This window comes from Miniopterus schreibersii (assembly GCF_964146895.1).
Source record: "Miniopterus schreibersii genome assembly, chromosome: 4".
Taxonomy (NCBI): Eukaryota; Metazoa; Chordata; class Mammalia; order Chiroptera; family Miniopteridae; genus Miniopterus; species Miniopterus schreibersii.
In genome coordinates this window covers 98,272,572-98,412,460 of record NC_138105.1, presented here as the reverse complement: position 1 = coordinate 98,412,460, position 139,889 = coordinate 98,272,572, and the positions used below count along the sequence as shown (strand labels likewise).

The 139,889-nt window shown below is 50.3% G+C and overlaps 5 protein-coding genes across 12 annotated transcripts; 2 read left to right on the top strand and 3 right to left on the bottom strand.

Annotated features, from left to right (window-relative positions):
* Positions 1-36,074: 36,074 nt before the first annotated feature.
* Positions 36,075-49,801, bottom strand: TMEM130 (transmembrane protein 130). Of its 5 annotated transcripts, none has more exons than XM_081135316.1 (9): positions 49,528-49,672; positions 44,925-44,990; positions 44,274-44,579; positions 42,399-42,558; positions 41,487-41,653; positions 41,170-41,254; positions 39,889-40,091; positions 37,855-37,967; positions 36,085-37,381 (listed from the first exon to the last, which is right to left on the bottom strand). In XM_081135316.1, exons 1-9 carry the CDS (start codon positions 49,610-49,612, stop codon positions 37,232-37,234), a joined length of 1,335 nt encoding a protein of 444 aa, XP_080991442.1. In that variant the 5' UTR covers positions 49,613-49,672; the 3' UTR covers positions 36,085-37,231. The 5 variants fall into 5 exon arrangements, 4 of the variants coding, with proteins under 4 accessions (XP_080991443.1, XP_080991442.1, XP_080991444.1 ...); XR_013998688.1 differs by lacking the exon at positions 44,925-44,990 and having other exon boundaries at positions 36,088-36,269; positions 36,512-37,381; positions 49,528-49,801; XM_081135315.1 differs by having other exon boundaries at positions 36,088-37,417; positions 49,528-49,766.
* An 862-nt stretch (positions 49,802-50,663) lies between these two features.
* NOP16 (NOP16 nucleolar protein) lies at positions 50,664-55,032 on the top strand. The gene is made up of 5 exons (XM_081135314.1): positions 50,664-51,076; positions 51,168-51,276; positions 52,169-52,235; positions 53,886-53,992; positions 54,527-55,032. The coding sequence occupies exons 1-5, from the start codon at positions 50,970-50,972 to the stop codon at positions 54,665-54,667; spliced, it is 531 nt and encodes a 176-aa protein (XP_080991440.1). The 5' UTR covers positions 50,664-50,969; the 3' UTR covers positions 54,668-55,032.
* Positions 55,033-56,023: 991 nt separating this feature from the next.
* On the bottom strand, positions 56,024-65,451 carry ARL10 (ARF like GTPase 10). The gene is made up of 4 exons (XM_081135313.1): positions 65,155-65,451; positions 64,443-64,689; positions 61,201-61,376; positions 56,024-59,322 (listed from the first exon to the last, which is right to left on the bottom strand). Exons 1-4 carry the CDS (start codon positions 65,335-65,337, stop codon positions 59,149-59,151), a joined length of 780 nt encoding a protein of 259 aa, XP_080991439.1. The 5' UTR covers positions 65,338-65,451; the 3' UTR covers positions 56,024-59,148.
* A 3,829-nt stretch (positions 65,452-69,280) lies between these two features.
* Positions 69,281-81,792, top strand: KIAA1191. Of its 4 annotated transcripts, XM_081136320.1 has the most exons (9): positions 69,281-69,517; positions 70,582-70,694; positions 70,944-71,029; positions 73,369-73,547; positions 76,056-76,182; positions 78,007-78,131; positions 79,906-80,012; positions 80,177-80,319; positions 80,423-81,792. In XM_081136320.1, exons 3-9 carry the CDS (start codon positions 71,002-71,004, stop codon positions 80,629-80,631), a joined length of 918 nt encoding a protein of 305 aa, XP_080992446.1. In that variant the 5' UTR covers positions 69,281-69,517; positions 70,582-70,694; positions 70,944-71,001; the 3' UTR covers positions 80,632-81,792. The 4 variants fall into 4 exon arrangements, with proteins under 4 accessions (XP_080992446.1, XP_080992447.1, XP_080992449.1 ...); XM_081136321.1 differs by lacking the exons at positions 73,369-73,547; positions 76,056-76,182; XM_081136323.1 differs by lacking the exons at positions 69,281-69,517; positions 70,582-70,694; positions 73,369-73,547; positions 76,056-76,182; positions 78,007-78,131 and having other exon boundaries at positions 70,943-71,029.
* A 497-nt stretch (positions 81,793-82,289) lies between these two features.
* Positions 82,290-120,527, bottom strand: SIMC1 (SUMO interacting motifs containing 1). The gene is made up of 10 exons (XM_081136319.1): positions 120,247-120,527; positions 103,520-105,358; positions 101,866-102,098; positions 101,017-101,086; positions 93,692-93,846; positions 89,648-89,800; positions 87,878-88,006; positions 85,924-86,080; positions 85,701-85,785; positions 82,290-82,707 (listed from the first exon to the last, which is right to left on the bottom strand). The coding sequence occupies exons 1-10, from the start codon at positions 120,373-120,375 to the stop codon at positions 82,445-82,447; spliced, it is 3,213 nt and encodes a 1,070-aa protein (XP_080992445.1). The 5' UTR covers positions 120,376-120,527; the 3' UTR covers positions 82,290-82,444.
* Positions 120,528-139,889: the final 19,362 nt, after the last annotated feature.

The window sequence follows — 139,889 nt, the reverse complement described above, 5'->3', positions numbered from 1 at the left end:
AATAAATGAATCGTACTATATACCAAACTGATAAGATAACCTCAGAGAAGAGAATTTTTTAAAATAGTTCTTCCAAGTTTGTTTTAATTCTCTCAAGCCTCTCTAATGGGCAAGCCTGGTCCTTCGTAGGAATTCAGTAAATGCTTTTAGGGATGGATGGATGGATGGATGGAGTGACTCAAAGACAAAGGCAGGAAGCTGAGAGTCCTACTCTCCCCTCAGCCCAGATATCTCTGCTCTGGTCACAATTTATATAATTGAATGTCTGTCAAGATCAACTTCGTATCACAAAAATGAGCCACAGGTTGTTTCGATGGCCACACTCCCGCACCCTCCCAACAGGATCCTCAACTCCCACCCTTGCTGGCTTCCTCCTGTCCCCTGCCCTGCTCCCCCCGCGTCCTTACAGTCCCCTAGGGGAGACCTTCCTTAGTGAGACACTCGCCGTCTTATTCGTGTGCTCGGGCTGCCATAATAAAGTGCCACAGACGGGGCAGCGAACAGGAATGTCTCGTCTCAGGTCTGGAGGCTGGAAATCTGAGACCAAGGTGTCGGCAGGGTGGGCGCCTTCTGTGAGCTCTCTCCTTGGCTTGTAGACGGTTGTCTTCTCCCTGTTGTCCATGGTTTTCCCTCTGTGAGTGTCTCTGTGTCAAATTCCCCTCCCCTTTTTTTCTGTTTGTTTGTTTTTTTGGTTGATCCTTACCTGAGGATATTTTTAGAGTGGAATGGAGGGATGGGGAGGGGAGAGGAGAGAGAAAGAGGGAAGCATTGATGTGAGAGAGACACATTGATTGGTTGCCTCCCGCACTTGCCCCTGACCGGGGCTGGGGATGGAACCTGCAACCCAGGTACATGCCCTTGACAGGGAATCAAACCCACGACCCTTTAATGGGTGGGCAGATGCTCTAACCATTGAGCAACACTGCCAGGGCCAAATTTCCCACTTTTCATAAGGACACCCGTCACATTGGATTAGGGCACATTCTAATGACCTCCTCGTCACTTGACCATCTGAGAAGGCCCCGTTTCCAAATCAGGTCACGTTCACAGGACAGGGCGTTAGGACCGGGCACCTTTGGAGGCATACGATTTACCTCAACGCTTGTGTATGACCCTGGCTGAGACAAGGGCATTGCTGGTGGCCAGCAGGGCTGTCGTGAGGGTTAATTATTCATACATATAAAGCACAGTGTTGGGGACAGAGCGAGTGTGTGACGGTTATTTTTATTATTTTATGTATTGAGGCCTGGCCTCTGCGCTCACGAATATCCTCGTGTTCACCGCCGAGGGGACGCCGTCCCAGTGGGGCACCTGCCAGTCCTTTTCACCCTCCCTCAGTCACGGCCGCCTGCCAGGTCACCAGGCCCACAGCCCAAAGGGACAGGCCGGTTCCCTGTCTTCCAGCCCAGAAGCAGCCCAAGCCACCTAAAGGGAAAGGTGAAGCCGCGGAAGAAAACTCCCGGTGCGGCGAGGACAAAGGCGGGCCCAGGGTGCGACTGCCAGCAGCCTCGGGCTCCGGCTGCGCCCTCCCGAGCCTCCTCACAATATGTGCAGCTGTGCCCGAGAGTTAGCATCGAGAAAGGCCCATGAAATGTGCGCGCTGAGCTGGCAGATATCAGGGCTTTTATTTATCTATTTATTTTTGGTTAACCCTCGCCCAGAGATATTTTTCCCCCCATTAATTTTTAGGGGGAGTGGAAGGGGGAGGGAGAAAGAGAAACATCGATGTGAGACTCACATTGATCGGTTGCCTCCCACACGCTCCCCAACCGGGACCTGGGATCAAACCTGCAACCCAGGCACCTGCCCTTGACCGGGAATCGAACCGGGGACTCTTGGGTCGGAGAGCCGATGCTCTAACCACTGAACCAAACTGGCCAAGGTGATGTCAGGGTTTTAAGGGATCAGAGTAGAAGGCTGGCACTGTCCACGCCGCTCTGGGGTCTGCCTGGGACATCCTAGGAGACGGGTTAGAGAGGAGTGGCCTCCTGTGTCACGAAACACACAGACCCACGGCCACTTCTGCAGGGAAGGCCGGCCAGTGTCTGCCCATCTCCACCCGAAAGGTGAGCGCCCTGGCCCACAATTCACGTGGGGTTTGAGATCTTGGCTACGTCGTCTTCCCGTTGTCAGATACTGAGCCATCCTTCCGGTGGGGGTGCGACACGGCGGCGGCCTGGTGCGCGGCGGGCAGGGCCGCAGCTCTCCGCTCCGCTCGGGATGGAGAGCGAGGTTCCAGCGCAGCCCGGGAAGCAAGGCTTCTGTGCGTGGAAAGAGGAGCCTCGGGACGGGGGAGCACAGCGCGTGCGGCGCTCTTGGCTCCCGCGGTGCTTGACATTTCTGGGAAGTGAATTTAGCGCACAAACCAACAATTCAAAACCTTGTGCCAAACAACCGATGCGAATAGAACCTGTGGGAGAAGACACGCCGAGCAGCAGCAGGTCCTAAAATAGGCACCGCGCGCGGCCGTGTCCACGCAGAGGGAGGCAAGTTGTGAAGGGGGTTTAGTAACGCGGAGAAGGGGTGGGAGGGCGCTGAGCAGACTGAGGCGGGGGCGGGCGGGGGGCGGGAGGGGCTGTTCTGCTTTAGTCAGATCCTTGGGCTACAGCCGCCCTGCAAACTGTCCAAATCCTACTCCCAGTCTCCCCGGGGCCTGGCCGCGGGACCACGCCATGGCCATGGTGTCCCCAGGCCGGTCCCACAGGCGCCTCCTCCTCAACATGTCCAGTATGGACCTAGTCTCTCAGCGGCCCCGAGACCCACTCCTCCCACCATTCCCCGTCTCAGGAGGGGTGGTCTCCCCTTTTCTACACCCTCATTCAACCTGCTTCCTCCGTATCGTCCACGTAAAGGCAGCCTCGGGTTGTGCGGATGGGCACAGACTGCCGGGCTCCCGGGTTCAAATCCCAGCTCTCGCCCTGACTGTATAACCTCGAGCAAGTTCTTTCCTCTGAGCCTCAGTGTCCTCGACTATAAAGTGGGGGTGGTAACAGCAGCACCTGCTTCCTACGGGAGAGTTCAGGGACTTAAAACTTGCAATGGCTCAGAGCTGTGCCAGGTCCACGTTATACACTCAAATAAACGTTGACTATTATTGTTGTAAATATTAGTAGTTTGTCACTCTCAAATGTGCCCTGTTTCTCTGCCCCACTGTCCCTGCACAACTGCTCGGACCACCTCCCTGCTTCATTCCTCTCCTGCCTTCCCCTCCCCTCCTGGCAGCCAGAGCCAGGGTCAGCCAGGTGGGGCCCGGCTCCTGGTCAGGGCCATCCCTGCTCCCCATCTCGGAGGTTCAAGGGACAGTCCCTCCCCTCCCCATAAGACCACTCCAGGCCTTCCCCATCCCCAGACACTCTTACCTGCAGTGTGTTGAGTAAGTATTCCCCCAAATTCACATCCCCCCAGAACCTCAGACTGCGTGCAGCCTTTTTTGGAAATAGGGTCTTTGCAGATGTCATCAAGTTGAGTTCACACTAGATTAGGGGGGCCCTAAACCCAATGACTGGTCCTTATAAGAAGAGGAGAGGCAGAGATACACACAGAGAAGGTGGACATGTCAAGACAGAGGCGGAGATTGGAGAGATGCTGCCACTAGCCAAGGGACACCGAGGATGGCCGGCCACCACCAGAAGCTGGAAGAGGCAGGAAGGATCCCCCCCGAGCCTTTGGAGGGAGTGCAGCCCTGCCCACACCTTGGTTTTGGACTTCTGGCTTCACAGCTGTAAAGGAATAAATTTCTGCTGTTTTGAGCCACCGATTCATGGTGATTTGTCAGGGCAGCCCCGGGAAATCAATACGGAGCCCATTCCCCCTCACCCGGCACCTTCAGGCGTCCCGTGTCCCTCATTAAATACCATTTACAGCCAACAACATAGGCGTCAAACCACGTCCCTGTTGACTAGCAGCCATAACATGACATTTTGTAGATGCTTAATTAAACTTATATTGATTATGATTTTGTAATTTTTTCATATTTCACAGCCCAAAATGACTTTTTTCCAGGTTTCAAATGCTTTCTCTGCCTTTGAAAAGCCAGCGGCCCAACGGCCCTGCACCTCCCAGGCCTGGTGGATGGACCCCCACGGCCTCCTCTTCTGGCTTAAAGACGCCCTAGGGTGATGTGAGCTCTGCCCAGGAGGCCACACGCTGCCCTTGGCCAGAGGAGGCCACTGTGGGCAGTGTGGCTGAGCACCCCACTTCCTGCTGCAGTGGGCCCCCACCTCCCGTGGGGTGTGGAATCCAGAAAGCTGGGGCACGCCCAAGGCCACTGACCCGCACGCGTAAGCAGAACAAAGGAGCAACGCTGGGTGGAAACCGGGAAGCTACCCCGGCACAGGGCCAGCCCAGCACAGGCTGTGTGGGCTCCTTGGCTCTTGGTGTGACAGTGGCCCAGGCCCTGTGTGCGGGACCGAGCAGGGACCAAGTGACTACCTTCCCCACAGTGCTCAATAAACAGCACCTAGAGTTACCGTTATTTTACCCCAAGCTTCCTCCCCTTTCTCCCTCCTGCGTCCATAACTACGCACATTTATTTCACGACCTGTGTACCCTGGGCACACTCCGTCCACCCACAGTGATGGGCGGGCGTCCTGCCAGAGCGGAAGCTGTGAGTCCCCCGAGTGGCCACCTGGGATGCCCTGCCAAGTCTGACTGTCTTTTCCCTGTGTCCTGATCGGTTTCCGTGTCCCTTCACCTCATACTTCTTTGTGCACCAAATCTGCTTTCTCCGTGGGCCTTGGAGCCTCCCCTGCCACCCCCAACACATCTCCCAGGGGACAAAGCCCAGGAGACCTGTCTCAGAGAGCAGGAGCCCAACATAAGGCTGGATTCTGGGCCGGTGCTCACAAACTGTGTTGCCAAGGATACGGCATCCAGTTCTCTGGGTCTGAATGAAAAGGCCTGGTTTCCGGAGGTTTTTTGCGCGTTTCATAATTTAGAGTGTGTTTGGTTTCCATTTGCAACCCGGCCTGCCAGCCCCCCTCCCCCAGCCCCGCAGAGCTCCCCAGTAACGAACATGAGTGAATTAAGCCCCATCTGCTCAGCTGCCGCACGGGGGGGGAACTGGGAGTGATGGGAGGAGCGGGGGATGCTCCGGTCGGCGGTTCTCAGGACTCCACCTGGGGCGTCACCCAGGGGGTTCTCAGGACTCCATCTGGAGCGTCACCCAGGGGGTTCTCAGGACTCCATCTGGGGTGTCACCCAGGGGGTTCTCAGGACTCCATCTGGGGTGTCACCCAGGGGGTTCTCAGGACTCCACCTGGGGCGTCACCCAGGGGGTTCTCAGGACTCCATCTGGGGTGTCACCCAGGGGGTTCTCAGGACTCCACCTGGGGCGTCACCCAGGGGGTTCTCAGGACTCCATCTGGGGCGTCACCCAGGGGGTTCTCAGGACTCCACCTGGGGCGTCACCCAGGGGGTTCTCAGGACTCCACCTGGGGCGTCACCCAGGGGGTTCTCAGGACTCCATCTGGGGCGTCACCCAGGGGGTTCTTAGGACTCCACCTGGGGCGTCATCCAGAGGTGTCTACAGAAGGCGCGCTCCTGGTCCTGTGCACAGGGTGAGGCCCGGGTGGATTTTTCAGAAGTTCTCCCAGTGGCTCTGGGACACACCTTGCTTAAGAACCTGCTCGAGTCCAACTCCCTCACTTCCAGGGAGGCAACTGAGGCCCAGGGAGGGAGGGAAGGTCTCCAGGAACAGATGGTTATGGTTGGCAGCCCAGGGCTAACACTCCTGGCAGTACAGTGAAGGTGAGAGCAGAGGTCCCGTTCTTGGCTCCAGCTCTTGCCGGCTGTGTGATCTTGGGCAAGTTGCTTGACCTCTCTGTGGTCAACGCCCCTACCTGTAAAATGGGGACAGTACAGCTTGTGTCCTGGTTGCGTTGGTGTGTGCTTACAGGAGACCATGCGCGCGCACACACACACGCACACGTAGTAGGACCCACCAGCGCCCAGTATGATTATCTTCAGGATGTATCTTTGTTAGTCCTGCAACAGGATGAAGGGAGCCGGGCCTTAGAGGTCCTGTTCCCAGTCCCCAGGGTCTTCCTGCCTCAGTCCAGCTCCTCTTGATGCCCAGGCCGCCCTGCCTGCTGGTTTCTGAGCCTGGCTCCCCTGCCTGACAGGGTGGGAGACGGGGGCTCCAGGCCTCCCAGCAGCCTTTCCACCCTCCCTCGGACTTCATGGCGTCCAGGACACTCCACCCACCCTCCTCTCTCAGCCTCTCCCCTTCCCTGGAGGGTCCAACTTGTGCCGCGGGCTTATGGCCCCAGCCCCTCCTGACTCCCTCCCCATTTTCCCCATGGGCGTTTCTCCTAATAAAAATCTAAGTCTTAGCATCCACTTCTCAGCGGTGCAAAGGAAGTCCTATCTGCTTTGGAGGGGACCTGTAGGGATGAGGTCCCAGTGGTCACTCTTCTGGGGAGTGAAGACTGGAGACAGGGGGCCCAGGCTGGAGCCCCATGAATCTGATAACCTGCTGGTAACCAGCCCTCCTGGGTTGGGGGTACTGAGAAGGGGAAACTTGCAGAATTGGGGCATTTTCAATGCTCCAGTGGCAACTACCAGCATTCCAACTCAAACCAGCCAAAGGAAAAACTGGAAGGCCTGTGCAGGAACTGAGAGTCAGGGAGGTCTCACTCCCAGCCCGGGCAGGCCCAGGGCTTAGTCTGCCCTGGGGCCCCGGCATCCTCCGGGCTGTGGACAGCGTCGGGGAGGCCCACCCCTCCAGCCACAAGAGGGTGATCTCCCTGCTCAGCAACTCGGTGGGAAAGCCCATGTGGCCCCACTATGTTTCGGATTGGCCTGGCTTGGGTCGCCAATCACTTAGGCCAAGGGAATCAAGTGTTCTCATTGCCAGATCTGGATCACGTGTCCGTTCTTGGGCTGGGGGGTGGGGTTAACCAGCACAATCCACCTGGGCCACTGTGGAGGGCGGTTCCCTGCGGGAAAACCAGGGTGCTGTTTCTAAAACAGGGACCTAAATGACCACAACCAGGGCAGCACCTCCAGTGGTGCTGGGTGAGCCCAGCCGTCTGGAGGCTGAGCCCAGGGCCCACGGGCCCACGGGCACTTGGAGTCAGGGCTCAGACAGGGACAGGACCTGAGACATCCCTGGACCTTCCAGAACTTTCCAGAACCTCATCTACCTCATCTCCCAGGTCAGTGAGAAAACTGGACATGAGCAGGGTCAGGGTTGGGGAGGCTTCCCAAGACAGGCTTGGTCTTGGAGAAACAGGCAGATGTTTGGGGTCCAGTCCTGGGGCTGGGGCTGGGACAGGGACAGGAAGGGTGTGAGTGGACATGGGGCTGGGCCAAGATCTGGAGCCAAGAAGCCCCAGAGTGGATGGTTTATACACAGATGTCCACTAAAAAGAAGACCCTGGGAAGCAAATAAATAACTGAAGAACCGAAGTCTCGCCAGCCAGGTTAATCTTGATAAATGGGCCTACACCTGCCGCCCCTCCCCTCTCAGAATCCACAGTCACCTGCCGTGTCCCTTGGACGCCGTTCACAGCTGGGCCCAATATTTCCTGGCTTGGGACAACAGGGCATTTGGATTTTTTAAATGACAGAATCTGGAAGCTAATTAGGCCATTACTCTTCATCGATTTAATTTGCTTTGATGGACCAATCTATAATCATATTTCCAAACAGCTTCTATTTAATTACTGCACAAAATGAGTAAGGTCCTCGAGCAATTTGTGTCTGATAAACTCACCTCTAGTTTCAGTTTCTGAGAATGAGAAAGACACGGGGAGGGGAAGACAGGTGGGCGGGGTGGGGTGGGAGCGGACACCCTGGTTGACGGTTGTCCCTCCTAGGAGAAGTGCTGTGGGGATCGCGTCACCCAGCACTGAAACCACAGCAGGAGGGGGCCATGGAAAGGGTGAGGCCCAGCGTCCCTCCGGAAGGGGTCACAGGTGTTCCGCGGTGTTTTTCACTAGAATGGAAGCCCCGAGAGGGCAGAGAATTTACGTGCTTTACTGCGATAGGCCACGTGCCTGGACAGAGCAGCTGCAGGCGCTCAGCACACACACGCCCAGTGGGTGCATTGGGGGGACGCGGCCGAAGTCTGTGTCCTTACAGCCTGAGCGAGGATAACGCAGGAGAAAGCAAGTTAAAATGAGCATAAAGGAGTAGTCTGGGCCCCTAACCCAGTGAGTGGTGTCCCCATAAAACGGGGAATTTTGGACACCCCCCCTCCTCCCGCCATGTGAAGACTGGAGTGAGGCTGCCACAGGCAAAGCTATCAGAAACCAGGAGGGAGGCCTGGAATGGTCCTGCCTAAGGCCTGCAGAGGGAGCGTGGCCCTGCTCACACCTTGATCTTGGATTCTAGCTTCCAGAGCTGTGACACAATACATTTCTGGTATTTAAGCTACTCAGTCTGTGGTATTTTTTTTTAATACTCAAGGATATGTTTTTATTGATTTTTAGAGAGAGAGAAACATCAATCAGTTGCCTCCCTTATGCACCCCAACTGGGGATCAAACCCACAACCTAGGTACGTGCCCTGACCAGGAACGGAACCTGCAACCTTTTGGTGTACTGGACGACACTCCAGCCAACTGAGCCACCCCACCAGGGCTGTGGTACTTTTAATGGCAGCCCTGGGAAATGAATACGGTGGGGGTGTCAGTCACAGTGCCCTCACCTGCCCTGGCCAGGATGCTGATCTGATGCCCCCTCCCTGAAATCTGAACCCCAAGGCTGTCTGTGAGCCCTACCATACTCCCCTAGCTGGGTGATTTTCCTGTGGGAACCTCCATCCTGCCTTTGTTCAACTCTGTGAGCTACCCCCAGACCCACCTAGTAAGGAGGGGGTCTAACCTCCTAACATGGGGGGATTACTCTATCAGAATTTTTTTCTGTTGCTGGCAGTCAAATGTTCCTGAATGCCGACCAAATGCCAGAGCCACAGAGCTGCCCCTCGTAAGGCAGGGAGCGGGTGGAACCTCACTGCACATCAGGGCTGAGCGGTGTGAAGTCACCCTCCCTCTGCCCCGACCACACGCGTTATTCAGCTAATCTAGGTCGTGAGTTCAGGTGGGGCTGCTGCAATGAGTCAGGCAGCGGCGGGAGGGATGGGGAATCCAGCCGTTCCGGCGCAGCAGCAGGGTGGGCGCAGGGACAGGAAGCACGGGCCCTGTGGGGGCGCAGATGAGGGGCCCCTAGCGCAGTGGAGGTGGGGCTGTGGTCAGTCATGGGGAGGGAGCAGGGCTAGCGAGGTGGGAAAAGGTTGGACCTAGGGTGACCAGCTGTCCAGGTTTGCCTGGGCCTGTCCTTGGAAGCCCCGTAGAGCCAGGCAACCTGGACAGTTGGTCCCTCAAGATGGGGCACCCAGGGGACTTGTTCATGGCTGGAGCGGAGAGTGTAGGGAAAAGGGTGGGGAGAAACAGAAGCAGTGGGGTGACTGGGGGTCTTGCTGCCCATGGAAGAAGGTACAGATCTTAGAGCTACGAGAGAGAGAAAGCTTGGGAGAGGCCCATGCAGGAGGGTGATGTGATGAGATTGGTGACACTTCCAAGGATTCCTGTGCCAGCTGTGGGGAATGCAGTTTGGGGGCAGGAGGTGTCATTGAACAAGGACCTGGCCTGGGGACGGTCTTCCTAGGGCCAGTAGTACGTGGGTTCTTCACCTTGTGCAGGAAAGATTTCACAGAACGTGTCCAGGTGACTTTGAGCGTACGTTTATTAAAGCTGGGGACAGTGAAACAAAGAAAGGACTTAGGGTAGAAGCAGCAACAGGTGAGAGCCTAGGTGGTGCTCTGCTTTGGCCACCTAGACATGCTACAGGAAAGAAGTGAGCCAAGGCAGGCTGCTGTTAGCTCACTGGGAGGTCAGAGAAGAGGGGGGCCCAGAGACAGGATCAGGGGGTAAGCCTGGGACAAGCTGCCGCTGCCCACTGCTCCCCTGGTTGCAAGTCTCATGGGAAACCTTAGAGTTTAGGAGAAAGAAAGTAAAAAGTTCATGCCTGAGAAAAGGCATGGATATGCTTTTTTTTTCCCTCTCTTGAGGGCTTTTATTTCTCTTCTGTGGGCAAGAATCTTAGGAGAGGGTTTCAGCAGAATGTTCATCAGCTTTCCAAGTGCATTTTTAATATGCTGAGGCATCAAAATGAGCATATAGGGAAACTTGGGATTGTTCTCTGGTCAGCTTCACCGCTCTGTCTGGCTTTGGTCGGGATTTGTTACTTTTCCCCCTGACTTCATCTGTCTTTGGGTTTGGCTGGCACAAATGGCATTAATTGGGTCTCTGTTCTCTATCTCCCCGACCAAGGGTGGGGATGTATAAACCATCTGCTCTCAAGTGTCCTTGGTTAGGGACAATAAAGTCTTGCGATTCACTGGCTGGCTGTAAGTTGTTCAAATTGTTTGGCCTTGTTAAACTATTTTGTCTCAGTTTCCCCATTCCATTTGCCCAGGAATTTTCCTGGCTTCTTACTATCCTGCCTCAGAGGGAGCAGAGAAAACACCCCACACGGGGTCCCTGAGAGTGAGGTCCCGGGGGGGGGCTGTGGAGGATTCAGACAGTGACTCTGAGCTTTTTAAGGTGGATCGGGGTGGTGACAGAGCCCCTCTCAGAGCCCAATGAGAACCATGGACCCTCTCCTCCTAGAGATGCACATGGCTACACGCACCTGTACTCTCTTTCTCACGCACACATGTTGTTACAGGCGGACTCAGGGAGGTCGCAGACCCCCGAGCTTCATCATGGACCCAGGACTCTGAGCCTCAGGTGGCCATGTACTGTGCTGGCCATTGCCATTTCTTTGACAATCCAGCATCACTCCTCCCCTTCCCGTGTCTGCCTCCCTCCCCCAGGGCCACAGGGGCTAGATCCTTCCTGTCTCCTCCGGGCCCAGCAGGGCAGCCACTGACCAGGCTCACCCATCAACTGGTGCTCGCGCCTCCTCAGCCAGGCCTCAGCCTGAGGGACAGTTCCTCATCCCGGGCGGCACAGTGGCCAGCCCTTTCCCAGGGCCATCGTGGTCATTCTGAGTCCAGACAGTGTGACTTGCATTTCCCAGAGTGCCACCCGTGGGTCATGGACTGTGGTGCCATCACCAACATTTGTTCGCCTGGGACAGGACGGGGCTCCTGCCCTGACGAAGCCACATGGAACAATGGAATCGTTTCTTTTCCTGTCCTGCCCGGCTGATCTCAATAGCTGCAAACCAGCGTTTGGGTGAAGCTTCAGGCCCTGAATTGTACAGAATGGAGCAAAGGCGACCTCCCGCCAACTCTCTCGCTCCCCAAATCATGAGCTTTCTCCGGAGGAGCCTTTGAGTCACATCGCCTCCCCGTCAGAGCTGCTTTCTTCTTTCCCTTGATGAGATTGAAGTGTCAGCTTTCCCGGCAGTGCCTGGAGAAAGCGAGAAGGAGGACAGGCCTCGCCCCCTCCACGGCCGCGCTGCTGACGCCTTTCGGGGGAGATGCGAGACTTCTCCCTGCGCGCACCTGGCTCTCCTGCAGATTCGTAAATGGCGATGCACGTAAGAAGTGCATGACTTCGTCAAGAAATTAAAAATAGAACGACCGTATGATCCAGCAATCCCAATTCTGGCTTATACCCAAAATAACTGAAAGCAGGGTCTCCAACAGATATTTGCACAAACGTGTCCATAGCAGCTTACTCACAAGAGCCGAAAGGGGGAGGCAAACCATGTGCCCATCGGCAGATGAATGGATAAAATGTGGTCTCTCCATACAATGGAGTATTATTCAGCCATAAAAAGGAAGGAAGTCCTGTCACGTGCACAGCACAGCTGAACCTTGGGGCCGGAGGCGGCAGTGGAAGCGGGGCTTCCCCTGGCTTCTCAAGCAGCAGAGGCCTGGGCCGGAGGAGAGTGGGGAAATGCCAGGTGCCTCCTTATGTGGACACCTGAGGACTCCCAGGACCACCGGGCGCCTTACAGGGGAAGGGGGCCCACAGTACAAGTGAGGCAGGTCATCGGTGGGACAGAGGCAGGCCTGGGCACCTTTAGAATTCAGCAGAGCACTGTTTAGGGCGGTGGGGTCTGCAGGAAACGAGCCTAGAAGGGACCCCGTGGCAGTACCCCTGCGACTGGCAAAAGATCGTGGTGCCAGAGCCTTCACTATTCCAGAACCATGAGAGAACACAGCTCATTGTTTTAAGCCACCGAGCTTGTGGCAATTGGCTGGAGCAGCCCCAGCAAACTAACTAATATATCTCCATTTTACAGGTGAGGAAACTGAGGGTCACACGTCACTAAGTGAAGCATCGGGATCTGAATATGGAATTTCAGCATCCAAGCTCAGGCTTTTGTCTGCTGTCCTGCCTTGGGAGAGATGTCCACTCTCTCCAGGACGTGGAGGACCATGTACGCTGTGCACCATGTCTGTCTTAGTCCAGGTTTTCTAGAAAACAGACCTCGAGACAAGACTCGAGTGCTAATGTCGTACTAGAAGGAACGGTCCCAGGGCAGTGAGGGTGAGGATGGTGGAGACCTAAACAGAACGCCACTCTCCTGGGCTCGCCGCTGCAGAGAGGTGTCCCAGGGCACGAGGCCATGGGGATGCTTCCCAGCAGGATGCATAGACTGTCTGGGAACATCTTTCAAGAGGAGGAAAGGAGACGAATTTATCATCTGCATCCTGTCTTCTGTCACCTCCTTTCAAAGTTGCTCCCATGGAGCGCGGCTGGCCTGGCTCAGCGGTTGAGCGTCGACCTAGGATCCGGGAGATCGAGGTTCAATTCCCGGTCAGGGCACATGCCAGGGTTGCGGGCTCAATACCCCAGGAGGGGGCGTGCAGGAGGCGGCCAATCAAGGACTCTCTCATCATTGATGTTTCTCTCTCTCTCCCTCTTCCTTTCTCTCTCTGAGATCAATAAAGACATATTTTAAAAATTAAAACAAAAAATTTGTTCCCGTGGGGAATAAACTCTCCCACATGCTGGGTGCATCACCTGGAACCTTCTGGCAACTGCAGGGGAAGCCCAAGGCCATGCACTTGCCTGCAGGAGGTCAGGACGATAGCATGGAGAGGCAGACGCCCACACTCTGTGGAGCAGAGATGCCCCACTGTCCAGCTGAGCCTACAGGTGACACCGAGAGGGACAATAGGACATCTGCTCAGGGAAGCCTGTTCTACAGCAATGGGTGAGTAAAGCAGCAGTGATTCACACTCTGCTTCCCGCGGGGCTGAGATCTACACAAGGCCCCTGTGAAATGTCAGTGGGCGAGGACTTGGAGAAGCACGCGTGTGAGGACCCCCCCTGAGTGAGGCATGGGTGTAGGAGGCTCTTTGGGGGGAGGCTCCCGTTTCCAACCCCCGTCCTCCTCTGTCCCTTCTGAGATATTTGCAGCTAAGAATTGCGGGACAGTTGGAAGCAGCAGGGCCCAAAGATATTGCAAGCTTGGGGGCTGCAGCGTGACCCATAGGTGGCCCTTCTGATGAGGGTCTACAGGGACACTGAGCTGTGTCAGAACAGCAGTAAGCCTTCTCCGAGGAGAAGCAGCATCACAGGACACTTAGCCCAGTCACCTGGGTCCAGGTCCTTTTGGGGCCAGGGGAGGGCTTCAGGCAAGGGCAGTGTTCACACCTGCACCAAGGGGAGTGATCCCTCCATTCCAAACAAGCATCAGCTCCCAGAAAAGTCGCCGGAGGGCCCTGCAGTTCCTCTAGCACAGACACAGCCCAGAGAGGGCACGGTCTGCCCAAGGTTGCACAGCAAGGCAGTGGCATGGTCTGGCCTGCTCCTGGGTCCTGGTTCCCGTCCTAGGCTTCTCCTGGACCCTAACATCCCTGCTGCGGCTGTCCAGGCAAGAGGAGTGGGCCTCCTGGGCATAGTGCTCCAGGCTGGGCCCCAGTGGACAGAGAGGCAGGAGAGCTGCCCCCACTCAGCAGCCCATTCCCTCTGGCTGCGAGGGCAGCTGGTCCCAGTCTGACTGGCTGTCATGGTTGTCATCTGCCCTGGCAACAAGCCAAGGCTGATAGCGAGTGCCATTGCCATGGAAACCATGAGTCAGGGCCACACTAGGCAGAGCCAAGCATGCCAGGGGCTCTCAGGGCCTCTCGCCTGGCAACAAGAAAGGCGATGCCTGGCACACGGCATCTCCTTGGGACTCATTAACAGGGTGGAGAGGGGGTGATGGGGAGGGGGCGGGCGAGCAGTCGGGAGGAAAGGAGAGGGAGAGAGGGGGGAGGGAGGTAGAGTAACAGCACAGCCTCGGGACCAGCTTAGGGCTGCCAAGCTCAGACCACAAGGGCGGAGGGGTCTCTCCTGCCAAGTAGTGAAATCTGCCACTTACCGAATGCTAGAGGCCAAACTCCTGGAGACGGGTGCTCCAGGACGGGCACCCTAGATGCAATCTTTTAGCAGTGATGGAGAGTCAGGGAGGCTCTGGGTCATGAGGTTCAGCCTGAGAGGCCACCCAGAGCAGCCACTCACTTCCTGGGGTGCAGGGAGGTTTGGAGATTTGCCCGGGATCCTGCAGTGGGGTCCACGTGGGAGCCAGGAAGGCAAGGGGAGGAGAGCCCTCCCCAGCCATGAGCCTCCTCCTGCTCTCCATCTGGTAGACAAGGCGTGTGAGGGCCTGCCGGCTCCAGAGGAGGCTGGCTCACACAGGAGCCCCTGGCATGGCCTGGGCCAGCAGGGGACGCCCCCCCCAGATCTGCCATGGGTACCCGAGTTGTGTTGGTGAGTCAGCTGCTGGCTTCACAGCTCAGGGGCAGTCAGGTTCCCAGGCTAGCCAATGCCAACCCCACTACCATATCCTGTGGCATTTCCTTCTGCCCCATGGTCCAGAGACAGACCCTTCTGAAAATAGGGCAGAGCCCACCCCGGGGAGGCCCAAGCAGTCTGCAGGCCCACAGCCCACAAGTGAGGGCTATTGCACCTGCTCACCCTGGGGGACGTTCCTCTCATTTCCTTACGGATGAGGGCTGGTGAGAGAGGGGCTACAGAGATCAAAAGAGGGGGAACTGGGCTTTGAAGCCAGGGCTTGGTGATCCCAGAACAACGTCATTAGCCACTGTGCCGCTGAACAATGCCAGGGGGCTGGGCCATCAGTGGGAGCCACTCGTCCGTCGTGGGGGAGGCTGCTGGAGCTTGCACAGCCCCCACTGTGCACAGGTCTGTGGGCACCCCAAGGACAGAGAGCCAAGTGCTGGGGGGCAACCCCTCTGTCCTGCGCCTCAGAGTGGGGGAGGGGCGATGGCAGTGAGAACTTTGGGGTGCAGCCCCTCAGCTGGAAGGGAGGTGCTCCGACCCCTCCCGCAGGTTTGCGGAGCAAGCAACAAAGTTCAGTAAAGTGTTCACGTTGCGGGGAAGGGAAGCTGAGCTTTAGGTGCAGGCCCAGGGCAGAGCCCACTCACCTCGCCCGCGAGCCAAGGCCCAAGTGGGGAGCTGTGACGGATCCCTTCATTAGAGCGACACCCTGCGCGTCCCGGGAAGACCAGGCGACACTGTTGTCTTTTCCGCCCGGGGTGGATGGGCTGGAAGAGCGCGTTCAAAATGAGATTACATCTTATACATGTTTAATGCGCTGTTCACGCCATTTAAAATGCGGCTCTATTAAAATAGCGGGGAGGGGAAAATTGACTCTCAGAGCGCGGTGTGGAGAGAATGGATCACTAGTGAAATGAATAATATATTAACAGAATATTGATGTTGCTTCTCATATTAATGGTATACATCACAGGACCCTCAGGCTGTCAGCAGAGGTTTAAAAGAAAAAAAAGGCAATTTCGAGTTTCCAGACCGAGAAGCCTGCGGCCCACGGGCCGTGGGACTGTCTGCCTGGGGGCCACGTCAGTGATGACCCAGGTTTTCCAGGCAAGCCGGCAAGGAGAGGCCGCGGTGATGCTGTGGGCAGGCGGCACCTCAGTACCAGCCGCTTCCCTTACCAATGCCAACTGTTTGCCCAGGATATGAGGAACGTGATGAGATGGGGTCCCTTGCCCACCGGCCAGGACAGAGGCTGCCCGAGAAATGCGTGCAGCCCAGGCAGAGCCGGTGGCCCTGCTCCCCGGGCCTGTAGGCAGCAAGCATCCAGTCGTGTCTGTAGCTCCCACATGCAAGTATGTGTGGAATGAGCATCTGGTGAATGAGTGTTTGCCTCCCAGCCCTCCTGAGAGAGAGCCAAGGCACTGTGGAAGCGTGCAGAATAGCTAGGTGGGGTGGGGTGGTGGGGGTGGGAAAGGGTGGCCTACACCATCGGCATGCACAATTTTCACACCATAGCAGGGCATGGAGAACCCAGTCCTCAGAAAATAGAAACCAGGGTCAGGATCCATAGAGTTCGCCCTGGGGAGGAAATAAAGGCAAGGAGCTGCCCTCAGTGGGACAAATTAGAAACCAGGCAAGAACATCCCAGAAAAATTCCTCCCAACGCCCTTGGAAACGCCTATTGTCAGGACCCAGCCGCTCATGTCCCAGTCGTAGACCCGTGGGGACCACCAGGGCCCGAGCTGGTTGTGCTGACATCTAATTGTTTAGAACATGGAGAAGAAAGGCCCCCACCCCCACCCCTGCTCACACAAGGAGCGGAAATCCTGGGATGGACGGGAGCCCAGCCCTGCCAGCTGTGGCACATGCCCTGGGTACTCATCACAGTCACCGCGTGGGCGCTGGGCCAGCACCCTCCAGGCCTGGTCTCCGATGCTGCTCACAGCAGTGGGCAGGGCCTGCGCGTGTTTTCCCCTTTAGAGAGGAGAGAAAGGAAGACCACAGACGGTCGGGGATGTGCCCAAGCTGTCCCAGCTGCTATGAGGCCAGGATCACTGGATTATTCAGCACATGTTGACTACTTCTAGCCCATCGGCGTTGGGCTCAGCCAGGTGCTCGGAGGCAGTGAGCCACCCACTCCTGACACAGCCGTCCTAACAACCACCAGGCGTCATCTCATCTGGGTCCTTGAGCGTGCTCAGGGGCAGTGTCCCCCGGATGTGCACAGCAGCGACGGTGACAGGCCAGAGCCTGTGGCTTCAGCCTTGCCTCCAAGGGCACCCATCTCCCAGGGTTGTGGGGGGATGCATGGGGTGGTCATGGAGGTTCTTACAGAAAGCCCGCCTGGGTCACTGTGACTGGCTGCTGAGCTGGACTCCCTTCTGTGCTGTGGTGCCTGACCCGCCATGGGTGGCAGGGACCACATCTGAGCGTGGAACTCCGGGCCAGCCCCATCCTGGGAAGACAATGCAGCAGAACTCAGGCTGAGAGGTAAAACGTGTCCATGGCAACCAAATCTGCCCCATAGAGGGTCAGTCACCGGCTTCAGTTAGCCGAAACCACAAGCCAGAGAAACTGGGATGCGGACCCAAGTGGCTCGATGCAGCAGGTCACAAGCTCCGTGGTCCCTTGGGCTGCAGTGGAGCGTCGGCTGCCGGGAAAGTAGGCCAAGCACGGAAGTCCCCTCTCCCTCCTCACGCGCTGGGAAAAGACCTCAGGCCACCTGTGGAGACGGCTGTGAGCTAAGGCAGGGATGCCAGTCTCAGGCTGTGGGCCTGGGGAGCAGGCATGCCATCCCGGAGATTTGGGGAGTACAGTCTCCCCGCCTCCTGGCAGCAATCACTCCAAGAATGCCCATGTGTGCTCACCAGGGAGGACCGACCACCAGCATCCTCACTGATGCAGGACAGGAGACACTGGATAGAGTCCCGCCTCCGTGTATGGACATATGAACCAACTGGGGCTCAGAAAGGACACCAGCTGGCCTCAGTGTCACTCAGCGAGGCGGGCAGAGCTGGCAGCAGAGCCCAGCTAGCCTGACGTCCAAACCAGCCTCTTTGTACTTTGCTGGTGAAATCATCCAGGGAGATTTTGAAAATCCCAGGCCAGTGAGATGGGCGTCTCTCGGCAGGGGTGGCCTTGAGTCTTTGTCAAAGTCCGAGCCATTTCACTGGGCGACCAGGGTCACTGTGCTGCCCGGAACTCTGGTCTGCTGCCTGGCTGGCTTCATCCATCGGCGGCAAAGAACTTGACAGTATTTGAAAACACTGTATCTCTCTGAAGCCGCTTATGAGCCTTCTCCCCACAATCTTGTCTGTGCCATTTACCTACGTGGCCGACCGTGTCATCATAGATGGTCCCAAGGCCAAACCTAAAGGATCAGAAGTTCTCAAACGGGAGAATATTCCCCTTTCCCTTCTCTGAGCAGCCTTTGCTGAGGGGCCCCCACTCCCACCCGGTGCCCCTGGGGTTCTCTCTGTCCTCGGCCCTGCCCCAGCCCCCCCCTGGCTGCCCTTACCACCCTGGGCGCTGAGCACCTCCAGCCACTTCACCTGCCCCTCCCGGCGCAGCCGTGAGCTCCATGTCCAGCTTGCCCTCACATAGCCCCTCCGCACATGCCCCATCCTCGGCGCGCCCCTCCTGGCCGAATGGATGAATGCCGAGGCTCACTTGTCACGACAATGACAGTCAGAGGAACTTGAGAAGTAAATGGGAAATGCTGGGATGTCTCCGCTGCGAGCGTTCATTCTTTCGGACCAACCCACCCATCTCGATGTCATCATCCAAAGAAGCTTTGAAACCCTCAGCCCGGGGGGCAGCTCCTTGGTGGGGAATTGAAGCCTGTGAGCATTTATACTCTAAAAAGTCGTGTGTGGCTACCTTTTGGTCATTTTGAGAAAAATCTCTACTTCATCCTAATTCACACAGAATGCGTGTTAGTGGTGCTGTAGGCTGAATGTGCCCCCCCCCCATTCGGATGTTACATTATAACCCCCGATGGGATGGTGCTGGGAGGTGGAGCCTTTGGGAGGTGAATAGGTCATGAGGGTGGGGTCCTCATGATGGGATTAGTGTCCTTATAAAAGAGACCCCTCCCACCATGGGAGGTTAGGGCAAGAAAATGGTCGTCTATGAACAAGAGATTGGTCCTCAGCAGATGCCAAGTCTGTGAGGATCTTGGTCTCAGACTTCCCAGCCTCAGAACTGTGGGAAATTTCTGTATTTATAAGCCCCCAGTCTGTGGTGGTTGATTATAGCAGCCTGAAAGGACTAAGACAGCAGGTCTTCAAAGGTAGCAAACAGCCACAGTGCCCCCAGACACCATGGATTCTGAGTCACATCCTCAGTGGACATATACATTCTTAAAGGCAGCAAAAGAGCTTTGATCTTCAAACTTGTTCCAAGGTGAGCCACAGTGCAGTGGGGCGGGGGAGCTGAAGGTCAAGGTCCTGACTCCGAAGGTACAGCGTCCTGGCTCCGTGGCCCTGGGCACTGCCTCTGTGCACACACAGACGCCTACCCTCACCCAGGGCTGCCGGGGACTGGCGGGCAGGGCCTCCTCGTGCAATGATTCCACAGGCCGTTCAGGCCCCAGGCAGACCAACAGCCACCAAAGGGGAGCATCCTGATGGTGCACCAGGCTCCACCGGCCAGGACATTTGCAAACCGTGCACAGCCAGGCCTGCTTTCTGTGGAACAGAAAGAAGAGGGGAGATCAGGGGCCTGGACTGAAATACAGAAAGCCCAGCGGGGGTCCAGGTGGCAACTGGAAGTGTCATAAAGGTGGACAGTGTGGGGGAGGGGGGCTTCTTTCCAGACCTGCCTCAGAGCCAAAGGCCAGGGTGGTGGCTCTGAAGTCCACGGCCATCCCCTCACCTTCTCGCCTCCCTGTGTCTCTCAGGCCTGCACCTTCCTTTCTGGGGCAGTCTTTTCTGGATCTCCATCAAGGAGCATGTGGCCCAGCTGGGGACACAGTGGTGACTCAGGGCAACTGTCACAGGCACAGGCTTTCTCCTGCCTTTCACTGGAGAGGCCCACGGCTCCTCCTCGTTTGGTCACCAGCAGAGGCTGCTGTGGGTGCAGAGTGGGGTCTCTGCTCCCCCAGGATGGGCAGGTCAGAGGCACACCGGGCCAGCCTGGGCCCCCTCAGCCCTTTTGCTCAGAAAGGAGTCGCAAGATGGGAAGATTGGGAGGGGTTGGCCAGCAGAACGTTCTGGTCTCAGCTGTGAGAACCTTTGCTCCAGGGTGGAGTTGCAGGAAGGAAGGGGAGGGGGAGCTCCATCCTGGTCTCATAAAAAGGCAATGCGACCGGTCTCAGCTGCTGCTGGACCCGTTAAAAGCCTAATTTCCACTCACCTATAACTTTATTGGGCTCATCCGAGCTATTCATCAAACGAGCCTGTCTGGAGAAGGGTGGGTTGCGGCTTTTATGGAAATGTCTTCAGGTGGCAAATGCATTAGTCTTTATGGCCCCGCACACAGATGTGCCCTCACGGGGGAAAGAGCCGCCTCACCCTGGCCGGGCCGTTAGAGGCTACTGGTGAGACGCTGGGAGACCAGCTGTCTGGACACCCGTCCCATGCATGGGTCTTGGGGTCTGGGGTGGGTCCCTGCCACATCCCTGGAGTTTGGGTAACATTTTCCGTCCTAGGGAGCTACCAGCTGACTGTCTCACGGCCCCCCTCCCCTCCCCGCCCCAATCCCCAGCTGCCCTGCCCTTCAGCCACGCGCTGGAGCCGACATGTATTTTTGGAAACTGGTCCCTGGGTAGAGCCTGGAGAGTCTGGATAAGGAGTGGACAGGCTGTGGAAAACTGTGACAGGTGGCCCTTGGGGCACAGGGCTTGCAGGTTGTGAAAATGTGGAGGGGAAGAGATGCAAGATGCAGGAGAAGAGCTCGCATGCTTCCCCCGCCCTGGAGAGGGAGGGGCGGCTGGACTTACCCTCGAGGCTGCCGGTCTCCTCTGCCAGGGATGAAAGCCCCTTGGAGACCAGAGGAAACGGGGATCAGAGTGAATCCCCCAGGCTCGGGGCTAGCTCTGCAGCTCCACCATTCAGGGGCTTGGAGCACGTTACGTGGCCTCTCTGAACCTTGGTCTCCTCACCTGTGAAGTGGAGGTCGCCCCCCCACCCCCCACCCCCCACCCCCCATGCTGCTGGGTCTTCGTGGGGATTAAGGCAGCCAGTAGCACAAAGCATTTAGCAACAGGCCTGGATCCTACAAGCCCGGAGCTCACATCAGCACCCCTATTGTCACCGAGATGGATTGCGCCCATTGAGGCCTGGCGGGGAGGGCGGCAGGTGCGCCTTGTTCTGCCCCGAGCTCAGCTGAAGTGAGAGGCTGGGCTATCAACTCCTCGGACTTCACTCCAGGACCGAGTGGCTCCTCAGCCCCTGCTGACCAAACGAACGGAGGGTTGTGTTCCAGCCCGGCTGGGTAGGTTTTACATTTGTCTGCCTGTTCCAGGAAGAATTTCCAGTACTTAGCTGCTGTTGACAATACTCGAGATGTTACTAAGGAGAAGAGAGTGGAACCCCACACATCTGGAGACAACGGCAGCAACCTGTCTGGTGGGCTGTTGTGTAGATTAAATGAGTCGAATCACACAAAGAGCTCGGAGCCAAGTGCTGTGTGCATGTGTGTGTGTGTGTGCTCTTGTACATTATTTAGAGTATTTTCTTTGAGATTCTGGCTGCCATCATAAAACAGGTCCTGGTTAGTCATGGGATGTATCCCACACTGGTGGAGTTAATAGAGAGACGCAAAGACCCCAGGTGGTGCCTGCTCACCTCCTGAGCCCCGGGTGCCTACTCTGATACCTAATTACAAGATGGGTGTTTCCAGCATAAGAGGCCCGGGTGACCCCTCCCATACCCTTGACCCCCTGCTGCCCACTAAGGTCCCCTTGCCGAAGTCCAGGGAGTCCAGAGGGAGCAGGTCAAGACTCTGAGCAAGATCGGGAGACTTGGAGGGTTGGGGCAGGGGAGAGGCATAATCAACGTAGGTTTTAATCCACGTAGGTGTTGTTGTTTTTTAAATTTATCTTTATTGTTGAAAGTATTACAGGTGTCCTATTTCCCCCCCCCCAATTGATCCGCTCCACCTTGCTCCCACCCCCTCCCCAGGCCTTCACCCCTTCATTGTCTGTGTCCATGGGTTATGCATATATGCATATAACTTCTTTGGTTAATCTCTTCCCACCCTCCACCCTCCTTCCCACTTTCCTCCGAAATATGATCGTCTGTTACATGCTTCAATGTCTCTGGATCTATTTAGTTCGTCAAATTCTTTTGTTCATTAGCTTCTTCTTAAAGAAGACCCTTCAACATTTCCTGTAGTGCTGGTCTGGTGGTGATGACCTCCTTTAGCTTTTCCTTGTCTGAGAAGCTCTTTATCTGACATTCAATTCTAAATGACAGCTTTGCTGGGTAGAGCAATCTTGCTTGTAGTTCCATGTTTTTCATCCCTTTGAATATTTCTTGCCACTCCCTTCTAGCCTGCAAAATTTCTGTTGAGAAATCAGCTGACAGTCGTATGGGTGCTCCCTTGTAGGTAACTAACTGCTTTTCTCTTGCTGCTTTTAAGATTCTCTCTTTGTCTTTAACCTTTGGCATTTTCATTATGATGTGTCTTGCTGTGGGCCTCTTTGGGTTCCTCTTGTTTGGGACCCTCTGTGCTTCCTGGACTTGTAAGTCGATTTCTTTCCCCAGGTAGGGGAAGTTTTCTGTAATTATTTTTTTCAAATAGGTTTTCAATTTCTTGCTCTCTTTCCTCTCCTTCTGGCAACCCAATAATACAAATGTTGGGCCTCTTGAAGTTGTCCGAGAGGCTCCTTATGCTATCTTCATATTTCTGGATTCTTTTTTCTTTTTGCTCTTCTGGTTGGAGTGTTTTTTGTTTCCTCATGTTCCAAATTGCTGATGTGATTCTCAGCGTCCTCTACTCTACTGTTGATTCCCTGTAAATTATTCTTCATTTCAGTTCCTGTAGCCTTCATTTCAAATTGGTCCTTTATTATGTCATCGATTTTCTCAATTATTTTTGTCATACTCTTACTAATATCCTTGAGCATCCTTATAACCATTATTCTGAACTTTATCTGTTAGCTTGCTTGGATCTATTTCATTTAGTTCCTCTTCTAGAGATTTCTTCTTTTCTTTCCTTTGTGACATGTTTCTTTGCCTCCACATTTTGGCTGCTTCCAGATGTTTGTTTCTATGTATTGGGTAGAGCTGCTATGTCTCCTGGAATTTGTAGAGTGGCTTTGTGTAGTAAGTGTCCTGTAGGGCCCAGTGGCTCAGGCTCCCCAGTCACCTGAGCTTGGCCTTCTAGGTGCTCCCCTGTGTGGGCTGTGTGCACTGTCCTGTTGTAGCTGAGCCTTGGTTGCTGTTGGCATCACTGGGAGGAATTGACCCCCAGGCAGTCACCTGTGAGGACCAGCTGCAACTACAGCCAGAGAGCTGCTGTGCTGGAGACACCCCTATGGAGCAGGATTCACTTCAGTGGAGCTTTGGTGTTCACCAAGTGGGCCCCTTGAGTGTGTCACTCGTGGATGTGGTAGGGTTGTCATCCAGCGTGGTCGAGTCTGACCACCAGGTGCACTGTCTCTGGGGCGTCCTAGGATGTGCACAGTCAGCCTGTGCCAGTGCCTTTCCCAGGGCCACCCAGCCTGAGTTACACAGCAAACTGTAGTTGGCTGCTCCTTGTGCTGGGCTTGGAGGTGCCCAGGAGAGGCCAAGCTATGAGCCAGTGCAGCTGCCGCTAGTGCCAGGCCTGGGGCCACTTATCAAGCTGTATGGATCCCGCTGCTGCTTCTTGGAGAGATTTTAAGAAAGTCCTAAGCATGGGGCTCGAGAGGCCACTTGCACAGAAAAGCCCCCGGAAATGGCCTGGATGAGCTGCAGGTGGGAGGGGCGGGGCCTCCGGGAATCAGGGGGCGGGGCCAAAGGTGCGAGTCAGGTGCTGGCGATTCAAACATGGCGCCTGCCTGCCGGCTGTGTGGGGGGAGGACTCGCCAAAGGAGCCGTGGCCTCCGCCAGCCCCTCTGCCTGGGAGGAAGCCGCCCCTCCATCTCTCGCCCAGATTCCAGGCAGGTTAGTTCCTCCCCGAGTGTCCCGGGTCCTTTCCAGCCGCTGCCCAGGGCTGGGCTCAGAGGGAGCGTCCGAGTGAGTCCGCGCCGGGCCCTTTAGAGGAGCTGCTGGGGCTCCCGCGGCCTCCGCGACCCTCAGCCACAGTCCCCGCTGGTTTCACAGCCCGAAGGTGTGGGGACGTCTCTTCCCGGCCTGGAGCCCTGGGCAGGGGGCCTGCTGTGGGGCTGGGACCCCTCCCTCCTCCGGGAGAACTCCGCCGCCGAGATTCCCTCCCGGGTTTCAACCCCAGCACCGGGTGTGGGCCTGCGGCCGCGTCTCCACCCCTCCTCCTGATCTCAATGCTTCTTCAGCTCCCTGGTTGTGGGGCTTCTGTGCAGCCAGATCTCAGGAGGCCCTGAGTGACGGTGGTTCTGTGTTTTAGTTGTGATTTTGATGTGGTTGCGAGAGGCGGCGGGGGCAGCTGTTACCTACGCCGCCGTTTTGTTTCCCCCCACGTAGGTTTTAAGGGGCTGAAAGTAGACAGGAGACAGGACAGATTGACGGCGACAATCCAGGGAAGAGATGGTAATCACTTGGGCTAGGCTAGGAGCTGTAGAAGAAACAAGCAGATTCTGGGTAAGTTACAAAGGTTGCCAAAGGGACTTATTGACAAATAAATGTGGCATTTGAAAAAGAGAGAGGTCCAGGTGACCCCAAGGTTTGGACTGAAACACCAGAGGGTGGAGTTGCCATCATCTGAGGCGGGAAGGCTGCGAGGAGCAGGTCGTGGGGATCAAAGCTGAAAAGAAACCAGGGGTCCACCTGAGCCCACTGTGAACCCATTTCGGGAGACAGGGAGAGGAGTGGAAGGCAGGGGGTGGAGACCCAGGGACCCTGCCCACCACCTGTCTGCCTTCCAAGTGTTCCTCTTCAAGGGGGCTGCCCAGCGGAGCCCCCACCAGAAGGCCAAGGCCTCCCACTCCTGCAGAAACCTTCAGGGAGCCATCAGCATGGCTCCTCTTCACTGCCGGCGAATACCTCAGCCCGGAATGTCTAACACAGCAGGGTCCCCTAAAAGGTGCCATAGCTACCTGGCCCTGCCGCCTTCTTCTCGATGGGTGCCCCTGTCCCCTGGGTTAGCACTTCTCAGCCCTGAGGCTGCTTGGTCTTTCTGCACAAAGGTACAGCTCTCCTGGCACAGAACCAGAATCCCTCTCCTTCAGAAATACTGTGTGTCCGTCTGCCTGCTGGTGGCCTCCCAGCTCTCCCTCCCCATGCTCAGCATGTGGCTTGAGCTCTTTATAATTCATCAAAAAGGTCACACATAATGAGCTCGGCTCTTACGCTGCAGCTGGGGCTGTCAGCTCACCTTAGGAACCCACACCCTGGACAAGACCCTTAGATCTTGTCACCCTGAGGCTGGAGATGAATCACATGTGTCAGGCCACCGAGCCAGCACTGCCCTCTCTTCCTGAGGACCAGCTGTGTGTATAGATGCCATTTCCCATAATCCTCCTGGCCATGCTGGAGGGAAGGTGCCCACCGACCCATTTTGCAGATGATAAAACCGAGGTCCCAAGAGGTTTAGTATCTTGTCCAAGGTCCTTTTGTGGGTGCCAACTAAAGAATCAACCTTATCCAGGGAGGTCTGGCCTTTATCCTTGGCTCCTGGGAGGCACTCTCTAAGCCCTCATAGTGTCCTGCCTGATAAGAGCATCTTTGATTACCGGGGGGCCTTGGGCCATGCCAGAAAGTCTAGTGCTGTGCATAAGGGTGGGACTTTGGGTCATATCATATCAGCTTGACCTCCAGAGGAGCTGGGGTCGCCTATGGGGACAATCAGCCATGTCTCTGATGGAGCTCCAATAAAGACTTTGGACACCAAGGCTTAGGGGGCTTTCCCGATGCGCAGTACTTTGTACGTATTGTCACATGTCATTGCTGGGATGTTAGTGCTGTCCATGGCTCTGCTGGGAGGGGGCAACTGGAGTTCCACACATGGAACCCTCCTGGACTCTGCCCCCTGTGTCTCTGTCCTTGGTGACTTGAGTCTGTCTCCTTTGCTGTAAACCCCTCCCTGAGTATGACCGCTCTCTCTGAGCTAAGTCCTTCTGGTGTCCTTGGCTCATGGCCGCATCATTCCAGTCTCCCCTCCATCACCACGTGGCTGTCTTCCCTGCGTGTCTCTGTGTCCTTGCCTCTTCCAATAGGACACCAATCATTGGATTTTGGGTCCTCCTAGCTCCAGGATGAGGGTCCTTAACTAATTATGTCTGCACAGACTATAATTCCACATAAGATCATGTTCTGAGGTCTGAGAGGACATGAATTTTGGGGGAGTGGCACTATCCAACCCATCACTCAGGCATTTCCCCTAATAAAATCCTGTCTAGGGATCTAGGCAGGTACCATGTGGGCCAGGCACTGTCCTAGGTGCTGGAGTCACAAAGGTGGACCACCCAGACATGGCCCCTGGCCTCATGGGACGTAAGATTTGGGAATGGGACAGGTGGAACAGGACGCACCTCCACCCTGCATCCCTGCCTGCCATGGAGGGGCTCTAGTCCAGCCATTCCCACCAGAGAGAGAAAGACCCGGATCTGCAGCCGGGCCCTGGCTTTCAGGGGGTACGCGCTCAGGAGGCCTTGGTGTAGATGAAAATACACAAGATGTCTGCAGGCTCTTCCTCTCTCTGCCTCCCTGGCTCCCAAAATAAATGAAAGTGAGACATTCCTGGCAGGGTCTGCAGAGGAACTCCACAGCAGGAATGGAAATTGGCTGCATATCCAAGAAATCCTTGAATGGAAAGGGATTTCTAGGACACACACCTCTAGGAACAGCAAGCGTGGGTGGTGAGCCTGCGGGGGTGGGCGGAGGTGAGCCTGCCGCCGAGTGTGTCTGCGCGTGTCTGCGCGTGCTCGCTGGGCGCACACCTGCACAGGTGTGTGAGCATCTGGGTGACTGCGGGGACCCAGCGGAATCACAGCATAAGCTTCCTTCTGCCGTCTGCCTGTCTGCCAGCCTCTCCCATCACCCACACCCGCCAGCCCGCCAGAGTCACCTTGTCCGGTTACATTTCAGCATTGGCCTTGGCCCCTGTCCAGGCCTGGGAGGGCCGCCAGCCCCGCGCCACTCCCTGGGGATCCTCTGCGGGCTGACACGGCGCCAGGCCCACCTGGCACCGAGTTCCGGCTTTTGCTGAAGCCTCCATCTGCCTTGCGACGCACCCGGTGCCAGCCGTCCCTTCTCCGGGCGTCACACTCGCAGAGCTTCAGCGACTCGCTGTGGAGGCGGCTCTTTCCCGGCTCCATCGCAGCCTCTGATGTCTTTAAACTGAAACACGACAGCCCCGGCCCAAGATGGGCCGTGACTGATTCTGCTTCTGGGAGCCGTCCTGGCCAGAGGACCTCCCTCGCTCCTGTCCAGACCTGCCAAGGCCCCTCTGTCATCAGAGTGGCACATCAGGGGTTTGTTAAACAATGACAGCCCTTCCCCCGTCCCCACCTTACTTGGAATCTACCAGGTCTTCAAGCTTGGGGCACCACGTGCCCCCTCCCAGCCCTTCCCAAGAAAGTCCATCCTTTGATCTTTCTAGAAGCACAGCCTGGAGAGACCTGTCGGTGTGGACCCCAACCTTGAGCTTCGGTGTTGAGAATCCAGGAGTGTGTGTGCTGGGCAACCTGATCTGAAACCCCTCACCTTCAGAGGGGAAACTGAGGCCAGAAAGAGAATCAGAGTACCTAAGCTATGCCGTGAGTTAGGGTCCCAGGGAATGGGGAGCCCAGGTCTCCTGAATTTGTTGGCCTGAAAAGGGAAGGTGTGCATCTTATAAGAAGAGAAGGGCAATGCTTAACCACGAAGCAAATACTATCTAATAGTGGAATTCCAGGCACTGTGGCACCTAATTCATTCTTGAATATCCATTCATTCATTTATTCGTGTTACCGGAGGCTCACCATGTACTCGTCCCAGACCCTGCACGTAGAGTGATGACCGAGATAGAGCCTGGAGCTCACCCTCTACCTGGGAAGAAAACTATAACAATTAATTGTGATAAAAATGTCGTTATTGGGATGGGGAACCAGAGAGAGTGATGGGGACCATAGAGGAGGGGCAACAACCTAACAAGGAGTTGATGTTTATGACTCAGCCCAGGGGGAGCCTGGGAGGTCAGGCAGAAGCAGCAGCAGGCAGGGCCAGGGCTGGCAGGTGAGAGGTTGGGGACAGCAGCTTCCCAGTAAGAATCTGCTGGCCAAATGTGGCTTTTCCATTTCAATCACTGAAAATTAAACAGGCCCGGCCAGGTGGGGCTCGGCGGTTGAGCGTCGACCTAGGATCCAGGCGATCGGGGTTCGATTCCCGGTCAGGGCACAGGCCCGGGTTGCGGGCTCGATCCCCAGTCGGGGGCGTGCAGGAGGCAGCCGATCAAGGACTCTCTCATCATTGATGTTTCTCTCTCTCTCCCTCTCCCTTCCTCTCTCTGAAATCGATAAAGACATATTTTTTAAAAAAAGAAAGAAAATTAAACAGAATCAAGGGTGCAGTTCCTCAGCGCTCAGAAGCCACACTGCGTTTAGACAGCGGAAGGACAGCGAATATACAACATTTTCACCATCTCGGGAAGTTGTTGGGTCCGCCTGGCCAGACCCCAGGCTGCACTGTCAGTGCCACAGCCATTAGCCACACGTGGCCACTGAGCACTGGAAATGTGGCTGGTGCCACCAAGGAACTGAATTTCAAACTTATTTAATTTTAGTTAAAATTTAAAAATGAATCTTTAATCCAGTCATTGGAAGACTTTTAATTATATTTGGAACAACGCAGGCATGTGAATCTATTTTTCCAACTGTACATTTTATGAAAGCTAAACGCAGAGCAAGTTAAAATGTGCTGTAAGGGGAAATACACACACCAGATGGCGAAGACAAAACATGAAAAAACGAAGGTACATCACCCACTGGTTAAATTTATATTGCTTACATGTTGAATGGTAATATTTTGGTTATACTGTGTTAAAGATATTATTAAAATAATCTGGCCTGTTTCTTTTCATTCTTTTAATGTGAACATTAGAAAATCTTAAATGACATTTGTGGCTTGAATTTTTTTCTATGGGACAGTGTGGGACTTGGGCTTCGAGGGGGAGGAAGAGGGATGGGCAGCGAGCTGAGAGGTGTGCAGTGGGCAAGGAGGGCTTGCTGGCTCCATAGAGTTTGAACTTCTTCCTGGGTAATGGGGAGCCACAGCAGGTGCGTGAGCAGGGCAGTGACAGGGTCAGGTATTTCTGCCTCCGAAGGATCCCTGTGGCAGCTTTGGGGAGAGTTGGGCAGCGGGACACAAGTTGGAAAGCCACTGTCATCCATGCTAGTGGCTTTGATTAGGATGGCGGCTGCGGGGATAGAGAGCAGCTGTCTGTCTCCCTTTTAAGGGGACTCTGCGGGCGTTTCACCCCAAACTTCTGCTTTTCATCTCGTCAGCCACTCTCAGCTGTACAGGGGCGCTGGAAAAGTCGTTTAGTTGGCTCATGGTGGTCCAGAACGCAGGGGATCCACCGTCCTAAAGAGAATGGGAAGGACAAAGGCTGGGTGACAGCTAGCCGCCTGCCCCAGGGGATCAGGAAGGCGCAGCCTCTGGGCGCGCGGTGCCTGCGGGTTCGGGTTCGGGAAGGAGGGGCTGCTGCCCGGATGCCAGGCGCCCAGCGCCAGGCAGGGCGAGAGCCAGAGCTGCAGGGAGCCGTGCGGCGCGCAGGGGGTGCCTGACAAGCGTTTACTGGAAAACGTGGGTTTAGCCACGTGAACATCACCGATGACCTTGGCAGGAGCCCTTTCAGGAGGCGTGGGCCAGAGCTGGGCCGCGAGAGGTGGGGTGAGAGGGAGCGCAGGCCGAGCGGGTGCACTTCCTTCCAGAAGCTGGGGGACCACAGAGGCGGAGGGGGACTTAGGTGGGGGGAGGTGGGGGTCCCACTCAGCTCTGAATCCCAGGACCCGGCGTTATTATGATCCCCAACAGGTAAGGAGATTAAGGCTTTGAGAGGCAGACGGATGGCTCAGGTTTCCAAAGGGCCTGAGATTGGAGCCCCAGGCCACCCACAGCCCGCCTGGCTCCCGGGCGCTGGCTCCTGGCTCCCCTCCCCCCCCTGCCCTCTCCCCTTGCTTCCCAGCATCCTGTTTTTCAATGAGCCAGCTCTTTAATCATCGCAATAGGCCTTTTATGAACTAAACAAACCGAAGTGCAGGGTTTTTTGTTGTTGTGTGTGTTTGTTTTTTAACAAAAGAGCTCATTGAATAAGCAATGGGTTTTTCTGCAACTATTTTTAAAGATGGAGCTGCAGGCCAGGCTGTGAGGAAAATCACAGAGCAGTCTCCTGAAGGTCACCCAGCTGGAGGGTGACATGCAGAGCTGGTGGCATCTCACGGGCCCCACAGGATGGGCCATCAGAAGACAGAGTCCTGTGTGTGACTCCTAGAACACAGCTCTGGCCTGCTCCGGGGGGCACCCACGTGGCATTTGCCCACCACCCTCCATGGTATCTCTAGCCTGGTCCCTTTACATGGAGATTCTGTGACCCATAAGCCCAGGTCCCTCATCCAGGACACTGCTGGCTCCTGCAGTCCTCTGGGCCTCACACTTCCCAAAAGGAGACTCCATGACTTCGCCCACCCCTTCACTGCTCCACACACCCCTTCCTCCTCCAGGCTCCCACCCCTGACACCCACAGATGACTGTTTTGATCAATCCACCCCACCCCCGTGTCCCCCAAGGGCACTGCTGTCTGTAGCTGGGACATATTCACCACACACCCAGGGAACCAAGACCTCAGACCTGGTCCCTGCCCTCCAGGAACTCCAAGGTGGGACCACTGTTTCCTGGGAACACATCCTCACACCTAATTCCCAACCGCTTCCAAGGCATTATCTCGGGAAACTGAGGCTCAGAGAGGTCAGTAGCTGCATGTGGGAGAAACAGGGCTCAAGCCTGTGGCTCTTTCTGCCTCCACTGTCTCCACGGCTTTTCGGTTGAGACAAGGAAAGTGAGACCTGTCCGAGGCCACACAGCCTGCAAGGATTTGAGCCCAGGCAGCCCTCCCAGGGCTGTTGGGAGGATTCTAGAACGGGGGAGGCAGGGCTCGAACCCTCTGTTTCTGCTCTCAGCCTTGTTTTGGGCCCCCCTGCTCAGCATCCTTGGAGGCTGGGTGCCCCCTCGTGGTCAGAGCAGCTCAGCTTGGGTTCTCCAGGTCAGCCCAGGACAGGGGGCCCCCTCTGGAGGCCTGAGGAGCAGGGGCCCGGGAGCCCAGCGGAGCCGCGTGGAGCCGACAGGCAGGTAGTCAAAGCCTGGCCCTGCCGCCCACTCCCAGCCCTGTGCCCCTGGGCGCTGCGCGGGCGGGAGAAATCGCTGTTATTAATTTGTTTTGTTCTTGTTGCGTTTCCCCTGCCTGGTTCCAAGAAGAGAACAGGCCCCCGTGTTCCTTTGCCTCCCGGCCTCTCCGTATCAGATGACCTGGCTCTTTCGGTGGGTGCTGAGCGGATGGCCCTGGGACAGCTGAGCTGTGCTGTGTTCCTAGGAACCTTGTGTGCTCTTGTCTGGGCAGAAAGGCATGTTGCCCCCGACAGCTGTGAGCCTTGCCCAGAGCCTAAGGCAGGCGGTCAGGTTTCTGGCTGCACCTGCTCTGACCTCTTGAAACTTATGAGTCGCCCGCAACCATCTCCACGTTGCTCTTTCAAGAGCATCATATAAAAATGAATTCGGATTGACTAAGAGAGACTTTATTCAAAAGGATCATTGCAAAGGGGGAGGGAACTCTGGCCGGAGGGAGAAGGTCCCAACCACCGGGTCCGAAAGCCTCTCGAGAGCTATACAGGCAGCAAGGGGTTCTCTCTGGAAAGGAGAACGTGCGTGTGGCGGGAGCCAGGGCGGGGGAAGCGGGACGCAAGGGAGGCAGGAGGGGATGGACAATCAGAGGATGTTTCGCCCCGAGGCCAGCCTGCTCCTAAGGGTCTGTCTGCTGGCTCTGCTGAGGGCCAGAGCTCGGGGCCTGGAGGAAGGCGGGAAGCTGAACCCAAGTTCCATGAACAAGCACTTTGTTCCAAATGACCAGGGGAGACAAGCAGCAAAGGTTATTGTTTGTGAGGCAAGGAAAGGGGATTGTGAGGACTGTATCTGGCCATGTCACAGGTAAACGGGGGGGGGGGGGGGGCACCTGTGACTCTCCTGTAAGTCATATGGAGAAGGTGGTTCTTTGCAATAAGCCGTTTTCCAGAATGCAAAGTTCACTTAGAACGCTGTTTTCCAGGAGCAAAGGGCTCAAGTACCACTGTTCTCCTTAATGGGCTGAATCTGAAAAGAGCAAGAACGTTCATGGTGTACACAGTGAAACAAGAATAAATAGACCACAGGCATTGACCTTTTTCCTAGTAACTGTTAAATCTGGAAGAAGCGTGTATGTCGCCGTGGTAGAGCTAGCGGTGGTGGTGGCATTGATAAGGCACCTGCTGGGATATTTGCTACTGTTTTTGCTCCATGGAGCTCAGAATCCGAGAGCATCTCCATAGGAAGCCTGAGCCTGGGGAAGCCTCATGGTTTCCTGCCAGAAAAGGCACATCAGTCACCAGATCGCTCATCGCTGTGGTCTGGGCCGGAGTCAGGACTCTCTGCCTCTTCTGCACCAGGCCTTGTGCTGGGCACCAGCCAGATTTCAGACACGTTCCCCAGGCAGAACTTGAAGGAGAGGCACACAAGTAATGGCCCCCGACAGTTGGTGGCTATTTCTGTGTTTCTTGGGTCAATGTTGGTCGTCCACTGGACAGAAAGCCCCAAGTGGCCTGGCCTTGCTTTGTTTGTGGCTGAACATCCCAGCACTTGGCACAGTGACATTTGCTGAATGAATGAAGGGTGGGCAGTGGGGGTGTGATCAGACCACCTGGATCCTGGCCTAAGGTGAATACTAGGCACCTGAGGCTGGAGATATAAGTGGGAGTGGCTTGAATGCAAACTGCGAGTTTGGACACGGTGCTAAAGGTTATGCGGCAGTGTTGAGGGTTTTGAGCACGAGAGTGAGCTGATCTGACCTCTGTTTGGGGCCAGAGGCTGTGGTTTCTGTTTGAGAGAAGATGCGGCACCTGCCCCACACCCATCCCGCACCAGCCTCCTCCAGGATCAGGCTAGGAGTGGCCTGGTGCCCAGCCAAATGCTCGTTGGGGACCTGGGAGTGAGGGGACTGATCAGAAACTACAGCCAGAGTGGGAGCAACTGAGTCTGGAAGGGAGGCCTGGCCCTCCAGGCTTTGTTCTGCTGCTGGTTTCCTCTCAGAAGAGCTTATAGCGCCCCCTACTGCCCATTTCTGGAAGCATGCTGGGGCTTTTGGGAGAAGGAAATGGAAAGCAAAGCCCACATCCCCCCTGGCAAGGCCACTGCACCGAGTGGTGTTTGCTGACCACAGTCTCCAAAATACTGACTCAGCACATGACTCTCATGACTGAAGTGTGCCTGACATGCTTGCCACCCATGTCCCCCTGTCCCCCTGCCGGGCCCTCCGACTGCCTCTGATAAGAGTCTGCAGGAAGCAAGGCCATGCAAGGCTGCCACCTGCTGGTCACACTGGGTGCTGCAGCCAGGCAGCCTGTGGGGGGCTGGTGCCTGGTCTCCTGGGTCAGACGCCCAGACCAGCAGCCTGTAGGGCCCCAGAAGGGTCCTTTCCTATGGCTGGAAGAAAGCAGAGCCCCCAGTCACCCCTGTGTCCCTGTGGGCCTCTCTAGGGAACAGCTACAGGGGCCTGGTAGCCTTCTGGGCACCATGAGCATCTCTCTAATCGAATCAAGCCCTCAGAATAATGTTTTAAAAAGCATAATATTAAATAACAGGATTACAAAGGAAACCAATGATACTCAAATATGGATATCAAAGCAGCGATTATAATGTATCTGTCTGGTGAAATAAGATCCAGGGGCAGGTCAATAGCAACTGTGGTTTTTAAAGCACAGATATTATGAGAGATCCCAGCAGTTAGAATGTAATATGAAAACACATGTGACTTCTACCAATGGCCAAGTCATAGCAACTTCTCTTTCCTCTCTTAAATTCTAGACATTGGGAGGACATGAGTTTTTCTTGGGGGGAGGGCATTTTTCACCCCCCTTTCCTTGATGATATTCACTGAGCACCTACTATGTGCCAGGCATTGTTCCAGGTGCTGAAACTAGAAATAGTGAACACAGTAGGCAAAGACCCTTCTTCTTGGAGTTTTTATTTTATGGAGGGAGACAGATGAAATAAATAAATTAGTAAAAGTAATAGTATGTTAGAAGGTGATCAGTGCTTTTGGGGGGGTGTAGGGTATGGGAGGCGGGAGTGCCGGGGTCAGCCTCACTGAGAAGGTAACATTTGAGCAGACCTGAAGAAGGCGAGGAGGGAGCCCCATGCATGTGTAGGGAAGAGCATCCAGCAGGGGGAACAGCCAGAGCAAAGCCCTGAGGAAGACAGAGCCAAACTGATGAGCAATGGGGAAGGAGGTCAAGGTCAAAGGGTCAGGCCAGGCAGGCTTTGGGGCCACTGGCAGGACTCTGAGCTCCGAGATGATCAAGGGTTTGGGCAGAGGGGGACATGGTCCTGGTGCGGCTCCGAGGACACTCTGGGGCAGGGAGAGGGGACAGTGGAACGGGAGGGCTCCGCTGTGGGGCGGTGAAGACCAGAAGTGGTTGGCGGTAGGATCTGGTTTGAAGGACATCCTGTTGGAGGGATGGGACTGTGACAGATGAAGCTACCAAAACGGACATGGGGAAAGCGTATGTGTTTCCTGTAGCCACTGAAACAAATACTGCAAACGGGGGCATCAAACAACAGAAACCTATTCTCTCCCCGTTCCGGAGGCTGGACATCTGAAATCAAGGTGCTGTGAGCTGAACTGTGTCCTCAAAATTTGTATGTTGAAGCCCTTACCCCCAGCACCTCAGAACACGGAGACAGGGCCTTTCAAGAGGTGATTAAGTTAAAAGAAGGCCATTCCAGTGGTCCTAATCCAATCCGACTAGGGTCCTTTTAAGAAGAGGAGATTAGGACAGAGACACACAGAGGGACAACCATGTGGGGACCCAGGGAGGAGACTGCCGTCTACGAGACAAGGAGAGAGGCCTCAGAAAGAGGCAACCCTGCTGGTGCCTTGATCTGGGACTTCCAGCCTCCAGAACTAAGTAGATTTCTGTTGGTAAGTCACCTGGTCCGTGGTCCTTCGTTACGGCAGCCCGAGCGGACTGAGGCAGGCACACCTCAGCGACACTGCGTGTGGCTCCAGAACGCCACGGTAAAGGGACCTGTAGTCGCTTTGCTGCTGAAGGGTCTTGCCTTCCATTTGTAAAAACTGCAACATTTGTGAAGCGCAAACAAGTGAGGCACAATAAAGCAATGTGTGCTTGTACGCCAGTCTGTCCCATGCCTCTTGCAGCTTCTGGTGGCCGACAGCTGACCACGGAATTGGGGGGGGGGCAGAGGAAGGAGGGTGCGTGTGGCCGCATCTGCTCCACGTGCCAACGATGCTGAAGTCCCTGAACGGCTTTGCTCGTTCAGAGTGGGTTTTCCTGGAGCGGTACAGCATCGGGCAGGGGTAGGGTCCACTCCCACCTGTGTCCAGCCTGGGGCATGCCTGCTGGGTGCTGGGTGCTGGGGTGGCGAGAGAGCAGGGGCAATGGAGGAAAAAACCCAAACCCCTTACCGAAGAAAAAGAGCTTAGGACAGGTGGAGACCCAGAGGTCTTCTAGTCAGAGAGTGCTCTGGGGCCAGCAGTGTCATCAGGAATCTCATTAGAAATGCAGATTCTCAGGCCCCCCTCCTGACGTCCTGAATGAGAGTGTGTCTTTGAACAAGGCCTCCCGTGATTTTCATGTTCGAGAAGCCCTACTGGAGACCTGGGTTCTCACGCTTGATGATATACCGGAGCCCGAGGGCTTGTGGAAACGTGGCCGCCCCCTCCCAGGTGCTTCATCGGATGTGGGGGGCCGGACCCTAGGATGTGCATTTTCAACAAGTGCCCAAGGGTTGAAACAACTCCTACTCTGATTTAGAGTCTACCCGGAGCGTCACACTTGGCTGCATGTTGGTCACCCGGGGGCGCCTGGACCCACCTGCAAGAGACCCTCCTCAGCCCTCGTCAGAGTCTGATCTGCCCCTGACGCAGCCCACCAGCAGGCTGAGAGTCACTGACAGGGTCCGAGGCCCCAGACAGCAGCTCCATCCAGGCCACTCACCAGAGAACACACCAGGGACGTCCTGCTGCAACCCAGAACCACTCAAATGTCCGTGCATGGGGGAAAAAGAGCCTCAGGCCGCCCAGCACATGCTCGGCTATACTCGGAGCACACGAGCTTTATTCAGCAATGACGGCAGTGTTTCATGGGCATGAGCTGCATGACTGTTTTCTGCACAAAGCCTGAGAGCAAATGATAACAGCAACAGAGCTCGGCCCCCACACCCTGTCCCCACCAAACAGGCCCGGGTCGCTCCCGGCCCCCCTGCAAAGTTGACTGAGGCCCAATTGTGTCTCCTCTGCGCCCATAATCTGCCCCCTCTGCCTGCTCTGCCCGCTCCAGCCACTGGGCTGCAGGGAAGAGGAATGGGCTTGGTTCCCCCGGGCTCATCCAGTCCTGCCTCTTCCTCCTCAAGGCCCCTCTGGGGGCAGCTGGGTGGCAAGACCACCTTCCCCTGGCAGGGATCCCAAGTCCCTACCAGCTTGACTCCTCTTTTGCTCCGTGGAGGTTCACAGGGCCTCAGTAAAAGAAGGGGCTTTTAGAAAGCACTCTGCACTCACTAGGTATTAGCCCTGCCCCCCCTCCCAGCCCCAGCAAGCAGGCGGGGAACAGGCGTCCTTAGAATGGGACCAGATAGCTGCAGAGACAGCTCACAAAGGGACGGAGGAGGCCCCGGAGCTGTCGGGGCCAAGTGGAGAAGGTCAGGTTTCCTTGGTTCTAATTCAGGGTACGTCCCAGGCACCAGCTGAACTGATACAGAGGAAAGCATCTGGGACATCTGTGTGACACGTGTGCGCCTCCCCACTTATCTCTATGCATGACCTTTTTCGATATATCCCTAATCATTTGTGACCTTCTTGGCTCTCTGACCAGGGCCGGGCTGCTGGGGGAGGAAAGCTCAAGCCTCAGGTGGCCAGCAGATGTGTCAACATGGGAGGACAGGCGGGCGAGGGACAGCCAGGCGCACCTGGAGAGAGTAGGGACCACGTCAGGGGCCTCTTTGGAGGTGAGGGGTGGGGCTGACGGGGAGGGGCTTACAGCAGTGGCTGGGCTGTACAGGTGGACAGATGGCCGGGGGTGTGACTGACGGGGCTGTGACAGCCGCTGGACTGTACAGATGGGTGGATGGCCAGGGTAGATGGCTCCGCACGCATGAACCCCTCCTGCTGGGCGGCACGCGCCACCCCGCAGACAGTGTCGAGTTGGCAGTTAGTTAGAGCCGAGACTGGGCGGGGCGCTCACACTGTGTAAGTTCTGACAGCCTTGTGGAGGGGCGGCAGGAGCCCGTGGCTCTCACGCACAACCTCCAGGTACTCAGACGGAGTCTCCAGCAGGAAGGGCCCGCAGCACATCCGGCAGCACTTGGCCTCAGTCGGTGGCTCCGGGTTCTTGTCAGACATGGGGGAAAAGTCAAAATCAGCCACCTATGATGAACAAAACCCCACGGGTCAATCGCCCGCCCACCGGGGGCCCCATTAGGTGGCCTTACGAGCTCAGCTGCCCCGCGGCAGCATGCACAGAAATACTTTATTGGCACCATGGAGCATGTCACTGTGCCCTGGGCTTTTCTGCCCCCTGGGGCTCCCTCTTTTGGTGGCCCTCTCCCTTCCCAGCTCATGGGCACAGCTGCCAGGCAAGGCGTGAGTGTAGAAGGTGAGTCAGATGGGAAAAAGTCAGCTCAACAAATTTTGCCTGGTTTGCGGATGCCTCTTGGGCACATCTGCCCCAGCCCTGGGGCCTTGTCCTGGGCTCCAGGCCCTTGCAAGCCCTCTGGCCTGGGCCCCATACTTTCTCCACACACCTGCTCCGCCCTCACCCTCTCAGGGCCCAGAGGCCCGGCCCCACCCTCCTGCGCACCCACCTCCACCATGTCCTTCTGGTGAGCAGCGTTCCTCAGGGTCACGTACATGATAAAGGCCAGCATCATGGTGATAAGCGTGGCACAGGGGAAAGCAAAGACAGCTGGCTGGATGCCTGGGAGTGAGAAAGGGCCAAGTCACGGGCCTGGGCATTTGAGTGCCAGCTCTCAGGAGGCCACAACAGGGGAGAGAGCAGTCAAACCCCACTGGAGCTTTTCCCTCTGTACACGCATCCCAACTAGAACTTCAAAAGGCAAAGCCAGGATTTCACAAAAAGCAAGTCGGTGTGCGTGAGGGTTTTAGGATACGTCCACAAGTGTTGATAGTAACTTTCGAGAGGTGCAGCTAAAGTCCCCACCCCGAGTGCATGCTGCATTAGTGACTTGTTCCTAGTGAACAGCACATGACAGGGGTGATAGCACATGACCTCCGCGTGTAGGCCATGAAAGACATCACAGCGTCCTCCTTGCTCTCTCTTGGGCGACTTGCACTGGGGAAGGGAAGCCACGCTGTGAGGGCACCAAAGCCACCCTGGGAGCTCTGTTGCAGCTTTTTGCTCTCTGGCAGCTCTGGGATCTCTCACCGATCCTGTTGCCAGGAAGCGACACGGCAGAGCAGGAAGAGCCCAGAGTCTGGAGTTAGGTGGTCGTGGGATCAAATCCCGGCTCTCACCAGGCTACCTGATGCCAATGCTGACCCCAGAGGCTGCCATGGGGGTGGGGCCAGGTGAGGTGTAAATGTGCCAGGCGCGTGGCAGGTGATTACAGGTGTGAGTTTTCTCTCCCTCTCCCCTCACCCTCCTACGTTCCCTGCGTATAAGCACCAACAGACACCATGAGGATCTGTTTCCCAAGAAAAGGTGGCATTGATTACCTGGCGTGCTGTTTTATCCACAGAATTTGGGGGTACCCTGGGAACTCAGTGCCCAGGAGGTGCTGGGGGAGGCAGAGCCCAAGCCCCCTGAGGTGCCCGCAGGTCAGAGTCTGCCTGGCCCACAAGGTCAGCCAGGGCCTGGAGTGGAATGCAGCATCTCCTCAAGGGCTCAGAGGGACTGGCGAGACTGGAGGGGACAGGGCCACCCCTGGGGACAGGGCCGCTGGGAGGGCTTCCTTTTGTACTATACAGGGGGGACCCGGCTGGGTGTCTGAAAGACCATCCCTGAGGGATCTGGGCTCCAACTTTCTCCTCTATATAAGCAAGCACTTTTCGGGGGTCACAGAAGAGTCCCCTTGGAAATGAAGGGGAGAACCTAACGCCGTCATAGCTGCTCCTGTGGATGGGCCTGACGACAGCTTGGAGAAGAGTCTTTCAGGGGCACAGGCTGGACATCCCTATGAATGAGAGGGGCCGCACTGTGCACTTTCTGAGCAGCTCACTCTCCCCGGGACCCGCAGCAGCCCTGTGAGTCCCACAGTCACTGCTGGGGACACGGGTCTTAGTGGTGGTGACAGAGCTGTGACAGGGGTCATGCGCTGAGGTGGGGGAGATGGGGACGAACGGGGGGCACTGCGATCACGGTGGCTCATTCCGTGTGGGAGTGTTTGTGTGGGGACGTGTGGGGCGTTGGTAACACGGCAGGGACACTGATGGTGCCGGTGGTGGCAGCGGGGGCGCTGAGATGCTGAGGTGGCGCGGGAGTGGTGGCGCTGGCCCAGGTGGCGCGGGGCCGCCAGGAGGGCTGTTAGTGGCAGTGCCGACGGGCGTGGCAGTCCCAGAGCTGTCTGCTGGATCTGGACGCGGCAGGCGATGCCCGCGGTGTGTGCGGAGGCCCGGTGGGCTGGCGGTGGCTGACTGGCTGTCGTTACTGCTAGCGGCGGCGTCAAGGGCGCGCTGGTAGGACGGTGGTGCTAGAGCTGGCTGTCGGGGGCACCGGTACAGTGTGGTGGGGGAGGGGTGCGGGCAGTCGGTCAGTGGTATTGGTTGGGGTCAGGAGGGTTATTGACGATTCTCGTGTTGGAGGGGTTGGTTGTTGATGGATGGGCAGGGTGGCCTGGTGGCAGGGTGTGGCTCTGAGCAGAAGGGGACGCGTCACTTACTGGAGGGCCACACCTGGACCCTGTGGTACTGATGCGTCTTGCTGATGACATTCTCGGCCCGGATGCTGAAGCAGTAGTCCCCAGGGTCCCTGAAGATGTGGGTCAGGTTGTAAGCAGTGCCGGCCACGGATACCGGGTGACACTCGCCTTCCTCCAGCGGGAGGCACTCAGGCTTGAGGCGCCAGCACACGGTCAGAGGGGGGCTGCAGGGAAACGTGGGCAGTTTTTCAGAAATGGCTCAGCCGACAGTGTGAACACAGACCAAGTCCAAGGAAGGCCAGGTGGCTGTGAACTTTGTGTCCTTCCCAGACAGAACACCCAGCTGTCCTGGCCTCCCCTTCACACCTTCCAGACGGGAACAGAACAGTAGATAGAGATGGCCCGGGGCCCCGAGGGGATTCCAGCCAGTGAGGCAAACAGAGCCCGGCCGGAGGGCTGGGCGAGGCAGGGCGAGCCCCAGTGACACGGGTGGGGCGCTGCGCGAGCCTCCTGGAGGAGGTGGCACTTGAGGGGGACCTGAGAGGTGAGTCGGCTTGTGATGGGTCTGAGGGGACGGGTGCATTTCGAGTGACCTGCCTGCTAGCACAGCCCAGAAGCTGGGAACCACAGGTCCATCTAAGGACGCCCGGTGGGAAGTCCCCTCACGCAGCCCCGGGCTCAGGCAGAGCACCCGCAGCCAGGCTGCCCACCGCCTCCCAGAGGGACGCTCCTGCCTCCGCGGCCCCCTGAAAGCTTTAGGGGGCCCCCAGCCCCCGGCATGTCTTTCTCCTCCCTTAGCCACGCTGCTTATTCCCTGTGGAATAAGCCGTGTCCCTGTGGAGGGGATGGTCTTCCCCACGAGAGCCCCTGGAGGGCTGGGCCCGGCTGCTGAGCGCTGCAGCTCCGTCCACCCGTGTGGGGCAAGCACGCCCGGCCTCTCCACGTCTTGTCACTTACTACAAACCCAGCTTAATGCCATTCTTGCCAAGAGCTGGGCCACGTCCTACCTAAGATGGCTTGCTTTCCGAGTCACGTGTGGAGGGCCTTCCACAGAAGGAGTCCCTCGCCTTCCTTTGCCTTGACGCCCACACTGCAGACAGCCCCGAAAGGCAGTGCTCCCTCCCCTGAGCCCTGAGAATGGAGCTGTGCCCACAGCTCTCCCATGGCACAGTCAAGGGGCTGGGTGGCATCATCCTCCCAAGAGCCCCAGATGTCGGCCACCTCAGGGAATGGAGCAGGCTCAGGGTCATCTGCAGGGAGAGTGGGCACAGTCACATACCACGCACTCTGGGGTTCACTCACCTCCCCAGGAAGTTCAAGGTCACTGTCATCTTTTGGAAAGTCTGAATTTGGGTGGGCCCCAAGACTTGGATTCCTCGAAGGATTTCTGGAAGACAGAGGACCCCGTTAAGCCCGGTGGCTAAGGACAGATGTCTCAGGGCTCCCAGAGCCCAGGGCTGTGCAACCGCCTCTCGCCAAAGCCAGGGAGAGACGGGTTTCGGTGCTTCCTCCCTGGTGGTAGACTGAGGCACAGCCCACTGTGCCTCGTGCCCTTGACCAGAGGCTAATGCAGCCGGGGGACAAGAAGCACTCAGCCTCGCCCACCCCCAGGGACTCACCCTGCAGCTTCAGCGAGGCAGAGAAGTCCCCCGTCTTCTGAGCGACGCCCTTCCCAGCGTCCGGGGCTGTCTGTTCCCACTCCGCCACCACTTTGAGCTTTGCGGTGAAGGTCCCAATGATCGAATAATTGTAATAGACCATAGAGTCTTCAGTCACCATCTGGGTGCTGGAAGGTGACAGCGAGGAGACAGATGACAGAGTGACTCACGTGACTTCTTAGAGTCCAGGGTGGCTGTACAGTGACACGCCCCGGCTACCACTGCCCCGTGAGCAAGCCTGTCATCACAGCAGCAGCCTCCAAATGGTGGAAGAGGCTCCTTAGGCTTGCCGAGAGGCCGTGGGAGCCTCGGCGCCCGCACGCCCACTTTCCAAGGTCATTAGAGGCTCGGAGACCCTTCACATGCACCATCCTCACCCCCAGGGGGCTTACAGGCTCACATGCGGGGCTGTCAGCCAGGGCCTTGTGGGGACTCAAGTGGGTGAGGGGTATCCACTGAGCTCCACCCCTGCTTGAACTTGGGGTGCCTGTGGGCTGCCTGGGCCCAGCCTCTGACTCCACTTCCCAACCTGCCTCCTGCAGCCTGGCTTGTTTGGAGAGGAGGAGTACAGAGAAATGAAGCCGGAACAGGTCCCTCCCAAGTCAATGGACAGAAATCCTCCCTGCCTTGACCTTCTGTGTTGAGCACCAATGACCTCCTCTATTAGGGTGCAGGCACCTCGAAGGCAGATCCCATGACACCACTGCTCCCCACCCACCCCAAGCTCAACACAGAGTAGGAAGGTGCTCAGGAATGTTTGGAGCGAGAGAGAGTGAGGGGGTGAAGGCGGGACAGTTCAGAGCACCCTGCATGGGACAACAGGGCCACCACCATGGGCAAGGCTTTGGGGCATCGAAGGGAGTCAGCGCATACCCGTCTCCGAAGTCCCAGCTGTAGAGAAACGAGGCAGCCTTGAAGAAGTTGCTTGGGTCATGAAGGAGGAAGGAAGCTTTAAGGACTGTCTTGGTGAGATAGGAGCTGGGCCCGGGCAGGGATGTGTTCTGGGTGACAACCAGGTTCCCCACGATGGCATCTGGGAGAGAGAGACCAAGGGAAGGTGAGCCCACTGAGGTGTCGGGAGGGCGGAGCCAGGAGCGACCTCACTGTCTGCAGGCGGAGCAGCCTCTCCCCTACCTGACCTTCTGGCTGTCAGAGCTGCCGGTGGCGAGGGGGGACCCTGCAGGCCACTGTACACAGAGGCGCGTGTCCCCCAAGTCATCACACCCACAGTGTAGACACTGTTGGAGGCCCACAGCGGGTATGACAGGCGTAGCTTTGCGCCTGCGCCCCTGCCACCAGGACCCTGAACTTTCTGGCACAAAAGATGCCCAGAATCAGAAGGACACGCACAGGCTTTGAAAGTAACTTCTGGGGAGTATTTCAAAGCATTAGGTGAGCCTAAAAAATGAGCAGTTCCACCGGTCACATCTCCACGCCCAGCGTGCTGGGCTGGGGGAGGACCTGCGTTCTGTGTCCTCAAAGAAAATGGAAGAGCTGATTTTTTTTCGGCACAAAAGCAGAGGGCAAGCGGCGCTCAGTCACGCTCATTCCGAAAACACTGAAAAGTAGAACGGAAGGGAAAGAAGCTTCGCGTCACTGACACAGCCACTGCGGGCGACTGCGAAGAATCGCAAAGCACTGGTGAGTGCGTGTGCACGCGTACAGTAAACGCAGGTGACGGACCTGGTTATAAAATTCTCTCTTGCTTTTTAGAATGTTACAAGCATGAGTGTCCTCCCAGGACATTACTAACTCGTGTAAAGGCCGTTAGTATTCATTAGACAAACGGGCCGGTACCCCCAGCGCCCCCCTGTGGCCGCCCGCTTAGCTTGCTGCTGTTTTTCCTGCTGCTGTAAATGCCACTTCGGCCAACACCTTTGCCCGTAAAGCATCACCCAAATGCAGGTTTATTTCCTGAAGGTAAATTCTATTTTTTTTATAAGAGAACATTTATTTGGTAAAATTACAGAGGTGGAAGAAGTAATTTCTAGAAGAAATGGGCTTAGGAAACAAGTTATAGAGGCAAAGGAAGGGCCCTAGGAGCTTGGGACTGAGGAAACTAAAGGTAATATGCCTGGGGTAGGGGGTGGGAAGGGGAGGGGAAAGGGGAAAGGCGCGGGCATGCTCCCGGGAGGGAGAGCCTCTTTTTTTCCCCAATCATATTGATTTTTGTTTGTTTGTTTTTAATATGTTTTTATTAATTTCAGAGAGAGGAAGGGAGAGGGAGAGAGAGAGAAACATCAGTGATGAGAGTCATTGATCAGCTGTCTCCTGCACGCCCCCTGCTGGGGATCGAGCCCGCAACCCGGACATGTGCCCTGACCCGGAATCGAACTGCGATCTCCTGGATCCCAGGTTGACGCTCAACCACTGAGCCACAGCAGCAGGACCAAAGATAAATTATTTAAGTAATTGTGAGCTCCAAGACAGCAGGGACTTCTTGGAAGGAGGGAAGGGGTGGGGGAGAAAGAGGGAATGAAAATGAATAGACTGAAGAGTAAAATAATTGATACATATCAATCAGCTGCTCTCCAAGGCGTGGTATTAATTTATACCCCCAGGAGCACTGCCCATTTCAGCACAGCCCTGCCAGCAGTGGGTGTTACCATTTTCTGATCCTTTGTCAACTCAACTGACAACAGACAAGGCACCGAGGGCCTGCTCTGCATTTCTGTGAATACCAGCCAGGCCGGATGGTCTCTGCACCCAGGCTCTGAAGGCACATTACCGAGCAGGAAAGGCCCTCACCTGTGACCGGGAGGACAAGCAAGCTCCTGGCCACCGGCTGGCACATCCAGCAGTCGGCGGCGGTGACCCACACGGAGACGGGGAAGTCCCCGGGCACGTTTCCCACGGCGCGGATGGTCGAGCTGAAAGCCCCATCAGTCTTCCCCGTGAGCAGCAGCGGGCTGTGGATCCAGTGGAAGCGGTAGGAGTGGGAGCTGGCGGGCAGGGCCAGGCTGCCGTTGTCACTGGCCTCCAGGCTGGCTGTGATGGTCACCTCTGCCCCCGTGGTGGCCGGGCTATCAGTGATGAGCTGAAGTTCATACAGGCCTAGGAGCCGAGAAACAAAAACTACGTTTCAGGAGGGGACATGGCAAGGAACCCACCCCACTGCCGCCCTCTGGGCTGGCTTCTATTATTCCATGTGACAGGTGGAGAAACTGAGGCCCAGCAGTTCAAGTGACTTGCCCGAGAGTCACGTAGCTAGTTCACTGCCAAGCTGGGATTGAAACCCGGGGCGGACACACTCCAAATCACATGGTTTCGGGTGTCCCTAGTTTCTATCACAGAGCACGCGCATGGCGTGGGGGACCGCCTGGACTGACACCCCGGCTGTGGGGGACGGCTGCCCGCGCACGGGAAGAACCGCGGTGGCGGCTGCTGAGAACCGCTCACCGTGCCCACTGCATGTCAGACAGAAGTCCAAGTTTCTGTTGTTGTTACCCCTGATCCAAGGATATTCTTCCATTGGTTTTTAGAGAGAGTGGAAAAGAGGGAGGGGGGGGAGAGAGAGAGAGAGAGAGAGAGAGAGACACCAACGTGAGAGAGACACATCGATTGGTTGCCTTCCACACTCACCTTGACTGGGACCAGGGATCGAACCTGCAACCGAGGTACATGCCCTTGACCGGGAATTGAACCTCAGACCCTTCAGCCCGATGCTCTAACCATTGAGCCAAACCAGCCAGGGCGCGATGGAGGCCTTTTAAATAACAATCCTCTCCCAGCCACCACATTGAAGGTAAGACTAACTGTAACCTGAAAATAAAGTCTAAAGTAAGAAATTAAAATAGTTTATTAAAAATGAAAACAGCCCAGCCAGGCCTGGCTCCGTGGTTGAGCACCGACCTAGGATCCAGGAGATCCCGGTTCAATTCCCGGTCGGGGCACATGCCCGGGTTGCGGGCTCGATCCCCAGTAGGGGGCGTGCAGGAGGCAGCCGATCGATGACTCTCTCATCATTGATGTTTCTCTCTCTCTCTCCCTCTCCTTTCCTCTCTCTGAGATCAATAAAGATTTTTTTTTTTTAAAAAAAGAATCGGTAACCACCACTGTTACCATATTTGAGCATTTCCTATTATTTTTAAATCATGCTCTTACTCTGAGAGTAGAGAGTCTATTGTCTTTTCAATTCTGAATCATGGGCATTTCCTGTCATAATTCTCCCACTGCTTTGACAGCTGCACAATAGCTTACTGTATAAACAAGGTAAGATGTTTAAAATGAGCTTGCTGCCACCATCAAGGTGATGCATATGCACAAAGGATATTAGAATGTCCAACTATCCTCCCTCCTGAAGACAACCACTGCTGGCTTATTGCTGTCCTCGTGTCTTTTTCACGCAGAGAAGTGTTTCATTTAGTCATGATCACACTCTGCACACAATTTTGAATTATTTTATTTTCACAGCACAACATATCAAAAGCGTGTCCATGGTCACACTGATGTGAGTCTCCACATGTACACGATAATTCCTCAAGCAGGTAGCGCTCGTCGAGAACACTGCCGCCGCTTGGTGGCTCTTCTCCTGTAATGTGTTTCCTCCGCAGGCGAGGTCTCCGGAGGGCCTGAGGTTGAGTGTGCAGCCTGCTGCAGGGGCGCCTGGGCAGGAGGAGGCAGAGGAGTTGGGGAGCGGCTGCCGGCTCATTTCACTCTCTCCCGCCCACCTCCCCGGCCACAGGCACCGTCTCCCGCGGCTTCGAGGGCCTCCTGAATGCTGATGGAGCCCAGCAACACAGACCCACTCTCTGGGCTCCAGGCCGGAATGGAAAAATTAATCCAAGTTGAGTAGTCAAATTTAACTAACACTAAAAATTCCACTCCTCAGTTGCACTAGCCGCATTGCAAGTGTTGAATAGCCGCAAGTGGGTATTAGCTCCTCTTCGGGACAGCACAGATCAGGAACATTTCCTTCATACCCAAACTTCTGTTGGACGGTTCTGTCCTAGACCTTCTGAACGTCTCCCCTCCTCAAACCTGCCATCCCCTTCACCCAGCACTCTGTTGAGATCAGGGGATCCAGCTGTCCCGAGAACCCATCCCCAGGGCGCTGCTACTCTAACTCCTCACTGGGCATGCTTGCCTCCTCTCCATCACTATGGCATCGCTGAGGGCCAGCATTCAGCCCTGCCTGGATTACTGCCACATGCCATCCTTGATCTTTGGCCTCCAGCCCTGCCCACAACAAGCTTCCTGCACAGGTCATCTGATCACTGGCCAGTCTCAGGGTGAAGGACAGAGTCATGTCCGTAGCCGGCCACTTTAACTCTTGCAGTTTCCTGCAACATGCTGACCTTCCTAGCCTCAGGACCTTTGCACATGCTGTCCCCACGGCCCTTCCCCACTTATTTGTTGGATATGCTCTTTTCTGGGAGGCCTACCCTGAATCCCTCACCTCCCTGTGCTCTCAGCAGCCTGAGCACACAGATGTCACAACCCCATGTTTTCTCATCTCCCCACTGCACTGTAAGTGGCGTTAGGGCAGGGATCATCCCCGTCTCCCCTGTGCCTAGCAAAGTGCTTAGCACACAGTAGGTGTTCAACACTGCTGCCGCCGAGTGGCACCTGGAGAGAAGGGTGTGGCAAAGGGACCAGCCCACCTGGCATTGCCCAATACCACTGTTCACCCAGGTGGTACTGACTGAGCCCTGTCCTTGGGTCTCACCCCCCACAGGTGTTAGGGGAACCCAGAAGTACAGATGTGCCTCCTACCCTCAGGGAGCTCATGAGAGACCTGTGGGACTCAACAAAACTGGGAGGCAAGCGAGTGTGTCCTCAACTGTCCCCATTTGCCTTGAGGCAATGCTTTCCCCTGGCCCATGTCCCAAGGAGGGATTTCCAGGCGCTGTGGCAGAAGCTTCCCCAAGAAGATAAGGTGTGTGTTTTACATGAGGGGACTGAGCCCTCCGGGATCATGCCACTGCCTGTGGCCACAAGCGGATCAGCACCACCAGGCTGAGTTCTGTTCTCTCTCCCTCTGGCTGGGGGGCAGCATCCGGCCAGGCTGGGCAGAAAGAGGTGCTTGGATAAGAGGCCACCCCCCGCCCCCCTGCCCCAGGCAAGGAGCGTTGGGCCAGAGCAGGCTGGCAGGTGGCAGGGACACTCCGTGGCTGCATGTTAATGGCCATGCAGCATCTGCAGAGACGGGCGCCCGTCAAGGCGCGTGCAGCACCGAGCAGATCGGTTGCCAGGGGGATGGAATCGGAGGGCCGCAGGCTCAGCCGGGAGGAGGGAGGAGGAGTGGGGCTGTGGCTACAGCAGACTTTGCGCAGACGCTGGCGCAGCTCCCGGAGACCCCTACCTGTCCTGACACAAGAAGCCTCCAAGGGCACTTTTTCTTAAGCATTTTTTTTTTAAAGCAGATGTTTCACAGTTCCTGGGTGATGCTGTAGCTCTTCTTCAGGGCTCTGGGAGTGTCCAGGACATTCAGGTGGAAATGGACTGTGAAGGCTTTGCACCATGTGGCTGAAGAAACCAAGCTCAGGTCCTGTTACCCTACCCATCGGCAAAATCCACGTTTCCAAGGTGGAGAGTCCAAGTGACAGAGCCCTCAAGGCATGGCTCAGAGGGACGCCACAGGTACCCCGAGAGACCCTGAGCAGAAAGAGCCAAAGCAGAAAGCGAGCTGACAACTGCCACAAAGCTTGACCCAGGGAGGCAACACCCACGGGCGAGCCCCAGGGCTTCCACTTGGAGCACACACATTGTCTCTCACAGCACAGCGTTGGGGCCCTGAACATTCTAGAAAATGGCAACATCAGCCTTTCCATGCTGCACATGTAGACACAGTCCAGGGTACTCTGAAGTCCGGGTAACACATCCTGGAATTAATGGTGCAGGGCACAGACTTCTGACTTCAACCCTGGTGCGGGGCTGGCCCAGATCCCAGGAAGGGTGGAAAGGGCGCCCAAGCCTCTATTTTTCCCTGTGGGTTTCCCCCAACCCTGTTCCCGGCTATTTTGACCATATCATGGGTGCAGTAGGCCAGGCTGGGAACCACACATGACTTCCAAAGAATTATTATTATTTTTTTTGTAATTTAGGCCACATCAATCACTTCTGGACAAGTAAGCCTAATGGACAAGAGATCCCATTTCTATGAATCCCTAGGGGGAGGCAGGTGATCCTGAACAAGCACAGTTCCCACAAAATTCTCTTATTTCATCCCTGAGATGCAAGTTCTGATTTTACCTGGTGGCATTTATTGCACAGAATTGCCTTCCTCTCTCTCTCCCCTATTCTTTGAAGATGGGGGGGGAGCGGGGGAATGAAATTGTTGGATAATATTTAACACCCCACCCCATAGCTGCCCGCGTCTCTACTGTTACGCAGCACCCCTCCGATCTGGGTCCTTTTTTGTCGCCAAAACGAGGCAGAAAATGTGGTGCTGGCTTCCCAGCGGTGGGGCGGTGGGGATGGCAGAAGCGCGGCCAGAAACACAGGGTGGGGCCGGGGAACCTGCTCGGGGTCCAGGCTGGAAACATTCCCAGAGCGCCAACGGCAGACTGGCCTCCTGGGCTTTAAAATCTCTCCCCCTCCCCCCAGCCCACACTACCAGCCGGGGAAGGCTCTGCAGACAAGGCGACGTTTCAGAGCAGAACCATGCCCGGGGCGCGCCCTGGGGGGCTGCGAGGTCACGGCCGACCCCCACGGACCCGGCCTCCCCGCGCGGTCACCCGCACCCCTATGGGCTGTGAGATCCCCGAGCATCCGGATGGGTTCCGGGGGCACCGCGCGCGGTTCCCAGGGCAGCGCGGGGCGCATCTAGAGGTGGCCGCAGAAACCGGGGGGCGCAGGGAGCCCCCTCAAGCGGCGAGGCGACTTCTGGGGAGGGCGGTGAAGGGAGAGAGAGGAGCGGGCTTCGCGGCGCCCGGCCGGCGCTGTCCCCTGCGAAACGCGGCGCGGGGACGCGGGGAAGGAGGGAGACGCGCGCAGGGCGCACGGCAGCAGCCCCGCAGCCCGGGCCCCCGAGGCCGCGGCCGCCCCCGCGGCGCCTTACCTGCGGCCCGCACGGCTGGGGCCGAGGGCAGGAGGCAGGCGAGCCAGAGGACCTGGCTGACGAGCGGCCGCAGGGCCGGGGCCATGGCGGCTCCGGGAGCAGCAGGAGCCGGACAGGACGAGGCTCCACTCGGCGGCGGCGGCCTGTCCCCGGGGCGCGCGGCGCGGGCGGTGCGGGGAGGTGCGGGCGCGCGGCGCCGGCTCGTCCTCGCTTGGGGACGCCTTGTCTCCGCGCGCCCTCGCCTCCCCAGCCAGCCGCACAGACCCCAGCCCACGTCAGCGGCTCGGCGCCCCCTCCCCGCGGCCCCTCCCCGTCCTTCCCTCCCCTCGCTGCCCCCCCCCGCCCCCCCGACCCTCCGTCTGCTCCCCGGGTCCGCGCCCCTCCCACGCTCCTCCCCCCGGAGCTCTCTCCCCTCCCCGCGACCCTCCCCTCGCGCCCCCCCCCCCCCCCCCCGGGCTCCGGCTCAGCGCTCCCACCCCGTCGGCTGCGAGATCCCCACGGACGCGCGCCGGGCTGCGAAGCCTCCGGCAGGCTCCTCCGGGCCCTTCTCCAGGTGCCTTCTGCCCTCGTGACGCGCTCGGCTTGGGGAAGCGGCTCTCCATCCGAGGCGTGGTGAGCGCCTGCTGCATGCCAGGCGCTGGGCAGCGGGCCTGGAAATGCCCCCTCCAGGGAGAGGGGCTTGAGCACAGGGGCCCTGCCCTGGGACTGAGGCTGTTCCTCAGTTTACCCTCTCTGCGCCCGCTGTGCAATAGGGCCTGTGCTCCAGCGCGGGCCCCGGCGACGTCGCGGTCACGGGGGGCCGCGCAGGACAGACACCAAGAGCGCGGCGAGCGCTCCTTTGCCTAAGCCGGCGCTTCCATGCGCCGTGGCCGAGCGGAGCGCGCCTTTCCTCCGACTCCAGGGCCTAGGGGGTGGCCAGGCCTGGCTGGCCTGCAAGACTGGACATAGCAGCCTGGGCCCTGGGGCCAGCTCGGCTGTACTCTGTCCCTGGGCAGGGACGGGGCCCGGAGGGAGGGGGTCATGCAGTTGAGGTCGAGCACGGCCTGCCAGCCGCGGGAAGCCAGCTTTGTGCCTGCGGGAAGAACGGTGCGGGCTGGATAACTAGCCGCCGAGGCGCTAGGCGGGCTGGCTGCGCCGGTTCAAGGGCGCCTGGGGAGCCACGAGGCCAGCAGACGCGGTGTCCGGGGCAACGCTAAGCTCCGCCTCCTGATGCGGTCATGAAAGGGGCGGGGGTATGGGGGGGTTGCTGAGCGTTGAACGCAGGCGCAGCTTCTCAATGCCTCCTGGGAGTTGTAGTCGTCAGCCCGGTATTGCTCCGGGGAGGACTACATTTCCCAGAAAGCCTGCCAAGCCGCGCACGCAGCCGCCGGAAGGAGCCCGCCGCACGAGGTTCTCGGAGCGAGCGGCGCCGGGTCTGAGTTGCCTGAGCTGGGGTCGGCGTGATGCCCAAGGCCAAGGGGAAGACCCGGCGGCAGAAGTTCGGCTACAACGTTAACCGGAAGCGTCTGAACCGGAATGCTCGCCGGAAGGCCGCCCCGCGGATCGAATGGTGAGGGGGCGGGTCGCAGGAGGCCGCGGGCCTGGCCGGGGGGCCCGCGAGCTGACACTTAGGCGCCCTCCCTCCCTCTCTTTTCCCGCAGCTCCCACATCCGACATGCCTGGGACCACGGCAAGTCCGTGCGGCAGAACCTGGCCGAGATGGGGTTGGCCATGGACCCCAACAAGGCGGTGCCCCTCCGTAAGAGAAAGGTACTGACGCGGCGGGTCCCGGGCCTCGTTCCCCCGGGGTTAGCCGGGCTTCAGGCGCCCGCCCTGGGCCTCCCCGCGGCCGCCCACCCGACCCGGCCGGGCTGCGGCCGAGGGCGCCTTGGCGGCCTCCCCTCTGCTCCTTCCCCCACACCCGGGCCTGGGTGGGAGCTGCTTCTCCACTTGCTTTTCCCTCTGAAATTCACCTGTTGGCATCTCAGTGATATTTCCCAGAATTTAGCTTTTTCTGCCCTTGACTTTCCTAGTAAGGACTCCCCAGAGTTTGGATCTTTGCTTTTCTTGCATCTTCCCCCCAGCCATCCATTCGTCCTTGGTCTGAGGCTTTCTCTAGGGCCAGTTTTTCCCAAATAAGGATTTCCTGGGCTACCCTTTTTAAAAAAAATAGCACCTTCTCCCCCCCCCCCCCCCCAGCAACTTCTCTCCTGCGTTAATTTATAGCACTTGCAAATACTTGGTGGTGCTATATATTTGTTTCTCTCTTTTGCCCAACATAATCCCCTTGGGGACAAGGACTTTGTGTTCTGTTCACTACTAAATCGCCATAGAGAAGAGATCTGACATCTCCCCCTCATTGTAAATTATAAAGCACTTCTGTGTGTTGTTTCATTGGATTGTCACCCAACAAAGTGAAGCAGACAAGGAGTATTATGCTCATTTCGCAGGTAGACGCAGAAAGACAATTGCTTGCTTGAGTCTCTTGGAAACCATGAAGCCTTTAGGGCATTGGTTCTCCTTGTCATCTATTCCTGCCTAACCTTGTGCAGGGATTCTTATGTGTCATGCAGTGGTGCTGGGATGAGCAAGAGCATCTAGAAGTTTCCCTCATCCGGATCCTTCCTTCATCTACTGGCCTCACTCGCTTTGTTCTCTGCAGGTCAAGGCCATGGAGGTAGACTTAGAGAAGCCTCAGGAGCTCGTGCGGAAGCCCTATGTGCTAAATGGTGAGTACTGGCCACATTCCTGTAGGTTACCATCCAGCATAGTCAGGGCCGGAAAGGGCAGATGGAAAAACCGAGGATCAGAAAGAAGTGAGCTGGTCCAGGGCTCACAGAGTTAGAGTTGTGTCTCCAGCTGGAACGTTCAGTCTACTGACGAAACTCATATGTGTCAAGTGAGGTCAGAAATGTTCAGGGGGGATGGAGCCAGGTGCCTGAGAGGTTAGAAAAGAAACCATGAAGTCTCAGGCACACATTTCAGCTTCTCCTAAATTTAAGGATGAACAGATTTGTAGAGATGTCACCATCTTATTTAATCTTCCCAATGACTAATCAATTTCATGTTCATTAAGGCCATAGAAACTCAGAATACTCTGGAATTCTCCACCCACCCTTCCTCTTACATCAGGTTTTTTTTTTAATATGTCTTTATTGATTTCAGGAGGAAGGGAGAAGGAGAGAGAGAGATAGAAACATCAGTGATGGGAGAGTCATTGATCAGCTGCCTCCTGCACACCCCCTACTGGGGATGGAGCCCGAAACCCTGGGCATGTGCCCTAACTGGGAATTAAACTGTGATCTCCTGGATCATAGGTCAGTGCTCAACCACTAAGCCATGCTGACCGGGCCTTATATCAGATTTCTAACAGTTCTCCTGAATGTAAAAGGATTTGAATGGCCAGACATTTGATATAGAATTCCTTGAGGTCCTGTCTTTAGTATATCTCAGTGATTCTCATAAGGATTACTGCATTGGACTGCATATATAAAATCATGTACTTATTGTAGTCAAAGCTAATTTTAAAAATTTTGACTCTAAGCAATTTTGCACTTAACCCTGGATAAGATTTGACTACCGTGTTTCCTTCCGTGAGCTATTTTTCTTCCGTCATAGATGAGAAGGAGGGAGCATTTGCGTAGCTATTTCAAAAGCAAAGCCATCACTGGCTCCACAGCTTGGCTTTTTCCTCCCATGGAAAAGAGGTGCCAGGCCCAGCCTTAGGCCCTAGTTCTCACTTTTTCAGGCCTTTCCTGTTTCATGTTTACAGTAACACTTCAAGAAGAGGGTCTCGCCAAGCTGGGCGTGGCTTAGTGGTTGAGCATGGACCTAAGAGACCTAAGATCCAGGAGATCGAGGTTCGATTCCCGGTCAGGACACATGCCCGGGTTGTGGGCTCCATCCCCAGCAGGGGGCATGCAGGAGGCAGCTGATCAATGACTCATCATTGATGTTTCTATCTCTCTCTTCCTCTCCCTTCCTCTCTCTCCGAAATCAATAAAGATATATTAAAAAAAAAAAAGAGGGTCTCAGTTTAGAGCTGGAAGGGAGCCCTGGCCTGTGGACAGGCAGTGTATTTTCATCTCTGTCCCAGGACCTGGCACTAAATAAAGATTATAAGTATGCTGCCTTTTTCTTACCTATCTGAGGTCCAAAGAGATGACTTGCCTTTCAGGAAGTTGCCACTGGCAGATGATTGTGTCATAGGCAGAGCCTGGGACCCAAGGGGCTGAAGAGGGAGATTCTAGCACTGAATATGGGGGCGGAGAGGCAAAGCCCACCAGATGGCTTGGGATTGGGCAAAGGGGTGACTGGGCAGCTCAGACAGTGCAGGAAGCAACACCTCATTCCCTATCTCCTGGATTCTCTCACCCCAGACCTGGAGGCAGAAGCCAGTCTCCCAGAAAAGAAAGGAAATACGCTGTCTCGGGACCTCATAGACTATGTACGCTACATGGTGGAGAACCATGGGGAGGACTACAAGGTGAGTAGATCAGGCCTGACAGAAAGCACCACTTGGGCCTGTTGGGAAGGCATCGTGGACCATTCGTGATCTGATCTGCTTGTCTAGGGCCAGTTTCCTGAGTCGAAACAAAGGGAAGAAAGACTCTAGGAGATGGATCCTACTGACAGTGCTTATAGCTGGTAGACTGAGTGGCTGTCCCACAAATACGTTGTTTTGCTTGCATAGTATTTACAAAGAACTTGAACTAGTTGCCATTTTAGTTATAGGAGGTTTCAAATAAAAGTCCCTATTTTTGGCTTCAGTTAAAAATGGAAAGATCTGGCTACACTGCCCCCTCTCCCCCCATGCCTAGTGGGATTAATTGGCTGTGGTTGAAGCATGCGCTGCTCAGCTGGCCCCTGCAGCATCTGCCCCCATTTCCCCACATACACCATGGCTTTTGAGGTGAGGAAGCTGAGCCTCTGGGACAGGAAGTGGCTGGCCCACCTCCAGCAGAGCTAGGATTTGAGCCTTTGCCTGTCCAGCCCTCAAGTAACCCTTCTCTCTTCTTAGGCCATGGCCCGGGATGAGAAGAATTACTATCAAGATACCCCAAAACAGATTCGGAACAAGATCAACGTCTATAAGCGTTTTTACCCAGCGGAGTGGCAAGCCTTCACTCAGTCTTTACAGAACACGATGGAGGTCGAGTGACTGGTCTACACCGGCCCCAGGCGGAAGCCTCCTGCTGGACCAAGAAGCTGGAGCCAGGGTTGAAGGCAAGGAGGGGCGTGTGGTTAGAGGCTGGCCGAACCCCACTCGGGGCCAGGGCCCAGGGCTAGGGCCAGGCCCGCCTCATTTGGGTGACGTGAGGAGATGGTGGCTGTTCCATAGCAGGGTCGTAGGCAGGCTGCAGGGTGTGCACTGGGCGTTTTCTTAGTCTTGATACTCTGTCTTCAGCTACTAATGATATAAAAATCCTCCTGTTCCTGAGGCTTCTACAAGCACGGAAAATGTCTCTTAATGCTTTTAAAGAGCTTAGTGATTTTACATAAATCATTTCACGTCAGGCCCCATAAGGTGTGATTTTATTCTCGTCTTGCAGGTAAGGGAACAGGCTGGGAGGCACGGGGTGGGCTGAAGTCACGTCTCTCCTACAGCTAGGCCTGGGCTTTTACTTGCTGCCATCTGACCCACCAGGGCACACTGAGACTCCAGCAGTGACTGGCCACCAGGCACGGCAAGCACGGCCTTTAGGACCGAGTCTAGCGGAGCTCCAGAGGGCCTTTGCTGTTTGGCCTCGTAGTTTCAGTCCTTCACAGCCTCCCAGATTCAGGCCTTTGACTAGGCAGGCCCCTGACACCTTGCTTCTTTACCCAGTTCAGGGCCAATTTTATTTTATTTATTTATTTAAAATGTTTTTATTGATTTTAGAGAGAGAGGAAAGGAGAGGGAAATGGAAACATCAATGACAGTCACTGATCAGCTGCCTCCTGCACACCCCCTACTGGGGATCAAGCCCACAACCCGGGCATGTACCTTGACTGGGAATCGAACTGGTTAACTCTTGGTTCATGGGTCGATGCTCAACCACTGAGCCACAGAGGCCGGGCTCAGGTGCCAATTTTAGGAAGTCTTCCCTACCATTACCCCCTGCCCCCAGGCCCTGTAAGTGTCCTGTAGCCCCCATACCCCAGACTTCCTGTTAGCAATACCTGTCCATCATAACTGGTTTTTAATCTGCTTGACATCCTCTATCAGACAGGGCGAGTGCAGGGGCCTTGCCTGGAAATGCTTGGGGAGTGGCCTCCATTCTGACCTTGGGTGTGGAGGCTGTCAGATGATGTCCTTGGTGGTCCCATTTCCAGGCTTTGCTAAAAGGGCCAGAGCCAGGAGTAGGAGGAGGGTTTGGATACCACCCCAACCCCATGTGGACTGAAGGGGCTGGGGACTTGCTGTTGACAAATTGGATCATAGGAAGTGTTCTGGAACCACCCTATAGCTGTCCCGCACTGGGACTGTAAGCACCCAACACACATTCATCAAAATCACAATTCAAATGAAACCAGCTGAGTTTTTGGCATTTATTGTGTAGTACCTCGGGCACTGCCTGCACTCCATCTCACGTCGTCTGTCCTCAGCAGCCTGCAGGTCTGGGTTCGCGAGGCTCAGGCGGGGCAGCAAGGCCCTTTATTCCAGATCTTTGGTGGGAATCCTCCCCCATTCCTTAGTGCACCCATCTCCCGGACACAGCAGATGAGGAAAAGTTGGAGGGTCCCCTTTTCAGAGCTACTAGAAATGACTCTGAGGACTTGTAAGTAGACAGCAAGCGTGGGAGGCACACTGCTCACTGTCCCATTCAAGGTCTGGAGCAGCGGCAAGAGGACAACACCACAGGCAGGTTCCAGCAGCTGGTGCAAAGTGCTGGCAGTTGCTACTAAACTAGCATAAGAACAAAGTGTTTTCCAAAGGCAGGTGGAAAGGTTGTATGGAGAATCAGGCGCTTCCTTCAGGCAGATAGTCCAGTTATAACATTTTCACCAGCACCTCTGCGGAGGGCTGGGGGCAATGAGGACTGACACCATCCCCTCCCCAGTCTTACAGCTGGTACCACTGCTCAGCAATGGGCAGTTGTGGGCACCAAGAGGTGCCAGAGGCTTCTTGGGATAGGCAGTCCAAGGTGATGGTCCCAGAATCCTCAAGCTCTCTTGCCCAGACCATCCACATATCCCAGCTAAGCAGAGGCTTCCCTCCCTCGTGAAGAGTGGGTACCGCGTGGTCAGTGCCCACATGCTCTCAGGTCCAGAGCCTTCCTGCTGCCATCTTCATTACAAGAACTGCCCAGACACTTCCTCCCTATATTCCCAGGCTCAGGTAGGCGGGAGCTGCAGAGGTGGGGCAGTGGCGGGAAGGTGTCACCCTGGCTAGCTCAGGAACCTCCCTTTGAGATGAACAGCTCCAGGTAATGCCTGGTTCCCAAAAGCAGTTATCTGGGTTCCTGAATCAACGTCACATTCAGGAGCAACTGGTAAGAGCACCACAAGGCCAGGCAGCTAGCTTTTCTTAAGAAAGGACGCTGTCCCACCTTGCGCAGCGTCTGGTCCTGGAAATCAGAGCAGATGGGCCCTGTGGCACTCTGCTTGGAGGACGGGCCAGCAGCCCCAGCAGAGGAGTGCAGGCTTCAGCCACAGACTTGCTGGGGCACATCCACTGGCCAACAGAACATCTCTATTCTGTAGAAGTATCAGGAGTGGCAGTCTGACCCTGCAGTGCCTCTCAGCAGTGTGTGTCTTCTGGTGCCACTGGGACCCATTACTTCTGAGTGGTCTTTAAAAGCAGCTCAACTACATGCAGTTGAACTCTATTCAAGTTCATCTTCCCCTGCTGGGGACTTTAAGAATTGCACTACATAGTGGTACTCAGTAGGCCAAGGCAGATCTCAGGGGAAGAAAAGGGTCCCCTCACCAACGCTGGTCCCAAAGGTAACTTTCAAGCACTGGAAACCAGCTGGGGCTTATAGAACACAGAAGCGAGAAGTTGTCAGAAAAGTTTCAAAGGCTATTCTACAACCCAAGTCGTTCCTTAATGATTGAAAATAAAAGCAGACAAATCAACTCAATGCAGAAAGTTAGTCCTGCAGCCCCCGGGCAGAGCAGGCTACTCTTCAGTTCTCCTGCCTCCCTCCGCCTCTTGTCTTGCACCAGCCACAGAACTGAAGAGAGTAAACATCAAGTGAAACAAAGGCACGTGACCTGTTCTCAACGGAAAAGCAAACTGAGTCAGGCATCTGTTCTCGCAAAAGTCCGCTTGCGGCTGTTAATTCAGTGGCCACGACAGACAAGGCCCCTTCCTTCGCCTGCACTAAAGAGAATGTCAGTGCAGACAAGACGGCCCTTAGGCTGGCTGGTCCCTGGAAGGAGAATCTGTGCACGGAGAGAACGGACGTTCCCTCCAGCTCCACTGTGGCTGGGCAGCCACGAGCCCCAGGCTACCCTGCTGGCTGGTCTGCTACGTCTTTCATTTCTTTTCACCTGGATTTACATGACTGAAATTTCCTTTCCCAGAGTCCTTTGTTACCTATATAGAAGGGGTCTGACTACTAATGGAGTTACATTCATGTGGATCAGTGTGAAGTACACTGACATCAATTACAGCCAATGGGCAGGGGAAGCTACGGCTTATAGCTTATCACTTTTTCATTCATGATTCCAGCTATTTTCCTCAAAGATCCAAATTTTCCATGACAGTCACATGGGGTTTTGATAACACACCTAGAAACAGAGCCTAAGTCTTTGGCCTGTTCCCTCTATAAATAAATAAATAATCACGATGCCCAGCTCTGGTGGGCGTTTTCGGTCTTCTTCCCCCCCGGGGAATGGGACTCCAGTCTCCCCACTTACGAAAGCATGGGCGCTGGCACAGTTAACACAATAGCAGCAGCTTTTGCCTCCAGACTTGGTGGGGGAAAGCTTTCAGTTTTTCTGATTAGAGGATGAGCACCTCTTATTCTACAGTCATGAGAGGCTGGTGGGCCAGGCCTTGGCTTGGGGAAGGCGGGAGGTTTCAGATCCTTGATACGATGACCTTCAGGTTTGTCCTCAATTTCTTATCTCTGTTGCTGGGAAATGCATCTCCCAATTTGAGAAAACCATAGAAATCCTTTCAAAATGATGGCCCTGGGGCCAGAGGGAGAGACTGGTCAAGGCCATAAGCCAGATGGGCAGAGCTGGGCTGAAGGACAATGTGGAGCTGAGAGCCAGGGTTCACTGTCCAGAACCACCCTCGAGGAGGAGCATGCAGTTGCCAGGAGCGAACAGTCTAGACTGGGAGTACTTCTGACACCTAGATGGCCCTCAGCCACAGGAACCTCAGGGAGCACTGAGCCCACTGAGCATCTCACCACACAGGTCGGGAGGCGCCCTCACTGTAAACGCTGGATCCCCTTCTGTCCCGAAGAAGCCAGATACTCTCTGTGCTCGCCCTCTGCCCCATCCGCCTCCCCGCTTCAGCCCCATTGCCACCTCACCAGGAAGGCTTCTTCGTGGTTCTTGGCCTTGCCCAGACCCTGCTCATGAGGGCAAGGAGAGAAGGGATGTGTAGCTCCTGGCCCAGGCCCAGGCCCAGGCAGGAGAGGAAGAAGCAGGAGCAGCGGAACTGGGGCACCCAGGGCTGGTCGGCGAACAGGTGGTGCCCGCCTAGGAGAGAAGCTGCAAGAGTAGTTTCCAGATGTGCACGGTGCCAGGGTTTCCAAAGCCGGGTCCTGCAGGGGCGATGCTGGCTCCCAAGAGGAAGACTTCCCGCTGCCTGTTGACAGCCTGCAGACCCAGCTCCTGCTGTAGCTCCACCATGCTCAAGGCCTCGCTCAGGTCCTGGTGAAACAACCAGTTTTTCCCAACACCCAGCCTCATTGCCCACGAAATAAACTTGAGCTACTTCAGGGAACCCTGGGGCCCAAGTTCCCAGAAGTGGCCTCTGGAACCCCTGGTCTAAACTCTTCCTCATCTCTGCCTTTCCTCTGTACTAACCTCTCTTCATCCCATCATGAGCAGCACTTCCTATATGTCAGGCATTGTGATAGGTACTAAGTCTTATTTAATTCTCACAGTGTAAACTGATGAGGAAATTGGCTCAGGGAAGGTGAAGTCATTGTCAAGGAAATAGAAGTGGCAGAGCCAGATGTCAAACTCAGGTTGGTGTGATACCCAAGTATAGGACCCTTATAGGAATCCCAGCTTAGGTTCCTAAACTCAGTAGTGGAGAGATCTTACAGTGGGGTCACTTCTGGACAAGGGCCTTGCCTCCCGACTCCAGACACCAGCTGAGGAAAGTATGAGGCAACTATAGAATACGGCTGGTGAGGGCACATTTTAACGTCAAGACTGGCCTAAAATTAAAATGATTCTTTTTGGAGCAATTCATAGAATGCTGGGACCTTTGGTGTTGTCTCCTGTAGGTTCAAAATCGTTATAGCCTGCCTGGTGTGGCTCCGGCTGAGCATTGGCCCATGAACCAGGAAGCCAGGGTTCGATTCCCAGTCAGGGCACATGCCTGGGTTTCAGGCCCAATCCCCAGCAAGGGGTGTGCAGGAGGCAGCTCATCAATGACTCTAATGGATGATTCTCCCTCTCCCTTCCTCTCTCTGAAATCAATTAAAAAAAATACATCAAAATTGCTATAAATTATAGTTTATATGTAGGGTGATGATGTGATTCATTGTCCAAATCGGTGTACTTCTGAGACTCAAAATGGGCACTACCAATAATCATACTAGAACAACAGGCATAAACGGGGACTGTCCCAGGCAGACCAAGACCTACAGTCACCTATTTATGAAGGTCACCTATTTCCCGACAGGCAGGGGGACTCTGAGGTCAAAGACACAAGCCTCTCTCCAACCAGGTTGGAAACGTCCCATGACATTCAAGGTCAGGGTCACAGGCCATGGGAGATATTTCAGGACTCCGTACCTTGGCGGTTTCACCTATTGAGATAGCACTTTAGGTCTGTGATGCTGAGGGCTGCTGGGCCCAGGGCACCTCTCTGGCTCCCAGGAGAGGTACAGTGTAGTGGTTAAGAGCAGAGACTTTGAGGACGATCTGAGTTCAAGTCCTGGCTTTGCCACTTCCCAACTGTAACTTTGGGCACTTAGGGACAACAGCAAGGCCTATCTTGGGGTCTTTGTAGGACTAAAGTGAGGTTATGACTGTCAGGGGCTTGGCGCTGTGCCTGGCACACTAAGCACACAATCAGTGCTCATTGTTATTACACTTAGTCTGTTAACTTCTCATCATTTCCCAGCTTTAGCTCTCTGATCAGAGAGCCAGAAGTCACAAGGACACAGCAGAATGGAAAAGCTGCAGGTTTGGGAGTTAGATATTCCAATTTCACTATTTTCAAGGTGTACCAACCTCGGGGATGCCCTGGTTGAGCTTCAGATGCCCTGTAAAGTAAGACTGGTGTTCCATACCTTGGAAGGCCAACAGAAGCATAATATGAAATGTCATTCAACACCACACCTGGCATCTAGTGGATACTTAATTACTTTTCTCATTTTTCCAGGATGACAGGGAGGCCGAAGGGAAGGCAGACAGGATTGGGGGTGTGGGATGGGGCAGAAGAGTGGGGGACAGGCTCTCCACCCTCGCTCCAGGTCATAGGCCTGGGCCTGAATCCCTCTCCAGTGTGCCTGCCCTGCCCAGGCACCTGTGGATCAAGTCTGGCCTGAACCAGACTCCTGTAGCCCTCACCTGCTTGTTGGCCACCACGACGATAGGCAGGTCGGGGTCCTTGTCCAGCAGCCTGTGCAGCTCCTGCCGGGCCCAGGGCAGCCGCAGCCGGTCAGCCGAGTCCACCATGAACACCAGCACATCCACCTCGTTCACAAACTCCATCCAGTAGAAGCGCAGGTTCTGGCTGCCGCCGACTAAGGAGAGGTCAGGGGCCAGCTCAGAGCCTCCCTGAGCCCTGGCTCTCTACATACAGCCCCATCCCCACCCTACTTCCAGCTTCCCAAGGTTTCATCAACCAGAACAAGGAAAAGACCGCAGGTTCCACAGCCAATCAGACCTGGGTTTAGTTCTAGGTGACAGCTGGGTCTCCCTGGGTTAAGTTGCCACCTTCAAACGTTAGTCTCCTACTCACTGAACTTACCTAACAACAAAATCCAAAGGTACATATACACTGTTCTCTTCTGAGGGCTGGTATATAGAAAAATGCTCAAGAAGTAGTACTTCTAGTTATTTCTCCTGGGCTGCCTTGCCTCCTGACAATTCCTAGCTTTCTCCTGAGTCAGCGGTAGCTGCGGTCAAAAGCCAGGACTTCCTGCCCTGCCTGTGCACAGCCATTCTCCATTCAGTTTCTTTTGTTCAGTTTGGTCACCCCATTTTCTTCCCCTGGAAACGCCATACTCAGTCCTACCACATGGCTGCCCATGTACATCCCCAACGTGGGTTGCCTTCCTGTCCCTTCTGTCCCTCTGCAGAGTCCCCATTGGTGACCCTGCAGCCTAGTGTTTCTGGTTATACTTCTGGCCCTTGTGGACACTAAGCTCTTTGAGAGTTAGAGCTGTTGACCTCTGGATCCCCCCCAAAGCCCTCAGCACAATGCCTGGCACATAGCAGGCACTCAACAAGTATTTACTGAGTGCTTACTAGGTGCCAAGCACTGATCTGGGTGCTGGGGATACAGAGGTGAGCAAGGCAGGCAGGGGCCCTGCTCTCAAGGGGCTCCCACCACAATCAGGATGGATACAGCAATAACACAAACATGTCAGAAAGGAAGGAAACAGAAACAGGGAAAGTGGCTGGGAGCAGGGGTGGCTTTGGATTGGGTGGTCTAGGAAGGTCTCCCCAAGGAGGTGGCATGAGAGCTGAGTCTGGGATGGTGAGAAGGAACTAGCCATGGGAGAGGCAGAGAAAAGCATTCCAGGCAGAGGGAAGAGAGGCTGGGCAGAAGGTGGCCAGGGTGGCGAAGGCACCACCAGAGGGAGAGGAGAAGCCATGACCAGCAAGGCTGGCCAGGGCTGAACCACACAGGGCCTGGAAAGCCACAGTGGGACTGCGGGGAGCCCCTTAAGGGTTTTAAACAAGAATGACGTGATCTGAAAGATACCACTGGCTGACATCAGGGACAAGTAGAAGCAGGACGACCAGCAAGGAGGCTGTTGTACTTGTTGTACTGAGAGATGGCAGTAGCTTGGAGCAAGCAGGCAGTGGTGGAGGTGGGGAAAAGCAGACAGACCAGAAGCCGGACAGACAAGCATTAAGCTGACGGAACTAGCTAATGAAATGGATATAGGAGGTGGGGGAAGGGAAGAGTCATCAAAGATCCACAAAGGCCCATCCTCAGCTGGGTTCCAGGCCCGGCATTGTAGGAGACCACAGCAGAGTGTGTGTTCTGGGAGGGGAAAACCCGGGACTTGAATGGAAGATCTGTGGCTGAATCCAGGCCGAGTAACCCTACGGAGGCTGGATTGTTCCTGGTCAGACCCTTGGGTAACATGAAAACACCAAATCCTTTCTCTCAGAGTTGGAGGAGGGGTGCACTATCTCTGCCAGACAGGGTGGGCCTCAAGTGCAGAACCCCCACTTGACCTTTTTGTGTCCCTGGCACAAAAGAGGGAGATGGGAAAGCTTGTTGAAGAGACCAAATACTAGGTGAATGTCAACGTTTGCTATAACCAGGGAGGCAAGATGTAGCCAGATCTGACCCACAGGCAAGTATCTGAGATCAGACGAACTGGGTCCAGTCATGCCAACAGCCAGGCCCTGAGTCTGATCCCCTACCTAGCACTTAACCCAGCCCACCCAGTCCTTTGGCTGGCAGGAAGTCTACCTGTCCCTCTACCAAGTCTGTGGCTAGACACAGGTGGCTAAGTACTGCTCCCCTCTCAATTCCCTCTGCCATCCTCTCCCAAGATCCCAAGAAGCCTAACACCAAGGGCAAGGGGCTGCTCAGACCCTCTCTGATCTCTCGACAAGCTCTCCCAGGTACTTGTGTGGGCTGGGCCTAGGGGATAGAGCTGGATCAGACTTGTCTGTCTCCCAGAGGCTGGTATGTGGCAAATACTGTAGCAGAAGGTGCGCCCAGAGGAAGAGCCCTAAACCTAGCATGGGGGTCAGAGGAGGCTTCACAAGGGCATCGTGTTTGACGTAAATCGTGAAGGATGAATACTAATTTATCGCGGGTAGATGGGCTTCCCAGACTGAGGGAACAGTGCTTGCAGGACAGAAGACACAAAAGAAAAATAGCAAGTACCCTTGAGAAACAAGCAGTGTGCTTAACATGGAGAGTCAGACAGTTGCAGGCCTCAGTTTCCCCATGTTTTAATGAGGGTAATAATTGTTTCCAGTTGCATGGAGCTGCTGGGAGGATTCTATCAAGTACAGTCATGCGCCACATAATGACACTCCAGTCAATATCGAACCACATGTGTGGCAATGGTCCCATGAGATTATAATGGAGCTGGAAAATTCCCATCACCTAGTGACACTGTAGCACAACGCATTACAACTGCCTACGGTATCCAGTGTAGTAACACGCTTGTAGCCTAGGAGCAATGGGCATACACCACATAGCCTAGGTGTGGAGCAGACTGTACCATCTGGGTGTGTAAGTGCACTCTATAATGTCTGCACAAGGATAAGATCACCTAACTACATTTCTCAGATGCCACCCCTGTCAAGTGACACATGACTGTAATGCCTGTCAAACGACTGGCATGCAGAAAACTAGCTGTTAGTATCTGTTAGGCACGTGCGCTTCAGCTGGAGTGAGGGGCAGGCAGGACAAAGCTGAGCTGCCTGTTCAGAGGGGCCCCCACGTCAAAAGACAGCGTGTTTTGTATCCTGTGCCCCTGGAAGCACAGAGGGGTGTGTTCTGCTTAGATAAGCATTTGGAGCCACCCCCAGGCAAAGAGCCCAGGCCTGGGTCCAGCTCAGGCGATGGGGCGATGGCGTCTGCGCGCGCGGAGGGGAGGGGGTCTGCTCACTCTCTAGCAGGTCCACCTCGAAGTTCCTGGTGGGCATCCGCACGGAGTTGAAGCCCCACGTGGGGATGTGGCCTTCCCGCGGCGGCTTCCCGGACAGGACTCGCAGGAACGTGCTCTTCCCGGAGCCATCCAGGCCCAGCACCAGCACCTCGCGCTGCTCCAGCTCCTCCAGCGCCGGCTCTTCCTCCTCCTCGCCCTCGTCACCCTCGTCGCCCTCGTCGCCCTCGTCGCCCTCGTCGTCCTCGGGCTGCGGGGTACAGGGCAGCTGCGGCCTCGCCCTCCCCCCTGCCCTTCCCGGGGGCCGGCAGAGGCACCAAAGCGCCCATCCCCGCCCTCCACCGCCTGGGACCCGCGGGCGGTGCCCGGTGGGGTCCTGAATCCTCCGCCTCGTCTGCGGGCTTTCCCTGCGTGACCCCGCCAAGCTCCTCACGCGCACGCCCCGGGTGGCAGGGGCCGCGGAGTCGGGGCGGGAGCGCGGCGCGGCCACAGCCCGGGGCAGGCGCCGGCCCCTCGCGCACCCCGGCCGCGCACCGCGCAGGCGCCGGCGGCCAGGGCTGCGGCCCTGACGCCCCGGGGAGGCCCGGCCCGGCGCCCACCCGCCCCTCCGCCCCGGCTCCCGACGGCCCGGCCGCCCGCGCGGGCCTGCGGCGGCCCCGAGCCCGGGCCAGGCGCTCGCCGCCCGCCCCCAGCGCAGCCGCGGCCCGGCACTCACGTCCCAGTCGTCCCACTCGGGGAGGCGCGCGGGCTCCGCGCCCCACCAGCCCTCGCAGCCGTCCCAGCGCCGCTCCGGCCCGCGGCCGAAGTAGGTCTTCCAGAGGACGAAGAGCACCGAGCCCAGCACGGCCGCCGCGCCGCCCAGCGCCAGCACCCAGGGGCTCAGCGGCCGCGGCGCCATCGGGCCGGGCGCGGGGCGCGGGGCGCGGGGCGCGGGCGCGGGTGCGGGTGCACAGGCCGAGCCAGCCGGCCGCCGAAGATGGCCCCGCAGCGACTGCGACTGCCGCGGCCGCGCCCACCCGCGCCCCGCACTACAAGCCCCACAATGCACCTCCGCCGCCGCGACGGGCCGCCTGCGCCGTGGGGCGGGGGCGCGGGCGCGGGTCCGCGCGTCCCCCGGGGCGGTGCGCGGCGCGGCCAGGGGCTGCGCCTGGGCGGTGCCGGCGGCCTCCGCCGAGCTCTCGCGGGGCGCCCGGGCCGGCTCGCGCTGCCGCCGGTCGCCCCTAAGACGGGACCTCGGGGACCCGGAGCCCACCCGGGTCGCGCCGCGGTGCCTTGGCGCAGCCTGCATTTGAACCCGAGCGACCCGTTTCCCGTGCGTCGCTCAAGACCTCAGGGAGGTTAATCGCTACAGTGACTTGTCTAATTTGTGATCAACTGACTTTTTTAGGGTGCTCACTGGGGATTTATTTCAAAGCGAGAATAATGATCCAAATCGTTTTCAAATGCCGTTTTTATGACAATGTCATATTGCCATAAACGAAGTTGACATAACCTGTTGTGCAGACATTTAATTAAACATACTAATTTTGATTATGCAGGGTGTTTTGTTTTTAAAATGGAGCCAATTGTTTTGCTCTTAGTATTCAGAGATATTTTTGTGGGTCCCTGAAAAGCCCATAGACTTACATTCTGAGGTTCTGGGGGCTGGGACTTACGCATGTGAATATTGGTAGGACTCAAGTCAGCCCAACGCAGAGACTGTGCCCTCCTTCCCAGGGCACCGAGCAGAGCGCCGACAAAAAGACACAAGAACAGCTTTCTATCTAACCAGCTGCTCCGGACTCGCTGTGAGGTTGGCCTGATCGCTTCTGTTCTCTGCAGCTTAGTTGCACCACCTGTAATACCAGGTTGGATAAATTGGTTTCTAAGGACAGCCTCACAGATGACCCTCTGAACCAGGGATGGGGGATGTTTCGTCTGGCCCTGCCAAGGCAACCGCAGTTCCAGCCATCATATTAGGGGTGAGTTAATTAAATGTTTGACCAAGTATAGCAGGCTATTTTTTTTTAATATATCTTTATTGATTTCAGAGAGAGGAAAGGAGAGGGAGAGACAGAAGCATCAATGATGAGAGTCATTGATCGGCTGCAGCCCACAACCTGGGCATGTGCCCTGACTTGGAATCGAACCCCAATCGCCTGGATCCTAGGTCGACGCTCAACCGCTGAGCCACACCCAGCCAGCAGTAGGCTAATTTTTAAGTCGATAATTTTGTATGGCCCTGGAATGATGTTATAAATATCCAAATCGCCCAGCCAGGCGTGGCTCAGCGGTTGAGCGTGGACCTGGGATCCAGGCGATCGGGGTTCGATTCCTGGTCAGGGCACATGCCCGAGTTGCGGGCTCGATCAATGACTCTCTCATCATTGATGTTTCTATCTCTCTCCCTCTCCTTCCCTCTCTCTGAAATCAATAAAGATATATAAAATAATAATAATAAATAAATATCCAAATGGCCATTGGCAGAAGAAAGGTTCCGCAGGCGTGCTCTAACCCAGCATTCTTAATCTCTTCCATGAAACCTTTCTTCCCCATTACCACTAGAGGGAGATGTTGCTCCCCGTTATTTCTTCCTTGGGAAGGTGCTTTCAACCTGTGGCCCCAGGGACTTAAAAAGTGGAGGAGCTGAGACCAAGGACAGCTAGCAGCCAAACTATCAGGTAGATACTCAGCCCTGGGCTCGAATGTCAACTCTGCTGCCCCCTGGCTGAGGTACATTTCCAAAGTCGCCTCGAAAGTATTAGTTTCCTCTGCTGCCAGTTGGGCAATGGAAATGGACAATTCCTGCGCACCGCTAGGTGGACGGCTTCATCTAAATGACAAAGGCGGCAGGCTTCCAGGTAGAGCTCCCAGTTTAGAGACTCCAGAAACGCAAATGACACCCCCCCACACCCCCGCTTGCTACCTTCCTGCTGACCCAATTCCTGTCTGCTGATGGATCCTGAGAATGCTAGCAGCTCTGTCTAGGGAATGGGCCTTTCTGAGGGCTTGGCCTGGCCAGAGAGAACAGATGTCTACAGAAAGGCAGGTGACCCCTCCCCTATGAAGTAGGATGCAAGAGAGATCCTGATTAATTCTAATTTTTGAGGCTCCAAGTTTATTATTTTTTTAAATATAGCCCTAGCTGGTTTTGCTCAGTGATTACAGCGTCGGCTCCCAGACTGAAGGGTCCTGGGTTCGATTCTGACCAAGGGCACATACCTCCATTGCAGGCTCCATCCCTGGGTGTGTAAGGCAACCAATATGTGTCTCTCTCCCCCTCTCTCTCTGAAAAGCAATGGAAAAAATTTCCCCAGGCAAGGATTAAAAACAAACAAACAGAAATTAGTTTCCCGGTAAGTGTATGTTGTAAATATACATAAAAAGACAACCATGTTCTCTGGTCAGCCACACACAGGGCTCCTTGACTGGTATTTGCCCCCAGAAAAGAACCATACAGCCAGACCTCAAAGAAGAATTTTCCAAAGATGCTGCTGCCCTTGGGGAAGTAAGGTGGCCATGCACAGAAGTGGAAGCAGACGTGGTTAAGAACCAAAACCAAGTCAGAAGAAAAGCACAGAAGAGGGGTGGAGGGGAACCTCTAGTGCCACAAGAGATCCAACCCAGGAGCTAGGAAAGGTGGCCTGAACTTAAACAGCTCCGAAGGAACCCCTCGTGGGGTCTTGTGGATTCGGTCATGACGGACTGATACCAGGCTGTTTTGATTAGAATGGCTTTCCAAAATATACAAAGAACTCATACAACTCAACAAGAGGAAGACAAACCAATTTAAAAAGGGGCAGAGGACGTGAATAGATGCTTCTCCAAAGAGGACATACAGGTGGCCAAGAGGCATATGAAAAAATGCTCAACGTTGCTAATCATCAGAGAGATGCAAATTAAAACCACGAGGAGGTATCACTTCACACCTGTCAGAATGGCTCCATCAACAAATCAACAACAACATGTGCGGGCGAGGGTGTGGAGAAAAGGGGCCCCTGGTGCACTGCTGGTGGGATGCAGACTGGGGCAGCCGCTTTGGAAAGCACTATGGAGCTTCCTCAAAAAAATAAAAATGGAGCTGCCTTTTGACCCAGTGATCCCACTTCTGGAAATATATCCTAAGAATCCTGAAACACTAATCAGAAAGAATTAATGCTCCCCTATGTTCATAGCAGCACAATTTACAATAGCTAAGGTCTGGAAACAGCCGAAGTGCCCGTCAGTAGATGAGTGGATAAAAAAGTGGGACATTTACCCCGTGGAATACTATGCAGCTGTAAAGAAGGATCTCTTACCCTTTGGGACAGCATGGAGAGACCTGGAGAAAATTATGCTAAGTGAAATAAGCCAGGCCAAGAAAGACAAGCATCACATGACCTTTCCTATATGTGGAATCTAATGAACAAAATAAACTGATGAACAAAATAGGTCCAGTGATATAGAAGCATGGAACAGACTGAGGGATCTCAGAAGGAAGGGGGTGGGGAGAGATTAACCAAAGAATTTATATGCATAAGTGCATAACCCATGGACACAGACAATAGAGTGGGGAAGGCCTGGGGTGGGGGTGGGGGCGGGGCAGAAAGGGTTAATGGGGGGAAAAGGGGACATCTGTAATATTTTCAACAATATATATAATTTTTTTTATAAAAAGGGAAATGCCATTTGGATCACCTTGTCTAGGGGAGGCGGATGGGGTTTGCTCCCTTTTTTGGTTGCGCTACTAGTATAAACCCTGACTAACCCAGCTCTTGCTGGAAGAGGGTCCCTGCTCATTTCTCCTATTAGAAGAGCAGCGGAGGCCGGGAGGCCTTTGGCACCGTGGACTACATCTCCCAGCATGCCCCGAGCGTCTTCCGGGCCAAGTCTCGCGTGACTTGAGCGACTAGGGAGGCTTTATCAGGAAGGCTGCGGGGCTGGCCGGCATTTTACGCTCCCTGGTCGGTTCCCGAGTCTTTTGGGTCTCGACGGACACGACACCGCTCGCACCATGGCTTGGGTCCCGACTGCGCCACAACCTGTAGAAAGACGTGGGTCCTCGGGGCCTGTGTAGTGCCGGAGCTCGGGCTGTGGGCAGCTCCGCGGCGGCCAAACAGGTAAGCAGGTGGGCCGGGCGGGGCCTCCGCGGGCCGCCATCCTCCGCCGGTCCCGAGGGGCGCGCCCTGGCCCTGGCCCGAGTCCTCTCCCCCCACCCCTTACCCCACCCCTTACCCCACCCCTTACCCGGCTCTCGGGTCCCCAGGGGCCTGCTGTCGGGTGAAGCCCCCGCGGCGCCGGCCGGGCCCCGCCTCTTCTTCATCGCACCTGCCTCCCCGGGACCCCCTCCCCTCGCCCTGCCCCGTCACCCCTTAGGCCTCTTGCCCTCCTCGGGGAACCCTCGGCTGGTGCAGGCGCGGCCCTGAGCCCAGCCTTCCCCCGCTCGCCGGGTGGGAGAGGGGCTGAGTCAGAACTGGCCTTTGAGGCCCCGGGGGCTTTGTCCCGGACCCCTGGCCGGAGCCGGGCCGTGCGGGGAGGCGACGCGGAGCGGGCGGGGGCGCGTCTGCGCCGGGCGCTCCCAGGCCCCGGGGGGTGACTGATCTTTGGTTTCTGCGATGCTTTTTAATGAGGAGCTGACTCGTTTGCCCTCTGAGCGCCGGCTGGATGGAGGGGCTGTGTAGCAAGTTGAAAAGCGAGCGACTCCGCTTTCTCAGGGCTTTGTTTGAACTCCCCTGTAAACTGGGGGTGAAACTGCCTGTCTCCCGGATGGGCCACTTATCACAGACCCTGGACAAATCACTTATCTCCTGGTTTTTTAGTTCCCTTCTCCTTTAAATTGGGGATAAATAATGCCTGCTTTGTGGGATTCCTGCAAGGGTTCAAACACAAGGATTGTATAAAAACCCTTATAACTATTAGTGTTAGCAAAAATAAATAAATAAGTAAATAAATAAATAAATAAATATTAGTGTTAACAACAAAGAATGAATTTACCCTCTGTGCCACCTCGTCCCTTGCTACAGGTCAAATTATTTGGACCATGAGTCATAACTTACTTGGAAAATGAAAAAATAAAACTTATAAATCCCTCTTGCAAGGCCGGGGAAGTACACGAATGGGTAGGAGGTGGTTTGGCAGTTGCTGAAGGGGGCTGGACCAATGCTGTTTGTTTGTTTGTTCTCAGATCCTCTGGGATGGACGGACTCTTCCTAAGCAACTTAGCTAATCTGCAGCAGCTGGACAATGTTCCTCATTAACTTCTGTCTATCAGCATAAACATCACATCGTTTCACTCTGGTAAGGTCACCTTTCCAGCAGGTGTAGTGTCTTTGACATATCAGAGTTGTTAAGGTCAGCCATAGGTGTGGTGCGACCTTTGACATTGTTTTTTTTTCTTGGCATGTTTCTCACCCATTGCCTCATGTGTGTGTGTGTTTCAACTTTGTAAGCAAGCCATACAATGCTTTGTGTGCCTGTCAAAAGAACAGCATTGGAGCTATTCTTTGGTGTTCACTGTAAGAAAATGCTTTTTGTTATTTTTATTAGGTGGCAGGGACTCAGCCCTGAAATCTATATAGAAAAAGTACCTGGATCCAGTCTTTCAATGGCTTCGAGACAATCAGAAGTGCCTGGTAAACTTAATTCTTTTTTGGTAAAGTCATGTTTCCCTCACGTTGTTAACCAGAAACTACTTTTTCTGAACCATATATTGATGGTTGCTTTCGGCCTCCAGGAGTATTTAGAATTAATATATTGGCCTCACTTAAATATTATCTTACTAACCATGCAGCCAGGGTATAAACCTAAAATCTACCTGGAAAGAGAGTAGTCATTTCACTCAAGGGTATGACAAATTTGTCACTTTCCTAAGGTATCAAATAAGAATTCAGAATAAGTTGGGTAGTTCTTGTAGTATGTGCCAGAATGATTAAACTCACCCCCTTTTTAGGTGGCTTGGGGAACAGATAGAATGGAGGTCTGGGCAAAAAGGGACTAGCCTGATTTAAAGCCAGCAAACATTTAATGTGTCCTGGGTTTCTGTAGGGCAGTAATTTCTGGGTTACTGAAGTCATTGATCCTGCCTTGGACTGTTTTAGTGGGAAGGGCAGTGATTTTTAATCAAGTCTTAATCACTCAGTTTTAGATAATCAGTGAAGTATAGACGATAGTGCCCACGTCTGAGGGCTTCTGTGAAGATTAAACATAAAACGTGTGAAAATGTGGGTTCAAAGTTAGTGATGAATGTGCATTTAATGCCCAGAAAGTTTGGGGGCCTCTATTTGTAGGGATATGTTTCTTGGTAAATATTAGCTGACTTTCTTATTTTTAGGAAGGCTGTTGGGAGGAGACTTAAGATGTTTTTGACATTGCTCCCAAATTTAGTGTAGCAACAGGAATCTTCCCCATGCCTTCCAGTATCGATCCCTCCCTAGTCTCTCACTTCATCAGCTTGCGTTTTAGTCTGTCTGCCATTGCTCCTGTGATTACCATAAACTCTGCTATGGCCACCCGAGACCGCAGGGTTGCACTCATTATGTTAATGCTTTGTAGTGTGGGGAGCATGGGGTTTTGCGTGTGGAGCGAGCAGTGGCTTAGGTCTGTGTTCCAGTCCCCACCCACACTTGCTAGCTGGGTGTCGCTTAAGATCTATGCCTCAGTTGCCTGAGCTGGGAAATGGGAAGAGTATCTTTTTAATGAGAATAAGGTAAAAGTGAGGGATGTCAGTGCCTGGCAAGGAAGGGTACTTGGCAATTGTTATTTGCATGTTTTAATTGACATAATTCACATACCATCAAGTTCACCCACTTAAGATGAATAACTTAGTGGTTTTTAGTGTTCACAGGGTTGTACAACCATGACCACTATCTAATTCCAGAACATCTTCATCACCCCAAAGAGAAACCCTTACTCCCATTAGTAATCCCTCTTCCTCCCCGCACCCCGCCAGCCCTTGGCAGCCACTGATCCTCTTTCTGTTTTTAGGGATTTGTTAGGAATTATTATTGATGTTAATAGTAATAATAATGGTAGCTGCTTGGTTCCCTAGCTGTTTAAATGAAGTGTCTTTGCTGGTTTGGGACTTTCCGTCGTGCAAGTTGATGTTTTGAAGAGCAATTAATGGAATTTCAGCAACAGGAAACTGTCACACTGAAGGCAGGATGTAGACATTAGTTCTGCTGTGAAACAAAATGAACTTTGCTCCCTGGTCTGGCAGAGCTGAGAGTGCCCTTGAGAGGGGTGCCTGTGTCACAGCAGGATGTTCCGCCGGTCAGGTCCAGCAGATGGCAGATGGAAGGGCAGGATCACCTGGCAGCTCTTTATGAGCATGGTTGTCAACAGTTTCTCTGCTGGCATTTGGCACTGTTGCTAAATCATGCAGAGCACTGGAAACAGTGGTGATGCTGGACAGCATATTTTAAATGTTTCTTGTAATCGTGCTCTTGTTTTCTTTGGTGAAGTAGGGAAGGCAGAGGATTTGCAATCAAGCCCCAGCTGGCTGCTTGCTGTGTGAAACTGGGCAAATCACTTTGCCTCTAGGCCTTACTTTTCTCATCTGAAAAATGGGAACAAGAACGTCATATCCTCAGTCTCGAATTGCTGTGGGGGCAGATTCTGTGGCATAAAGAACACAAGCTTTGAAATCAGACAGAATTGGATTTTGATTCCTTACTGCACTTCGAAGTTTTGTCACCTTGCTCAGGTCATTTAAATTGAATTTCTGGTTTTTGTAAACCATATAAGTGGATTAGGGCTGCTGAGTGGGTCAAGAGGAGAATCCAAGTGTCAGGCATAAAGGCAGACACTTGAATACTACAGATTCTCATTCCTTGATTGGATTCACTGTTCCAGGCAAGTTCTTCTTGCTGTGTCCCAGAGTGGGTGTTTCAGAGCTTTCCTGCCCACAGATCAGTGTAAAGCTATTCGCATGTTCAGTTGCTGAACCAATCCTGACAGGTGTCTCTGTTCTTAGCTCTTGAGCCTAGTGGGCCTCTGGGCAAGATGTCCCTGCCCATCGGGATGTACCGCCGGGCATTCAGCTATGATGATGCCCTGGAGGACCCTACGCCCATGACTCCTCCTCCATCGGACATGGGCAGCATCCCCTGGAAGCCAGTGATTCCAGATCGCAAGTATCAGCACCTCGCCAAGGTACCTGCCCCGCCGACTGTTCGTGGCAAGCCCAGCCTTTTCGGACCCCTTCCCCAGCTCTGGAAGCCTCAGTGGCTCCCAGCATCCATAGAATCTGGCCACCACCAGTTCCTGTATGTGTTTTCTGTGACTCTGCGGGAGTGGGTGGTCCTTTTTTTCTTTTTGATTCAAACTAGAATGGCCATGTCTTCTCCCAGCTCAGACCCTTCTCACCCCATCCCATTTGCCACAGCATTAAAAATGCAAGCCCCTCAGTCTGGTTCTGCATGATCCCATCCTGCCTGCCGCTCCCTCCAGTGATCCAACCATGCAAGTTTCCTAAGATTTCTTGCACTTGAGGGTATTTGGTGCCTATAAGTCTTTGCCTCAACTGCTCCATTGCGTGGAATGTTTATATCCACATCCTGTCCTCCCACCCTCTCCTCCCACCCACCTGCCTGACATAGGTGTCCTTTAAGTCTTAGCACAGACATCTCTCCTGCGAGAACTCCCAGTAAGACTGTTACCTCTCCCTTGGAGCTCGCCACTGTACCACAGGCCCCTTTCACAAGCCCTGCGTTACTTTACCCCCCTCCATTAGCTCTGGAGGGCTGGAGCCATGGCCAGTTTTGTACTCTGCCTGCAGTATCAAGCAGAGGACCTGGCATGAAACAGATACCAAAAAAAAGAAATGTTCATTGAGTGATTGGGGGAAAATTGGCTCTTTCCTGAACACATGCTATACTTTTTTTGTCATGCTCTGCCTCCTGCCGCAGATGCCTTTCCCGCTGTAAGAGTGGCCTCCTTCTCAGGCCCTTGTTCACATTCCCAGATACCGTACCTCGTCCCACCTCAGCTGCCCTCACAGCCCTTCTGTGCAGTCTGACTTCTCACAGGCTCATTGCAGACATGTTACTGAAGCTTGTGCTTCCTGCCTGTAGGGACTGTGTCCTGTTACCACTGGCTCTCGGTACTATTGCCTGAATAAACCAGGCCTGCCAAGTTCAGATGAGGCCATTTAATCTACATCTAGTTTCACTGAACTTTGAGCTGCATGACAGCTAAGGGCCTGATAGGAAGTACACAGTGAGCAATTACTCTAACAGACTGGGTATGAATCCCGGAATGGTCTGTGTATTAGCCATGACCTTGGGCACAGAGCCTCATGCCTGAGTGACAGTATCTCCACCTGACAGTACTTTGACGTGGAGGTGCTGTGCGGATTGAAAGATTTGACACATATTAGGTGTGTAGGGGACATTACGACTCCTGGCTCCCAGCCTGACTTCGACCTGGTAGAGTCGTGTTTGAGGCTTCCTTTCTAATGGCTCCTCCCACCCCCTTCCCTTAAGCTCGGAGAACAGGGAGCTGCTTTCTGCAAAAGCTTCCCCTACAGTTCCGGGGGAAATTCCTTATGTCCATTATCTACCGAAATCTGACCCAGTTAGTTGTTGGGAGTAAATGTCTTGCGTAGAGAGGACTGGCAGTACTGGGAGAGAAGGGCCCTGGCAGCCTGCCTGCAGTGCCAGGGCAGTGCACTGAAAGGACCGGAACAGGCAGGCCGTGCTTCCAGGGCAGCACGCCCCCAACGTAAAGGCTGCCGCTTACTCAACAAGGCAGACGCTGGGCTTCCCATGAGCTGTTGTGCCCCTGCTGGAACAGCTGACAGTTTGGAACAGCTGCTCTTACAGGGAGGCTCAGCGGGACTCAGTGCCTGCATTCTTTCACTTGTCCTGACTCCAGCATCTTCCAAGTGAGGAAGCAGAGGTTCAAGTTCTACTCCAGTGAGGTCACAATGTTTCCTACTTTTCCCCTCCTTCTGACTGTCTTCTCAGTTCCTTTGGAGAAGCAGCGAACAAAGAATAAACCTGATCGTCTCCTCCCTGCTGGTCCTGAGCATGGGGACAGGGGTTGGAATGACAGAAGGTGTTGAGCTCCTGACTCTCATGTTAAAGACTAGGAGCTACATAGAGTTCTTTGGCTTATTTTAAAAGACCATTCCTTGAACCTTTAGAGCTGTGGTCCTCATAGTGTCGTCTGGGAACCAGCATCATCAGCATCACTTGGGAATTTGTTAGAAACATGAATTCTTGAGTCGTCCCCCCACCCCCCAGGCCTACTGAGTCAGCTGTGGGGTGGGGCCTAGCAGTCTGTTTAACAATTCCTCCATCAGATTGTGATGCTCTCAAGTCTGAGAACACTGAGCTCGTGCAGTGATGAGTCAAACAAAAGGCAGCGTAGTGCCTGGTACATGGTTAGTGAGTAGTCGTAGGTCCTGGACAGACACGGGCTGGGAATTAGGAGACCCCAGCTTCGCATTTTGGCTTTCCCACTTTTATAAGTTATTTATGTCTTTATCTGTTGTCACTATGGATGGTACATACCTAATCAGGCAGAGATGACAACCCTTCCTGTCAAAGATTTCCTTACAATCAGGTTCAAGGTGTCTCAGCAACTTCTTCCCCAGCAGAGTGGGTTAGGTGTGCGACCCCCACACTGCTCAAGTGCCTCCTTCCCTCTCTTGAACAGGTGGAGGAAGGAGAGGCCAGCATCTCCTCCCCTGCCATGACCCTGTCATCGGCCATTGACAATATGGACAAGGTCCCTGTGGTGAAGGCTAAAGCCACCCGTGTCATCATGAGTTCTCTGATCACAAGTAAGCGTTCTGTACCCTTAGAACAGAGTGGAACAGGGGCGGGAAGGTGTATGGGGCTCTGCAGACACGCCTGCCTTAGCCTGTCCTGCCTGTGCCTGGCAGGCACCAGCTGGGCTTCTAGTCACCAGTAAAGCTCCACTGAGATGAAGATTTGCCATACACTAGGCGTCCCAGTTGACAAGGGTATTCCTGCCGCTGTGCTGCTGCTGTCTTACCCACATCCATCGGTGTGGCCTGGGGCAAGTACTTCACCATCCGGACTGTTCCCTCCTAAACCAGATGGGGAGTCTGGCTGGCAGGTGGAGGGAGGGTTAGTGGTGGGTGGGTGCCGCTCCTGGAGAAGGCGACACTTGGGGGCATCGCCGCCTGCCTAGTAGTCCTTTTTTTTTTTTTTAATTAAGTGGCTCAAAGCTTTTCCCTTCCTGGACCTTGAGGCAAGTTTGTTCTTTATTCTTAAGGATGTGTGACTTGTGTTCCTAATGAGACTGGAAACAGGGAGCTTGCATTTTTTTTAAAACCATGGCTCTGCTGTGGGAAGTTAACAATTAATTGATACACAGCTCTGCTTGTCAGCAGCAGCCTCTGCCAGGGACAGGGCACAGAGAGGTTCTCCTTCTTGGGTCAGTTTCAAAGTTCGGAAGTCCTTGTTTATCTGCTCTGAGAGGGCATCGGTTTATCTGGGCAGTTACTAGAGAACTGGCCCAAGAACCAAAAGTCCAGTCTCTTCTTGGACTTCCTCTCATTCACATGTAAACACGCCTTTTGAATCAGCAACCGCTAGTGTTTTGTAAGCTTGAGAATGTTCTGGCAGTGAGCGCTCAGCCCCGTTTCCCAGCAGAATCTGACTTCTTTATTGGAGACGCTGCCCAGCAGCACAGAGCGTTCCGACTCCAGAGTGCTGCCGTCACTCGGCACCTCACTCGGCTCGTCCGCGTCCTCCGCGCGCGCTTCCCGCAGGTCAGACCTCGCCGCCGTACCGCTCTTTCAGCTGATGCTGCCGGGAACTTCTTTGGACGTTGCTATAGTCTCACATTGTTAAGAAATAGCTGCATTTGAAGTCCTGGTATTAGTGTGCTGTGATGCCTTAAATCCTTTACCACCTTTAAAATTTCAGGGAAGACCTTGGTCCACTACTGCCACAGTCCTGCGCGTAGGGCTGTGCCAGGTAGTGTGCACACAGAGTAAGCAAAAAACTCAGCTGTCAGTCATTCCACAGTGTAACTGACATTCACTTTAGAGAACTTTCATGAATTTAAGCCAAACAGATGACATATGCTGAGAGCAAGATCTCACATGCTCCCATAACTGCCTCACTGATCACAGTGTAAGTGGGTCAGACTGACCTGACACTGAGTTGTCTGTCTGCTGTGCCAGGCACTGAGAGGCACTTTGACCCATGAGAAACGTTGGCTTGGTAGACCTTGGCTAGATCAAGGCCCATTCTCTGTGGTTTGAATTCAGTTGGTACCTTGGTGCCATCCAGCTGAGATGTGGCCCATTTCTCTTTGGTGGAGGTCTCTGTGTGGGACGAGAGGGCAGTGAGCCTCTCAGAAAACTATTTGGAGGACTTGCGCTGTTTCTGAAGGTCAGCTGGCTTCTCCATGTTCCCTTTCTAAGCACAAAGGGGACATCGGGGTGTAAAAATAAGAGGGAGATAAGGCATTTCCCTGGAGGCATCTTCCTTCTCTGTGTGAGGGAAGGCTGCCCTCTGGGGAAACCCTCCTCTGGTCTCTTGCTTCTGGGGAGAATGGGACACCTGTGTTGTCCCCCCCAGTTTGTGATGGGAGAGGGGGTGAGCATGACCATCATCTCCTCTGTTCCCAGAACAGACCCAGGAGAGCATTCAGCGTTTTGAGCAGCAGGCAGGGCTGAGAGATGCTGGCTACACACCTCACAAGGGCCTGACCACCGAGGAGACCAAGTACCTTCGCGTGGCAGAAGCACTCCACGTAAGCTGGTTTCTCAGGAACTGTGACAAAAACGACACCCTCACCGCTCTTAGCTTGAGATGTGCTGTGGTTTAGAGTTACCCGCTCAGCCAGGCGGGGTTGTGGGGAGTGATGGAAAGAACAGGGCAAGGAGTGTAGAACTGCTTTGGGCCCGCCTGTGGCGGCACGTGGAGTCGTATGGTCGGGAGCTCTTTTCCCTGAAGGTCCTGCTTATCTGTCTGAAGTGGGGGTGCCTGGTCAGGATGGGAAGAGCCTCTGCGCTCACTTGTGCGCGAGCACGTCCCGAAAGTAAAGCCTGTGTGGGTCACTTCCTGCACCAGTGATCGGCGCTGAGGGGCGGAGCATCGGGCAACCTCAATGGGTGTGACACTAGCTGAAAGAATGTCATGCTCTGTTTTATTTTTTAAAAATGATAAATTGGAATGCTTTTGCTTTTCATTTCTGAAATTGGAATGAAGACTAATTTTTGGTAAGGTTAGTGATGACCAAATAGTTGTACGAGTAAAGGAATTTCAAGTGACTTTAGTTCGGGGAACGCTGCTCTGTACGTCACAGTGCTTTATGATTCCTGAGGCACTTGAATCCACTTCATCTTTGTTAATCCTTTGAGGGAGAAACTGTTCTCTGTGTTCTATAAATGCCAAGACTGACGTCCAAGCTCCTGTATTTAACCAGTCACAGCACCTGAGCTCAAGTCTCCTGGTGCCCTATTTCTTCTTGGTCTACCCCATATTCCAAAATTGTCTGAGAGCCTGGCTCCTGAAGGGGCTCAAAGAAGGATTGTGCTGCACAGTATGTGGAAGGAAGAGTCAGGGACATCTGGTGGCCTGTGGGGAGGGATGTAAGACCTTGTGGACTGTCGCATTTCAGATTGAGCATCCCAGATGATGTTTGTACACCAAATGTAAGAACATTGCTGTGGGGGACCATTTTAAGCTGTCAGACAAGACAGATGCTTCGGGAGAGAGGCACTGTTGGTCTCTGACACAGGACTTTCCAGGATTGGTGCCAGAGTTCCAGTTGAGCAGTTCACCCTGTATAATGGTAGGGTTGACTCTGGGCCATTTTCTGGGTCTTGGCCACAGGAGAAGAACATGAGACTGGCTGACGTGCCAGCTTGCGTAAGTTGACATGTGGTGTGTTTGAGAAAATTCAGTCAGGGTCATTTGTTTGGATGTGGCTTGGGCTCAGCACTTGCACACTAGACATGGAGCACAGACACAGTAAGGGAGCCTGGATCTGGAAGGACTGGGAAGTACATTTGTCTCTCCCCCAGCAGCTAGTCTGGATGTTAGAGGTCTGTTTACAGTGCGGGGGAACCCAGGGTGACTGGTTACGGGAGGGAAAGGACAGAATGGGGCAGGCTCCGTGGACGAAGCGGGCAGCTGGAGAGGAACAGCATACCCCAGTCGTGGCTTCGAGATTGGCAGTGGGGGTGTCCGTGGCAGGAGAGGCAGCGAGGGAGAGCTCAAGGCCTTACTTAGAAGGCCTGCAGCTCCAGCTCTGGCTCTTGCACTCACGGCTGGGCGAGGTGGGAAAATTAAAAGCTCTGGTGTGGCACTTAGTACAGAAGTGTCTTGAGATGTGTTGTAGAGTTAGTACATTCTTTTTAAAAGATGGAGTTCTATCTAGTATGGCAAAATCAAAGGAGTGTCTGTTTTATAATCCAAAGTTATTCCACCTATTAATGTTTTCCTTTTGCCTGATGTTGGTGTGAACCAGGTTGTTTACACCCAAACTTAGCCGAAGTCTCTCTTCTTACCCATCTGAACAGACACTAAAACTACAGAGTGGAGAGGTAACGAGGGAAGAGAAGCAGCCGCCTTCCTCCCAGTCGACCCCCAGCAGTACCCCCCACTCTTCCCCGAAGCAGAAACCTAGGTGAGCCTCCCTATGGGTCTTCCGAGCCGGGTGTATGGAGAGATTGGGACTTAGGCCTGTGGTCTCCAAGTGGGCGGGGGTGGGCAGTTCCTAGGCCTTTCACTCAAGACCCTTCTAGAGGGAGGGAAGGGGATACATTGGGCTGTTTTACTCTCTCTCTGCAGAGGCTGGTTCTCTTCAGGCTCTTCCACAGCCTTACCTGGCCCAAATCTTAGCACCATGGATTCTGGAAGTGGGGATAAAGACAGGAACTCAGCAGATAAATGGATCCTCTTTGGACCAAGATCCCTCCTGAAGTCAGATTCAGGTAAGCCAGCTCCCTCGAAAGAGCAGTGCAGCAGGCATTTTACTGTGCGTATCAGGAGCTGCCTGCTGATTTTTAAATCCTTTCGCTCTGGTTACTTCTGTAGGAGGTTTTGCCACCCAACCCTACAGAGGAGCCCAGAAGCCATCGCCAATGGAGCTGATCCGCATGCAGGCCACCCGAATGGCCGAAGACCCAGCAACCTTCAAGCCGCCCAAGATGGACATCCCAGTGATGGAAGGGAAGAAACAACCGTCACGGACCCATAATCTCAAACCCCGTGACTTGAATGTGCTCACACCCACTGGGTTCTAGAGCTTTCTCTTCTAGTGACTGTGAATAGCGGGTGTCTTGCACCCACTTACTATTACCCTGGCTCTGACATAGGAAAGGTTTGGGGTTTTTTTACCTCTTAAACTGAGGCTAGAACTGGGAACATAATTGGTTTCCGAGGACCATTAGTGCAGAGCTTATCCCTGCAAAGAAGCCAGCGGGTAGCGCTTTAACTGAGACGTAGACTGAGTCACCTCAGCAGTGGGGGGGACGCTCAGCACCTATTTTTGCATCATTTAGTCTCGACAAGAACTTGATCATTGCTTGCAAGGTAGATAATGTTTGTGCTCCCAAACCAAGGCTTCTTGATTCCTTGACCATGGTCAGCATGAGCATGGACCAGTCGGGGTGTAGAGGCGCTCACTGGCTGGTCCGGCCCTCTGACAGCTGGTGCCGTGTGGGCTGCAGCCTTGTCAGTGAGGGGACCTGCGATCCATTTGAGATCTGGGCACAAAGCCAGACTTGGCAGGGACCCTCCTGCGTGGAGACCGGAGCCCTAGCTGTGGCTGTCGGGCAGAGCCAGTTCTGCGGCGCCTCTAGGCAGTTCTGGGCAGTGCTGCTCTTTCCCGTGTCAGCAAACACAAGTCTGGCATAGCCTTTGCTGCACTTTAAAGTGAGATTAAGTAGGAAAGTTAATCTGGTAGGAAACTTTTTTGGTAGGAAAGTTTCTAAGGGAGAAGATTCCGCCTACTGCTTTGCTACAGATAAATGGATGTTAAGCTTTTTAAAAACAAAGATGGTGATGACTATCCGTAGATTCTAGTCCAGACATTGATGTGAAATGTGTCACCAGGGCCTGAAACTTTCTAAGAGCCACGCGGAAGGATGAAGAAATGTTCTATATGCAATCATTTCCCCCAAATGAGCCTCACACCCGTATGACCACGGCCTGAGGAAAGGAACCGGGGTAGCACCTGTCACTGCTCCCCGCTGCGGTGTGCTCGGTCACTGTCCTCAACACTGTCTCAGATCCCTGCTGCTCTTGCTTTGGAAGGATCGTGTCTACATAGCCAGCTGGGCTGACCTTTCCATAGAGAGGCCCTGGAGTCTCAAATGATGGGAACAATTAATTTATTTGTGTTTTCTGTTATGCTCGTATCTCTTACTTGTTTTGACAATAAAAATCCTTACTACTTTCTCAAACGTGGATAGCTGTTTTCTTTGTCCTGTTAAGAGTAGTTACCACATTCTGCCTACTCACAGTCATGGTAAGCAGGTAAACTTGGTATTTTGAAAAACCATTGCCTTTTATTGTACCCTTTTAACATTTTTTGTAACTCACTCATCCTTTTGTTTCTAACCTCCCATCTCCCCATTACATTAGATCTTAATAGACTGGTCACAAAGTCAAATTCATAGGCAATATAACAGGTCTAATATTGATGTTTGTGTTCCATTACAGAGAAATGAATGTGTCTCTCTCGAAACAGGCTGTTAATTCCTTGAATAACATTTGATGTCTAGGATTTGTTCAGAGGGATTTTTTTCACATCTTGAATGGAAATGTTAAACATCTAAGTGCATATAGTATTACCTGTTTCAAAAAGTATAGATAAATAATTTATCAAAAAATATATACACCTTGTATATTTAAGCCGTATTTTTGAGAATAGGCTAGGATAGGATTATAAAAAAAAGTATTTACTAAAGAGTTAGAAATTTATTATAACCTACAGATAAATAAGATAGGTTTGGTCCTTTAAGACTTGTAACTACTTTTCATATTTTCAGAACTTCCAAGTAGTTGGAGATAGAGTTCAGGAGGTATTCTTGGTGCTCAGTGCGTAGCAGGGCCTCAGGGGCTGCTCCAGTGCTTGGGGGAGGGCTCTGCGTCGGGGTTCAAGTCCGCAGCATAGAAGAGCAGGAGCTTCAACAAGTGCACTTTGTCTTGGAGCTGGGGGACCAGCGGCTCCCCCAGCATCTGGACCAGGCGGCTGCGGAAGGCCTCGATCTGCTTCTCCACGTCCACCACCGTGATGTCGTCGCCTTGCTGGGGCTTGGGCTTAATCCTTTTGATTATTAAGTCTTTTCGATCGATCACTGAACTCCGTAAGTGCTCTGCAAGAGGGAAAAAGTCAGTTGAACTGAACTGCTTTTTATTCCTTTATGATTTAAGACTGTGAAGTCCAGTTTTAGTAGGCAGGGCCTGGGCAAAGACTTGTTAACTAGCTACTGGGCTACAAGTCAAAAGCCAGGTGAGTGCTGGTGGTGACTCTCTTTCCAAAAGGTCCTTTGTTCTTGGTTCTCTCTGGTCCTCAAGTTTTTCATATTAAAAAAATTCATTTTATTTTCCCTTGGTTTAAACAATGAAACTATATTTAAAATTAATATAACCACTTGAAAAATATTCAAATGAATTTTGAGTATCTTCAGAGAGATTTTTTTCCAAAGTATGAAAGAATTACAAAGAAATATTGAACTTGTACTTAGTAAGTTTATAGTGTTGGTTTACTATAGTAATTCTGTTTAAGTGAAGCCATTGTGTATGTATTGTAGGATAGGCCAAATGAGTAAATATCTGTGTTCTGAAACGGGTGTGGGGGATTTTCTTTTAGCCAGAGAATGAGTTCAACAGACAGCCCAGCATCCATGTTCTGCCCTCTGGAAATGTTTGTGCAGGTTCAGGAAATACTTCTCCCGAAGGTCAAGGGTCTGTACGAAAGTAACAACCATGGATAGGGAGCTTAGAAAGGGGGGTTGGAAATTCCTTAGACTCACTTTCTAATCTCACCCAGCGACTTCAGAGAGAAGTAATTCCTTCCAGTGTTTTCACTGCAGACTTTGGCAACAGACCTATTTGAATCCTGGCTCTGACTTTTACGTTTTTCCTTTTTTCTCAGCCTTTGTGTTCCCACCTGTAAAAAGTCAATGACTTTCACAAGGTCATCGGGTGTTATAGCCAGGGTGTGTGAATTGACCTCACCTCCCTTCCTCTCCCTCCATGCTGAAAGGCTTCCCAGCCTCTCCCCTTCTTCCCCCATCCTTGGGGCCTCACAACTCAGGCTGACCTCCAGATGCCCTCAGCAATGTCCTCAGGGTACGTGAAGAGGCAGAGGTGACCAAGGAGCCCTCGCGTTTCGGGGCACCATTCAGCTATAGGATAGTTTTCAAACTACTTGGTCTCCAAAGCAGCTGGAGAGGATGTCAAGGATGAAACAGCACTGGATCACGGCCCACTCATTCGACATGGGGTGGGCAAGAGGAGGTTCACGACTATGAGTACGTGAAACAGTTTCTTACTGTATTTATGAATTATTGTAGTATTTGTATTAGAACTGTAAACCTCCTCTTGCCCACACCTGTATGCTGATCTGAGGCCTGCCTTTCCCTTAGCTGAAGCATAAGAATATTCTGTAATAAAACTGATTCCACTGTTGCCCATCACCCAGGTGTATTTCCTGGGAAGCAAAACAAATGAACAAGAAGTGTTAAAGGTGAACTTTAGACAAAAACAAGCTGCTTGAATATTAAACTTTCTGCTTAGATCTCCAGAAGAAAGAATTACATAAAGCTCAGTGAGGTTAACACATGGAATTTGCCTTTAGGGCTTTGTTCTGAGAAGGGCATGTGCCGTTCTCTGCCAAAAATGCCCAAACTACCCAACCACACACGGTGTGGCCTTGATGCACTCGGTTAAGTTTAGGTAGAACTTGAAACAGAGAAGGCCCTGTAGCCTGGCCCGGGCTAGGCAGGCAGGCAGGCAGGCGGAGATGCGCTCAGTGACAGCCCTGCCCGCCTTTCCCTCACACCGCTTGCGAGCAGCCTTGGCGGTTAAATGTTACCGGCCCCAGCCCCATTCTGCAGAAGGAAGAAACAGGTCTAGAGACAGCTGCCCCACACAGAGTAAGTGCTGGGGTTGGACTTAAACCCTGACCTGCCTGAAATCCAGAGCTTTTTGTTGCTTTTTGTCTTTACTACAGCCTCAGTTCTAGGCTCGAGAGGGTATAAGGACTTTCTTACCTTCCCAAGTGCCACTACTGAGCTAAAGTCAACCTCAACAGGATCATGGCAGATACATTGTAAACACAGTTTTCCTACTTCCTGTTTGAGGAGAAGCTGCAGACACTGCCCTCCACCCCTCAGTGCTTCAGTATGGATCTCCTAAGGTCAAGGACATGTACTCATAAGCCAGGACAATTATCAAAAACAAGAAATTTAATATTAATGCAATTTTATTATCTAATCTATTTAAGTTTCACCAACTGTCCCAATGAGGTACTTTCTAGCTCCCTTTTCCTGGCTCAGGATCATCTAGGGCCCTGCCTTGCACTGAGTACTCCGGTGCCTTAGCTCCTTTCCAACGTGGAAGTTTCTCGCTGCTCCTCTGTTTTTAAGGAATTGGCCAGTTATCCTGTAAAAGGTCCCTCAGAATGGGTTTGCCTGATCTTCCGTGGGATTAGATTTAGGTGGTGGCTTGTTGGCAAGAATGTTACATACGTGCTGAGGTGTCCCCAGGGCATCACAGCAGGAGGAATGCCAGTTGTCTTGCTTGGGAAGTTACTCTCTTTCCTCATAACAATTATGTCAGTTTCCCCAAGGGCCTCATTAGTCCTTGGCTAATAAATCATCCTCACTTGAAACAGCTTCTGCCCAGCTTCGCCTGGGATTGGAGCAGAGCCGCTGTGACAGATGTGAGGGTGCCTCCCACCTTTTGTAAGGCGTACACTTTCACCTGCCACTGGTTTGCTCTGCGTGTGCGTCTTGCTGATGGGCGTTTACACTGCCCCTCGTCAGTGAGCAGTGGGCCCAACAAAGGTGCGCCAGGGAAGACAGCGCGGCGGCCAGAGCTCGTGGGGTCACCGCTGAGCGCTTCCCGTGCTGGAATGGCTCTTGCTTACCCCACACGCTGGTGAGGACCATGTGTCATATGCTATCACGAAAATTGGGGGGCTCCGTTTCCTAGCAGCCATTCAGCTACATCATTCGTTGTTCCTCACAGGTATGGCCAAGGAACGACGCTCGCTGGTTAGAATCCCTGTCTAACTTTAATTCGTAATATTGGCCCCTGCGGGACTCCCACGCCACCTGACGAGTGAGCAAACGCTCCTTACCTCTTAGAACGTGCTGATAGCTGGACAGCAGAAACTGCAGGTGCTCAACCAGCTCATCCCACGTCTGCCACTGGGTTTTGTCCGACTGTGGAGACAGTAAGAGCACTTGCTAATGAACGCCTCCCTCAGTTAAGGGTTCTGTGCCATTTCCAGGTCACTTGGCCATGATGCTCAAGGGTTGGGGGAAGGTGTACGGGCCTGGACTGAAGTGGGAGGCAGGTACCTGACACTTGAGCAGCGACGTGGAATGGTTGAGGAAGTAGAGGGCCTGGGCCAGGGATAGGGGCAGGCGGGTGGGTGTCTCGCAGCTGTGCAGGAATATAATCTCAAGCACTTTGCAGCGCAGAAGGTGGCTCTCCATGGTGGTGAAGAACATCTCTCTGCAGGGGAAGGGCAGAGGGGGTGAACCGTCACGGCTCTTATTTCCAGGAACACGTGCCACGACTTCCCCTTGACACTCTGACATTGGCCCTAAAACAGGCGACTACAAAGGAACCCAATGGAGGCCTACAAATCACACAGCCTGCGGACTGGGCAGACACAGATTTGTTCATGAACTAACAACTGATGCAAGGGGGAGAGTCTTGTCTATTTGGAAAGGACCGGTTTAGGACACATTAAAAAGAATTACTTCAGCCTGGCTGGCGTGGCTCAGTGGTTGAGCATCAACCTAGGATCCAGGAGATGGAGGTTGGATTCCCGGCCAGGGCACATGCCTGGGTTGCAGCTCAATCCCCAGTAGGGGGCGTGCAGGAGGCAGCCGATCAATGACTCTCATCATTGATATTTCTCTCCCTCTCCCTCTCCCTTCCTCTCTCTCTGAAATAAATTAAAGAAATAAAAATAAAAAGAATTACTTCATACTGTGACTAAGAGAATTAATACTAAGAATGAATATTTCTGAATGTCCACAACGTGCTAGATACTGTTTGGCTCAGCAAAGAGCATTAAGATAAAGGATCTTCTAGTAAGTTTTGGGCAGCTGCCAAATTGCCCCCTCTGAGAAAGTTTTAAATTAGGGCAGCATTTTACTTAAGTTATTTTTGGTCTGTGTTAAGTCTAAATTTGTTTATAGTTATGCATTCCTTAAATTTCTCATCTCTCACAGAATCTGGGCTTAAACAAGTGAGGTATGAGAGTTAGACCCAAATGAAATACTCCTGAAAAAGTGGTCAAGCGAGCATAGTATTTAAGCACATCTCCTTCCTGACCAGTCTCACATACTGCCTCCTTTGAACAATGAGCCTGGGAGCTAAAAGTCCTGGGTTTAAAACTGGATTCTGAATCTGATTAGCTGTGTAACCCTGGGCTACTTATTTCACTACTTTTAGTATTTTTCTCGTTTGTTAGTTTCATGAAAATATGAGATAATGTGACAATGACTGGGCACGCTGTAGGGACCCAATAAATGTCTGTCTTAGTCTTAGCAGGGTGTTTTAATTAAATCTTCATGCCTGTCATATTTGGTATGACATTTTCTTCTAGAGGAGCCGGAGCTGTGGAATGCTCTCGGCTGCCCCGGGGGCGCAGGGGCTGGCGATGAGCAGCGGGCAGGGGGCTGAGGGAGCTCATTCCCCAGGGTCGCCACTGTACGACTCTCTCATGGCTACTTCCCGCACCAGCAACTGTTCGTGAATTCATATTCATTCCAGTTTATCTGTCTTCTAAAATTATTGGTTCAAAGAAGGAAGCATTCGTGCTAGGCAAGAACTCTCCTTACCCCCCTCATGGGACGCCTGATTACTTCCTGCGGAGGGAAACTGAGCTCCTGACTGTCGCTACCTGGGCTCATCCTACGGGCCCAGCCCTACTCACTCTTGATGGTCCCTAAGACGGGCATGCCCGCTTCGTTTGTCCCTCGGGCCTCCATGAACATTTATGCCTGGCCCCATGGCTCAGGGTCGGGGAAGGGGGTTGCATAACGGCTGAAACTTGGAGGATGCTGGCCAAAGGGACACAGTAGGGAAATTTAGGCTCTGTTTAAGGTATCCCGCTCTTCCCAAAAAAGTATGCCTTAGTTGAAAATAATAAGAATTCATTGAGAGCTTTTTTCTCACAGGTTAGACAGACAGGAACTATCCCTCCACCCCTTTTCCCCCCCAATTTAACTACTATTTGGAATTTTCTTTCAAAATTACATTCCCAGAATGAAAAAGAAAATGAGAGCTAAGACTCACCTCTGACTCCTCTCCGGGATGTCCAGCACAAACCCAAACATCATCTCGGCGATTTTATTGGAGCTGCAGGTGGGGGTCCTGTCCACCTCCACGGCTATGGACAGCATCCTCTGCAGCTGGCACACGATCCTGAGTCCAGAGCAGACACAGGTGAGCGGGAGGCCTGGGAGGAGCCACCCTGCCGGCAGGGAGGAGGGGCCCACCAGTTCTACAGGGTCTTGTGGAGCACACAGTAGGTCAGGGAGAACTACACGAGCCATCAGCATACTTTTGTTCAGCAATTTCACCTGCCTGAATCCCTTTTGCCAGATCATACTATCTAAACCTCAAAGAACCTGGGGTTGAGCTGCAAAAGCAAGCTGTTTTAAGAAACACACAATCTAAGGATCTAGAGTACTTTGAGGATCATCTAGCCTATAACTTCTGTTGTGCAGATGAAGAAACAGGTCCAGAATGACTAACAAGTCAACTGGTGGACTGTGGCCCTCTCTCCCATGAGACCTCACCAGGCTGATGTGGCGGAAGGAGTCTGGGCAACCCCTTGGAAAGGTGAGCCTGGCCAGAAGTCTGCTCTCTCTAATCCGCATCATTATTGTGATGGGAGAGAGGGCTGTTTGTCGAGAATCTGCAGCTGGTGACACAATAGGTGGGCCAGGGGCCTGTGCCTCAGATTCTGGGCCTGCAGTGACAAGCTGTTCAACTGTGGACAAGTTACTGACACTGCCTAGTTCAGAAGGTGTGAGCGCTCTGTCAAACGTCTGGTAGACAGGTGCTCATGAATGGCGAACTATAGTGCCTATTACTATTTTTAAGATCATAGTAAATTGACTTTTTATTTCTACTAATATTCACTTACAATAAATTTCTTGTTACCATTATTTATATGAGATTACCTTTCCTTGAAGGAACTGTGTAGGCCTCGCTCTTGGAACTATAAACTGGGGTTCTGGGATAACCCTACTTCTGGGCCTCCCACAATCTGCCCAAGTAAATGCTTATTTGCTCCAAGACATTCTCCATTTTGATACAAGATTGTCTTCTAAGTTAGTTAAAACCCATAGGCCTTATATGAAAATCAGCTTGGCACAATTAGATTATAATACAGCATTGTGAATTAGGGCACAAGTGCTGTGTTTGAAATGTCAAGTGTTATTAACAATATTGATGTGGGATAGTGGGTTATTTATGTAAGGGCAGCTCCAGCCCCTAAAATCTTGGCTTCTCTCAAAAAGTGCCAAGACTACTCTCAATCCCATAAAAGAAACACCAGGACTCTCTTTCCGGTGCTGTCTGAGGTCATGGGACGGGCCTGCTCTGGGCCATTGCCGTTATATCCTGGTGGAACCTGGCGGATTGAACAGCCAGACTCCTCCCAGCCCTGGAGGAGAGGGACGCAGGTCCTCGAGGACCAGTGGCCGCCGGTCGCCTGCTACCTATCCACCCTCCTCTGTCAGTGGAAGCTGAAGGATGAGTAGCTGAAACTTTACTGTCTCTCGGTGTCCAGGAAAGGGAGGGCTGTGTCCTCGGGTTTTGTTTCACTTTAGTTTATAAATTTGTGTTCACTTAGTGGAGTCCTATCCATCTAGGGGAAGCATCTGCTGCTGTTCTACCTTTGCAATTAGAAATTTAGCCTTTAGTCACACAAGACAGTCTTTAGTAAGAATCACTGTTTCAGGGCTGGCTAACTTGGGGGAACTGCAGCTAGGGAGTGGGGCTGTTTCTACCACAGTCAGTCCCCGCAGCCCCAGCAAAGACAGCTTCTGCCCTTACACCTGCATGGTGTTCTTCGTCAGAGTGGGCTGCGGACAAGCGTGGCTGCTGCTGGCCTTCAAGACGCCTGCCCCAGAAGAGGTGTGACTCCCATTTGGGGGCTGAGTTAATCCGCCTTCAGTCACCGCTTTGACCAGCCACTTGATCACATCTCTGCGAGGGAAAAAAGGTAAGAAAGGGTTTAAACTTTTGTATTACTGTATGGTGGCACTAGAGGGCCCTTAGGCTATTTTCAATGTGTAAATAAGTCTACCAGAAACCACACATTTAACTGCAGTAGGGTTATGCAAGTAACTAAGATACCAACATTTTCTCTAAGTTATCATCGTTGAAAGGTACCTCCAAGGTCAAAGAGCACTGTGGCTTCCTGACCAGGAACATTCACTTGACCAGGTGCTGAGCTGGACTGAATGACCACAGAAGTTGTTGCTGGCTTTCACTTATTAGTACCCCAGGTTTACAGTATGTACAGTGGAGTCATATTTTACACAGGGTGTAAAAGTCAGCAAGGTAAAAGTATCTCATACAGTCAAAATTACTTTTGACAATCTCTTAGGTAATCCGGCGAAAATGGCTGATTGAATACACACATCTAATTTTGTTCCTTCTGAAAATCCCACTAATAAATACTACAGTAAATAATTTTTAAAAATTCACAAGGAAAAGGAGAAAAAAAGGGGAGATGACAATCATGAAATTTTGGAAATCGGAAGGAAAATGAAGCATATTCACAAAATAGAATATTATATAGTAGTGAAGATGGATAAGCTACAGTGATAGGTAACAATATGGACAAACCTTAGTACCCTGTAATATTAAGTGAAAAAAAAAAGACTTTTTATATAATAGATTACATGCAGCATGATGCCTTTTTATATACAGTTAAAAAATAAAAAGCATGTATACTTTATAGGAGCACATGCAGATGCAGTAAAACTACATAAAAGGGAAAGGGAGTGATGAACGTTCAGGATGCCGATTACTGTATGTGCAGGAAGGAGCAAGAGCGGGTGATGGGGGTGGATGTGTTACTAGAGGTAGTTAATTGTCAAGGTCCCGGCCTTTGATTTGGGGAGTGGTTAAGAGATGCTGATTATAAAATTAAAAGTAACCAATTAACTAAGTAAATAAGGCAAGTGAGTCATGTTTTAAGGATAATGTTTAATCTAAATGGCAAAGGAATAAATTTTAACTGACTTAGCAGAATTGGGAAAGCTGAATTCTATGCCAGCAGTAGATAAGGGCAATCCTATTTAATACTACTTACCCAAAAAGTGAAAACAATTTTTTTGATAAGCTTTGCAAATGGCAGTACAAGGCTTCTCTGAAGTGAGGGTAGAAGGCATGAATTAAAATAAGTATGAGGGCTTGTAAGATGTTTAAGAAAATTTTAGATATCTAGATCATCCCCAGCTCTGAAGACTATAGGTTCCCTTTGTGGAGAGGTAAACAGAGGGTCTCTGGACTAGGATACCAGGCAAAGCTGGAAGGAGAGGCACTGAAGCCCAAACGGGGCACTAACGAACACGTGCATGCGGAATGCAGACACCCTCCACCCTCCCGCACCTGCCTTCTGGAGCCCTGGCATCCAGGCTTTATCCTGCACCTAGGCGGCTGGACGTCTTCTGTGGAAAACCCATCCAGCCCAAGAAGAAAGACCTAAAGACATGGGCAGGGTATTGTCTAAGAAATGGGCAGCCAGTTCCACCTGCAGGGAAGTTCAGAAATGACAAGTCCTCCCGTTAGCCTCCATTAGCTTCCATTAGCCTTTGAGTCTGTCACCCTTAAACTTGGATAGACTACCAAGGTTTACCAGACATCTGTGGAAATATCCTAACCTGAGAGATAAAGACCAAAATAGCCCAAACTATCCTGCCCCTCCCCCCTCCCCTTAAAAGAGCAACTAGGAAAAAGACATTAATGCAGAGAATAAACAAAAGCTATCATTAGTATCATCAAAGATATGAGAAGATATGGATCCATTTAAGAAGACACCATAATATTGTTTATTAATTTTGAAAAGGAACATCTAGAGAAATAAGTAAAAGAGCTCCTGGAAATGGAAAACTGTGTTTTCCAGGAAAGAAGGACATGTTTCTAGACTGTAACGGCCCACACAATGGATGCATATAGACCTACAAGAAGCATACTGGGCAAAAAGAATATTCTATAAACTTCCAGAAATAAAAACCAGGGCAAATAAAAAGAATCAGTAACCAAAGTAGCTTCTGTCTTGTTAACAGCAATTCTGGAAGCTAGAAGACAATGGAAGATTTCCTTCGACATCCGGTGGAAAAGTTATTTCTAACCTAAATGTCTATACTCAGTTATCAATAAATGTGTGGGAAGAAAATTTCAGACCTATAAGATCTCAAAAATTTTACTTCCCACATACCTTTCTAAGAAGCTACTGGAGACTGAACCATCAAAACGGAGTGAACCGAGAAGAACAAATAAACAGATAATTTACAGTAAGGACTGGCAAAGAGGACAACCAATCCGGGCTGAAGGTGGCCAAAATGTTTCACCACAGATATTCGAGAAGACACCGAGACCACCCAGTGCAAATGCACGCCTGAGGGGAGATTCAGACCAAGTGGTAGAGGACTTGGGACTGACTTCCAATGTGACAGAGTACGAGGAAACTGAAACAAGGCAATGACCAGCTCTGGAAAACAAAAGGGTACGAGTGAAAGGAAAGGCATCACGGGCAGTAGGGCTCAGCTCTGCCGGGCACGCAGTCCCAGTCAGGGGCATCGAATGCCGACCGCAGCACGTTATAATGTAACTGTATGAATGCCGGGGAGCTGCGAAACGGGAGGCGGGAGGAAGGGGGCAACAAGGGCTAGTAATGAAAAGTCAAGAATTAGCAACACAAGCAGGTTATTTAGCCACACAGATGTAAATATGCCCAGAATCACTTAAATGAAAGAGTGGAAAGTAGTTACCCCTGTGGGAAAGGGAAATGCAGGTGAAGGGAACTGGGGACTAGTGTTTCTTAAATCTTGTAGAACTAGTTTACTCTTTGTAGGCACAGTTAAAAAAGAAAAGGAAATCCCTTACAAAGGAGTCATGTGGGAACTGACTTAGCATCTCTCTCGTTTTAAAACCTTATCTGTGGGGAACAATTTATATACAGTAAATGGCACACAGGTTTTGTGTGATGGGTTCTGATAAGTACATGTACATATCCGTAAAACCACAACCTTAATCTCATGTCCATCTCTTACTGAATCAAAGACAGCTGGTTCTTCCATCTGGAACAGATGGCTTTTTTCACTGATAAAGCATAAAATAGAGGACCTGGCTTGCATTTCAAGGCCACATCCCTATTTTTAAACCTAAGAATCACACTCTATATAGTGAGAGGCTCACATCAGAGAGGTGGAAATGAAAGTGACTGATGACACTGGCTTGAGTGGGATTGTGTCTCCCAATGCCTACTCAATCCAATGTCTACTGTCACATGGCAGAATGGTCAGCAGAGTTGCTTTCATTTAAATTGTTATATTTTAATTTAAAATCCAACTACACTATCCTATGCTCTTTGAGGATTCTCTACTTACTGATTTTCTACCCCTAGACCAGGGGTGGGGGAATCATTTGGTCTGGCCCTGCAAAGGCAACCGCAGGTGGGACTCAAAATTCAATAAATGTAGGAATTTCTTTCATAGCTAATTTTTAAGTTGATAATTTTGTATGGCCTGCGAATGATGTTATAAATAATCCAAATGGCCCTTGGCAGAAAAAAGGCTCCCTACCCCTGCCCTAGACTAACACCAGTTAAGGTTTCTCTTAAATCTCCTGAAGTTGTGTGGACAATACTGAAATAGATCAAAGGAAGTCTGATGGTCTTAAGAGAAAATACACAAGATCTGGGGCCTGGCATACCACTTGATATAGAGTCTGTTTTATGTCTGTCTATAGTTTCAGTAACTATCCCTGTCACACCATCCTGCAGCTAGAATGTCCCATCCATCTGATGTTCTCTGGCCGACCGACACCCCCTGCCTCTTCCATCCCAGGACTCGGGTGGCTGCTTACCTGACATTGTGGGGCTGCTTGTCACAGGACAGCACAGTGTTGGCAATGGATTGCTGCAGGTGCTGTCGTTGCTTCCTCAGGATCTGCTGGAAGTCATCTTCCAGGGTCTGCACCACGTAACGCAGGAAAAGGACCCGCCCAGGCAGATTTTGTCCCTGTGGGAGATAAATGAGAAGTATTTGGGACGGCGAGCCCTTGGCTCTTGTAAATACCTAGTCCAAAGGAAGGCGACGAATCAACATTGTGTCTATACCGAAAGGGAGAGAGCAGGCCGTCTAGGTGAGTGCAAAAAAGGGCAAGTAGAGCACTCCTGGAGGCTCGAGAGTGCAGACTTTCTGATTTTAAGAGACTGCCATAGGAAGCGAGTCTCACTCTCTCACTAAATTTATGTTTCAGAATAAACCCTAACCTGTGGCTATCAGAAGGGAGAGGCAGGAACTGGCTCCCAATGACTCTGCCGAGCTGCTAGCTCAAGCAACCACGTCCACCGGCCGCTGAACTTCTATGATGTGAGCAGATGCGCAGCCTTGTTGTGTAAGCAAGTCTCAGGTGGGTTTCTGTTACAGGTGAGATGATCCTCACAGATAAAGCCCAATGGATGCAGGTAGAGAACATGGGCTTTGGCGGCACACAGACCTTATCTATTGATTTTTGTTGGTTTGATCCCCTTATTTAACTTTCGCTCCTGAGTCTCGGTGTCCCTGTGATTAATGATAGTTCTAACCAAAGCCAGTGTAAGCACCAGTCGTTCAGCGGGCGGGCACGCGCAATGGTAGCTCCCCTTTACTGGGAGACAAGTGCTGGGGTCCAGGCCCAGGAGCTCAGGCTTTGAAGCTTCAAAGAATCAGAAGGCACCAAACCATTTTTGGCCTTTGTGGGGGACTTTTCAAACACCAGAGGGCAGGCATGTTTTCTAGGAACTAAACTCTTGGAGTAGGATAGGATATGGTCCACAGGAAAAAGAACGACCACTCTAAGTACCTACCATTTCTTTCTTTCTTTGGAGGTGGCAATGGGATACCTTTGTCTTATAAATGTGTAATTTTTCTCTCTGATCTTTATTGATAGAAACGATTTTTAAAAACTCAAGTACTTGTGCTAGATTTATGAGGAAAGAAAGTCTTCCAGTGACCATAACCACTTCTCCATAACCACTTGTCCCCTCTGGCACCCTAGAGGGAGTAACTTTTAACTCTTTCTTCTGGAGGTTACTCTAAAAAATGCTCTTATCACTATTTCTTGTTCTATCAACTTTAGACATTACCTATTGGTTCCTGCTATGCTAGGTAAGGATTTAACTCATTTATGCCACATCCCCCTTCTCTTCCTAAAATAACTATTTCAACTTATGTTCCACCATCTACAGATAATACATTTTGTCTCCTGACGCTGTAAGATAAGGGTGCAATAACAGCCCCACTATTCTCAGAGACGCTCTCTCTTCATCTCCCAACCTTTATCTTCGGTACTTTTCTATTTTCCCTTGTCAAAGCTAATAAAAGCATCTGCCATGCTTTGTATAAAATCGATTCTAAACATAATGAAATAGTGTTCACACTGTGAGGACCATGTTAAAATTATTGACTACACTGGGAATCCATATAGTATACTAAGAAAATAATTCCTTTCTTGTGAAGATTTTTTATTTTTGTAAAGCTTCTTTTATATCCTCTCTACATTATTTCTTTCACCTCCTCAAGAATGGTGTTGAATTTTGAGAATACCCTTCTTTCCCAAAATTTTTTTTGGTATTTTTAAAAGCAACTTTATTGACAAACCATAAAATTCACCTATTTTAAATGTACAACTCAGTGATTTGCTATAAATTTACCAAGTTCTGCAACTATCACCATAATCAATTATTATTATTATATTGTTGACATTTCAGATGTCCCCATTTTGCCCCCTTTACCTCCCTCCACCCACACCCCGCCCTCCGCTCCCTCTGGCCCTCACATCGCTGTCTGTGCCCATGGGCTGTGCGCATTTCATGTGCATATATGTTCCTCAGCCATTCTCTTCACCTCCTTCATCCCCTCTGCCATCAGGCTGTACCGTGTGTCCAAGTCTCTGCTTCTATTTTGTTCATCAGTTAATTTTATTCATTAGAGTCCACATATAAGTGAGATCATACGGTATTTGTCTCAGTCTGGCTGATTTTGCTTAGTATTAAATCTCCAGGTCCATCCATGCTGTTGCAAAGGTAAGAGACCCTTCCTTTATACAGCTGCATAGTATCCATGGTGCAAATGTCCCGCAGCTTTGTTCTCCGCTCATCTACCAATGTGCACTTGGGCTGTTTCCAGGTGTTGGCTATTGTACAGAACGCAGCTATGAACATAGGGGTGCATGCATTTTTTCTCATTGGTGTTTCAGGATTCTTAGGATATATTCCCAAAAGTGAGATCATTGGGTCAAAAGGCAGCTCCATTTTTATTTTTTTGAGGAACCTCCATACTGCTTTCCATAGCGGCTGCCCCAGTCTGCATCCCACCAGCAGTGCACCAGGGTTCCCCTTTCTCCACACCCTCGCCAGCACATGTTGTTTGTTGATTTGTTGATGGAGCCATTCTGGCAGGCGTGAGGTGATCTCTCATTGTGGTTTTAATTTGCATCTCTGCTGATCAGTGACGTTGAGCATCTTTTCATATGTCTATTGGCCATCTGGATGTCCTCTTGGAGAAGTGTCCATTCAGGTCCTTTGCCCACTTTTTAATTGGATTGTTTGTCTTCCTGGTGTTGAGTTGTATAAGGTCTTTATATATTTTGGAAATTAGCCCCTTAGCAGATATAACATTGGTGACTATATTCTCCCAAACAGTGGGCTCCTTTTCATTTTGTGGATGGTTTCTTTTGCTGTGCAGCAGCTTTGTAATTTGATGTAGCCCCATGTGTTTACAACATCCTCATCAGAGATAAGACCCCTCCCGCCTGTCTGTTCACAGTTAATTCCAGCCCCAGGCAGACACTCATCTGCTTCTGGCTTTACTGACTTGCCTTTCTGGACATTTCATAGATACAGAATTATACAATATGTGATCTTGTGTGTGAGTGGTTACCTTGTCATAGCACGTATCAATAGCTCATTTTTATTACTGAATGGTATTCCTGTGTATGGATATAGCACATTTTGATTATCAATTCAACAGTGGATGGACATTTGGGTTGTTTCGACTTTTGGGCTACTATGAATAAAGCTGCTATGAACATTCACATGCAAGTCTTGGGTAGACAAAGGTTTTCATTTTTCTTGGGGCGATATCTGGAAGTGGAATAGCTGGGTCACATGATAAGTTTATGTTTAATTTTTTTAAAGAAACTGCCACTGTTTTCCAAAGTAGCTGTACAACTCACATTCTCACCAGCAATGTATGAGACTTCTATCTCTATATCCTTGCCAATATTTGTTACTGTCTGCTTTCTTTTTTTAAAAAAAAGTTTAATTGTGGTTACTAAAAAACATAAAAGTTAGTTTTTAACCATTTTAAAGTGTACAATTCAGTAGTGTTAAGCATATTCACATAGTTGTGCAACAGATCTCCAGAACTTTGCCATTTTGCAAAACTGAAACTCTATACACGTTGACCACTAAATCCCTCCTCCTCGCCTCTGGTAAGCAACACTCTGTTGGCTGCTTCGGGACTCTGACTGCTGCAGATGCTCCCGCAGGGCAGATCCTTCAGTATTAGTCCTTCGTGATGGGCGTGTCTCACTCAGTGTGACGTCCTCAGCATACTGCGGTCCATGCTGCGGCCGGGAAAGGACTTCCCTCCTACTTAGAGCGGAATTAACATTCCCTGGACGTATGGACGTTTTGTCTATCCTGTAAGCTGATGAACACCTGGGTTGCTTCTCCCTCTTGGTTATTGTAGTGAAATGTTTAAATTCCTTTCTCATTTCCTTTTAAGTATATTCTATAGCTATTGTTTTTGTGTTACCATGGGGATTACATTTAACATTCTGAAGTTATAATACCCTAATTTGAATTTATACTATCTTAACTTCAATAACGTACAAAAAACAAACAACATACTAATATATAGAAACTCTGCTCCTTTGCAGCCTTGTCCCCACCCCTTTTGGTTGTTGATGTCACAAAACTCCATCTTCATACATTGTGTGGCCTCACATAAACTAATAATTCTTTTAAATGCATTGGCCTCTTAAATTATGTAGAAAACAAAATGTGGAATTAACAGTTACAATAATATTAGCTTTTAGACTAATATAAAAATGTATTAGTCACTCAAATAAAATATGGAGCTACAAACCATTGTTACAATAATAGTTGCTGTTATGATTGCACATATACATATATACACACACACATATATGCCTTTACTGACATCTTTATTTCTTCCTACAATTTCAAGTTACTGTTTAATGTTTCATTTTAATTGCAGGACTCTCCTCAGCATTTCTTGCTGGGCAGGGCTAGTGGTAACAAATTCCTTCAACTTTTGTTTACCTGAGAATGTCTTTATTTCTCCCTCATTTTTGAAGGACAGTTTTCAGCTATAGAAATCTTGGTTGAGTTTTATTCTTTAGCACTTTGAATATACTGGCCCACTGCCTTCTGGGCTCCAAAGTTTCTGATAAGAAATCTGTGGATAATCTTACTGGGGATCTTGTATATGATATGTCCCTTCTCTTTTACTGCTCTCCCTAAGTTTTGAAGGACATAGTATTCTTTTTTCTAAAAAAATATGTTTTTATTGATTTTTAGAGAGAGAGGAAGGGAGAGGGACAGAGAGAAAGAAACATCGGTGAGAGAGGGAAACATCATCGATTGGCTGCCTCCTGCATGCTCCCCACCAGGGATCAAGCCAGCAATCCACGCATGTGCCCTGACCAGAACTGAACTGTGATCTCCTGGTCCTTAGGTCAACGCTCAACCACTGAGCCCCACTGGCAGCACATGAAGGACATAGTATTCTTGTATGTGATGAGTCATGTTTTCCTTACTGCTTTCAAGATTCTGTCTTTGACGTTTAACAACATGATTATCATGTGTTTTGGTGTGGGTCTCTTGGTTTATCCTGATTGGAGTTGAGCATTCTGAATCTGTATATCTATTTCATTCATCAGACTTGGGAAGCTTGTGGTCATTATTTCTTTAAATAAGCTGTCTGCTCTTTCTTCTCCTTCTGGGACTCCCATAGGACGCATATGTTCACTTAATGGTATTCCATAGTCCCTTAGGCTCTCTTCAATTTTCTTTATTCTGTTTTCTTTTTGTTTCTCTGTTTCAGTGATTTCCAATGACCTTTCTTCAAGTTCACCAATATTTTTCTTCTACTTGATCAAGTTTGTTGAACCTCTTTAGTGAATTTTTAAATTCAATTATTGTATTTTCAGGTCCAGAATCTGTTTGATACTTTCCTATAGTCTTTTGTTTAATATTCTCATTTTGTTCATACATCGTTACTCTGCTTCATTTAATTGTCCATCTGTATTCTCTTTTAGTTCCTTGAGCACCTTTAAGATAGTTTTTGAAAATTCTTTTTCAGGCAGTTAAGGGATCTGTGTTTCTTTAGGGTATATTTCTGGAGCTTTGTTTTGTTTCTTTGATTGGGTCACATTTTCCAGTTTCTTTTTATGCCTTATAGTCTTTGGTTGAGATTTAAACATTTGAAAAACAAGAACTTTTTCCAGTTTTTATCCACTGAGTTTATATAGATCACGACCTTCACCAATCAATCTGGCTAGAAATTCTGGGACCTCTCACCTTTTCTGGGAATGTGTTTTCTCAGGGCTTGTGCATCTGCTTTTATCTGTCTAATTTCCTGAGTGGCTTGCCCCTATATCTTCTCAGGAGCCCACAGTCTTTTACTCCCCCTGGTACCTGCCTGTGGAACTGCACTCTCTCTGCAACTCTAACATGCCACAGTGCTCACCTCTCTTTTCAGCAACTTCCAACTGTGCTACTGTGCCCATCAGTGCTTTGAGTCAGGAAAGACAGAAATCACCCCTTGGGCAGCCCCCTAACAAATTAGAACACTGGGCTCTAAGTCCACTCTTTTGTTTCTATCTTGAGGAAGGAGCTGTAGTATAGGAGGTTTCCTCCCAATTATACCATGGTACCATGGTATGCCAGGTATGGGGAGGGGCATGGACACAAAATACCACAAACTTCCCTACTCCTTTTAATTAAGTCCCTTTTTGGTTATGCATTGGCCTGGGTACTGTAGCTTCTCAACTGGTCTCTATAGTTTGCACCAAGATGTTCTGGTCCATATATTGTTGCTGAATTTGTATCTCCATGGAGGAATAAGGGCCTGGAGTTTCCTTGTCCATTATCTTGATGATGCTTCCCAGATTATTCTTTCTTAACGCCCTATGTTATTTTACTCCAATCTGGACTGGTTGCTCTCTAGGTCTACTAGTTTCTGTAATCTTAGGACTTCTCTTTCTTATCTCCTAGTGCTCCCTGGATCCTGTGCCTCCCTCTTTTTTTATTATTCCCCATTCTTTTGATGTATACGTTCAAGTAACCTACTAAGGAATGGGGTTTGGGGATACTTTTCAAGTTCCTACATGTCTGGAAATGTCTTTATTCTACCCTCACACTTGACTAATAGTTTAGCTGAGCACAGAATTCTAAATTGAAAAGAATTTGTTATACCCAAGTGCTTTTGGGTGAGCAGACAGAAAGATGGCAAGTTTAGGAATCCCTAAAGGTCAGAATGCAGAAGAATTATTTTCTAGAGCACCAACTCTATACTAGTTGCCTTCACTTATGACAGATGGTTCATTCATTTTCTTTAGACAATGAATCCTTTAAGTAACCTGGTGACTGAACTTTCTGTACTCCAGAATGGACGGGTTATCAGTTCCATTTATAAACTTTCAACAAACTTACAGCCTATATCTGACCCCAACCCTCTTATACATTGTTTCTGAGTCCAGAACCTCTCTGCCCTGAAAGGCAGATTTTCTTCCTCCTTGGCTGCAGCCCCTTCCACATGTATCCTAGCCTCTGGCTTTCTCTGCCTACTTCATCAATCATCACTCTTACATTTCCTTTAGATCTTTCCATCTTCATTCAGATCTAAGGTCCTTCCCTTTATTTTCATTACCATGAATTTATAACTTTCCCTACTCACTATTATTTTTCATGGGGTCTCAAGAAGGACAGGGATAAGTGAATGTACTCGATCTTGAATTGGAAAACAGCACATACTATTTCAATAGGAATTGTTTGATGGGGATGAGAGTACGAGGAGGAAATAGTGGCAAAGACTTTACTATCAGATTTGTTGTTACTTTTGTTTCTAGTTAAAATTTCCTCTGCAAAAGATACACCCTCATAATTGTTATGTTACCTCTTCCTCCATGACATAAGTGAGCAGCTTCCAGTCCCACTCCACTGTCTTGGCATTAGCTGGATGTAACCTGAAAGTCAAGTGACATGAAATTAGCATTCTGGAAGTTTTGTGGAAAAAGGGATGGAATTCTAGAAGATGATAGAAGCAAGAAGCCTCCTCTTATCTTGAATGTTCTTGCCACCTCCTTGATACAATACCATACCATGCCATCTAAGGGTACTGGAACTTTATTATTTTTATAATGCTACCTGGTACCCATTTCTCTTTTGGGAGGTGTTATTGGCTCAATTTTGCTTTGAAGAAATCAACTTTTTATTAGTTGGCCTACTGGCTCTACCTACTAGGACCCCGGAATGAAACCTATGAAACATATTGAGCCAGTCATAATATTCTACCCCTCATTCAGTGATTGGCTCACAGATGGGCTCATGTCTTATGTTATGCCAATTAAAGCCTACAGGACTCAATTTCAGAACTCTTGTGTGATTGTAATGGAAGCAGACTTGTTCGCCCACTGCGAGTATCAAAAGCTAGAGGCCAAGAAGGCTACCACATGAAGCCTGAAAAAAGAAGCAAAGCAGAGCTGAAAAATGGATCCTTGTAAGCATATTTGAACTGAATTAAGTCATGTCTTATTCCTAGAGTTCTAGTAACATGAGTCATTAAATTCTCTTTTACTAGCTGTTAAGGCCAGTTTGGAATGGGTTTCCTGTCACTTGTCATCCAAATAACACTAATATACTAAGTCACCCTCTCTAATGGTTAGCTGAATAGAGCCTAGGCAAGAGAAAGCTGTGCCCCGAGTCTAGGCTGCCTAGAAGGTTTGCCCACATCTAAGGTGCATACTGTTGAATCTTCATGAGAAGCATGTAGGCCTCCTTTAGGACATCCACAGTCTCCGAGCCACTGAGCAGGATTTTCTGGATGATGTGAGCCACAATTTCTCTGGGCGGATAATGTTGAGGTGACACGAAGTCCATCAAAAACTGCACCGTCCCCAGGGGAAAATTTTCTTCAATGGTGTTTGTTACCATTCTTAGTCTTCGATGGGGGATGGGTTCTAATTTTTGGCCCTTGCTCTGTAGAGATAAAAAAGAAGAAATTAGGATGGGTTTCTGAAGACATGAAACTAAGAGGCTCTGGAACAGGTTGAAGACAGCAGTGTCCCATGTATCTGAAATATTCATGAGTTTAAAAAGAGGCTGGAAGCCTTATCTGAACACATTCAGTGACAGGGGAAGATGCTCATATTAAGTTAGAGAATAAGAGTTCAGTGTCCTACATCTAACATGATTTTACCTGTGTTAGAATACAGCACAGAGAAAAAAGCATGAACGAGCCAAGAGCTGGCCAAGCTGATTTTAGAGTGAGGGTGATATTTAGGGGCTGCCTGGCCAGCGTGGCTCAGTGATCAAATGTAGACCCAGGAACCAGGAGGTCACGGCTCGGTTCCCGGTAAGGGCACAGGCCTGTGCTGCGGGCTCGATCCCCAGTCAGGGTTGCGGGCTCGATTCCCAGTAGGGGGCGTGCAGGAGGCAGCCGATCAATGGCTCTCTCATCATTGATGTTTCCATCTCTCTCTCCCTCTCCCTTCCTCTCTCTGAAATCAATAAAAACATATTTAAAAAAAAAGATATTTAGGGGTAGTTATAATAGATTATCAGGTACTGAAAAAAACAGAGGAAGAAAGGTATTTTAAATATGTTTTATTGTTAGGAGAAGAATCCCATTTTGTTCTTTTTTTTAAGTTGATAGTAAATATTAAGTTGCTTTCTTCCCCCAAAAGTATGTATATAAAGTCTGGGAGGGAAAACATGAAAAGTAATTTCTAATATCTGGGTGGTGGAATTATATATGATTTTTCCTCTATATGCTCTTTTGTATTTTTCAATTTTTCCATAATAGACATATATGGCTTTCACAATCAGGAGGAAAAAAAAAAAAACATTAAAAAGTTCAATATAGAAATAATAGCAATAATTATAGAACAATGTTTTGTACATTTAACTTATCCTAAATTAATTCTCACAACAACCCTAAGAAACACATACTATTATTATTCTTACTTTATAGATAAGAACACTGAGATTTAGAGAGTAAGCATTTGTCATACACTAAATGGTTCCACAAGTCGGGGAAAGATTAAAATGTCAAGTTCATACTGGGCATGTTCTCTCATGTATAGACTCTCTTTTTTTTAAAAAAAATATATCTTTATTGATTTCAGGGAGAGGAAGGGAGAAGGAGAGAAAGAGATGGAAACATCAATGATGAGTCATTGATTGGCTGCCTCCTGTGCACCCCCGACTGGGGATCAAGCCCACAACCTGGGCATATGCCCTGACCGGGAATCGAACCGCGATCTCCTGGATCCTAGGTCAGTGCTCAACCGCTGAGCCACGCCAGCCGGGCTCATGTGTGGACTCTTGCTGGCATACTATCCTTAGGCTAGGCCTGTAGAGAGAACATCTAATCCCTAGGGGAGGGTGGGTTAGCTCACCTCTCTTACGTCTTTATCGGGGATCAGTGTCTGGAAGAAGAGGTGGTGCACCGGAGGCCGTAAGAAGTACTTCAGTCTATGCAGGCACGGTCTGTTGTACAGCACACCTGGTGGGGTTCGTGCCTGTACCTGGGCGGACCCGGGGTTGGCACGCTCTGACACTGTTACCGCCTTTCTGGCTGGAGTTTCTGTGACAGAGAAACTCCAAGGGATTTTCTCCAAGGAAGCTTTAGACTGTGGAGACTGTGGGCTGAGAGAGCAGCGTGGAGAAGGTGGGGCCGAGATATCCATGGGGGTGTCACGGTTCTGCACATCATTTGGGGGAGAGTCAGGCCTGTCTCCTGGCAAGTGTGGCATGTCTCCAGGCAAACGTAGCACATCTGGTAAGAGTGAGACTTCTCCAGGTGACTGTGGTGCGTCTCTTGGTGACTGTGGTGCATATCTCGGTGTCTGTGGAGCATATCTTGGTGACTGCGGCGCATATCTTGGTGACTGGGGTGCATATCTTGGTGTTTGCAGCACATCTCTCGGTGACCGTGGAACGTCTCTTGGTGACTCTGGTGCGTATCTTGGTGTCTGTGGCGCATCTCTTGGTGACTGTGGCATGTCTCTTGGTGACTCCGGCGCATATCTTGGTGTCTGTGGCGCATATCTTGGTGACTGTGGCACATCTCTTGGTGACAGTGGAGCATATCTTGGTGACCTTGGTGCATCTCTTGGTGACCTTGGCGCATCTTGCAATGACTGTGACATGTCTCCTGATGACTGTAGCATGTCTCCCAATGACTGTGGCATGTCTTGCAGGTGTGCCACATCTTGTGGATATGATATGTTTTGAGGTGGGCCTGGTACTCCTTGAGGTAGGCCCAGAGAGTCTTGAGGCGGGCAGAGCGAGACTTGAGATGGGCTTGATGAGTGTTGAGGATGCCATGAGGCTTGAGGTGGGTTTGGTGAGTGTTGAGGATGCCATGATGAGTCCTGAGGTGGGCATGGTAAATGTTGAGGATGCCATGAGTCCTGAGGTGGGCATGGTAAGTGCTGAGGATGCCATGAGTCCTGAGGTGGGCATGGTAAGTGTTGAGAATGCCATGATGACTCCTGAGGTGGGCATGGTAAGTGCTGAGGATGCCATGATGAGTCCTGAGGTGGGCTTGGCATATTTTGCTGAGGGCATGGCACTTCTTGAGGCAGGTTAGGCAAAGCTTGTTGTTGGCACTGCACGGTTGGTGATGGGCATGACAAGGCTCGTGGTGGGCATGAGGAGGCTCGTGGTGGACATGGTGAGGCTCGCAGTGGGCACGGCAAGACTCGCAGTGGGCATGGCAAGGCTTGTGGTGGGCAAGGTGCATCTTGCTGTGGGCACGGCAAGGGTGCCCTTTGATTGCTGCTGTTGCCATTATTGCTTATTGGGGAGAGGGAGTGAATATCTGAAGACAGCTCTAGGCTGGCCAAGAAGCTTAAGTCATCTTTGAATGTGGTTGAGCTACAGTTTGGCTCTGCTGGACACACAGAGTCTCCATTGATGGATGTAGGGGGTTGGGGGCCTTCAAATGCGGCTTCCTCCAAAAGGTCCAAATCCACAGGATCGCTGTTAATGATTCTCCGTGCTGCAGGCCAAGAGCTTCTGTCCACCCGCCCTTCCATCACTTCTTTGCTGGAGAGGCTGGCACATGTTTGAAGATTGGTTGACTCCTTCTGGGAAGGAGCAACAGGTTCTAGAGTCAAGTCAAGAGTGGCAATAGGTCTGTTTTCTTCCTCAGTTCTTGTCAGGTCAATCACACAGATTCCATTGCGATCCTTTGGCCTTGGTCTGGTTTCTCTGGTTAAGTCAATGAAGTCCTGTTGAAGGATTGTGAGAAGATAAAGGGTCAAGTAGGAGTCTCAGTTTCATCTCAGAAGACAAATCTTAGCGTTTAAGCATAAGCATATTTTACCTTTTCACTTCACTGACAATGTATAAATCTTATATAACATAAACATTATTTCCTTTGATCAAAATTTTACTACTTTCAAAGCTGTTCATTTCTATAGCTTCTCAATTTATCCAAATGCCACATGCACATTACTGAGGGCATAGTGGGAAAGTGTTCTGATCCAAGGTGGATAGGGAAGTTGTAGGTAATATTTCAACCTTGAGGCACAAACTAAAAAGCAACTTTTGCTTGGAAAAGCAAATGCACAGGATAACCTACAATGGAAGCTGCAGAAAAAGAGACGCTAGTCTAAGAGAACCGACTCTGTGCTAAGAACATGTTGAGAGCTTCCTCATGTCTAACTTTCACAGTGATCTATCGGGTAAGCATTATCACCTCCATTGTGCAGGTGGGGAAACAAGTTCAGAGACAGTGGGTTATTTACCTAAGGATTATACAGCGAAGTAGCAGAGACAAACATGCAAACCAGGACTGTTTTCTTCTTTCCCTGTTAGGGCCTAGGAATGTACACCTTCACTCAATACACAGCTAGCCTGTTGTCAGATATGGAGGATAATACTATAAAGGGTTATGAAACGATTAGGCAGGTCACAAAGCCTGGCAATGCCAGCCAGAGGCACTGTAATCAAACTCTGTGCCACGAGCCTGCAGCAATATTGCTTTCCCTCCCAGGTGTCTTCTCACCTCGTTGGGTACCAATTGCTGGGCTACCACAGCTACTATGCTATATCTTAGTAGACGTGATGGTCACCACTGTCAATGGCACCAAAGCAGGGCACAGGATTCTGGGTGGGTCAGGTAAGAAGCTGGCATGCACCTCACCCTGGAACAGGGATTGCTTGGTGAAACCAACACCTCTTTCCTAAACAGCAGCCAAACAGCATCACTGCCTGTGGTGGCTCTCTGCTGCTAGCTGAACTTAAGTAGCTGCCAGGCCATAGAGGGTCTGAATTCATCCCTTCTTCCATCGCCATCTTCTGAAGTACAACATTACCATGTCTGTCCCACTTAAAACCCACCATCTGAGCTATAGGCTAAAGGACAAATGTCTTAGCATGACACATAAGGTCCTTCATAGTAAGGCCTGCATGTAGCCCCTCCCTGACTACTGTCCCTCCTCACATGACTGAATTACACAGTCCCACAGATCCCCCGAAGCGCCATGCTTTCTCCAGTATCTCTATGTTTGCTTATGTTCTTTCTTTTGCCCAGAATGACTATTATCCCCTTGATTGTTTAGAAGTTTCTTGTGTTTCAAGACTCAGCACAGATACCACCATGTGAAGTCGCCCCGACCACTTCTCGCCACAGGTTCATCATGCCTCTCTCATATCCCCACTGCATCTGTACACGCCTCTTTCTTAAACCCAAACAATTTAACTCTTGATTATATTGGAAATGGAAAGGAATTTTTGTCATTTTCCAATTATTCATTACTAGCATATAGAAATACTATGGATGTATTTTATCCCTGTGTCCTCCAACCTTGCTAAACTCACTTAATAGTTCAAGTAACTATTTTTGTAGATCTTTTAGAGTTTTCCACCTAACAAATCATGTTGTCTGCAAATAAAGAAGTTTTACTTCCTCCTTCCCAATCTGTACCTTTTCTTTCTTTTTCCTGCCTATTGCAATGGCTAAGGCATCCAGTATAATTCCCAACAGAAGTGCTGAACAGACATTCTTGTCCTGCTCTTGAACTTAGACTTTCAGCCTTTCATTGTCAAGTGTGGTGTTAGCGATGGGTTTTCAGATGCTTGTGTCAGACTGAGGTGGTTTCCTTTTTTCCTAGTTTTCTGAGGGTTTTAATTGGGACCAATTGTTAAATTTTGTCAAATGCTTTTTCTGTACAACACAGATGATCACTTTTTATTTTCAGTGACTTTCTAATATTAAATTAATCCTGGGGAGAACACCACCTGGTTATGATGTATTATTCTTTTTCTATGTTGTTGGGTTTAATGTATCAATATTTTATGAAGAATTTTTGCATGCTCACGAGGGATATTTGTTTATAGTTTTCTATTGTAATTTCTTTTACTAGTTTTGCTATCTGATAAAAATGGCCTCATAAAGTGACTTGGGAACTATTCCCACCCCACTCCCTATAGTTGTGTTGGATACTTTTATCTTTTTGAAAGTTTGATAGACATCACCAGTGAAGCTATCTGGGCCTATAATTTGCTCTGTAGGAAAGTTTTTTAAAAAAAACTTTATTATCTTTGTTGTTGAAAGTATTACAGATGTCTCCCCTTTCCCCCCCACTGACCCCCTCCCCAGGCCTTAACTGCACTATTTTCTGTGTTCATGGGCTATGCATCTTTGGTTAATCTCTTCGCATCGCCCCCCTTCTCTCTGAGATCCCTCAGTCTGTTCTGTGCTTCCATGCCTCTGGATCTATTTTGTCTGTCAGTTTATTTTGTTCATTAGATTCCACATATAAGTGAGAACATGTCATATATGTCTTTCTGTTTTAAATTACAGATTCAATAGCTTAGTAAACATCTACTTTTTCTTCTTGTGTTAGTTTTGTGACTTGTGGAATTCATTCATCTAAATTGTCAAATTTAGTAGCATAAAATTGTTCACAATAGTCCCTTACTATATTTTTAATTCTATGCTCTGTATAGATCTATTCCCAATTTCTTTTTTAAAAAATTCCCCAAGATTGGTAACTTGTATCCTCTGCATTTTTTGGTTCCTGATCAATCTAGCTAGAAGTTTATCAATTTTATTGATCTTTTAAAAAAACCAGATTTAAAAAAAATCTGTTTTCTATTTCATTTATTTGTTATCATTATTTCCTTCCTTCTACTCACTGTCAATTTAATTTGCTCTTCTTTTTCTAGCTTCTTAATATAGAAGCTTAGACATTGATTTTTCAACTCCTTTCTTTTTTATCATTAGCATTAAAAGCTAAAACTTCCCCTGTAGGTACTGCTTTACTTCATTCCACAATTTGTAATATATAGTCATTTTATTATCATGTAGTTCAAATTTACTTTCATTATGGTCAGAAAACAAACCCTGTATGATTTCAGTCTTTTGAAATACATTGTGACTTGTTTTATATCCTAACAATGGCCTACCTTGCTGAATGTTCCTTGGGCACTTGAGTGTGGCTTTGACTATTGCTCCCTTTGTTACTTTGTTTTTTAAATTGCTTTTAGAGAGAAGGAGAGAAACAGGTCTGTTGCTCTACTTACTCAGGCATCATTGCTTCTTCCCTGTGTGTGCCCTGACCAGGATGGAACCCGCAACCTTGGTTTATCGGGACGATGTTTTAACCGACTGAGCTGCCCGGCCAGGGCTAGTTCAGTTAGTTTTGTTTCACGTATTTTGAAAACTGCAGTTGTGGGGTGGCATGCCAACTGTCTTTTCAATGATGGCCTAATAATGTACTAAGAATTAAGAGAACAGTTACACTACCCCTTCCCCACGCCCAGGCTAAGAGAAACTTATTTAGTTTCTAAAGAAGTGGGACTGACCTTTAGAACTTTGGGAAATTGAAAAGTTGCATTAGAACATCAGAATCCAAAGGATTCTAGAGCAGCACCCTCCTTTCATTACTAGTTAGAAAAATCTCACACAGTCAAACTTAACTCAGCCTCAGGATTAAAACAGTAAGTACAGTATAGGTGCATCTTACTTGGGGATTTGTTTCCAAAGCAAGCCAGTAAGATGAACATAGTGCCTATTCAAAATTACTCTTAAACAGAAGCCAGCGGAAAGGAGCTTCCACTGGCCCAAACTGGGTCTATTTGAGCACAAAACAAACAGCAATTCAAATGGTGCTAGAGCAACTGGACATCCATAGGTAAAATATATGAACCTCGAGTGAAATCTCTCTTATGCCAAAATTAACTCAAAACAGATTATAGACTTAGAAATAAAATGTAAAACTATAAAATTTTTAGGGGAAAAAAACCTACAACAGGAGAAAAATCTTTGGGCTCCAGGGCCAGGCAGTTTTTAGACAACACTAAAAGCACTATCTATAGGAGAAAGTGAGTAAATAAGACCTAATTAAAATGACAAACTTTTGCCTGTGAAAGCCCATGTGAGGAGGATGCCATACTGCAGGCTGGGAGAAAGTATCTGTAAGCCACACATCCAACGAGGGACTAGTAACTAGGGTATGTAAAGAACTCATAACTCAACAGTAGAAAACAAAGCTCAATGATAAAATGGGGAGAAGAGAATAAACATTTCATTGAAGAAGAGAGATGGCAAATCAGTAGATGGAAAGATGTCTGACGTTATTAGCCATTAGGGAAATGCAAATGAAAACCATAATATCGCTTAATGTTAACAAACACTGCCTTTATAATTACTCAGTGCGCTTATACATTTTTGGAGGGCACCCTGTATTTTAGTCTTTGTTCCATTTTCCTGGCACAGAGCTGAAACCCTTGTAATTTCCAGTGACAGGGATAAGAGGCGCACTATTTTGTTATTCATAATAAGCCCCTTTCAACCATATCTGAGTTTATTAATGACAGCAGCAATGACTGAAAGCCCCCAAATGGCTTCAGGATTAAGGCCAGTTGCCTGAGGAACCATGTGATTAGAGGGTTAGTATTTTCAGCCCCACTCCCTCAATTTCTGGGGAGGGGAGAGAAGCTGGAGACTGAGTTAATAACCAATGGCTAACAATTTCATCATCATGCTATGTCATTGAGCCTCCATAAAAGTCCTAAACCATGGGGTTTGGAGAGCTTCTGGGTTGGTGAACGCATCCATGCACTAGGAGGGTGGCACATCCCAAACTTCACAGGGGCAGAAGCTCCTGCACTTGGGCCCCTTCTGGACCCTGCCTCTTCCTCTGGTGCTCCATTTGCATCATTTATAAGGAACTGGTAATAGTAGTGTTCCCCGGAGTTCTGTGAACCACTGTAGCAAACTATAGAACTTTGGGAGAGGGTCTGGGAACCTGATTTGTAGCCAAGTTTGACAGAAGTGTAGGTAAGTTGTGTAGGATCCACTGATTACAATCGGCATCTGGAGTTGGGGGCAGTTTTAGGGGACTAAGCCCCTAACCTGCGGGTTCTTCCCCAGCTCCCAGTAGTGTCAAAACGGAATTAAATTGTAGTGCACCTACTTGGCATCCAGAGAATTGGAGACGCAGTTGGTGTGGAGTACAATTCTCTACACATTTGGTGTCAAGAGTGATGTGAGTAGAGAAAGTGTTTTCTTTTAGCTTCCATTCACATATAGGCAAAAGTAAACTACGTTATTTAGATACACACATCAGGTAGTAAAACTGTTGGGAACAGCAAGTGATTACTATGGAAATCAGGAAGCAGCTGGGAGGTGGGAGGGTAGCAGGCCATGAGTTAGGAAGTATTTCCTCTGCTTCCATCTTCTATAGAGAATTGGTATAATTTCTTGTTTAAATGTTTAGTAGAACACACCAGTGAACCCATTTGGGCCAGGTGCTTTCTGATTTTGAAGGTTATTAATTATTGATTAAATTTCTTTAATAGATATAGGTCTATTCAGATTGTCTATTCATAGAAGTTTTATAACAAAACATTTAAAATTTTAAAAGTGTTTGTTCTCCCCCAACATATAAATCTAATAAATTCTAAACAAAATTCCAATGGATTCCACAAAGAATAACAGTATGTCCATAACAGTGACATGTTAAATACATTAGTCTTTAACGCCAAAATTCCACTGTAAGAAACTTGTCCTACAGACATATTTTTATGAAGAGCTCATCACATCATAATCTGAAACACAAAAGAGAAATTAAATTCAATAGGAGATTGGTTAGATAAGTAGTTTTTTATAACATTAGGTAAGATGGAACTGATAAAATATTTATTGAATGAATATTTGTGCCAGGTTACCACCTTATGCACTCAGAATACCGTTGTGAGCAAAATGGACACTAGTCTGAATGAGATACTAATATTTTTTTAAATGCCAGAAATATATTAAGTGGTTTTTTAAAAGTTAGTATGATTCCATTGGGGAAAAAATTAAGACATTTATGTACCTTTGTGTATATATACAGAAAACTTCTGGGATAATACACAAAAACTGTTAGTTATGTTTGGAGAGTGGGAATGTACAGGGGTGGGTTCTTACTAATGTCCTGAATTATTTTCCTTTTTATAATTTTAAAATTCTTTTTATAATTTAAAATGGGGTAATTTTATTTTTCAAAATATGATTGTGTACCTTAAAGAAAAACCCCAGAGAAGCCACTGGAGGGTACAGGGTTTCCTTTTGGAAAGAGTGAAGAAAATGTCCTAAAATTAGATAGTGGTGATGGTTGCAAAATTTGGAATTTATGGGTGAATTTTATGTATGGATGGAATTCCATCTGAATAAAGCTGTTAATGGAAGATGGGAAAGTCATCTTTGGCCTTAAGGGAAGCTTACCTTGATTTAAGATCCAAATTATTTTGACATCTGATGTTTTAAATTCAAAATGTAGGTGAATTTTGCTTTCCACTCTATGACACAGCTGTATTTTTAGTTCCAAAAAATATTTATAAAAAAATTAGCCTGGTGCTCACTTGGGCAGCACATACACTAAAATTGGAACAGTACAGAGATTAGCATGGCCCCTGGGCAAGGATGACACACAAATTCGTGAAGCGTCCATAGTCTGGGAGATATTGGGTTCCTCGTGTTGGGCTTTGGAGAGCTTGTTCCAGAGGCTCTCTCTGGGCTTGTGCCCAGGCTCTCTGGGACTCCCATCTGATCTTAAAAAAAAAAAAAAATTTAGCCTGGGATAGATGTCAAGTTTATGCCTTGGGTCTCCCATCACAGAGGGTATTTTGACATATCTGTAACGTAACTTACCAGGAGGAAAGAATTCCTTAGAAAACTAACAATAAGAATTCTGTTTCTCCTTAAGTAAATAGTTACTGAGCACCCACTATATTTGAGGCATTAAACTAGTTGCTGGGCATACTGGGGATATGGCTGTGTACCACAGTGAACTTACTCTTTCAGGAAAGAGGTTGAGAAAGAAAAAGTGATTTTAAAAAATATTTTTTAAAGTACGTGATAGGGTTTAAAAAAGTAATTTTTAGATTAAGAAACCCTGGGGGGTCCATTCTTAAAAAAAACACATTAAAAAAATAAATTATATATTACAACTTGTTTCCCTCCCGCCCCAACCATTTGTTTCTAGCATCCCTACAGGATGCTCCCTTGGAAACCAGGTGAGAGGTTCACAAGTTTATCCCAGGATTTTCAAGATTGAGACTAGTGGTGGTAAAACTGCTCTACCCGTTAGCACTTGGTTGAACCTTCCTCAGTTTCCTCCTCTATCAAATGAGGATAGTAACAGTATTTACCTCGTGGGGCTGCAGTGAAGATTACACGACTTAATCCACTCAAAGCACATATAGGGTGTGAGGCATGAATGCCAACTATTCTTAATATGTGATACTCACCACGACTAACATGTTCAACCCTGCGTGACAAATAGTCATTCAGAACCAAAACATTAGCTCCTTGATAAGAAAGGCTCAGGATCCAAATTGCCAAGAAGAAAGTCTAATTGCCAAGAAGAAAGCCTCATAAAATGAGAGTTATACTATGCTTCTAATTAGGAAGACAATATTATAAAGATATTAATTCTCCTTTAATTAGCTTACAAATCTTATCTAAGGGTTTTGAATTGGCTGTAATTTTGCCCTCCAGGGGACACTTGGCAATGTCTGGAGACATTCTTGGTTGTCACAAGTGGGAGGGCTACTGCTGGCATCTAGCTGTAGAGACCAAAGATACTGATGAGCATCCCACATTGCAGGTGACAGCCTCCCACAACAAAGAGGTATTGGCCCAAAGAGACCCTGATCTACTGAAATCCTTGACAAAATGATTCTAAAGTTCATTTGGAGGAGTAAATGGACACAATAGCCAATAAATCTTGGGGGAAATAAAGGACAGATAATTGCTCTACTAGATACAAAAAATATTGCCAAACCACAAGAATAGACAAATCAATGAAACATAAGAGAAAATCCAGAAACAGACATAAGCGTGTAAAACAACGTGTTTCAAATAAGTGGAGAAAAGATGATTATTTAAGAAATTATTCCTGCATAATTAACATATTTGATGAACAACATACATTCTAATATCAAGAATGGTTATTGCGGACATTCTGTGTGGTAGTTCCTCTTTTCCTGAAAAGCTGTTCTCAAATTGACAAGTCTTCAACTCAGTGCTGTCTTAGAAATAAGGCAACAGAGTCTCTAGTAAATGCTGGGCACACTTCACTCATCTAAAACATTTCAGACGAAGAAAGAGCTAAGTGTTAAACGACACAGGAAAATAATACCCGTACAGGAAAGACTTTTCTGAAAACAAAGCAAAGATGTGCGAATGCGCACACAAGAACCTTAAACTTTATTGAGTAAAGTAGATTTCTAAATTTAGTGTGTAATCCCAATTTTATTTTTTTATTTTATTTTATTTTTAAATATATCTTTATTGATTTCAGAGAGAGGAAAGGAGAGGGAGAGAGAGAGATAGAAACATCAATGATGAGAGAGTCACTGATCCCGCAACCCGGGCATGTGCCCTGACTGCGAATCGAACCCTGATTGCCTGGATCCTAGGTCGATGCTCAACCGCTGAGCCACGCCCGGCCGGGCTGTAATCCCAATTTTAAAAGTACACATTATTTGGAAGTTGATGAAATGATTTTAAAGTCTTTGAAAGAATAAACATGCAAAACTAGACAGAAAAATTCTAGGAGAGTAATGAGGTGCTTCCTCTACTTTTGATTAAAACAGCCTGTAGCAAAATATATAAACTACATAGAACTTTACCACTTAATAAAGTAACATTTCAAACCACTGGGTGAAAAGGACAGGGATTCAACAAGTGATGTTGGGACAACTGGCTAACCATCTGGAGAGGAAAATATTAGATTACCATTTCATCCCTTGTTTGAAACTAATTCCAGGTAGATTAATGAATTAATTAAATGTAAAGCATATTTTTGCCCAGCCGGGCGTGGCTCAGCGGTTGAGCATCGACCTAGGATTCAGGCGATCAGGGTTCGATTCCCAGTCAGGGCACATGCCCGGGTTGCGGGATCAGTGACTCTCTCATCATTGATGTTTCTATCTCTCTCCCTCTCCTTTCCTCTCTCTGAAATCAATAAAGATATATTTTAAATAAATAAATAAATAAATAAATAAATAAATAAATAAATGTAAAGTATATTTTTATAACCTTAAGAGTGAGGAAAGCCTTTCTAAGCATGACAACAAAGACAGAAATTAAATAATGGAAAAGAGTGACAGAATTGGCTACGTAAAACTTAGAGCTCCTGTGCCCGACTGGAGTGGCTCAGTTGGTCCTGTGCACCGAAAGGTTGCTGGTTTGACTCCCAACCAGGGCACATACCTGGGTTGTGGGTTTGATCCCTGGTGGGAGCATGTACAGAAGGCAACCGATCGCTGTTTCTCTCTCTTTCTCTTCCTCTCTCTAAGCATGTCCCCCAGGTGAGGATTAAAAGAAAAAATTGTAACTCCTGTAAAGAAAACAAAAAGAATTCAAAAGTTGGGGGGGAAATGTTAACATGTATGACAAAGGAGTCTGTTACTCGTTTTTCAGTACAAATTACCACAAACTGGCTGGTTTAAAACAACAGTAACTTATCCTCTCAGTAACTTATCCTCAAAATGAAGGTGTCTGCAAGGCCACGCTCTCTTAAAGGTTCATTGGGAGTCTGTTCCATGCCTTTCTTTTAGCTTCTGGTGTTGCCAGCAATCCTTATCTTGCAGCTGCTGCATAACTCCCATCTTTGCTTCCATCATCACATGGTGGTTTTCCTCTGTCTTCACACTGCCTTAAAAGGGCACCAGTCATATTGGACTAACGGCCCACCCTACTCCATATGACTTTGTCTTCACTGATTACATCTACAATGACCCTATTTCCAAATAGTGAGAGTTAGGACTTCAACGTATCTTTTGGGAGGACCCAATTCAACCCATAATGAATCCAATACATGATATTTACATAGTAGGAAAAATAACACCCCAATAGGACAGAAACAGATACATATATATATATTTATTTATCTCCAATAAACATGTACAAGATGTCCACCTCTACTACCAGCTGAGCACACACTGACCTCTAGCCTCACTAGCTGCTCCTCCACCCCTTGCCTTCACCTGGGCTAGGCCCTGGATGTTCTTCCTTCTGTAGCCTCTCAGCCTAGATGATCGCATCTAAATCACTACAGCCTATGTGCTAGTGACACCAAATTTGTGTCCCTAGTGAGGACTTCCTCCATGGCCTCCAAACTCAGCACAAACTTCACATCTGGCATCTCCAGCTGGCTAACTAACACCTTCAAAACAGTGGTCTTGAATCTTTCCTTCAACTCTGTTCCTCCCCAAGTCGTCTTCATTTCAATGAATGGCACCAGCAGGCATCCAGTTGTTCAGGCCCAAACCAGGCCATCCCTCTTGATTCCTCCCTTTCCCTCCTTACCCACATCCAAGCAGCCAGGACCCGCCGATTTTACTCCCTAAGTATCTACCGCGTCCCTCAGGTCTCTGACCCTGCACCACCGCTCTAGTCTAAGCTATGGTTGTGTCTGGTCTGGACTATAGCAGACAGCTCCTAGGCTGAGCAACCTGGTTCCACTTTTGTCCACTTACAGTAGCTGACTATACTTATGGCTTGTCTGGGACAGTTCCAGTTTACTTGCTGCTTGATAACCTGTTCAGTTAGCACCCCCTTTCATGTGCAAAAGGATCCCCATCTGTATGAGAAATTATACAGTCACCTTACATTATAGTCTTTTCATCTCATAACAGCTAGAGTCACCTTTTAAAAACGTAAATCAGATCATGTCATTCCCCTGCTTAAAATCCTTCAAAAATGTCTTGCTACACAGAATAAAACCCCAATTCCCTGTGTGGGCTGCACGGCCTGTGACCGCGCCCACCTACTTCTCACCTTTTTCGACTGTGTCCTCGGCTCACTGCATTCCAGCCCCCCCCCCCCCCCGGCCTTTGGATTCCTCCAGTAAGTCATGACCATTCCCACTTCTAAGCCTTCATTTTTGCTGCACCCTTTGCTTCTACCTTATTTCCTCAGACCTGCTCATAACAAATCTGTTGTCATTGTGGTCTCAGATCAAATATTAACTCCTCAGAGAGGCATTCTTTGAAAACACAACCTGATGTATCCAATGCCACCCAAGTTCCTCTCCAGTATGTCGCCCACTTATTTGTGTATTCCTTGTCTTTTCCCACGAGGATGCAGGCCCATTGTTATCTTGCTCACCTCTGGTCCCCAGGGCCAAAGGCTCAATAAGTATTTACTGAAAGAATGAATTACAACCAAAGAAAAAAATTAAAACCATGATAGCTCAGAGTGTGGCTGTCAAATCAGCAAAGATGAAAAGAATGAAAAGGCCTCATGTTCCTTCCTAATACTCTGTATGTCACCCGACATTACACTTATGTGGCTAAATGTGCATCTCTCACTGAGTAGAATGAAATCTCCATGAGGGCAGGACTCGGTTTTGTTCATGGCTGTATTCTCAGCACCTACAAGAGCCTGGCAAACAATAAATATTTACTAAATAAACTGACACTATCTAGGGGTGACTAGGTAGTGAAGATAGGGGTATTATGAGACTACAGTGGATGCACAATTTCTGTAGGAAATTCTGTAGGCAATGTATGTCAAAAGCCCTCAAAGGGGGCCATACCTTTTGACTCAACAATCTCACATCTAAGAGGATCTTATCCTAAACAAACAAATAAAGGGTACAAAGATTATTTATGAGGGAATTCCTTACTGCATTGTTTATAATAGAGAAAATTTAGAAACAACCAGCATGATATCCATTAATAGTAGATTATAAATATTGTAAATCTGTACAATGAAATACACTAAAAATATTGGTAAAAATGTGTATTTATTAGTGTGGAAAGAGATAAAAGTACACTACTAGAAAAAGGCAAGCTATAAAAAACACATATATAGCAAAACTTCATTTTTGCAAAAACAAGTATTGGGGGACACATGGGTATGTATGAGCACACATGTACATTTACAGATCCCAGTTCAGACAGACATACATCAAAATGTTAACATTCGTTACCTTTGGATAGTGAGATTAAGGGCAATTTAATTTTCTCCTTTATATACATTTCTAAATTTTTTTGGTAATAGATCAACCAAAATCAATCAACTATCTGTATAGGTTCAGTGCGGAAAAGAAAAAGCAATAAAAATTACTGAAAACACAAACCCACTTCATCAACTTAGTGAAATTCCAAAGCCCAGGTTAAGAACCAGGAGTTAGAAATATTAACTACAGTATTGGATAGAGCTTCCTCATTTCCTAAATTAAAACACATAGCTTCCCCTCAGTCAATACTGTAAAAAAGAAAAGAAAATTATAAAACTTGTTTATTTCATTGCCTGCCAAGTGTGAGGTCAGGCCTGCCTGAGAAACAACAGAGTGTAGCAAAAGCTCTCATTTATGCTGGACATTTTCCTTGCATCACCTCACTACAAATCTTCTAATAGCCTTGCCAGGTAGGTATTAATGTTCCCAAGAGGAAACACTGAGAGAGATGGCAGAACTGGCCAAAGCTCACACAGCTGCTATGTTGGGGTCATGATTTGCAGAGGTCTCTCTGACCTCAGGGCCTTGAAGAAAAGCTGGACTAAGGTGCTTGAGGCTTTATAACCTTGCAAGTCTCTCAATGCCTCTGATCTTTTACATGGTTATCCTACCACCCTTATCTAATTGGCAAGCGAGATAAAAGGAGAAAAACTTGGAATTTTTAGAAAGCTGGAGTAAAAATATCTAGAGAAGTAAGTTTTAAATTGGGTATAACTCTCTGGAACTTGCCCTTCATTTCTCATCAACTCAAGAGGCTCAAGAGCAAAAGGCCAGGTTGGTGGTCACAGGATGAGCAGTTAGAGAGGGCGCCGACGTACGTGTGAAGGGCCACAGCAGACCACAGACGGGGATAAGGGTGCTGTCCATGTGCTTGAAGAGGGAAGCTGGGCTAGGATGAGGGAAGAGGGGTAACACTTGGGATGAGCGGAAGCAGGTAGGAAGGACCAAGTTCAAGGGGGACTGAGAGGAGGCGCAGTAGGAAAGAGGAGGGACAGGGAGGAAAGGCAGCTGTGAGTTATTCTGCAGTATCTTTTCCTTGACCATCTCAGTCACTCTTACGCCTTTGGTGCTTTCTATTTGGATAATTACCAAATCTCTCCCTCCTGCCTGTTCTTGGAGATCAATTTCTCTGAGAGGGCGACATCCATGTACGTTTCCGTCAGCACTTTAATTCCAGTAGGTCCAGACTGAAAAGGCAGCGTCCCCTGCACACCAAGCCTGCTCCCACTCTTGAACTGGCTCCCTGAACAAACTCCCACCTGAACTGCGCACCCCCCCTCAATCATTTCACCCAACGGATGTTTACTGTGGACCTACTATGTCCCACACACTGCCAAGTGCTCGGTACATCCGTTCACCTACCCAGTTGGATCACTTCTACCTTGAAAGTCCCTTGTCTGCCCACCTCATCTAAATTCTTTACTGAGACTTTTGAGGACTCCTGCTTGGATCGTGGCAGCACAGCACCATCCGTGCACTGGCTGTGCCTCCGCATTTCATTCTCCATTCATTCACCTGGGACGCGAAGGGGGGCTGGCTGGGGAGGGGACTGAAGGAGCAGGGGCTGCATTTGTCTTGAAGGAGTTTTTGCACAGGAAGAAAAGCGGTTTCCTTAAACGGTGTGTTACAGATCTATGAGACCACGCGCGCGGGCTCATGCCTTCATTTCTGGGGTGCGTGGCTCTGCGGGGCCGGGAAGACCCTTGGAAGTCTGAGGGTGACAGTCCCGGGGTAGAAAGCCTGTCGGCCTCCGGCCCCCTGAGTTCTCAGCAGCCACTTGTTGAACAGATCACCTTCTGTGAGAGGGACCACGGTCGTCCTGCTCTCCATTGTATCCCCGCCCCCTAAAACGTCTGGCCCACAGTAGGGGGTCCAATAAATACCTGTGGAGGGTTCTAGAAAGGCAGGGGCGCCACACACACACACACACACACACACACACACACACACACACACACACACACGTTTTATTCTCCACGTCAGGGAGGACAAAGACTAGGGAGGCCGAGGGGCAGAGGAACGGCGCAGGACGCCCCCTCTGCTCCCGCAGGGCCCGCGCCGCACGCGTCTGCTCGGCCGGATAAATCGCCCCCCTGCATAACTCCGACGCCGGGCCCCCGCTCGGCCGCCAGGCCCTGGAGCGCCGCCACCGTCTGCCCAGGCCCGCGACTCCCCCCGCCCGGCTCCCGTTACCTCCCCGCACACACCTGCACCCACCGCAAGCCAAACAATTACACGCTCCCGCGTGCCGGCCTCGAGGTCGCGGCCCGCCCCCGGGAGGCCCCGTCCCCCGGGGCCCCAGCCCCCACCCCGGCCGAGGCTCGGGTCAGCCCCCGGCCCGCCCGCCGCCCGCCGCCCGCCGCCCGCCGCCCGCCGCCCGCCGTGGGACGTCGCCCATGTGCTCGGCCGCCCCTCTCCAGCCCCTCTGGCCGCTCGGGCTTCAACGCGGAGCCCGGAGGCCTGGCCGCCCCCGCCCGGGCCAGCCGCGCTCCTCAGGGCCGGGCAGGCGGCGAGGCGGGAAGCGGCTGCAGCCGTGAGGCGCCACCGGGCGGGCGGCGGGGGCGCCGGGGACCGCGGGCCCGGCCGGCGGGGGCGAATCGGCGCGGCCCGAGCGGGGGCTGCGCCGCGGCGGAGGCGGCTCGCTCACTCACCACGGTCCGGCGGGGCGGCGCGCCGGGGGTCCGGGACAGGGCCCGGCGGAGCCTCCGCGCTCGGCCCGGGCGGGTCCCCTCGGAGCTCTCGGAGCCGCTGTCGTCCGAGATCACGATGAAGTCCTCCATGGCTGCGGGCCCCGGCCGAGCCAGCGCGCGGGCGGCCGGCGACCCAGGCGGCGGAGGCGGCGGCGGCGGCGACTTCGGTTCCTGCGGCTGAGGAGACGGCAGCCGCGGCGGCGACAACCCTGGCCATCACCCCGCAGGCCCCGCCCCTTCCCGCCCAAGCCCCGCCCCTTCCCGCCCCTAGCCCCGCCCCTTCTGGCCCCGCCCCCAGGCCGCGGGCCGCGGGCCGCCTGCCGCGCGCCGCGAGGTCAAGGCCGTGGCCGCGGCGTCGGGCGGGGCACCCGCGCTCCTTACCGTAGGTCCGGGAAACCGGACAGTCACGCTGCGGGGGGGGTCCCGGCCGGTGCTCAGGGCGGGCGTTAGGAGCTGCTTGCCAGGGACTCCAGTGTGAAGCTCGGAGCCACCAGGCCTGGGACTGAGCCGAGGGCCCCCTGCAGAGTGGGGACCTGGCCTCGAGCTGCTGCGGGGGGAGAGGGCCCCCGACTAACTAGGGGTGGGGGGCCTGACGTCGGGACTGATTGGGGGGAGAGGGCCCCCCCCACTTCTTTGTGCACATGTGCAAGTACATCTGTAAGAAAAATTCGTACAAGTGTAGTTACTGGGTCAAAGGCAGTGTTTCCCTGGCTAGTTGTTCCAACAAACGATGCCAAATTGCTCTCCTGAACTGTACCCAACCTGCAGTGTCATCCACAGCCCACGTCGCTCAGAGATTTATTTAAACTGAGATTTAGAGACTTGTTCAGTTGACAATAGGATCAGAAACTGAAAAAAAAAAAAAATGCACAAAGAGAAGCCGTGGGGTAGTAGACGCTGCGGATAATTAGATGTTACGTTCGAGAGCAAGGTTGTAAAGATGAAGAAGAGATGCCCAGGAGAAGGGGCGAAGTGGTAGGTAGTGGTTGGTTGTAAGGCACCATCATTAAAACCAAGATAGGATCGGTGTCACAATAAAGGTGGGGTATTGACACAATCCTGCCTCTGTGGCTCCGGGCAACTAGGTGAAACGTATTCACAGATACAGATGAAAATGTGCTTATTAGAAGGGGGATCAGTCCTTATCAGGTGCTGTCTAAGTCCTGTCTCAGGCCGTGATTGTCAAACTTTAGTGAGCATCAGAATCACCCAGGAGGCTGGTTAAAGAACGGATTTCTGGGCCCCACCCTAGAGTTTCTAATTCAGTACCGTGAGCTGTGGCCGCAAAATTTGCGTTTTTAGCAAGTTCCCAGCTGCTGTTTATACTGCTATTCTGGGGACCACTTGTTGAAAACCAGCGGTCTCGTGGACAGGGAGTTTATGGCCAAGAGATTTCAGACATTCTGGTGGAATGGCTGAACTCATCCTTGCGGTGAAGGGATTCCTTACATTGGATTCACCAAATGCCAGTAAACCTTCAGCTTATTTAACTCCCTGCTTCTTGAAACACTGTCTCCTTGGGGCTCCTGTGACTCTGCACCTCTCTTACCTCTTCTTTTCAGTCTCCTTACCCTGACTGCTGCTCTTCTTCCTGCCTCTTAAATCTCGATGTCCCTGGAATTCCGTCACAGGCCGTCTTCCCACGCTTCTCCCTACACAGTCTCACCTGCTTCCCATGGCTTTAACAATCATTTTTATGCCAATGACTCCCACAGGTTTATTTCCAGCCCAGCCTGTCCTCAAAGCTCCAAACGTATATATCCAAACGTCCGTTGAATCTCACAGGCATTTCAAGTGGAGTATGTCTGAAACTGAACTCACCCCCTTGTCCCCCCTCCCCAAAACGCCTGCTTCTCCTTCTGTGTCCCCTGTCTCGGTGAATGGTGGTACCACCAGCCAGCAATTGCTCAAGTGAGAAATCTAATCATTATGCTTTATTTTCTTTTTCTCATCATCAAGTCCTGCCTGCTTTACCTCCTAAATATTTCTTGTACCCATTCAGTTCTTTTGGCTCCTGCTGTTATGATTCTAGACAAGCTAAGATCATCGCTGACCCAGTCTGCAGTAGTAGCCCCCTATCCAGTCCAGTGAATCCATTCTTACAGTCTTTCATTGGACCCTCCACACTCAGCCACTTAAAGTGATCTTTAAGAAAGTGTGTACTCAACTCCCCTTCAGGGGCTTCCGAATAACCCTATGTCCTAGTCTGCTCGGGCTGCCGGAACAAAATATCATGAACTGTCGGCTTAAACAACAGAAGCTTATTTTCTCACAGTTCTGGAGGCTGGAAAGTTGTTTGTTTTTGTTTGTTTGTTTAATCTTCACCCAAGGATATTTTTTCCATTGCTTCTCAGAGAGAATGGAAGGCAGAGAGGGAGAGAGAAACATCGATGTGAGAGAGACACATCGATTGGTTGCCTCCTGCATATGCCCGACCGGGGGCCAGGCATGGAGCCTGCAACCGAGGTACGTGCCTTGGCCAGAATCAAACCCGAGACCCTTCAGTCCGCAGGCCGATGCTCTAGCCACTGAGCCAAACCGGTCAGGGCTGGAGGCTGGAAAGTTTAAGATCAAGGTGATGGCCAATTCATTTCCTGGTGAAGACTCTCCTCTTGGGTTGCACTATATCCTCACATGGCCTTTCCCCAGTGAGTAGAGAGAGAGAGAGAGAGATAGAGAGAGAGGTCTTCTCCTGTTCTTATAAGGCCACTAATCCCATCATGGGGCCCCATCCTCTGGCTGAGCATAGATGCTATTCTCTCAAGGGTTACAACAGTGAAAACACAGACATGGCCTCTGGTCCATGGTGCTTATAGTTGATGATGAAGACAAACAATGAACTAAGAAATAATTATAAATTATGATAAGTATATAACCAGTTTGAGAAGTCTTAATTTGTGAGATATATGTGTGTATATATCTGGTCCCACAGCTGTGCAGCCATTTTCAGTAATGACTACAGTCACATTCCAAGTATTATTTAAAAAGGCCTGCCCTTTTTAAATCTTTAATTTCATATCCATAGCTCTTCCCATCCTCCTGGTGCAGGAGGACTTGTGGCTACAATAGCTCTTATTGGTGGTGGTGGTGATGCCATTCCCCTCCTCTCCCCTTGGCCATCTCCTCCCAGATAGGGATGCGGAGGAGGGGGAAGGAATGTTCTCTGCAAGACTGACCATGAAGAGTTGTCTGTCCCCTTTCTGCTTCTTGTTGCTACTTCAGTAACAGTTTTCCCAATGTGTCAGGAGTCCGGATGCCAGCTTTCTTACTGTGGACACATCATTGCTCTCTGGGGCCTCCTCTGTGCACTCCCTAACCTAGGCGAGGTCAGCCTCAACCCCTTTCTCCTGGACATCCCACCAGGTCCTGCCAGAGGCAGTCTTGTTGTTGGGGATCATTGTCTGGAGGGGCTTCTTGGGGAGTGTCAGAGAAGCTCTAAGCCTCGGCCGCCTTCTGTGCTCTGCAGTTGACTCACACAGGGAGAGTCCCCATGCACAATTCAAGGAAGAAGGGACTGCAGGCAGCTCCCACCTCGGGGCCCCTCTCTCAGCACTCTCTCTCTCTCCTCCCTTCCTCACCCCCAAGGGCATCAAGGGCTTGTCCAGGTCAGCAGTTCAGTGACTTTCAGACAAGTTCTCAGCCTGGGGAGTGGGCAGAGGAATAGTTTGCTGCACCTGACACTTGTGGGAGGAAGGGGACAGGGAACGAGTTGAATGGTCCCCATCTTCTTAGTCTGGGGAGAAGCAGTGGATGGTTGCCATCTGTAATAAGCAATGTTCACCCATGGATAGGCGAACTAAGTGAAAAAAAATGCTAATATCTACTTTTGTTGCATGGTTTATGATAAAGCAATTAATATTAGTTGCTGTGACTTTCCAAGCATCGAAATAGTCATATGACATCAGGGTTACAATAGCTTGATTGTATATATCTTTCTCATGAGCCATCCTGCCTGAAACTCAGGAAACACAGGGTTCCTGGTTGTGAAATATGAAAAGTACCTTGAAAAGTACCTTGTCCTAATCTGGAACCATCTGGCCCTGAAGTTGCTTGTCTTAAAACTGGAAGCAGTGCCACTTAGGTTTCCTTGGCCATCCTGGATCTGTCTTGAAATATGCTATTTACCCAAGACTTCCAAAATGATGGTATCTTTTCTAGAAATTAGTATGTGTTTCTTTTTTTCCTAGGCGATGCCTTATTTTTTCCTCAGATTTATTGAGATATAGTTAGCATATAACATTGTGTAAGTTTAAGGTGTACGATGTGATGTTTTGATACACATAGACCTTGCAAAATGTTTACTGCAATAAGGTTAGTTAAATGTGTTTTACCCCACATAATTACCATTTTTTTATTGTTGTTATGGTGAGAACAGTAAAGCTCTGTGCTCATAGGAACTTTCTAGCATGCAATACAGTATTATTAACTGTAGTCACCATGCTATACATCAGATGCCGGAAACATATTCATCTTAGAACTGAAAGTTGGTAACGTTTGATTTTTTATTTGTTTTTATTATTTATTAGTTCTCACCTGAGGATATTTTTCCCATTGATTTTCAGAGAGAGTGGAAGGGAAGGAGGGAGGGGGAGAGAGAGAAGGGAGGAGAGGAGAGAGAGAGAAACACTGATGTGAGAGAGAGACATCGATTGGTTGCCTCCTGCATGTGCCCGGACTGGGGCTGGGGATCAAATCTGCAACCCAGGGGATCGAACCCTCGTCCCTTCGGTGCATGGGTCGATGTTCTAACCACTGAGCCACACTGGCCAGGGCGTCGATGTTTTTGGATTCACATATAAGTGAGATCATAGAGTATTTGTCTTTCTCTGTCTGAGTTATTCCACTTAGTTTAATGCCTACAAGGTCTGTCCATGTTGTTGCAAATAGCAGGATCTCCTTCTCTTTCATGGCTGAATAATATTTGCGTGTGTGTTTCTCAGGTCTTCTTCATAGACTTATTCTGTTCACGTCCTACATTAATCCCATGTAAACCGAGAGCCTAACACAGTTATTTATCTGCCCAGTGCATACTGGATTTATCGGGCACCTGCTAGATGCCACGCACTTTGTTCAGGTCCGAGGACGTAACAGTGAGCAAGACAGCCGCGGCCTCTGTCCTCGCAGAGCTGTGCGGCGAAGCAGGGACCCCCAGTTTATGAAGAAGGCCAGCCTGATCCCTTACTTTCTTTTTTAAAGTAATTTTACTAAAAAATTTATACATAAAAAATTATATGTGGCAATGCAAATCTAAACCACGATGAGCTGCCATGTCACACCCATTGGGATGGCTATTATTTTGAAAAAAAAACAGAAAACAAGTATTGGCGATGACATGGAGAAATTGGAACCCTCTTGCATCGTTAGTGGGAACATAAAATGACAGTTCCTCAAAAAGTGAGATGTAGAATTACCATGCGACCCAGCAATTCTGCCCCTAGGTATTTCAAAAGCTTTGAAAGCAAGGACGCGAACCTACTTACCCGCCGATCTTCATGGCAGCACTGTCACCACAGGCGAACGGTGGAAGTGGCCTGCGCATCCCAGATGGGGGGGTAAGAAGCGCCTCCCTGCGCTGGCATTCCCGGCTCACAGGGAAAGGAAACTGTGACATGCGCTGCGACGCGGACCAAACCCGACGGCATTGTCCTAACTGAAAGGAGCCAGTCCCAAGAGGACAAATCGCGCCTGATCCTACCTATGTGTGGTCCCTGGAGGCGGGAGAGTAGGGAGCTAGCTAATGGACAGAATTTCCGTTCGGGGTAATGGAAGTTCTGGAAACAGTGGGCTGGTTGTGCAATATTGTGCCTGTTTAATGCCACTGAATTGTGCTCTTAGCTGGTTATAAAGGCAAATTTTATGTATATTTTAACGCAATAAAAATATGCAACTGTTTTCCTTTTATTAACAAATTAAAACTTTATAGATCAGGTTAAAGGCCCCTCTGACCACCTCCTCCAGCCAGATCCCAGTTCCCCCTCTTCACTGTTTCCGTGTTTACTCCTCCAGAGCTTTTCTGCCTATCGACCTGTATTCAGATGTACTCATCAAAACAACACACATTTTTTGCTTTATCCAAAGATTAAGCCTGCTTTGCATAGAGATTCGAAACCATCACCCGCAGTAAAAATGTTCTGAGCAGTAAGGCTTCCTGCCTTACCAATGGGGATTTTCTGGGTGGGTATATATCTTTAAAAGGTGTTTTTTTCCTTTCATTTTCTTTTTTCATTACAAGGCAGGGTAGGTGCCTGCAGGCCCGCTTTTGTTTATGCTGAAGCCGGCGGCTCAGGTTCCTCCCTGCGCTGGAACACTCTGTCCCCTGCCGGGTCGCAGGTCTAATCTCCCAGTTCCCTGTCTCCCCAGCTTTTCTGGACCGCTTTTGTAGGGAGCCTCTCATTGCACATCACTTTATTTAAATCACTTTCTTATCCTTTCCCTTCCCAGCTTCTAGTTTGCCGAGATATCAAGTAGATGTCTAAGCCTTTGTAAAAATTTTGCTCTATCTTCGACATTCAAAGACGATGCATCCTCATTTTGAGAAAATTAAAGCAATTCAGGATGGCTGCACAGCAGAGCGTGCGACCACATCACACGATGACAACGTCCTTCCAGGCATCTCCGCATGGCCAGTGCTCACTTTATTGTGTGCATCATTTTATTTAAGTGGGATCACGCTATGCCCACTGTATTGCAATTGGCTTTCTTAAATTAAGAAATATGTCTTTACAGTTTTCTGTGTCAGTGAATGTTAGATCTATGTTACATGCATTACCCATTTTATTGGTTTATAATAATATTCTTAAAATAGTACGGCATTTACTCTTTCTTTTCTAGAAAAGCACAGAGAAGCAAACAAAACAGGACATCACATTCCCCCATCCCTGATAACCTGCAATGAACAGTCTGTAAAATTAAAGGAAACATAGCCATGAGATTAGAAAGTTCATACTATGAACAGTTACAAAATAAAAAGTGAAAGTCAAAAGCCACCCTCCCTTCCCTATCTCTTCCTGAGGCTAAATACCTAAACAAATAGGGATTCTTGTGAATTCTTTAAAACATGTGAAATTGCTATACGTAATGTGCACATAGTTCTTTCTGTCTGTTTGTTTTCAACAAAAAAAGATCACAATATACACAGTTATTCGCTTTGCTTCCCCTCCCCTTAATATATATTGGGGATCATTCTCTAACTGCAAGAAAAATATATCTTTCTCTTTGAAACCCCTGCATAAAAAGTCATTTGTTAGGATGTGTGTGCTGCAATTTATTTAACGAGTTCCGCATGATGGATGTTTTGGTTGCCTCTAGGGTTTTGTTCATTTGTTTGTTGTGTGGTTTTGATTTTACTATTACCAATGATGCTATAGGAACATCTTTGTGTTTCTGTTAACAAACCTTGCAGGATATCCACAGAGAATTCTTAAGCATTGGGGACTGAGTTAAATAAAGGGTGTATGTGTTTTACATGTTGAGATACTTTTTAAATGCCCATTGGCCATTTGTATTTTTTTTTTCTTGAAACTATCTGTGCATACATGTTTACTATTTTTTTTCTCCTTGGCTCTTCATCTTTTTCAATAGCTAGCAGAAGAATTTGTACGAATAGCTAACATTTATTGAGCAAAGTAGTGCATTGCTTGGGTAATTTATTCAACTAGTCCCTAGTAATGAACCCTTCAAGCATTCTTGTACTTAAGTCTCTGTACTCTGAACCAAATATCACTCTAAGTCAGACTTCTAGAAGTAGAATTGCTGACTTAAAGCCGAACTCTTTGTCAAAATTTTCAAAATAGCTTTGTGTGATGGGGGAGGGGTCCAAGCGGGGGAGGGGGAGGCAGAAAGGAGGAGGCCCTGAGCGTTGCTCCTAACTGCCAGGCCCTCGGCCCTGCAGCCCGCCGCGCTCGCGGGCCCGTCGACCGTCATTTCTCATCCGAGCTGCTTTCATCAATAAGCTGCTTAAAGTCTCAAATTTCCTTCTCTCTTTGGGTGCTCAGGCTTCCTGGAGTCTGCAAATTCTGTGGGGGAAAAAGAAAAATGATCATTTTGTAATTTGCAGATGAATAATAGTATTAAAAATAACTAAAAGAGGATTCGCAGTAATTTTATGGCCATGCAATTGTAGCGTTGGCTTTGCGTTTCTGTTTACCGTGGTCTGGGCTGGTGCCCACTGTTGGAAGGAGCGGTTGGCATTATGATAGTTCAGGAATTTAAGCTGAATGGAGGGCAGCAGTGGGCGAACCGAGGCAGCTTGCCCGTGGGACTGTGGGCTCCCGGGGAAGCCACTCCGACGGGCACAGGGCAGTCGGTTCAATGAGAAGACGGCAGGAACAGGCCGCGGGAGGCCGGACCGCACGAATCCCGGCTTCGCGCCTAGCAGCCCGCTCATTAGAGGGAGTGCGTGGACAATGCAGGCTGAGAAGCTTCACAGTGCCCACTGCAGTAATAACTGGGTTAGGACACCAAGTCAGCCAGGTTGCATTAATGACCGAAATGCCAACCTGAGGGTTGCAGGCAGGAGTCGCCCGGTGACACCGTGCTAAACTAGGCATTCCGGCCTGCTTGGGCCAGTTTCACCGACTATGAGGCCTGCCTCGTGTCAGCAAAGAGCTGGAGCTGCTGGCACCGTTTTATACAACACGATTATCTGCACAGACATTTTCTGCATTAGTAGTATTGACAGGCAGGATGAAAGAGACAAAAATTGGTTTGCCATCTATTGTCCTAATATATTTATTTGAGTATTATGAGTGTATATACACACACACACCTATAATGTTAATCAGATTTTCTTTTTTCCAATGTTACTTTCTTGTGAAAAAAATATAAGACAAAAATCTGCCACTTGATTTTTCATGTATCCTTACTACTTTATGCACATTCAGTTTTATACATTTGCAGCAATATTATGACTAGAGTTTTTTAAAATTATAGCTGACATACAATATTATAGTAACTTCAAGGGTTTTGATCCTTACATTTCATTTAACATATGCCGTAAATATGTTTCCACTTTGCTAATCTGTTTTTATTCTTATTTCCTCTTGCCTTATGCCCTCCCTGATCACCACTGTCACGTAACCAGTATTGTTTGGAGAGGTGTGTAAGCCCACAACATTTTCTCCATAACCAAGTAAATATCTACAAAGATATTCAGACACGTGTATACACCCATATAAATAAATACATAAAGCTTACATAAAGGACTGTGAACTTGTCATTTGCTTTTACAAAGGTGGGATCATGTTTCTCAGTTATTTTACCCTTTCTTGCTTAATTCATCAGGTCAGTAGCTACAGATCCAACTTGATTCTTCAATACAAACGGAGTTATCCATACTGCGATAGATGCATTTATCTGCCTCCAGTGATGGACATTCAACTTACTGTCAAGTTTTTGTCGTTACAGACAATGCCACAATACATAATCCGATAGATTTATCCTTAGATTATTAGGTTAGGTTCAGTAAATCAAGGGGTATGTATTTTTTTGTTTTTAATGTATAGGACCATGTTACTTACTTTAAAAAGCTGTGTGTGGAGCTCATTTGGATCTTGATTCAAAGAAGCCGTAGAAATAAGTAGTATGACATTTATAAGACAATTGGAAATGTGAACACTGGTATTTCATTAGATTAAGCGTTTTCGGTTATTTTTAAAGATGTGATAATGATAGAGATACATACTGAAATGTTCATGAGTGAAATAGTTTGCTTCAAAAAAGTCCTGGAGGGAGAGAGGTGGATGGAAGGATGGATGAAATAAGAGTGACCATGAATTGATAGTTGTCAGAGCTGGTATAATGGGAGCCCATTACACCATTGTTTCCTTTTATAGATGTTTGAAATTCTCCATAATTACAATTTTAAAAGGCTTTAGCGATTGACACTATATACAGCGCATGAGAAAACCTATTTCCTTATATTTCTTTTGGCACTGGGTAGGATCACTTTTTCAAATTTTTGTCAACAGATGTGTGAAAAATGGTATTTGTTGCTGTACTTTGGATTTATCTTATTGCTGGTGAGGCTGATTCTCTTGAGAAGGTGGGCAGCTCCCTGGCTGGCAGCTAGCAGCCAGGCCATGGTGTTCCCAAATGAACACAAACAGTCCTTCCTAGAATATAAATAAGATACACACAAGGCCACTCTGGGTCACGTCTGGAACCAGACAGAGACAAGACCACTTTGCAACCATAAAAACAATAACTTGGGATGGTGGGCACACAGGGCAATACACAGATCTTGTAACATAGAAACCCACACCTGAAACCTCTATGTTCCTATTAGCCATTGGTGCCCCGGTAAATTTAATAAAAAACAAATACAAAAAACAGAACAAACAAGCAAAAAAGACAAAACACACACAATAAAACATCTCTCACTTCTGGCTCTCCTGAGTGACAGCTGTTTACCAATGACATTAGCCTTGCTTTAGTCCTCTTACTTCCCAGATAAAAATTATTAAGATATCCAGCCATGAAACTGCCCCCAATTCCTAACAATCTTCAATCTGTAACTAGTCTCCGCACATGTCCAAATCCTGTGAGAAACCCCTTTCGGTCCTCTGGCTGAGGCCCCTCCAGCTCCTCTGGAGACCTTTCTCCTTTGCTGCATGTAGCAAGGTCAATAAACCTAACTTTTTTTCTAACCCTCACTGGAGGATACTTCCTTCCATTGCTTTTCAGAGAGAGTGGAAGGGAGAGAGGGAGAGAGAGAGAGAAACATTGATGCTAGAGAGACACATTGATTGGTTCCTTGAGTGCCGACCAGGGCTGGGGATCGAGCCTGCAACGGAGGTGTGTGCCCTTGGCCAGGATCGAACCCAGGACCCTTCAATCCGTGGGCCAACGCTCTAACCACTGAGCCAAACCAGCCAGGGCCTAAACCTACTTCTTTAGTGTGGACTTTAAAACAATCTTTTCAGTTTATTGTCCATTGAGATTTGCTGAGCCTTGGGGCCTTTTCCCCGTTCACTGGGTAGTTCTGAAGTGTTTCCCTTTGTCTGAGGGTCAGTCCCGTTGCTCACCTGCCCCATGTCCTCCAGGAGACATGTCCTGCTTCTCAGTCAGGAGAGGTCGGCATGGGCTCCTCATTCAGGTGGGGTCCTGCCAGGTTTCGTGGGTTAGCAAGAATGCTCAGGGGCTTATCAGTTCACCAGTAAGGCTCCTGGGAGGCGAGAGAGAAGGTAGGGGCCGAGCTAGGCTGGACCTCTCCATGTGCTCCAGGCAAATCCGGTGATTTTCTTGGGCCCCGATCTGGCTTGGCTGATGTTGACGGGCACGTGTGTGTGTGTGTGTGTGTGTGTGTGTGTGCGCGCGCACGTGTGCGTGTGCACCACTTATTGCTCATCCCATTAGCTACTGAAAGGGAAAGTACATCTTAACTCTGATACTCGTGTTAGATTTTGCTTTATGTATTTACAAGCTCTGACGTGAGATATCTAAACAGTCAGCCCTCCCTCGTTCATTGTTTTTTATTGATATGAAATATCACTCAGTCCCTGTTAGCTCTTTTCACCTGGAATCCTGCTCTTTGTTACATTAATATTGCAACAGGCACAGCACCCCTCCTGTTGGTACGCCGGGAAAACATTTTGATATCTAAGCCCCTGTGTTTTTATCCAGCATGTGGCCTTCCTCCACTGTCACGAGAGGACCAGAGGACCACAGTGGCGGATTCTCGGCTCGGGAACGTCCACGTGGAGGCTCAGGTGGAGGCTCGGGCCTTGCGAGCCGGCCTCGCTCGGAGGGAAGCACCTGGTCGTGCTCCGTTCCTTCCAGCTCCTTAGGCGCTGCTTCCCTCCTTGGTGACGTGCGGTGTTTCTTCCCTTTGATGCTAGAATTTTCCTCCGCTGTTTCAACATCCTTGGGCTGGACGCTCATCTCAGTTTCTGAAAGTCCACATTAGCCCACGTGTGAGTGCAGATCTGCTCATGGCCTCTTGTTGCCGTAGTTTCAGGAAAGGGACTTGCTAGGGGGGAGCGGGGGGGGGGGGGTAGGTATATTAGCATCTCGCCTTCTGGGGTGGGGGCCAACCACGTTGCTGCCACGGCCTCAGCCGCCCCTGTCTCAGGGCCTAACCCCACACTCACCGCTCTTCCCTGGAGGCAGAAGCCGGGCTGGCGACCTTGTGGGTGGCCCTGCCCGGGTAGCATTCCTGTTCCCCCACATCCACTTCCCCTGAGGTGGGAGAACCTTCAAGTCACTCTTGCCTTTTGTGTCAGTTTACTCTGGAGTATTTTAGGTTCTGCTTTTGTCTTTCAACCTGATACTATTTGCTTTCCATTTTCCAGAGTTGATTTTTTTTTTTAAAGAATGGTTTATTGATTTTTAGAGAGAGAAGAAGGGAGAAGAGAGAAACATCGATGTGTGAGCACATCGATCAGCTGCCTCCTGCACCCCCCTACCGGGGAGCCAGCCTGCAACCCAGGCGTGCGCCCTGACCGGGAATTGAACCAGCAGCCTTTCTGCGCACGGAATGACTCCCAAGCAACTGGGCCACACCCGCCAGGGCTTTTTTTTTTTTTTTTTTTTAAATACTTGCAGCAGACTATGATTATCAACATCGTGTCAGCCTTCAACTTCTGGGTAATTCTCTGCTTTTTCTGATCAACTTGATTTCCCACTCTACCATTATTTACTTCACTCCTTTAATTTTTTTTTCCAGATTTATTGAGATATAATTGACAGACAACACTACACAGTTTAAGGTGTACAACGTAATGATTTGACTTACATATGTTGTGAAATGATTACCACAATATCTATATCTCATAGAGGTACAGAAAAGAAAAGAAAAATATTAGGAAGACTTCTCCCCCTCGTGATGAGAACACTTAGGATTTACTCTCTTAACTACTTTCATATACACCATACAGCAGGCTTAGTGATAGTTACCATGCTGTACATTACATCCCTAGTCCCCCCTTATTTATCTTATATCTGGAAGTCTGCGTCTTTTGATTACCACCTTCCAATTCTTACTCCCCCCATCTTCTTCCTCCGATGACCACAAACCCGGTCTCTTTTTCTAGAAGTTTTTTTTCTTTTTTTAAGATTCCACATGTACATGAGAGCCTGTAGTATTTGTCTTTCTCTGTCTGTCTTATTTCACTTAGCATAATGTCCTCAAGGCCCATCCATGTTGTCACAAATGGCAGGATTCCCTCCCTTTTCAGTGCTGAATAATATTCCACGGTGTATATACAACTTCTTTGTCCATTCACATGTGGATGAACGCTTAGGTTTTTTCCCTGTCTTGGCTGATGTAAATAATGCGGCTATGAACATGGGGTGGGGGACAGGTATCTTTTTGGCAGCATGCTTTTGATTCCTTCAGGCAGATTCCCAGAAGTGAAATTGCTGGATCATACGGCAGCTCTGTTTTTATTTTTTCGAGGAACCACCCAGACTGGTTTCCATGGCGGCTGTACCATTTTACATTCCCACCAACAGGCATGAGGGCTCTGATTTCTCCACATTGTGGTCAACATTTGTGATTTTCTGTATTAAATGGTGTCTTCTTAAACTTAAACATTTTTAGTATTGATGCAATTTATCAAATTTTTCTTTTATGGATTGTGCTTTTTTGTTATATTTAAGGACTCTCTACCCCAGCATCACAAGGATTTTCTCCTGTTTTCTTCTAAAAATATTGTAGTTTTAGCTCTTACATTTAGGTCTATAATTCATTTTGAGTTATTTTTAAATAAATGGTGTGAAGTAAGGACCTAAATTCACCTTTTATTATGTGAATATCCAATTGTCCCTGCATTATTTGTTGAAGAAGATATTCTTTCTCCATGGAATTGTTCTGGCACAGTCGTTGAAAATTGACTGACCATAAATGTAAGAGTTTATTTTTGGACTCTCAGTTCTGTTCCATTGATCTATATGTCTATCTTTATTCTGGTACGCAGCCTTGATTTTTGTGGATTTATAATTTGTTTTGAAATTTTGAACTGTAAATGCTCCAACTTTGTTCTTTTTCAAAATCGTTTTTACTGTTCTAGGTCCTTTGCATTTTTATATGCATTTTAGGATCAGCTTGTCAATTTCTGTAAAAATAGGCAGCTGGGATTTTGATAGGATTGCATTGAATCCATAGGTCAGTTTGGGGAGAATTGCCATATTAAGAAGTTTGAGTCCATGAAAATGAAATGTCTCTCTGTTTATTAAAATTTTTTATTTGTTTTGACAATATTTTGTAGTTTTAAGATTGCAGGTCTTACATCTCTTCTGCTAAATTTATTTCTAAGTATTTGATGTTATTGATATGTTGTGAATGGAATTGTTTTCTTCATTTTTAAAATATGTTTTTACTGATTTTTAGAGAGCGAGGAAGGGAGAGGGAGAGAGAGAGAAACATCAGTGATGACAGAGAATCATCGATCGGCTGCCTCCCGCATGCCCCCCGGGGATCGAGCCTGGAACCCGGGCAAGTGCCCTGACTGGGAATCGGACCGTGGCCACTTGGTTCCTGGGTCCATGCTCAGCCACTGAGCCACGCCCAGAGGGGCTGGAATTGTTTTCTTAATTTCATTTTGGATTGTTCAATGTTAGTAAACAAAAAAACTATTAATTTTTAAAATATTGATCTTATATCCTGTGACCTTGCTGAAAAAAATTTTTTTAAATATATCTTTATTGATTTCAGAGAGAAGAAAGGAGAGGGAGAGAGAGAGAGAGAAACATCAGTGATGGGAGAGTCATTGATTGAGCCTGGAACCCGGGCATGTGCCCTGACTGGGAATCGAACCCCGATCGTCTGGATCCCAGGTCGACACTCAGCCGCTGAGCCACGCCCGGCCGGGCTGAAATTCTTTCTATCCTACTATTTGTTTATTGAACTGAGTTGTTTTGTTGTTGGTGCTGGTGTTGCTAGTTCACTTGGAAGCCCGTCTGCTCTGGTCCTGACAACTCCTCTGCCCTCCCTCCTGTGGTAAGGAGCCCCAGCTGTCTTCAGGCTGCTCCTCCTGGCCTGGGGCCAGTGCAGTCAGTTAGGAGCTACAGCGCTTTTATCTCGCTCTGCTTTTCATCAGGGCTGGAAATGCACAGCCTGAGATGCTTCCTACCAGGGGAAGGGCTAAGACGCTGAAAGAGTCAGCGTTTGAAACCGAGCAGCAGACCCTTTGGCCCTGTTCCATCCTTCAGCAGTCCCAGGATCTGGATCCTCCAGGGACCTGGGGTTCCTGGATCTTGTTCCAAGTCCCTCCTCCAGCTTCCTGAGGGCTGTGGAGGAGCCACCCAGCACTCCAAGTTTGCAGACTGTGCCTTCTTTTGATAAGATATGTTTTCCTGGGGTAAGCTCGGGGCTGGATACTTTCCCTGCCTTGTCCCTGACTATTTCACATGGGTTTCCTTTCGAGCTCTATTCTGCAACCAGCAGGCAGACTCCTAGCTTGATGCCAGCCTGTGGTCATTGCTTCTCTCCTCTTTGGTGAGCTGCTGGGAGCTGCGGCTGACACTTAGGTAGCTTTTCGTTTGGGAAGTTAGAAATTGAGTTCTTGGTGGTTAGTAGACCAGATGGGCAACTGTGGGCCGTCCCCAGGGCTGGGTATTAGCATTGCAGATATGTCTCTTCAGTTCTGGTTAGTGAGGTGATGCCCATGGAGAGAAGGAATTGTGCCAACTAAAGGAAGGTTCTTTCTTATTTGTAATTTTCCCCAAGCAGCTGGAGGTTTTCAAAGCACAGCATCTGTTGTAGAAAGCTTTCTAATCATCGTCGTTATTATTATAATCACGATGTGAATTTAAAATTCGGTCACAACCTCAGGTGTGCAGAAAATGTGCTTTTCTTTCTTTTAGCACCTCTTTAATTTCTGCCTGTGCGCCCTCATTCTGCATAAAGGCGAACGCCACCTTGCCGGTTCCAGCCGGACCCTGTTCTCTTGGTTGGCCTCTGCTCACCAACGTGGGCACCGCTGCCCCCCAGATTCAGTGATGGCCTTCACTGGAGCCTGCTCCAAACTTCGCTGTTTGCCTTATAAAAGAACGTTGAACATTTATGTACCTCCTTGCTTAATTTTTAGTTGACCTTTAAACATTTTCATCATAAGTTTAAATAGTTGCACATGTACTAGAATATTGCATATATTAATATTTTAAGATAAAACTATTACTCCATACTTTTAAATGTATTCAAAAAAGTCTAAATACCATACCAAGTTAATTTCACATAAAAATACCTCGATATTCTAAGGAACAAGGTAGGGATGTCTATTTTTACCACTTCTATAAAGCATCCTACTTGAGGTCCTATCCAGAGTAAGAAGGCAAGAAAAAGAAATAAAAGGCACACATAATATTGAATGTAAGCTATAATTGGAAAGTAAATTTTAATTAAAAAAAAAGAAATAAAAGGCACACAAATTTGAAAGGAAGAAGGAATACTGTCTTTATTCACAGATATGTCAAAATAAATGAAGACCACCCAAATGACAACAGAGACTATTTACTCAGCGTTTTCTATAGCAGGCGGCCACTAGCACTTGCATTTGATAGAGAATCAAAGTCAGGCAGGGGTTTGGGAAAGCTTTATAATGAAAAAAAAAAGGAAAGCTCCAGTCATGCTCTGATTGGAGGCTAGTGGCACAGGGAAGCTAAAGGAGTGTTAACTAGAAGTGGGTATCTTATGTGATGGTCTGGGAAGCATGTTCATCTTTTCCTGGATGGTCCTGAGTTAGAAGCAGGATAAAAAAAAAATAGGGAAGCTAGCAGTCACTGATCAAGTTCTGGCCATTTGGGTTGATTGCCTCAGAGGTTGTGCTGGCTTCTTAGACTGGCTGCTGCAGTGTGTGTGTGTGTCAGAGCCATTGTCTATTTGTATGTTCAGTCTCTCAGACAACATGAACATATATGTTAGAAAATCCAGAGGAATACAGAAAACCTCTAGATGTAAGAGGCTTTAGCAAGTGCTCGTGATATAAGCTCAACATATAAAAATTAATTTCATAGGCAGATCCATAAAGATAGAAGTGGATTCGTGGTTGCCAGGGGCTGGGGTGGGGATGGGGAGTGACTACTAACAGGTATAAGGGTTTCTTTTGGGGTGATGAAGATGTTATGGAATTAGTAGTGGTCATTGCACAACCTAGAAATTGAAAATTAAAAAGATCATTTACAATAGCATCATTAATGTGAAATACTAAGGGATAAATTTAACAAAATATATCTAAGACCTGTACATGGAAAATTGCAAGATATCTCTGAGAGAGAAATTAAGGAGGACCTAAAGAGACAGCGGTTAGGGGGTTTGGCTGTAACGGGCTGACTTTCCTGCTATTTTCACCTGCTCTGGTGAAAGCCGGTGCCATAGCCCTTCTGAGAATGCAAAGCAGAGAGGTGGGACCAAGGTTGGGGCAAATCCAGGGGCAGAACCAAGGCTGGGGCAACCCCATGGGCCCCGGCTGCGAGCTCTGAAAGGGATGGAGGCGAAGACTGGAGGGAGGGACAGGAGGAGACGGGTAAACGCAGTGCCCTAGAAATACTGAAGACAAACTGGCCAAAAGTCAATCACTTAATGAGAGGCTTGCCGTTTCAGTTGGTAGTTCCCTGGCGCAGAGACTCCGTAGGAGCTGTTGGTACAGTTGGCCCTAGATCCGTTACGTGACTACAGAGGACTTTGAATGAGTCCAATATGAGATTATGTGGACTTTTAATTTAACGAACCCTTTTCTGCAAGACCCTTCGCCACAGTGTGGGGATTAGAAGGAAAGAGGCTTGGGGGATGATTATGACATTTCTAAGCAAGATTGTTTCTTTTTCCCCGTTTTGTTTACTTTGTCCAGATTCCAGCCAAAGAGACTCAGCTCCAGGAATTGTCTTCTTGGAGGTGTCGGAAAAAGATTCCTGGGTTTTGGAAGATGGCTCTAAATACACAAAGGAGTTAGTATATCTTTCTACCTTAAATGTAGAATAAAATTGAAGGGTGTTTTTCTGAGAAAACACATGTCTGATTTACCTGATCAAGAATTCAAAGATTTACATAAGATACAGGTAGACCTTACTTTGCGCCATTTCCACATGCACGAGCATCGGTTTCCACAGCTTTAATAGAGGACACCGGTCCCCCAACAGCACGGCTGAAACTCCAGTCACCAAAATACCAATTGCGAATTGTTGCATAAACTTAGTTCTAGCTCTTTATTCCACAAATCATTATGCAAACAAAAGATGTACATCATGATAAAAATGAATGCCTAAGTAAGTGGAGAATTATAACATATTCATGGCTTCAAAGACTCGATTTTGTTATGATGTTAATTCTCTTCAAATTGATTTATAGGGTTGATGCGACAGTAATCCCAGCAGCCTTTTTTTTTTTTGTAGAATAACAAGCTGATTCTAATATGATTCAGAAGAGCAAAAACAGTTTTGAAAAAGACAAAAGTCAGAGGATAAGAGCTCTACATAGACACTGCCTAGTCCCACCACTTATTAGCTATCCATCCTTGATCAAATTTCTTAGCCATCCTGGCCTTGATTTCTTGATAAAGAAAAAGGGAATAATAATTGTTACCTACTTACAGGGATTTCTGAGAGGAATTACTGCGATGATACACAGAAAGCACTTAGAAAAGTACTCGGAGCATGGTGAGCCTTCGAATGCATCGGTCTGTGTGGTCTTTTCCTTGACCTGTCTGTCTGGGCTGTGCAGAAACTCTGGAGCACTGGGAAGCCTCCAGGGACCTGAGGGGCCTCCAAATGTAGCATGCTGTCCTCTTTACTGCTTTTCACAGGGACCTAAAAGGGGGTGCTACTCTCACAATGCCAGGCAGGACTTGGTGCCTCCAAATTTCAATCAGCATTTCATTGCCTCCTTCCTCTGCATAAACCCAGATGTGGGAAAGCTGGTGTCAAGCTTGAAGCTACTACACACTGCTTCGAATTTTCTCTGTCTTTGACCTCTCTCGCATCAGTGTGGCTTTGTACTCTTAGGGCAGGCAGAAAAACCAGTTTTCCCTGTTGCATGGCCTCAAAAATGATTTCTGTCTCTTACCTGCTAAACACTAAGAAGTGGTGCCTTTGTTCCCTGAACAGGACAGTCATTAGCTTAAGATGCTAATTTTTAAAAAATTGAATTAAAAATTTACATTCAGTGAAATGTATAGATCTTAAGGGTATAATTCAATGATTTTTGACAAATGTATACCCTAGTATAAATTGACACCCCAAAAGAAACAAAGATTTCTATCACCCCAGAAAATTCTCTCATGCCCCATTAGTCAATCCTAACCCCTCCCCCCAAAGGCAACCGCTGTTCTGATTTTTATTGAAACTGGTGGTTTCAGCTGTCAGGTAAGGCAGCTAATACTAGGTCTGAGGGAGCAAAAAATCCAGCAACTAAAGCTTTGAAATAAACCACAGCAAAACTGCCGTGACTGTTACTATGAGCCTTTCTTTACTGTTTATACTGTACTGGTCACCATGAAAAGCATGGTGGGTTTTAACATTTCTGTTTACAGAATATAGAAAAAGAACACAAGGGAAATAAAATAAAAACCACACATGACATATAATAATACAAAATTAATACAGAAATACAAAAAAGTCATCTTTATAAAATGGATGTTTCAGATACTAAGAATGAGAAGGTAGATTTGGGA

Bases quoted from the DNA above. Each gene is read 5' to 3' on its own strand.
- TMEM130 (XM_081135315.1), bottom strand. From the start codon at position 49,612: ATGGCCCCGGCCCTGCGGCCGCTCGTCAGCCAGGTCCTCTGGCTCGCC. The intron at 41,654-42,398 runs GTATGCGCTGAC...GTCACCTTCCAG, and splicing joins AGCTGGGACTTCGGAGACGG to CACCCAGATGGTGACTGAAG. The intron at 37,968-39,888 runs GTAAGTGACGCG...TCTCACTCCCAG, and splicing joins GGTCCAGGTGTGGCCCTCCA to GCATCCAGCCAGCTGTCTTT.
- NOP16 (XM_081135314.1), top strand. From the start codon at position 50,970: ATGCCCAAGGCCAAGGGGAAGACCCGGCGGCAGAAGTTCGGCTACAAC. The intron at 51,077-51,167 runs GTGAGGGGGCGG...CTTTTCCCGCAG, and splicing joins GCCGCCCCGCGGATCGAATG to CTCCCACATCCGACATGCCT. The intron at 53,993-54,526 runs GTGAGTAGATCA...CTCTCTTCTTAG, and splicing joins ACCATGGGGAGGACTACAAG to GCCATGGCCCGGGATGAGAA.
- ARL10 (XM_081135313.1), bottom strand. From the start codon at position 65,337: ATGGCGCCGCGGCCGCTGAGCCCCTGGGTGCTGGCGCTGGGCGGCGCG. The intron at 64,690-65,154 runs GTGAGTGCCGGG...TGTACCCCGCAG, and splicing joins CCGAGTGGGACGACTGGGAC to CCCGAGGACGACGAGGGCGA. The intron at 59,323-61,200 runs GTGAGGGCTACA...TTGTTTCACCAG, and splicing joins TCGTGGTGGCCAACAAGCAG to GACCTGAGCGAGGCCTTGAG.
- KIAA1191 (XM_081136320.1), top strand. From the start codon at position 71,002: ATGGCTTCGAGACAATCAGAAGTGCCTG. The intron at 73,548-76,055 runs GTACCTGCCCCG...TCTCTTGAACAG, and splicing joins AGTATCAGCACCTCGCCAAG to GTGGAGGAAGGAGAGGCCAG. The intron at 80,013-80,176 runs GTGAGCCTCCCT...CTCTCTCTGCAG, and splicing joins TCCCCGAAGCAGAAACCTAG to AGGCTGGTTCTCTTCAGGCT.
- SIMC1 (XM_081136319.1), bottom strand. From the start codon at position 120,375: ATGGAGGACTTCATCGTGATCTCGGACGACAGCGGCTCCGAGAGCTCC. The intron at 102,099-103,519 runs GTGAGCTAACCC...TTATCTCTACAG, and splicing joins CCGATAAAGACGTAAGAGAG to AGCAAGGGCCAAAAATTAGA. The intron at 93,847-101,016 runs GTAACATAACAA...TATCTCCCACAG, and splicing joins CTTATGTCATGGAGGAAGAG to GGACAAAATCTGCCTGGGCG.